This window comes from Hyperolius riggenbachi, chromosome 7 (genome assembly GCF_040937935.1).
Source record: "Hyperolius riggenbachi isolate aHypRig1 chromosome 7, aHypRig1.pri, whole genome shotgun sequence".
In the NCBI taxonomy this organism is placed as follows: Eukaryota; Metazoa; Chordata; class Amphibia; order Anura; family Hyperoliidae; genus Hyperolius; species Hyperolius riggenbachi.
Genome location: NC_090652.1, coordinates 324,159,340 through 324,286,571, shown reverse-complemented (window position 1 = coordinate 324,286,571; position 127,232 = coordinate 324,159,340). Strand labels below are relative to the sequence as shown.

Sequence of the window (127,232 nt, the reverse complement as noted above, 5' to 3'; positions counted from 1 at the left end):
CTTCCCTGACCTCAGCCTGTGCTGTGACCCCGACTACACCTCGCTGCTGCCTGCCTTGACCTCAGCCTGTGACCCAGACTACACCTCCCTGCTGCCTGCCCTGACCTCAGCTTATGACCCGACTACACCTCCCTGCTGCCTGCCCTGACCTGTCTGTGACCCTGACTACACCTCCCTGCTGCCTGCCCTGACCTCATTCTGTGACCCCGACTGCACCTCCCTGCTGCCTGCCCTGACCTCATTCTGTGACCCCAACTGCACCTCCCTCCTGCCTTCCCTGACCTCAGCCTGTGACCCAGACTACACCTCGCTGCTGCCTGCCCTGACCTCAGCCTGTGACCCAGACTACACCTCCCTGCTGCCTGTCTTGACCTCAGCCTGTGACCCTGACTACACCTCCCTGCTGCCTTCCCTGACCTCAGCCTGTGACCCAGACACAACCTCCCTGCTGCCTTCCCTGACCTCAGCCTGTGACCCAGACACAACCTCCCTGCTGCCTTCCCTGACCTCAGCCTGTGACCCCGACTACACCTCGCTGCTGCCTGCCCTGACCTCAGCCTGTGACCCCGACTACACCTCGCTGCTGCCTTCCCTGACCTCAGCCTGTGACCCAGACTACACCTCCCTGCTGCCTTCCCTGACCTTAGCCTGTGACCCAGACACAACCTCCCTGCTGCCTTCCCTGACCTCAGCCTGTGACCCTGACTACACCTCCCTGCTGCCTTCCCTGACCTCAGCCTGTCACCCCGCCTACACCTCCCTGCTGCCTTCCCTGACCTCAGCCTGTGCTGTGACCCCGACTACACCTCCCTGCTGCCTGTCTTGACCTCAGCCTGTGACCCAGACTACACCTTCCTGCTGCCTTCCCTGACCTCAGCCTGTGACCCTGACTACACCTCCCTGCTGCCTTCCCTGACCTCAGCCTGTGACCCCCAACTACACCTCCCTGCTGCCTTCCCTGACCTCAGCCTGTGACCCTGACTACACCTCCCTGCTGCCTGCCCTGACCTCAGCCCATGGCCCAGACTACACCTCCCTGCTTCCTGCCCTGACCTCAGCCTGTGACCCCGCCTACACCTCCCTGCTGCCTTCCCTGACCTCAGCCTGTGCTGTGACCCCGACTACACCTCGCTGCTGCCTGCCTTGACCTCAGCCTGTGACCCAGACTACACCTTCCTGCTGCCTTCCCTGACCTCAGCCTGTGCTGTGACCCCGACTACACCTCGCTGCTGCCTGCCTTGACCTCAGCCTGTGACCCAGACTACACCTCCCTGCTGCCTTCCCTGACCTCAGCCTGTGCTGTGACCCCGACTACACCTCGCTGCTGCCTGCCTTGACCTCAGCCTGTGACCCAGACTACACCTCCCTGCTGCCTGCCCTGACCTCAGCTTGTGACCCGACTACACCTCCCTGCTGCCTGCCCTGACCTGTCTGTGACCCTGACTACACCTCCCTGCTGCCTTCCCTGACCCCAGCCTGTGACCAAGACTGCACCTCCCTGCTGCCTTCCCTGACCTCAGCCTGTGACCACGACTATACCTCCCTGCTGCCTTTCCTGACCTCAGTCTGTGACCCCGGCTACACCTCCCTGCTGCCTTCCCTCACCTCAGCCTGTGACACAGACTACACCTCCCTGCTGCCTGCCCTGACCTCTGCCTGTGACCCCGACTACCCCCCTGCTGCCTTTCCTGACCTCAGTCTGTGACCCCGACTACACCTCCCTGCTGCCTTCCCTGACCTCAGCCTGTGACCCAGACTACACCTCCCTGCTGCCTTCCCTGACCTCAGCTTGTGACCCCTGACTACACCTCCCTGTTGCCTGCCCTGACCTCAGCCTGTGACCCCAACTACACCTCCCTGCCGCCTTCCCTGATCTCAGCCTGTGACCCCGACTACACCTCCATGCCGCCTTCCCTGACCTCAGCCTGTGACCCTGACTACACCTTCCTGCTGCCTTCCCTAACCTCAGACTGTGACCCCCAACTACACCTCCCTGCTGCCTTCCCTGACCTCAGCCTCTGACCCTGACTAAACCTCCCTGCTGCCTTCCCTGACCTCAGCCTGTGACCCCAACTACACCTCCCTGCTGCCGTCCCTGAACTCAGCCTGTGCTGTCACCCCGACTACACCTCCCTGCTGCCTGCCCTGACCTCAGCCTGTGACCCTGACTACACCTCCCTGCCGCCTTCCCTGACCTCAGCCTGTGACTCCGACTAAACCCCCCTCCTGCCTACTCTGATCTCAGTCTGTGACCCCGACTACACCCCCCTCCTGCCTTCCCTGACCTCAGCTTGTAATCCCGATCTGACCTCAGCTTGTGATCTGACTACACCTCCCTGCTGATCCCCTACTTCATGCAGCATGCTGATCCCCCCCTCTTTGCAGCACCTGAGGCTGGGTGACTATCCGGATAAAGATGGAGCAGATCCAGCCTCTGCATGAGGCATAGTTGTGTAACGAGCAGACACGGTTTCCCCACATGTTGCTCAACCTCGGCCTGGCGCTGAGACATTCCAGCCTCTGACCTCCTCTTCTCCCGCAGCTCCCATGCTGACACTACATCCAGCACTCCAATACCACATACACAGAAATCCCTCCTACCATCCATGGGCAAGCACACACCTTGCAATCTGATTGTACAATCTGCAGAATCTGTGGGAAGAGTGTCAACAGACTGAATATATTGTCAGGGCCTCATACTCCATATAACACTGGCGGTACGGATGCTCTGTCATCTATTGCTATGGCTGTGCTGTCATCAGGCGGTATGGATGCTCTGTCATCTATTGCTATGGCTGTGCTGTCATCTATCGCTATGGCTGATCTGTGATCATGGATGCTCTGTCATCTATTGCTATGGCTGTGCTGTGATCAGGCGGTATGGATGCTCTGTCATCGATTGCTATGGCTGATCTGTGATTATGGATGCTCTGTCATCTATTGCTATGGCTGATCTGTGATCAGGCGGTATGGATGCTCTGTCATCTATTGCTATGGCTGATCTGTGATCAGGCGGTATGGATGCTCTGTCATCTATTGCTATGGCTGTGCTGTGATTATGGAAGCTCTGTCATCTATTGCTATGGCTGATCTGTGATCAGGCGGTATGGATGCTCTGTCATCTATTGCTATGGCTGATCTGTGATTATGGATGCTCTGTCATCTATTGCTATGGCTGCTCTGTCATCTATTGCTATGGCTGATCTGTGATCATGGATGCTGTGTCATCTATTGCTATGGCTGATCTGTGATCAGGCGGTATGGATGCTCTGTCATCTATTGCTATGGCTGATCTGTGATCAGGCGGTATGGATGCTCTGTCATCTATTGCTATGGCTGTGCTGTGATTATGGATGCTCTGTCATCTATTGCTATGGCTGATCTGTGATCAGGCGGTATGGATGCTCTGTGATCAGGTGATATGGCTGCCCTGTCATCTATTGCTATGCCTGCTCTGTCATCTATTGCTATGGCTGATCTGTGATCAGGCGGTATGGATGCTCTGTGATCAGGTGATATGCCTGCTCTGTCATCTATTGCTATGGCGGCTCTGTGATCAATTGCTATAGCTGCTTTGTCATCTATTGCTATGGCTGATTGGCTGATCTGTGATCAGGTGGTATGGATGCTCTGTCATCTATTGCTATGGCTGATCTGCGATCAGGTGGTATGGCTGCTCTGTCATCTATTGCTATGGCTGATTGGCTGATCTGTGATCAGGTGGTATGGCTGCTCTGTCATCTATTGCTATAGCTGATCTGTGATCAGGTGGTATGGCTGCTCTGTCATCTATTGCTATGGCTGTGCTGTGATCAGGTAGTATGGATGCTCTCTGTCCATAGCTCCCAACCGTCCCCCTTTTGGAGGGACAGTCCCTATTTGGGAGCCCTGTCCCACTGTCCCTCTTTCTTCCACATTTGTCCCTCTTTTAAAGGCTTATGTACAGATCTGTGTAAATATATGTATTTTATCTACAGAAAATTGAGTTAAATTGCCTCTAAACTTTATTCCCATTGTTTAAGTTGATATATTTATTATTTTCATGTGCTAATATGAAGGAAAATGAACCAGGATAGAAAGGACCACAGTGTGGTTTGAATTATAAAAGAACCTATTTTTCTTATAGAATCTATAAAATCTTTATGGTTTGCTTGACTAGGGGTGTGGTGGGGGCATGATTAGGGGTGTGGCAGGGGCGTGGCTTAATTGCCCCTCTTTCTTGTCTCAAACTTGGGAGGTACAGTATGTCTGTCATCTATTGCTATGGCTGATCCGTGATCAGGCGGTATGGATGATCTGTCATCATCTATTGCTATGGCTGCTCTGTCATCTATTGCTATGGCTGATCCGTGATCAGGCGGTATGGCTGCTCTGTCATCTATTTCTATGCCTGCTCTGTCATCTATTGCTATGGCTGTGCTGTGATTATGGCTGCTCCGTCATCTATTGCTATGGCTGCTCTGTCATCTATTGCTATGGCTGCTCTGTCATCTATTGCTATGGCTGATCTGTGATCAGGCAGTATGGATGCTCTGTCATCTATTGCTATGGCTGCTCCGTCATCTATTGCTATGGCGGCTCTGTGATCAGGTGATATGGCTGCTCTGTCATCTATTGCTATGGCTGATCCGTGATCAGGCGGTATGGATGCTCTGTCTTCTATTGCTATGGCTGATGTGTGATCACATGGTACAGATTCTCTGTCATCTATTGCTATGGCTGCTCTGCGATCAGGCGTGTGGCTGCTCCGTCATCTATTGCTATGGCTGCTGTGTCATCTATTGCTATGGCTGCTCTGTGATCAGGCGGTATGGCTGCTCTGTCATCTATTGCTATGGCTGCTCTGTCATCTATTGCTATGGCTGCTCTGTCATCTATTGCTATGGCTGCTCTGTCATCTATTGCTATGGCTGATCTGTGATCAGGCGGTATGGATGCTCTGTCATCTATTGCTATGGCTGATCTGTGATCAGGTGGTATGCCTGCTCTGTCATTTATTGCTATGGCTGCTCTGTCATCTATTGCTATGGCTGATCTGAGATCAGGCGGTATGGCTGCTCTGTCATCTATTGCTATGGCTGATCTGTGACCAGGTGATATGGCTGCTCTGTCATCTATTGCTATTGCTGCTCTGTCATCTATTGCTATGGCTGATCTGTGATCAGGCGGCATGGCTGCTCTGTCATCTAGTGCTATGTGATCAGGCGTGTGGCTGCTCTGTCATCTATTGCTATGGCTGCTCTGTCATCTATTGCTATGGCTGATCTGTGATCATGGATGCTCTGTCATCTATTGCTATGGCTGATCCGTGATCAGGCGGTATGGCTGCTCTGTCATCTATTTCTATGCCTGCTCTGTCATCTATTGCTGTGGCTGTGCTGTGATTATGGCTGCTCCGTCATCTATTGCTATGGCTGCTCTGTCATCTATTGCTATGGCTGATCTGTGATCAGGCAGTATGGATGCTCTGTCATCTATTGCTATGGCTGCTCTGTCATCTATTGCTATGGCTACTCTGTCATCTATTGCTATGGCTGATCCGTGATCAGGCGGTATGGCTGCTCTGTCATCTATTTCTATGCCTGCTCTGTCATCTATTGCTATGGCTGTGCTGTGATTATGGCTGCTCCGTCATCTATTGCTATGGCTGCTCTGTCATCTATTGCTATGGCTGCTCTGTGATCAGGTGATATGCCTGCTCTGTCATCTATTGCTATGGCTGATCTGTGATCAGGCAGTATGGATGCTCTGTCATCTATTGCTATGGCTGCTCCGTCATCTATTGCTATGGCGGCTCTGTGATCAGGTGATATGGCTGCTCTGTCATCTATTGCTATGGCTGATCCGTGATCAGGCGGTATGGATGCTCTGTCTTCTATTGCTATGGCTGATGTGTGATCACATGGTACAGATTCTCTGTCATCTATTGCTATGGCTGCTCTGTCATTTATTGCTATGGCTGCTCTGCGATCAGGCGTGTGGCTGCTCCGTCATCTATTGCTATGGCTGCTGTGTCATCTATTGCTATGGCTGCTCTGTGATCAGGCGGTATGGCTGCTCTGTCATCTATTGCTATGGCTGCTCCGTCATCTATTGCTATGGCTGCTCTGTCATCTATTGCTATGGCTGATCTGTGATCAGGCGGTATGGATGCTCTGTCATCTATTGCTATGGTTGATCTGTGATCAGGTGGTATGCCTGCTCTGTCATTTATTGCTATGGCTGCTCTGTCATCTATTGCTATGGCTGATCTGAGATCAGGCGGTATGGCTGCTCTGTCATCTATTGCTATGGCTGCTCCGTCATCTATTGCTATGGCTGCTCTGTCATCTATTGCTATGGCTGATCTATGATCAGGCGGTATGGATGCTCTGTCATCTATTGCTATGGCTGATCTGTGATCAGGTGGTATGCCTGCTCTGTCATTTATTGCTATGGCTGCTCTGTCATCTATTGCTATGGCTGATCTGAGATCAGGCGGTATGGCTGCTCTGTCATCTATTGCTATGGCTGCTCCGTCATCTATTGCTATGGCTGCTCTGTCATCTATTGCTATGGCTGCTCTGTGATCAGGTGATATGCCTGCTCTGTCATCTATTGCTAAGGCTGATCTGTGATCAGGCGGTATGGCTGCTCTGTCATCTATTGCTATGGCTGCTCCATCATCTATTGCTATGGCTGCTCTGTCATCTATTGCTATGGCTGATCTGTGATCAGGCGGTATGGATGCTCTGTCATCTATTGCTATGGTTGATCTGTGATCAGGTGGTATGCCTGCTCTGTCATTTATTGCTATGGCTGCTCTGTCATCTATTGCTATGGCTGATCTGAGATCAGGCGGTATGGCTGCTCTGTCATCTATTGCTATGGCTGCTCCGTCATCTATTGCTATGGCTGCTCTGTCATCTATTGCTATGGCTGATCTATGATCAGGCGGTATGGATGCTCTGTCATCTATTGCTATGGCTGATCTGTGATCAGGTGGTATGCCTGCTCTGTCATTTATTGCTATGGCTGCTCTGTCATCTATTGCTATGGCTGATCTGAGATCAGGCGGTATGGCTGCTCTGTCATCTATTGCTATGGCTGCTCCGTCATCTATTGCTATGGCTGCTCTGTCATCTATTGCTATGGCTGATCTGTGATCAGGCGGTATGGATGCTCTGTCATCTATTGCTATGGCTGATCTGTGATCAGGTGGTATGCCTGCTCTGTCATTTATTGCTATGGCTGCTCTGTCATCTATTGCTATGGCTGATCTGAGATCAGGCGGTATGGCTGCTCTGTCATCTATTGCTATGGCTGCTCCGTCATCTATTGCTATGGCTGCTCTGTCATCTATTGCTATGGCTGATCTATGATCAGGCGGTATGGATGCTCTGTCATCTATTGCTATGGCTGATCTGTGATCAGGTGGTATGCCTGCTCTGTCATCTATTGCTATGGCTGCTCTGTCATCTATTGCTATGGCTGATCTGAGATCAGGCGGTATGGCTGCTCTGTCATCTATTGCTATGGCTGATCTGTGATCAGGTGATATGGCTGCTCTGTCATCTATTGCTATTGCTGCTCTGTCATCTATTGCTATGGCTGATCTGTGCTCAGGAGGTATGGCTGCTCTGTCATCTAGTGCTATGTGATCAGGCGTGTGGCTGCTCTGTCATCTATTGCTATGGCTGCTCTGTCATCTATTGCTATGGCTGCTCCGTCATCTATTGCTATGGCGTCTCTGTGATCAGGTGATATGGCTGCTCTGTCATCTATTGCTATGGCTGCTCTGCGATCAGGCGTGTGGCTGTTCTGTCATCTATTGCTATGGCTGATCTGTGATCAGGTGGTATGCCTGCTCTGTCATCTATTGCTATGGCTGCTCTGTCATCTATTGCTATGGCTGCCCTGTCATCTATTGCTATGGCTGATCTGTGATCAGGCGGTATGGCTGCTCTGTCATCTATTGATATGGCTAATCTGTGATCAGGTAATATGGCTGCTCTGTCATCTATTGCTATTGCTGCTCTGTCATCTATTGCTATGTGATCAGGCGTGTAGCTGCTCTGTCATCTATTGCTATGGCTGCTCAGTCATCTATTGCTATGGCTGCTCAGTCATCTATTACTATGGCTGATCTGTGATCAGGCGGTATGGCTGCTCTGTCATTTATTGCTATGTGATCAGGCGTGTGGCTGCTCTGTCATCTATTTGCTATGGCTGCTCAGTCATGTATTGCTATGGCTGCTCAGTCATCTATTGCTATGGCTGCTCAGTCCTCTATTGCTATGGCTGCTCTGTGATCAGGTGATATGGTTGCCCTGTCATCTATTGCTATGCCTGCTCTGTCATCAGGTGATATGCCTGCTCTGTCATCTATTGCTATGGCTGCTCTGTGATCAGGTGATATGGCTGCTCTGTCATCTATTGTGGTGGCTGGATTAGTGTACTGGTTAAGGGCACCGCCTTTGACATGGGAGACCAGGGTTCAAATCCTGGCTAGGGTCAAATATCTATTCAGTAAGGAGTTCAAGGCAAGACTCCCTAACACTGCATGGTGGCCTCCTGAGTGCGTCCCAGTGGCTGCAGCTCTTGAGCGCTTTGGGTCCGACAGGAGAAAAGCGCTATACAAATGTTCAGATTATTAGATTATATTGCTATGGCTGTGCTGTGATCAGGAATGTGGCTGCTCTGCCATCTATTGCTATGGCTGCTCTGTGATCAGGCGATATGGCTGCTCTGCTCTGAAAATGCTTGTGCATGCCTTAATCATCTCCCGCCTAGACTACTGCAACACCCTGCTCTGTGGGCTACCACAAAACAGGCTAGCACCTCTCCAATCCCTTCTAAATTCAGCAGCCCGTCTCATTCACCTCTCCACACGCTCTTCCGATGCAGCCCCACTGTGCTGTTCTCTCCACTGGTTACCCATTACCCAGAGGATCCAGTTCAAACTCCTGACTAATATACAAAGCCCTCCATGAGTTGTCTCCTCCATACATCGCATCACTAATCTCAAGATATTGTCCCTCCCGCAACCTTTGCTCCTCCCAAGAAATTCTCCTGGCCTCTAAGCTGATCACCTCCTCTCATGATCGCATCCAGGACTTTACACGAGCATCACCCCTCATCTGGAACTCTCTTCCACAGCCTGTACGTCATGCTCCAAACCTGAACATCTTCAAACACTCTTAAAACACACCTTTTCAGACAAGCTTATAACATTCTATAGCCCTTATTTATCTGTCACAATGGGCTCTATTCTCAAAGACTTCCCGCATGCGGTAAAGTACATGCGGGAAGTTTGCACCCAAAATACCGGCAAGTTGGGATTCTCAAAATGTTCCGCATGTTTTTTCCGCATGCGGAAAAAGTGTGATAAAAGTGCGGGATTCATGTGGAAAAATTTCCGCAAAAGTCGGTATTTTCCGCAATAAAAGATCAATTCTCAAAGATGTTCAGGCGCATCATTTCTTCGTTAATTACCGAATTTTTATCACCTACAAGTAGTAGGTGATATATTCCGCATCCCATTGACTTTAATGAAGTCTGGAGGCTTAAGGGCTGTGCTTGCTGGACTTTAACTTTTTTTTTTTAAACACTTTTTCATGCGACCTTTTTACCGCATGATTCCCGCATGAATAATGCCTGTTTCCGCATCTTTTTTCCCGCATGCGGAAAACATTAGTGAATGTGGAAAAAATGCGGAGTTTACCGCTGGCGGGAATATAGCGGTAACATTTTGCGGAAAATTTGGCTCTTTGAGAATAGAGCCCAATGTAATCAGAGGCAAAGAATCACTGCCTCATCCATCCTCCACCCCCTTACCTAGTGTGTCCCCCACAACCCATTAGATTGTAAGCTCACAAGGGCAGGGTCCTCCTCCTAATGTTTACTGTTCTTGTAACAATATTTGTGCTGCTTGGAACTCTGCTGTACATTTGTTAGTTGTATCTATGTTCCCCTTGTCGTCTTATTGTGCTTTGTAAAGCGCTGCGGAATATGTTGGCGCTATATAAATAAAAAATAATAATAATAATAATCTGTCATCTATTGCTATGGCTGTGATCAATTGCTATAGCTGCTGTTATCTATTGCTATGGCTGCTCTGTGATCAGGTGATATGGCTGCTCTGTCATCTATTGCTATGGCTGTGCTGTGATCAGGAATGTGACTGCTCTGTCATCTATTGCTATGGCTGCTGTAGCCTCAGCTGATCTGTCTCCCCAGACATCAGGTTGCACTGTAGTTACATCTGCACTTTGCTCAGTGATGTTGGCCGGTGTCTTCAGGGTGATAACAGATATCAGGAGATGCAGTTTAGACTCTGAACCTCCTTTTAGTATCTGAAACTCCTCACCAGATGTCTCCTCTACACGCGTGTGCTCAGGAAAACGTATGACATAAGGTCATGTCCAGTTGTGGTTCTGCTGTTGACGCGGTGTAGGGAGTTCATAGACCCTCCACTTATACTGAAGGGACTCCGCACTCACCATCCCACCCAGGCATGAAGCCCACCAGGATCTGTTGCCTGCCCTTCCCCCCATCTGTTCCCACTCCTGGGTAGAACTCTTGCCTTCAGTGTGGGCCCATCTGCACAGTTTGTATGTTGAGGGGACAGGAAGTGAGGGACAGGGATGAGGGGGTCTCCCGAGGGGACAGGAAGCGAGGAGTAGGGGGTCTCCCAAGGGGACAGGAAATGAAGGGCAGGGAGTGAGGGGGTCTACTGATGAGACAGGAAGTGAGGAGTAGGGGGTCTCCCAAGGGGACAGGAAATGAAGGGCAGGGAGTGAGGGGGTCTACTGATGAGAAAGGAAGTGAGGAGTAGGGGGTTTCCTGAGGGGACAGGAAATGAGAGGATAGGAAATGAAGGGGTCTCCTGAGGGGACAGAAAATTAAGGGCAGGAGGTGAGGAAGGGGTGGTCTCCTGATGAGATAGGAAGTGAGGGACAGAGGGTCTTCTGAAGGAACAGGAAGCGAGGAGTAGGGGGTCTCCTGAGGGGACAAGAAGTGAGGAGTAGGGAGGTAGGGAGTCTCCTGATGAGATAGGAAGTGAGGGGCAGAGGGTCTTCTGAAGGGACAGGAAGTGATGGACAGGCGGTCTTCTGAGGGGACAGGTAGTGAGGGGAAAGGGGTCTCCTGAGGGGACAGGAAATGAAGGGCAGAGGGACTTCTGAGGGGAGAGGAAGTGAGGGGAAAGGGGTCTCCTGAGGGGACAGGAAATGATGGATAGGGGGTCTTCTGAAGGAACAGGAAGCAAGGGGCTTTCTGAGGGGACAGGAAGTGATGGACAGGTGGTCTTCTGAGGGGAGAGGAAGTGAGGGGAAAGGGGTCTCCTGAGGGGACAGGAAATGAAGGGCAGAGGGACTTGTGAGGGGAGAGGAAGTGAGGGGAAAGGGGTCTCCTGAGGGGACAGGAAATGAAGAGCAGAGGGACTTCTGAGGGGAGAGGAGGTGAGGGGAAAGGTGTCTCCTGAGGGGACAGGAAATGAAGGGCAGAGGGACTTGTGAGGGGAGAGGAAGTGAGGGGAAAGGTGTCTCCTGAGGGGACAGGAAATGAAGGGCAGAGGGACTTGTGAGGGGAGAAGAAGTGAGGGTAAAGGTGTCTCCTGAGGGGACAGGGAATGAAGGGCAGAGGGACTTCTGAGGGGAGAGGAAGTGAGGGGAAAGGTGTCTCCTGAGGGGACAGGAAATGAAGGGCAGAGGGACATGTGAGGGGAGAGGAAGTGAGGGTAAAGGTGTCTCCTGAGGGGACAGGAAATGAAGGGCAGAGGGACTTGTGGGGGGAGAGGAAGTGAGGGGAAAGGTGTCTCCTGAGGGGACAGGAAATGAAGGGCAGAGGGACTTCTGAGGGGAGAGGAAGTGAGGGGAAAGGGGTCTCCTGAGGGGACAGGGAATGAAGAGCAGTGGGACTTACTTCTGAGGGGAGAGGAAGTGAGGGGAAAGGTGTCTCCTGAGGGGACAGGAAATGAAGGGCAGAGGGACTTGTGAGGGGAGAGGAGGTGAGGGGAAAGGTGTCTCCTGAGGGGACAGGGAATGAAGGGCAGAGGGACTTCTGAGGGGAGAGGAAGTGAGGGGAAAGGGGTCTCCTGAGGGGACAGGGAATGAAGAGCAGTGGGACTTACTTCTGAGGGGAGAGGAAGTGAGGGGAAAGGTGTCTCCTGAGGGGACAGGAAATGAAAGGCAGAGGGACTTCTGAGGGGAGAGGAAGTGAGGGGAAGGGGGTCTCCTGAGGGGACAGGAAATGAAAGGCAGAGGGACTTGTGAGGGGAGAGGAAGTGAGGGGAAAGGTGTCTCCTGAGGGGACAGGAAATGAAAGGCAGAGGGACTTCTGAGGGGAGAGGAAGTGAGGGGAAGGGGGTCTCCTGAGGGGACAGGAAATGAAAGGCAGAGGGACTTGTGAGGGGAGAGGAAGTGAGGGGAAGGGGGTCTCCTGAGGGGACAGGAAATGAAAGGCAGAGGGACTTGTGAGGGGAAGGGGGTCTCCTGAGGGGACAGGAAATGAAAGGCAGAGGGACTTGTGAGGGGAGAGGAAGTGAGGGGAAGGGGGTCTCCTGAGGGGACAGGAAATGAAAGGCAGAGGGACTTGTGAGGGGAGAGGAAGTGAGAGGAAGGGGGTCTCCTGAGGGGACAGGAAATGAAAGGCAGAGGGACTTGTGAGGGGAGAGGAAGTGAGGGGAAAGGTGTCTCCTGAGGGGACAGGAAATGAAAGGCAGAGGGACTTGTGAGGGGAGAGGAAGTGAGGGGAAAGGTGTCTCCTGAGGGGACAGGAAATGAAGAGCAGTGGGACTTACTTGTGAGGGGAGAGGAAGTGAGGGGAAGGGGGTCTCCTGAGGGGACAGGAAATGAAAGGCAGAGGGACTTGTGAGGGGAGAGGAAGTGAGGGGAAGGGGGTCTCCTGAGGGGACAGGAAATGAAAGGCAGAGGGACTTGTGAGGGGAGAGGAAGTGAAGGGAAAGGTGTCTCCTGAGGGGACAGGAAATGAAGAGCAGAGGGACTTACTTGTGAGGGGAGAGGAAGTGAGGGGAAGGGGGTCTCCTGAGGGGACAGGAAATGAAAGGCAGAGGGACTTGTGAGGGGAGAGGAAGTGAGGGGAAGGGGGTCTCCTGAGGGGACAGGAAATGAAAGGCAGAGGGACTTGTGAGGGGAGAGGAAGTGAGGGGAAAGGGGTCTCCTGAGGGGACAGGAAATGAAGGGAAGAGGGACTTCTGAGGGGAGATGAAGTGAGGGGAAAGGGGTCTCCTGAGGGGACAGGAAATGAAGGGCAGAGGGACTTCTGAGGGGAGATGAAGTGAGGGGAAGGGGGTCTCCTGAGGGGACAGGAAATGAAAGGCAGAGGGACTTGTGAGGGGAGAGGAAGTGAGGGGAAGGGGGTCTCCTGAGGGGACAGGAAATGAAAGGCAGAGGGACTTGTGAGGGGAGAGGAAGTGAGGGGAAGGGGGTCTCCTGAGGGGACAGGAAATGAAAGGCAGAGGGACTTGTGAGGGGAGAGGAAGTGAGGGGAAAGGTGTCTCCTGAGGGGACAGGAAATGAAGAGCAGAGGGACTTACTTGTGAGGGGAGAGGAAGTGAGGGGAAAGGGGTCTCCTGAGGGGACAGGAAATGAAGAGCAGAGGGTCTTCTGAGGGGAGAGGAAGTGAGGGGAAGGGGGTCTCCTGAGGGGACAGGAAATGAAAGGCAGAGGGACTTGTGAGGGGAGAGGAAGTGAGGGGAAGGGGGTCTCCTGAGGGGACAGGAAATGAAAGGCAGAGGGACTTGTGAGGGGAGAGGAAGTGAGGGGAAGGGGGTCTCCTGAGGGGACAGGAAATGAAGGGCAGAGGGACTTGTGGGGGGAGAGGAAGTGAGGGGAAAGGTGTCTCCTGAGGGGACAGGAAATGAAGGGCAGAGGGACTTCTGAGCGGAGATGAAGTGAGGGGGGCGCAGGCAGCACGTGGTGGGTTCCTGCTGCATGACGTCACAGGTGAGCAGAGAGGGCGCGCACATCTCCTGTGATGAGGAGCACCAATCAGAGCTACGCACCCGCTTTCCCTCACACAAGATGGCCGCCGCTGTGTGTGTGTCGGGAGGGCACGTGCTGCGGGCGGTGATTGGCCCAGAGATGAGGTGAGGGGGCGGGGCTGAGTGCAGGGTAAAGAGGAGAGATCTCCGCGTGCCGCACAGTGTGACTCCGCCCCGCCCGCAGCAGCCACAGAGATCCCAGCAGCAGCAATAAGGCCCCGTTATGTGTGAGGTGTGTCAGGTGTACAATGTAACTGTCTCTACAATGTATCTCCCCTGTGTGTCCTGTATCTATCTATACAATGTATCTGTATGCATCTCCCCTGTGTGTCATCTGTCTATACACTGTATCTGTATGTATCTCTCCTGTGTGTGTGATATATAGTAATGTTTCTGTACATATTATGTGTGTAATGGCTGAGGTGTGTGTAATGTATCTGTATATATCCCCTGTGTATAATGGCTGAGGTGTGTGTAATGTATCTGTATATATCCCCTGTGTGTAATGGCTGAGGTGTGTGCAATGTATCTGTATATATCCCCTGTGTGTAATGGCTGAGGTGTGTGTAATGTATCTGTATATATCCCTTGTGTGTAATGGCTGAGGTGTGTGTAATGTATCTGTATATATCCCCTGTGTGTAATGGCTGAGGTGTGTGCAATGTATCTGTATATATCCCCTGTGTGTAATGGCTGAGGTGTGTGCAATGTATCTGTATATACCCCCTGTGTGTAATGGCTGAGGTGTGTGTAATGTATCTGTATATACCCCCTGTGTGTAATGGCTGAGGTGTGTGTAATGTATCTGTATATATCCCCTGTGTGTAATGGCTGAGGTGTGTGTAATGTATCTGTATATATCCCCTGTGTGTAATGGCTGAGGTGTGTGTAATGTATCTGTATATATCCCCTGTGTGTAATGGCTGAGGTGTGTGTAATGTATCTGTATATATCCCCTGTGTGTAATGGCTGAGGTGTGTGTAATGTATCTGTATATATCCCCTGTGTGTAATGGCTGAGGTGTGTGTAATGTATCTGTATATATCCCCTGTGTGTAATGGCTGAGGTGTGTGCAATGTTTCTGTATATATCCCCTGTGTGTAATGGCTGAGGTGTGTGCAATGTATCTGTATATATCCCCTGTGTGTAATGGCTGAGGTGTGTGCAATGTATCTGTATATATCCCCTGTGTGTAATGGCTGAGGTGTGTGTAATGTATCTGTATATATCCCCTGTGTGTAATGGCTGAGGTGTGTGTAATGTATCTGTACATATTATGTGTGTAATGGCTGAGGTGTGTATAATGTATCAGTATGTATCTCCCCTGTGTGTCATGGCTGAGGTATGTGTAATGTGTCTGTACATATTATGTGTATAATGGCTGAGGTGTGTGTAATGTATCTGTATATATCCCCTGTGTGTAATGGCTGAGATGTGTGTAATGTATCTGTGTATATATCCCCTGTGTGTAATGGCTGAGGTGTGTGTAATGTATCTGTACATATTGTGTGTAATGGCTGAGGTGTGTGTAATGTATCAGTATGTATCTCCCCTGTGTGTCATGGCTGAGGTGTGTGTAATGTATCTGTATATATCCCCTGTGTGTAATGGCTGAGGTGTGTGTAATGTATCTGTATATATCCCCTGTGTGTAATGGCTGAGGTGTGTGTAATGTATCTGTATATTTCCCCTGTGTGTAATGGCTGAGGTGTGTGTAATGTATCTGTATATATCCCCTGTATGTAATGGCTGAGATGTGTGTAATGTATCTGTGTATATATCCCCTGTGTGTAATGGCTGAGGTGTGTGTAATGTATCTGTATATATCCCCTGTGTGTAATGGCTGAGGTGTGTGTAATGTATCTGTATATATCCCCTGTGTGTAATGGCTGAGGTGTGTGCAATGTATCTGTATATATCCCCTGTGTGTAACGGCTGAGGTGTGTGCAATGTATCTGTATATATCCCCTGTGTGTAATGGCTGAGGTGTGTGTAATGTATCTGTATATATCCCCTGTGTGTAATGGCTGAGGTGTGTGCAATGCATCTGTATATATCCCCTGTGTGTAATGGCTGAGGTGTGTGTGTGTAATGTATCTGTATATATCCCCTGTGTGTAATGGCTGAGGTGTGTGTAATGTATCTGTATATATCCCCTGTGTGTAATGGCTGAGGTGTGTGTAATGTATCTGTATATATCCCCTGTGTGTAATGGCTGAGGTGTGTGTAATGTATCTGTATATATCCCCTGTGTGTAATGGCTGAGGTATGTGTAATGTATCTGTACATATTATGTGTGTAATGGCTGAGGTGTGTGCAATGTATCTGTATATATCCCCTGTGTGTAATGGCTGAGGTGTGTGTGTAATGTATCTGTATATATCCCCTGTGTGTAATGGCTGAGGTGTGTGTAATGTATCTGTATATATCCCCTGTGTGTAATGGCTGAGGTGTGTGTAATGTATCAGTATGTATCTCCCCTGTGTGTCATGGCTGAGGTATGTGTAATGTATCTGTACATATTATGTGTGTAATGGCTGAGGTGTGTGCAATGTATCTGTATATATCCCCTGTGTGTAATGGCTGAGGTGTGTGTAATGTATCTGTATATATCCCCTGTGTGTAATGGCTGAGGTGTGTGTAATGTATCTGTATATATCCCCTGTGTGTAATGGCTGAGGTGTGTGTAATGTATCTGTATATATCCCCTGTGTGTAATGGCTGAGGTGTGTGTAATGTATCTGTATATATCCCCTGTGTGTAATGGCTGAGGTGTGTGTAATGTATCTGTATATATCCCCTGTGTGTAATGGCTGAGGTGTGTAATGTATCTGTATATATCCCCTGTGTGTAATGGCTGAGGTGTGTGTGTGTAATGTATCTGTATATATCCCCTGTGTGTAATGGCTGAGGTGTGTGTGTGTGTAATGTATCTGTATATATCCCCTGTGTGTCATGGCTGAGGTGTGTGTAATGTATCTGTATATATCCCCTGTGTGTCATGGCTGAAGTGTGTGTAATGTATCTGTATATATCCCCTGTGTGTAATGGCTGAGGTGTGTGTAATGTATCTGTATATATCCCCTGTGTGTCATGGCTGAGGTGTGTGCAATGTATCTGTATATACCCCCTGTATGTAATGGCTGAGGTGTGTGTAATGTATCTGTATATACCCCCTGTGTGTAATGGCTGAGGTGTGTGTAATGTATCTGTACATATCCCCTGTGTGTAATGGCTGAGGTGTGTGTAATGTATCTGTACATATTATGTGTGTAATGGCTGAGGTGTGTGTAATGTATCAGTATGTATCTCCCCTGTGTGTCATGGCTGAGGTATGTGTAATGTATCTGTACATATTATGTGTGTAATGGCTGAGGTGTGTGTAATGTATCTGTATATATCCCCTGTGTGTAATGGCTGAGGTGTGTGTAATGTATCTGTATATACCCCCTGTATGTAATGGCTGAGGTGTGTGCAATGTATCTGTATATATCCCCTCTGTGTAATGTATCTGTATATATCCCCTGTGTGTAATGGCTGAGGTGTGTGTAATGTATCTGTATATATCCCCTGTGTGTCATGGCTGAAGTGTGTGTAATGTATCTGTATATATCCCCTGTGTGTAATGGCTGAGGTGTGTGTAATGTATCTGTATATATCCCCTGTGTGTAATGGCTGAGGTGTGTGTAATGTATCAGTATGTATCTCCCCTGTGTGTCATGGCTGAGGTGTGTGTAATGTATCTGTATATACCCCCTGTATGTAATGGCTGAGGTGTGTGTAATGTATCTGTATATATCCCCTGTGTGTAATGGCTGAGGTGTGTGTAATGTATCTGTATATATCCCCTGTGTGTAATGGCTGAGGTGTGTGCAATGTATCTGTATATATCCCCTGTGTAATGGCTGAGGTGTGTGTAATCTATCTGTATATACCCCTGTATGTAATGGCTGAGATGTGTGTAATGTATCTGTGTATATATCCCCTGTGTGTAATGGCTGAGATGTGTGTAATGCATCTGTATATATCCCCTGTGTGTAATGTATCTGTATATACCCCCTGTATGTAATGGCTGAGATGTGTGTAATGTATCTGTGTATATATCCCCTGTGTGTAATGGCTGAGGTGTGTGTAATGTATCTGTATATATCCCCTGTGTGTAATGGCTGAGGGGTGTGTGTAATGTATCTGTATATATCCCCTGTGTGTAATGGCTGAGGTGTGTGTGTGTGTGTGTAATGTATCTGTATATATCCCCTGTGTGTAATGGCTGAGGTGTGTGTAATGTATCTGTATATATCCCCTGTGTGTAATGGCTGAGGTGTGTGTAATGTATCTGTACATATTATGTGTGTAATGGCTGAGGTGTGTGTAATGTATCAGTATGTATCTCCCCTGTGTGTCATGGCTGAGGTATGTGTAATGTATCTGTACATATTATGTGTGTAATGGCTGAGGTGTGTGTAATGTATCTGTATATATCCCCTGTGTGTAATGGCTGAGGTGTGTAATGTATCAGTATGTATCCCCTCTGTGTAATGTATCTGTATATATCCCCTGTGTGTAATGGCTGAGGTGTGTGTAATGTATCTGTATATATCCCCTGTGTGTAATGGCTGAGGTGTGTGTAATGTATCTGTATATATCCCCTGTGTGTAATGGCTGAGGTGTGTGTAATGTATCTGTATATTTCCCCTGTGTGTAATGGCTGAGGTGTGTGTAATGTATCTGTATATATCCCCTGTGTGTAATGGCTGAGGTGTGTGTAATGTATCTGTATATATCCCCTGTGTGTAATGGCTGAGGTGTGTGCAATGTATCTGTATATACCCCCTGTATGTAATGGCTGAGGTGTGTGTAATGTATCTGTATATACCCCCTGTGTGTAATGGCTGAGGTGTGTGTAATGTATCTGTATATATCCCCTGTGTAATGGCTGAGGTGTGTGTAATGTATCTGTATATATCCCCTGTGTGTAATGGCTGAGGCGTGTGCAATGTATCTGTATATATCCCCTGTGTGTAATGGCTGAGGTGTGTGTGTAATGTATCTGTATATATCCCCTGTGTGTAATGGCTGAGGTGTGTGTAATGTATCTGTATATATCCCCTGTGTGTAATGGCTGAGGTGTGTGTAATGTATCTGTACATATTATGTGTGTAATGGCTGAGGTGTGTGTAATGTATCAGTATGTATCTCCCCTGTGTGTCATGGCTGAGGTGTGTGCAATGTATCTGTATATATCCCCTGTGTGTAATGGCTGAGGTGTGTGTAATGTACCTTTATATATCCCCTGTATGTAATGGCTGAGGTGTGTGTAATGTATCTGTATATATCCACTGTGTGTAATGGCTGAGGTGTGTGTAATGTATCTGTATATATCCCCTGTGTAATGGCTGAGGTGTGTGTAATGTATCTGTATATATCCCCTGTGTGTAATGGCTGAGGCGTGTGCAATGTATCTGTATATATCCCCTGTGTGTAATGGCTGAGGTGTGTGTGTAATGTATCTGTATATATCCCCTGTGTGTAATGGCTGAGGTGTGTGTAATGTATCTGTATATATCCCCTGTGTGTAATGGCTGAGGTGTGTGTAATGTATCTGTACATATTATGTGTGTAATGGCTGAGGTGTGTGTAATGTATCAGTATGTATCTCCCCTGTGTGTCATGGCTGAGGTATGTGTAATGTATCTGTACATATTATGTGTGTAATGGCTGAGGTGTGTGTAATGTATCTGTATATATCCCCTGTGTGTAATGGCTGAGGTGTGTAATGTATCAGTATGTATCCCCTCTGTGTAATGTATCTGTATATATCCCCTGTGTGTAATGGCTGAGGTGTGTGTAATGTATCTGTATATATCCCCTGTGTGTAATGGCTGAGGTGTGTGTAATGTATCTGTATATATCCCCTGTGTGTAATGGCTGAGGTGTGTGTAATGTATCTGTATATTTCCCCTGTGTGTAATGGCTGAGGTGTGTGTAATGTATCTGTATATATCCCCTGTGTGTAATGGCTGAGGTGTGTGATATGTATCTGTATATATCCCCTGTGTGTAATGGCTGAGGTTTGTGTAATGTATCTGTATATATCCCCTGTGTGTAATGGCTGAGGTGTGTGTAATGTATCAGTATGTATCTCCCCTGTGTGTCATGGCTGAGGTGTGTGCAATGTATCTGTATATATCCCCTGTGTGTCATGGCTGAGGTGTGTGTAATGTATCTGTATATATCCCCTGTGTGTAATGGCTGAGGTGTGTGTAATGTACCTGTATATATCCCCTGTGTGTAATGGCTGAGGTGTGTGTAATGTATCTGTATATATCCCCTGTGTGTAATGGCTGAGGTGTGTGTAATGTATCTGTATATATCCCCTGTGTGTAATGGCTGAGGTGTGTGTAATGTATCTGTATATATCCCCTGTGTGTAATGGCTGAGGTGTGTGTAATGTATCTGTATATATCCCCTGTGTGTAATGGCTGAGGTGTGTGTAATGTATCTGTACATATTATGTGTGTAATGGCTGAGGTGTGTGTAATGTATCAGTATGTATCTCCCCTGTGTGTCATGGCTGAGGTATGTGTAATGTATCTGTACATATTATGTGTGTAATGGCTGAGGTGTGTGTAATGTATCTGTATATATCCCCTGTGTGTAATGGCTGAGGTGTGTGTAATGTATCTGTATATATCCCCTGTGTGTAATGGCTGAGGTGTGTGTAATGTATCTGTATATATCCCCTGTGTGTAATGGCTGAGGTGTGTGTAATGTATCTGTATATTTCCCCTGTGTGTAATGGCTGAGGTTTGTGTAATGTATCTGTATATATCCCCTGTGTGTAATGGCTGAGGTGTGTGTAATGTATCAGTATGTATCTCCCCTGTGTGTCATGGCTGAGGTGTGTGCAATGTATCTGTATATATCCCCTGTGTGTAATGGCTGAGGTGTGTGTAATGTACCTTTATATATCCCCTGTATGTAATGGCTGAGGTGTGTGTAATGTATCTGTATATATCCCCTGTGTGTAATGGCTGAGGTTTGTGTAATGTATCTGTATATATCCCCTGTGTGTAATGGCTGAGGTGTGTGCAATGTATCTGTATATATCCCCTGTGTGTAATGGCTGAGGTGTGTGTGTAATGTATCTGTATATATCCCCTGTGTGTAATGGCTGAGGTGTGTGTAATGTATCTGTACATATTGTGTGTAATGGCTGAGGTGTGTGTAATGTATCAGTATGTATCTCCCCTGTGTGTCATGGCTGAGGTATGTGTAATGTATCTGTACATATTATGTGTGTAATGGCTGAGGTGTGTGTAATGTATCTGTATATATCCCCTGTGTGTAATGGCTGAGGTGTGTAATGTATCAGTATGTATCCCCTCTGTGTAATGTATCTGTATATATCCCCTGTGTGTAATGGCTGAGGTTTGTGTAATGTATCTGTATATATCCCCTGTGTGTAATGGCTGAGGTGTGTGTAATGTACCTGTATATATCCCCTGTGTGTAATGGCTGAGGTGTGTGTAATGTATCTGTATATATCCCCTGTGTGTAATGGCTGAGGTGTGTGTAATGTATCTGTATATATCCCCTGTGTGTAATGGCTGAGGTGTGTGTAATGTATCTGTATATATCCCCTGTGTGTAATGGCTGAGGTGTGTGTAATGTATCTGTATATATCCCCTGTGTGTAATGGCTGAGGTGTGTGTAATGTATCTGTATATATCCCCTGTGTGTAATGGCTGAGGTGTGTGTAATGTATCTGTATATATCCCCTGTGTGTAATGGCTGAGGTGTGTGTAATGTATCTGTATATATCCCCTGTGTGTAATGGCTGAGGTGTGTGTAATGTATCTGTATATATCCCCTGTGTGTAATGGCTGAGGTGTGTGTGTGTGTAATGTATCTGTATATATCCCCTGTGTGTAATGGCTGAGGTGTGTGTGTGTAATGTATCTGTATATATCCCTTGTGTGTAATGTACCTGTATATATCCCTTGTGTGTAATGGCTGAGGTGTGTGTAATGTATCTGTATACATCCCCTGTGTGTAATGGCTGAGGTGTGTGTAAAGTATCTGTGTATATCCCCTGTGTGCAATGTACCTGTATATATCCCCTGTGTGTAATGGCTGAGGTGTGTGTAATCAATCTGTATATACCCCTTGTATGTAATGGCTGAGGTGTGTGTAATGTATCTGTGTATATCCCCTGTGTGTAATGTACCTGTATATATCCCCTGTATGTAATGGCTGAGGTGTGTGTAATGTATCTGTATATATCCACTGTGTGTAATGGCTGAGGTGTGTGTGATGTATCTGTATATATCCCCTGTGTGTAATGGCTGAGGTGTGTGTAATGTATCTGTGTATATCCCCTGTGTGTAATGTATCTGTATATATCCCCTGTGTGTAATGGCTGAGGTGTGTGTAATGTATCTGTATATATCCCCTGTGTTTAATGGCTGAGGTGTGTGTAATGTATCTGTATATACCCCCTGTATGTAATGGCTGAGGTGTGTGCAATGTATCTGTATATACCCCCTGTGTGTGATGGCTGAGGTGTGTGCAATGTATCTGTATATATCCCCTCTGTGTAATGTATCTGTATATATCCCCTGTGTGTAATGGCTGAGGTTTGTGTATCTGTATATATCCCCTGTGTGTAATGGCTGAGGTGTGTGTAATGTATCTGTATATTTCCCCTGTGTGTAATGGCTGAGGTGTGTGTAATGTATCTGTATATATCCCCTGTGTGTAATGGCTGAGGTGTGTGTGTGTGTAATGTTATTAGTATGTATCTCACCTGTGTAATGGCTGAGGTGTGTGTAATGTATCTGTGCATATCTTGTGTGTAATGTATCAGTATGTATCTCCCCCTGTGTGTAATGTATCTGTATACATAGTGTGTGTAATGTAGATAATGTATAATAATTCTGTGTAATGTTTGCATCCCCTGTGTTCAGTGCCTAGGGTTACGTGCCTGGCGCGGGGTGCGGACGAGCTCTGGGCAGTGGTCGGGTGTGGGGCATGCAGTGATGGACGTGGTGTGTGTAGTTGTGGGTAAGCGCAGGGCATGCAGTGATGGACGTGGTGTGTAGTTGTGGGTGAGCGCGGGGCATGCAGTGATGGACGTGGTGTGTAGTTGTGGGTGAGCGCGGGGCATGCAGTGATGGACGTGGTGTGTGTAGTTGTGGGTGAGCGCGGGGCATGCAGTGATGGGCGTTGTGTGTGTAGTTGTGGGTGAGCGCGGGGTATGCAGTGATGGGCGTGGTGTGTGTAGTTGTGGGTGAGCGCGGGGCATGCAGTGATGGACGTGGTGTGTGTAGTTGTGGGTGAGCGCGGGGCATGCAGTGATGGACGTGGTGTGTGTAGTTGTGGGTGAGCGCGGGGCATGCAGTGATGGACGTGGTGTGTGTAGTTGTGGGTGAGCGTGGGGCATGCAGTGATGGACGTGGTGTGTGTAGTTGTGGGTGAGCGCGGGGCATGCGGTGATGGACGTGGTGTAGTTGTGGGTGAGCGCGGGGCATGCGGTGATGGGACGTGGTGTGTGTAGTTGTGGGTGAGCGCGGGGCATGCGGTGATGGACGTGGTGTAGTTGTGGGTGAGCGCAGGGCATGCAGTGATGGGACGTGGTGAGTGTAGTTGCGGGTGAGCGCTGGCCGTGCGGTGATGGACGTGGTGTGTGTAGTTGTGGGTGAGCGCGGGGCATGCAGTGATGGGACGTGGTGTAGTTGTGGGTGAGCGCGGGGCATGCAGTGATGGACGTGGTGTAGTTGTGGGTGAGCGCGGGGCATGCAGTGATGGGCGTGGTGTGTGTAGTTGTGGGTGAGCGCGGGGCATGCAGTGATGGGACGTGGTGTGTGTAGTTGTGGGTGAGCGCGGGGCATGCAGTGATGGGACGTGGTGTGTGTAGTTGTGGGTGAGCGCGGGGCATGCAGTGATGGGACGTGGTGTGTGTAGTTGTGGGTGAGCGCGGGGCATGCAGTGATGGGACGTGGTGTGTGTAGTTGTGGGTGAGCGCGGGGCATGCAGTGATGGGACGTGGTGTGTGTAGTTGTGGGTGAGCGCGGGGCATGCGGTGATGGACGTGGTGTGTGTAGTTGTGGGTGAGCGCGGGGCATGCGGTGATGGGCGTGGTGTGTGTAGTTGTGGGTGAGCGCGGGGCATGCAGTGATGGGCGTGGTGTGTGTAGTTGTGGGTGAGCGCGGGGCATGCAGTGATGGGACGTGGTGTGTGTAGTTGTGGGTGAGCGCAGGGCATGCGGTGATGGACATGGTGTGTGTAGTTGTGGGTGAGCGCGGGGCATGCAGTGATGGACGTGGTGTGTGTAGTTGTGGGTGAGCGCGGGGCATGCGGTGATGGACGTGGTGTAGTTGTGGGTGAGCGCGGGGCATGCGGTGATGGGACGTGGTGTGTGTAGTTGTGGGTGAGCGCGGGGCATGCGGTGATGGACGTGGTGTAGTTGTGGGTGAGCGCGGGGCATGCAGTGATGGACGTGGTGTAGTTGTGGGTGAGCGCGGGGCATGCGGTGATGGACGTGGTGTAGTTGTGGGTGAGCGCGGGGCATGCGGTGATGGACGTGGTGTAGTTGTGGGTAAGCGCGGGGCATGCAGTGATGGGACGTGGTGTGTGTAGTTGTGGGTGAGCGCGGGGCATGCAGTGATGGGACGTGGTGTGTGTAGTTGTGGGTGAGCGCGGGGCATGCAGTGATGGGACGTGGTGTAGTTGTGGGTGAGCGCGGGGCATGCAGTGATGGGACGTGGTGTGTGTAGTTGTGGGTGAGCGCGGGGCATGCAGTGATGGGACGTGGTGTGTGTAGTTGTGGGTGAGCGCGGGGCATGCAGTGATGGGACGTGGTGTGTGTAGTTGTGGGTGAGCGCGGGGCATGCAGTGATGGGACGTGGTGTAGTTGTGGTGAGCGCGGGGCATGCAGTGATGGGACGTGGTGTGTGTAGTTGTGGGTGAGCGTGGGGCATGCAGTGATGGACGTGGTGTAGTTCTGGGTGAGCGCGGGGCATGCAGTGATGGACGTGGTGTAGTTGTGGGTGAGCGCGGGGCATGCAGTGATGGGCGTGGTGTGTGTAGTTGTGGGTGAGCGCGGGGCATGCGGTGATGGACGTGGTGTGTGTAGTTGTGGGTGAGCGCGGGGCATGCGGTGATGGACGTGGTGTGTGTAGTTGTGGGTGAGCGCGGGGCATGCAGTGATGGGACGTGGTGTAGTTGTGGGTGAGCGCGGGGCATGCAGTGATGGACGTGGTGTAGTTGTGGGTGAGCGCGGGGCATGCAGTGATGGGCGTGGTGTGTGTAGTTGTGGGTGAGCGCGGGGCATGCAGTGATGGGCGTGGTGTGTGTAGTTGTGGGTGAGCGCGGGGCATGCAGTGATGGGCGTGGTGTGTGTAGTTGTGGGTGAGCGCGGGGCATGCAGTGATGGGCGTGGTGTGTGTAGTTGTGGGTGAGCGCGGGGCATGCAGTGATGGGACGTGGTGTGTGTAGTTGTGGGTGAGCGCGGGGCATGCGGTGATGGACGTGGTGTGTGTAGTTGTGGGTGAGCGCGGGGCATGCGGTGATGGACGTGGTGTGTGTGTAGTTGTGGGTGAGCGCGGGGCATGCAGTGATGGGCGTGGTGTGTGTAGTTGTGGGTGAGCGCGGGGCATGCAGTGATGGACGTGGTGTAGTTGTGGGTGAACGTGGGGCATGCAGTGATGGACGTGGTGTGTGTAGTTGCGGGTGAGCGCAGGGCTTGCGGTGATGGACGTGGTATGTGTAGTTGTGGGTGAGCGCGGGGCATGCAGTGATGGGCGTGGTGTGTGTAGTTGTGGGTGAGCGCGGGGCATGCAGTGATGGACGTGGTGTGTGTAGTTGTGGGTGAGCGCGGGGCATGCAGTGATGGACATGGTGTGTGTAGTTGTGGGTGAGCGCGGGGCATGCAGTGATGGACGTGGTGTGTGTAGTTGTGGGTGAGCGCGGGGCATGCAGTGATGGGACGTGGTGTGTGTAGTTGTGGGTGAGCACGGGGCATGCGGTGATGGACGTGGTGTGTGTAGTTGTGGGTGAGCGCAGGGCATGCTGGTATGTGGTGTGTGTGTGTGTGTGTGTGTGTGTGTGTGGTCAGCGACCCCTGCTGGACATTAGGTGCAGTCTCCCCTGTCAGTGCTGGTATGTGGTGTGTGTGTGGTCCGTGCCCCCTGCTGGACATTAGGTGCAGAGTCTCCCCTGTCAGTGCTGGTATGTGGTGTGTGTGGTCAGCGCCCCCTGCTGGACATTAGGTGCAGCGTCTCCCCTGTCAGTGCTGGTATGTGGTGTGTGTGGTCAGTGCCCCCTGCTGGACATTAGGTGCAGCGTCTCCCCTGTCAGTGCTGGTATGTGGTGTGTGTGTGTGGTCAGCGCCCCCTGCTGGACATTAGGTGCAGAATCTCCCCTGTCAGTGCTGGTATGTAGTGTGTGTGGTCAGTGCCCTCTGCTGGACATTAGGTGCAGAGTCTCCCCTGTCAGTGCTGGTATGTGGTGTGTGTGTGGTCAGTGCCCCCTGCTGGACATTAGGTGCAGCGTCTCCCCTGTCAGTGCTGGTATGTGGTGTGTGTGGTCAGCGCCCCCTGCTGGACATTAGGTGCAGCGTCTCCCCTGTCAGTGCTGGTATGTGGTGTGTGTGGTCAGTGCCCCCTGCTGGACATTAGGTGCAGAGTCTCCCCTGTCAGTGCTGGTATGTGGTGTGTGTGTGGTCAGTGCCCCCTGCTGGACATTAGGTGCAGCGTCTCCCCTGTCAGTGCTGGTATGTGGTGTGTGTGTGTGTGGTCAGCGCCCCCTGCTGGACATTAGGTGCAGAATCTCCCCTGTCAGTGCTGGTATGTAGTGTGTGTGGTCAGTGCCCTCTGCTGGACATTAGGTGCAGCGTCTCCCCTGTCAGTGCTGGTATGTGGTGTGTGTGTGGTCAGTGCCCCCTGCTGGACATTAGGTGCAGGGTCTCCCCTGTCAGTGCTGGTATCTGGTGTGTGTGGTCAGTGCCCCCTGCTGGACATTAGGTGCAGAGTCTCCCCTGTCAGTACTGGTATGTGGTGTGTGTGGTCAGTGCCCCCTGCTGGACATTAGGTGCAGAGTCTCCCCTGTCAGTGCTGGTATGTGGTGTGTGTGGTCAGCGCCCCCTGCTGGACATTAGGTGCAGAGTCTCCCCTGTCAGTGCTGGTATGTGGTGTGTCACCCCCTGCTGGACATTAGGTGCAGAGCCTCCCCTGTCAGTGCTGGTATGTGGTGTGTGTGGTCAGTGCCCCCTGCTGGACATTGGGTGCAGAGTCTCCCCTGTCAGTGTGTGTGTGTGTGTGTGTGTGTGTGTGTGTGTGTGTGTGTGTGTGTGTGTGTGTGTGTGTGTGGTCAGCGCCCCCTGCTGGACATTAGGTGCAGAGTCTCCCCTGTCAGTGCTGGTATGTGGTGTGTGTGTGTGGTCAGTGACCCCTGCTGGACATTAGGTGCAGAGTCTCCCCTGTCAGTGCTGGTATGTGGTGTGTGTGTGTGGTCAGCGCCCCCTGCTGGACATTAGATGCAGAGTCTCCCCTGTCAGTGCTGGTATGTGGTGTGTGTGGTCAGCGCCCTCTGCTGGACATTAGGTGCAGTGTCTCCCCTGTCAGTGCTGGTATGTGGTGTGTGTGTGGTCAGCGCCCCCTGCTGGACATTGGGTGCAGAGTCTCCCCTGTCAGTGTGTGTGTGTGTGTGTGTGTGGTCAGCGCCCCCTGCTGGACATTAGGTGCAGAGTCTCCCCTGTCAGTGCTGGTATGTGGTGTGTGTCACCCCCTGCTGGACATTAGGTGCAGAGCCTCCCCTGTCAGTGCTGGTATGTGGTGTGTGTGGTCAGTGCCCCCTGCTGGACATTGGGTGCAGAGTCTCCCCTGTCAGTGTGTGTGTGTGTGTGTGTGGTCAGCGCCCCCTGCTGGACATTAGGTGCAGAGTCTCCCCTGTCAGTGCTGGTATGTGGTGTGTGTGTGGTCAGCGCCCCCTGCTGGACATTAGGTGCAGAGTCTCTCCTGTCAGTGCTGGTATGTGGTGTGTGGTCAGCGCCCCCCTGCTGGACATTAGGTGCAGTCTCCCCTGTCAGTGCTAGTATGTGGTGTGTGTGGTCAGTGCCCCCTGCTGGACATTAGGTGCAGAGTCTCCCCTGTCAGTGCTGGTATGTGGTGTGTGTGGTCAGCGCCCCCTGCTGGACATTAGGTGCAGCGTCTCCCCTGTCAGTGCTGGTATGTGGTGTGTGTGGTCAGTGCCCCCTGCTGGACATTAGGTGCAGCGTCTCCCCTGTCAGTGCTGGTATGTGGTGTGTGTGGTCAGCGCCCCCTGCTGGACATTAGGTGCAGAATCTCCCCTGTCAGTGCTGGTATGTAGTGTGTGTGGTCAGTGCCCTCTGCTGGACATTAGGTGCAGAGTCTCCCCTGTCAGTGCTGGTATGTGGTGTGTGTGGTCAGTGCCCCCTGCTGGACATTAGGTGCAGCGTCTCCCCTGTCAGTGCTGGTATGTGGTGTGTGTGTGGTCAGTGCCCCCTGCTGGACATTAGGTGCAGGGTCTCCCCTGTCAGTGCTGGTATGTGGTGTGTGTGGTCAGTGCCCCCTGCTGGACATTAGGTGCAGAGTCTCCCCTGTCAGTACTGGTGTGTGGTCAGTGCCCCCTGCTGGACATTAGGTGCAGAGTCTCCCCTGTCAGTGCTGGTATGTGGTGTGTGTGGTCAGCGCCCCCTGCTGGACATTAGGTGCAGAGTCTCCCCTGTCAGTGCTGGTATGTGGTGTGTGTCACCCCCTGCTGGACATTAGGTGCAGAGCCTCCCCTGTCAGTGCTGGTATGTGGTGTGTGTGTGTGGTCAGCGCCCCCTGCTGGACATTAGGTGCAGGGTCTCCCCTGTCAGTGCTGGTATGTGGTGTGTGTGGTCAGTGCCCCCTGCTGGACATTGGGTGCAGAGTCTCCCCTGTCAGTGTGTGTGTGTGGTCAGCGCTCCCCTGCTGGACATTAGGTGCAGCGTCTCCCCTGTCAGTGCTGGTATGTGGTGTGTGTGTGGTCAGCGCCCCCTGCTGGACATTAGGTGCAGAGTCTCTCCTGTCAGTGCCCCCTGCTGGACATTAGGTGCAGAGTCTCCCCTGTCAGTGCTGGTATGTGGTGTGTGTGGTCAGTGCCCTCTGCTGGACATTAGGTGCAGTCTCCCCTGTCAGTGCTGGTATGTGGTGTATGTGGTCAGTGCCCCCTGCTGGACATTAGGTGCAGAGTCTCCCCTGTCAGTGCTGGTATGTGGTGTGTGTCACCCCCTGCTGGACATTAGGTGCAGAGTCTCCCCTGTCAGTACTGGTATGTGGTGTGTGTGGTCAGTGCCCCCTGCTGGACATTAGGTGCAGAGTCTCCCCTGTCAGTGCTGGTATGTGGTGTGTGTGGTCAGCGCCCCTTGCTGGACATTAGGTGCAGAGCCTTCCCTGTCAGTGCTGGTATGTGGTGTGTGTGTGGTCAGCGCCCCCTGCTGGACATTAGGTGCAGGGTCTCCCCTGTCAGTGCTGGTATGTGGTGTGTGTGGTCAGTGCCCCCTGCTGAACATTGGGTGCAGAGTCTCCCCTGTCAGTGTGTGTGTGTGGTCAGCGCCCCCCTGCTGGACATTAGGTGCAGCGTCTCCCCTGTCAGTGCTGGTATGTGGTGTGTGTGTGGTCAGCGCCCCCTGCTGGACATTAGGTGCAGAGTCTCTCCTGTCAGTGCTGGTATGTGGTCAGCGCCCCCCTGCTGGACATTAGGTGCAGTCTCCCCTGTCAGTGCAGGTATGTGGTGTGTGTGTGTGTGTGTGGTCAGCGCCCCCTGCTGGACATTAGGTGCAGCGTCTCCCCTGTCAGTGCTGGTGTGTGTGGTCAGCGCCCCCTGCTGGACATTAGGTGCAGAGTCTCCCCTGTCAGTACTGGTATGTGGTGTGTGTGTGGTCAGTGACCCCTGCTGGACATTAGGTGCAGAGTCTCCCCTGTCAGTGCTGGTATGTGGTGTGTGTGGTCAGCGCCCCCTGCTGGACATTAGGTGCAGAGTCTCCCCTGTCAGTGCTGGTATGTGGTGTTTGTGTGGTCAGCGCCCCCTGCTGGACATTAGGTGCAGAATCTCCCCTGTCAGTGCTGGTGTGTGTGTGTGTGTGTGTGTGTGTGTGTGTGTGTGTGTGTGTGTGTGTGTGTGTGTGTGTGTGTGTGTGTGTGTGTGTGTGTGTGTGTGTGTGTGTGTGTGTGTGTGTGTGTGTGTGTGTGTGTGTGTGTGTGTGTGTGTGTGTGTGTGTGTGGTCAGCGCCCCCTGCTGGACATTAGGTGCAGAGTCTCCCCTGTCAGTGCTGGTATGTGGTGTGTGTGTGGTCAGTGCCCCCTGCTGGACATTAGGTGCAGTGTCTCCCCTGTCAGTGCTGGTATGTGGTGTGTGTGTGTGTGTGTGGTCAGTGCCCCCTGCTGGACATTAGGTGCAGCGTCTCCCCTGTCAGTGCTGGTATGTGGTGTGTGTGGTCAGTGCCCCCTGCTGGACATTAGGTGCAGCGTCTCCCCTGTCAGTGCTGGTATGTGGTGTGTGTGTGGTCAGCGCCCCCTGCTGGACATTAGGTGCAGAGTCTCCCCTGTCAGTGCTGGTATGTGGTGTGTGTGGTCAGTGCTCCCTGCTGGACATTAGGTGCAGAGTCTCCCCTGTCAGTGCTGGTATGTGGTGTGTGTGTGTGTGTGTGTCACCCTCTGCTGGACATTAGGTGCAGTCTCCCCTGTCAGTGCTGGTATGTGGTGTGTGGTTGCCGCCCTCCGCTGGGTGCTGCAGGAACTGCTCTGCTGATGTCACTCGGTGGTATTTTCTGTATTTCAGGCAGATTTCCAGAAGGCCGCTGAGGAGGTGAAGCAGCTGAAGACGTCGCCGTCTGATGCGGAACTGCTGGAACTGTACGCCTACTTCAAGCAGGCCACAGTGGGGGATTGCAACACAGGTCAGTGCGCTGCTCTGTACTGGGGGGGGCGCTGATTCTGTAGCACCCGGTGTTGTAGGGATGGGATTGCTGCAGCACGTGGTGGTGTAGGGATGGGATTGCTGCAGCACGTGGTGTTGTAGGGATGGGATTGCTGCAGCATTCGGTGTTGTAGGGATGGGATTGCTGCGGCACGCGGTGTTGTAGGGATGGGATTGCTGCAGCACGCGGTGTTGTAGGGATGGGATTGCTGCAGCACGTGGTGTTGTAGGGAGGGGATTGCTGCAGTATTCGGTGTTGTAGGGATGGGATTGCTGCAGCACGTGGTGTTGTAGGGAGGGGATTGCTGCAGCATTCGGTGTTGTAGGGATGGGATTGCTGCGGCACGCGGTGTTGTAGGGATGGGATTGCTGCGGCACGCGGTGTTGTAGGGATGGGATTGCTGCAGCACGTGGTGGTGTAGGGATGGGATTGCTGCAGCACGTGGTGTTGTAGGGATGGGATTGCTGCAGCACGTGGTGTTGTAGGGATGGGATTGCTGCGGCACGCGGTGTTGTAGGGATGGGATTGCTGCGGCACGCGGTGTTGTAGGGATGGGATTGCTGCGGCACGCGGTGTTGTAGGGATGGGATTGCTGCGGCACGCGGTGTTGTAGGGATGGGATTGCTGCAGCACGTGGTGGTGTAGGGATGGGATTGCTGCGGCACGCGGTGTTGTAGGGATGGGATTGCTGCGGCACGCGGTGTTGTAGGGATGGGATTGCTGCAGCACGTGGTGGTGTAGGGATGGGATTGCTGCAGCACGTGGTGGTGTAGGGATGGGATTGCTGCAGCACGTGGTGTTGTAGGGATGGGATTGCTGCAGCATTCAGTGTTGTAGGGATGGGATTGCTGCGGCACGCGGTGTTGTAGGGAGGGGATTGCTGCGGCATGTGGTGGTGTAGGGATGGGATTGCTGCGGCACGCGGTGTTGTAGGGATGGGATTGCTGCGGCACGCGGTGTTGTAGGGATGGGATTGCTGCGGCACGCGGTGTTGTAGGGATGGGATTGCTGCAGCACGTGGTGGTGTAGGGATGGGATTGCTGCAGCACGTGGTGGTGTAGGGATGGGATTGCTGCAGCACGTGGTGGTGTAGGGAGGGGATTGCTGCAGCACGTGGTGTTGTAGGGATGGGATTGCTGCAGCATTCAGTGTTGTAGGGATGGGATTGCTGCGGCACGCGGTGTTGTAGGGATGGGATTGCTGCAGCACGTGGTGTTGTAGGGATGGGATTGCTGCGGCACGTGGTGGTGTAGGGATGGGATTGCTGCGGCACGTGGTGGTGTAGGGATGGGATTGCTGCAGCACGTGGTGGTGTAGGGATGGGATTGCTGCAGCACGTGGTGTTGTAGGGATGGGATTGCTGCAGCATTCAGTGTTGTAGGGATGGGATTGCTGCGGCACGCGGTGTTGTAGAGATGGGATTGCTGCGGCACGCGGTGTTGTAGGGATGGGATTGCTGCAGCATGTGGTGTTGTAGGGAGGGGATTGCTGCAGCATGTGGTGTTGTAGGGAGGGGATTGCTGCAGCACGTGGTGGTGTAGGGATGGGATTGCTGCAGCATGTGGTGTAGGGATGGGATTGCTGCAGCATGCGGTGTTGTAGGGATGGGATTGCTGCAGCACGTGGTGTTGTAGGGATGGGATTGCTGCAGCACGTGGTGTTGTAGGGAGGGGATTGCTGCGGCACGCGGTGTTGTAGGGAGGGGATTGCTGCAGCATGTGGTGTTGTAGGGATGGGATTGCTGCAGCACGCGGTGTTGTAGGGAGGGGATTGCTGCAGCACGCGGTGTTGTAGGGAGGGGATTGCTGCAGCACGCGGTGTTGTAGAGAGGGGATTGCTGCAGCATGTGGTGTTGTAGGGAGGGGATTGCTGCAGCACGTGGTGTTATAGGGAGGGGATTGCTGCAGCACGTGGTGTTGTAGGGAGGGGATTGTTGCAGCACGCGGTGTTGTAGGGAGGGGATTGCTGCAGCACGCGGTGTTGTAGGGATGGGATTGCTGCAGCACGTGGTGTTGTAGGGATGGGATTGCTGCAGCATTCGGTGTTGTAGGGATGGGATTGCTGCGGCACGCGGTGTTGTAGGGATGGGATTGTTGCGGCACGTGATGGTGTAGGGAGGGGATTGCTGCGGCATGTGGTGTTGTAGGGATGGGATTGCTGCAGCACGTGGTGTTGTAGGGATGGGATTGCTGCAGCACGTGGTGTTGTAGGGATGGGATTGCTGCAGCATGTGTTGTTGTAGGGATGGGATTGCTGCAGCACGTGGTGTTGTAGGGATGGGATTGCTGCAGCACGTGGTGTTGTAGGGATGGGATTGCTGCAGCACGTGGTGTAGTGATGGGATTGCTGCAGCACGTGGTGGTGTAGGGAGGGGATTGCTGCAGCACGTGGTGGTGTAGGGAGGGGATTGCTGCAGCACGTGGTGTAGGGAGGGGATTGCTGCAGCACGTGGTGTAGGGAGGGGATTGCTGCAGCACGTGGTGTAGGGAGGGGATTGCTGCAGCACGTGGTGTAGGGAGGGGATTGCTGCAGCACGTGGTGTAGGGAGGGGATTGCTGCAGCACGTGGTGTAGGGAGGGGATTGCTGCAGCACGCGGTGTTGTAGGGAGGGGTATGCTGCAGCACGCGGTGGTGTAGGGATGGGATTGCTGCAGCACGCGGTGGTGTAGGGATGGGATTGCTGCAGCACGCGGTGGTGTAGGGATGGGATTGCTGCAGCACGCGGTGGTGTAGGGATGGGATTGCTGCAGCACGCGGTGGTGTAGGGATGGGATTGCTGCAGCACGCGGTGGTGTAGGGATGGGATTGCTGCAGCACGTGGTGTTGTAGGGATGGGATTGCTGCAGCACGCGGTGTTGTAGGGATGGGATTGCTGCAGCACGCGGTGTTGTAGGGATGGGATTGCTGCAGCACGTGGTGTTGTAGGGATGGGATTGCTGCAGCACGCGGTGTTGTAGGGATGGGATTGCTGCGGCACGCGGTGTTGTAGGGATGGGATTGCTGCAGCATTCGGTGTTGTAGGGATGGGATTGCTGCAGCACGTGGTGGTGTAGGGATGGGATTGCTGCAGCACGCGGTGTTGTAGGGATGGGATTGCTGCAGCATGTGGTGTTGTAGGGAGGGGATTGCTGCAGCACGTGGTGGTGTAGGGATGGGATTGCTGCGGCACGCGGTGTTGTAGGGAGGGGATTGCTGCAGTATTCGGTGTTGTAGGGATGGGATTGCTGCAGCACGTGGTGTTGTAGGGAGGGGATTGCTGCAGCATTCGGTGTTGTAGGGATGGGATTGCTGCGGCACGCGGTGTTGTAGGGATGGGATTGCTGCGGCACGCGGTGTTGTAGGGATGGGATTGCTGCAGCACGTGGTGGTGTAGGGATGGGATTGCTGCAGCACGTGGTGTTGTAGGGATGGGATTGCTGCAGCACGTGGTGTTGTAGGGATGGGATTGCTGCGGCACGCGGTGTTGTAGGGATGGGATTGCTGCGGCACGCGGTGTTGTAGGGATGGGATTGCTGCGGCACGCGGTGTTGTAGGGATGGGATTGCTGCAGCACGTGGTGGTGTAGGGAGGGGATTGCTGCAGCACGTGGTGTTGTAGGGATGGGATTGCTGCAGCATTCAGTGTTGTAGGGATGGGATTGCTGCGGCACGCGGTGTTGTAGGGATGGGATTGCTGCGGCACGCGGTGTTGTAGGGATGGGATTGCTGCAGCACGTGGTGGTGTAGGGATGGGATTGCTGCAGCACGTGGTGGTGTAGGGAGGGGATTGCTGCAGCACGTGGTGTTGTAGGGATGGGATTGCTGCAGCATTCAGTGTTGTAGGGATGGGATTGCTGCGGCACGCGGTGTTGTAGGGATGGGATTGCTGCGGCACGCGGTGTTGTAGGGATGGGATTGCTGCAGCACGTGGTGGTGTAGGGATGGGATTGCTGCAGCACGTGGTGGTGTAGGGATGGGATTGCTGCAGCACGTGGTGTTGTAGGGATGGGATTGCTGCAGCATTCAGTGTTGTAGGGATGGGATTGCTGCGGCACGCGGTGTTGTAGGGATGGGATTGCTGCAGCATGTGGTGTTGTAGGGAGGGGATTGCTGCAGCACGTGGTGGTGTAGGGATGGGATTGCTGCAGCATGTGGTGTAGGGATGGGATTGCTGCAGCATGCGGTGTTGTAGGGATGGGATTGCTGCAGCACGTGGTGTTGTAGGGATGGGATTGCTGCAGCACGTGGTGTTGTAGGGAGGGGATTGCTGCGGCACGCGGTGTTGTAGGGAGGGGATTGCTGCAGCATGTGGTGTTGTAGGGATGGGATTGCTGCAGCACGCGGTGTTGTAGGGAGGGGATTGCTGCAGCACGCGGTGTTGTAGGGAGGGGATTGCTGCAGCACGCGGTGTTGTAGAGAGGGGATTGCTGCAGCATGTGGTGTTGTAGGGAGGGGATTGCTGCAGCACGTGGTGTTGTAGGGAGGGGATTGCTGCAGCACGTGGTGTTGTAGGGATGGGATTGTTGCAGCACGCGGTGTTGTAGGGAGGGGATTGCTGCAGCACGCGGTGTTGTAGGGATGGGATTGCTGCAGCACGTGGTGTTGTAGGGATGGGATTGCTGCAGCATTCGGTGTTGTAGGGATGGGATTGCTGCGGCACGCGGTGTTGTAGGGATGGGATTGTTGCGGCACGTGATGGTGTAGGGAGGGGATTGCTGCGGCATGTGGTGTTGTAGGGATGGGATTGCTGCAGCACGTGGTGTTGTAGGGATGGGATTGCTGCAGCACGTGGTGTTGTAGGGATGGGATTGCTGCAGCACGTGGTGTAGGGAGGGGATTGCTGCAGCACGTGGTGTAGGGAGGGGATTGCTGCAGCACGTGGTGTAGGGAGGGGATTGCTGCAGCACGTGGTGTAGGGAGGGGATTGCTGCAGCACGTGGTGTAGGGAGGGGATTGCTGCAGCACGTGGTGTAGGGAGGGGATTGCTGCAGCACGTGGTGTAGGGAGGGGATTGCTGCAGCACGCGGTGTTGTAGGGAGGGGTATGCTGCAGCACGCGGTGGTGTAGGGATGGGATTGCTGCAGCACGCGGTGGTGTAGGGATGGGATTGCTGCAGCACGCGGTGGTGTAGGGATGGGATTGCTGCAGCACGCGGTGGTGTAGGGATGGGATTGCTGCAGCACGCGGTGGTGTAGGGATGGGATTGCTGCAGCACGCGGTGGTGTAGGGATGGGATTGCTGCAGCACGTGGTGTTGTAGGGATGGGATTGCTGCAGCACGCGGTGTTGTAGGGATGGGATTGCTGCAGCACGCGGTGTTGTAGGGATGGGATTGCTGCAGCACGTGGTGTTGTAGGGATGGGATTGCTGCAGCACGCGGTGTTGTAGGGATGGGATTGCTGCGGCACGCGGTGTTGTAGGGATGGGATTGCTGCAGCATTCGGTGTTGTAGGGATGGGATTGCTGCAGCACGTGGTGGTGTAGGGATGGGATTGCTGCAGCATGTGTTGTTGTAGGGATGGGATTGCTGCAGCACGTGGTGTTGTAGGGATGGGATTGCTGCAGCACGTGGTGTTGTAGGGATGGGATTGCTGCAGCACGTGGTGTAGTGATGGGATTGCTGCAGCACGTGGTGGTGTAGGGAGGGGATTGCTGCAGCACGTGGTGGTGTAGGGAGGGGATTGCTGCAGCACGTGGTGTAGGGAGGGGATTGCTGCAGCACGTGGTGTAGGGAGGGGATTGCTGCAGCACGTGGTGTAGGGAGGGGATTGCTGCAGCACGTGGTGTAGGGAGGGGATTGCTGCAGCACGTGGTGTAGGGAGGGGATTGCTGCAGCACGCGGTGTTGTAGGGAGGGGTATGCTGCAGCACGTGGTGTTGTAGGGAGGGGATTGCTGCTGCACACGGTGATGTAGGGATGGGATTGCTGCAGCACGTGGTGTTGTAGGGAGGGGATTGCTGCGGCACGCGGTGTTGTAGGGATGGGATTGCTGCACACATTTCCTGTTTGCTTGAAAGTTAAGAGTTTCATTTCTGGTTCGGCCATTAACTATATATCTTCTCTGATCTTCTGTGTCCACAGCGCGGCCGGGGATGTTGGACTTCAAAGGAAAAGCCAAATGGGACGCCTGGAATGCCAAGAAAGGTGAGGAGCTGGTGTCTGTCTGAGTGTTGGTGGGGGGTGCACCCTCTCTGTATCGGGTCACCCAGTGTCGTGTTTATTGTAGGAAGTGTCATCACTGAGTGTTCTGTTGCGTGGGTGCGCGATTTGTAACGATGTGGGGAGAGAGCTCACACGGCACATGCACCGCACCACCGACCACATCTACACACTGCACAGCACCATCATACCCATGTCCACAGCTCACACGCCAAATACACCGCACCACCGACCACATCTACACACTGCACAGCCTCATCATACCCATGTCCACTGCTCACACGCCAAATACACCACACCACTGACCACATCTACACACTGCACAGCCTCATCATACCCATGTCCACAGCTCACACGCCAAATACACCACACCACCGACCACATCTACACACTGCACAGCCTCATCATACCCATGTCCACAGCTCACACGCCAAATACACCGCACCACCGACCACATCCACACACTCCACAGTCCCATCAAGACCCATGTACACTGCTCACGTGGCAAATATACTGCACCACCGACCACATCTACGCACTGCACAGCCCCATCAAGACCCATGTCCACAGCTCACACGGCAAAATACACCGCACCACCGACCACATCTACACACTGCACAGCCTCATCAAGACCCATGTCCACAGCTCACACGCCAAATACACCACACCACCGACCACATACACACTGCACAGCCTCATCAAGACCCATGTCCACAGCTCACACGGCAAATGCACCGCACCACCGACCACATCCACACACAGCACAGCCCCATCAAGACCCATGTCCACTGCTCACACGCCAAATGCACCGCACCACCGACCACATCCACACACTGCACAGCCCCATCAAGACCCATGTCCACAGCTCACACGCCAAATGCACCGCACCACCGACCACATCTACACACTGCACAGCCTCATCATACCCATGTCCACAGCTCACACGGCAAATGCACCACACCACCGACCACATCCACACACTGCACAGCCCCATCAAGACCCATGTCCACAGCTCACACGCCAAATGCACCGCACCACCGACCACATCTACACACTGCATAGCCTCATCATACCCATGTCCACAGCTCACACGCCAAATGCACCGCACCACCGACCACATCTACACACTGCATAGCCTCATCATACCCATGTCCACAGCTCACACGGCAAATGCACCGCACCACCGACCACATCCACACACTGCACCGCCCCATCAAGACCCATGTCCACAGCTCATGCAGCAAATATACTGCGCCACCGACCACATCTACACACTGCACAGCCCCATCATACCCATGTCCACTGCTCACACGCCAAATACACCGCACCACCGACCACATCCACACACTGCACAGCCTCGTCAAGACCCATGTCCACAGCTCACGCGGCAAATACACCGCACCACCGACCACATCTACACACTGCACAGCCTCATCAAGACCCATGTCCACAGCTCACGTGGCAAATATACCGCACCACTGACCACATCTACACACTGCACAGCCTCGTCAAGACCCATGTCCACAGCTCACGGGGCAAAATACACCGCACCACCGACCCCATCTACACACTGCACAGCCCCATCATACCCATGTCCACTACTCACACGGCAAAATACACTACAGCACCGACCACATCTACACACTGCGTAGCCTCATCAAGACCCATGTCCACAGCTCACACGCCAAATACACCACACCACCGACCACATCTACACACTGCACAGCCTCATCAAGACCCATGTCCACAGCTCACACGCCAAATACACCACACCACCGACCACATACACACTGCACAGCCTCATCAAGACCCATGTCCACATCTCACGTGGCAAAATGCATGCTTGCTTTGTTGATTTTTAAGAAGGCGTTTGACTCGGTGTGGCACCCAGGCCTTTTACTATAACTCCTAGAGAGCAGAATAGGAGGAAAAACCTATGATGTCATCGAGAGTTCATATACTGGGAACCAATGCAGTGTGAAAGTAGATGGGAAGAGAAGTGCGTTTTTCAAGCAGGGTCGAGGAGTCAGGCAGAGCTGCAGTCTGAGCCCAACACTCTTTAACATATACATTAACCAACTGGCTTTAGCCCTGGAATCCTCCCCAGCTCCAGGCCTCCTCCTGCATGACCGTGAGGTGAAGTCCCTGCTGTATGCAGATGACCTTGTGCTGCTCTCCCCAACAGAGAAAGGACTACAGGACAGCCTGTCAGTATTGGAGAGTTTCTGTACCACATGGGCACTGCCCATCAACCCAAAGAAGACAAAAGTGATGGTGTTCCAGAGGAAGAATGGAAATAAAACCCCCACCTCCTCATTTATATTAAATGGCTCCCCACTGGTGTCCACTAACAGCTACACCTACCTGGGGCTGGAGATCAACCAATCAGGGAGCTTTAAACCAGCAGTACAGGCCCTGAAAGACAAAGCCTGCAGAACATTTTATGCCATCAGAAGACAGCTTTACCACCTAAAGCCACCAGTGAGAGTGAGGGCAAAGATATTCGACAGCATCATCACCCCAATCCTGCTCTATAGCAGTGAGGTATGGGGCCCGGTCACCTACCCTGACCAATCAAAAAGGGACTCCAGCCCAACAGAAATCTTCCATCTAGAGTTCTGCAAGTATCTCCTCCAAGTCCATCGAAGCACTTCAAACTCAGCTTGCCGGGCAGAGCTAGGCAGGTTCCCACTATGGCTGACTATCCAGCAGAGGGCGCTCTCATACTGGGCGCATATACAGAGCAGCAGCCCCGGCACTTACCACCATAAAGCCTCACTGAGCCAGGGGGGCGAGGCCATACCACTATGGCTGACTATCCAGCAGAGGGCGCTCTCATACTGGATGCATATACAGAGCAGCAACCCCAGCACTTACCACCATAAAGCCTCACTGAGCCAGGGTGGCGAGGCCATACCACTAAAGCTGACTATCCAGCAGAGGGCGCTCTCATACTGGGTACACATACAGAGCAGCAGCCCCAGCACTTACCACCATAAAGCCTCACTGAGCCAGGGGGCGAGGCCATACCACTATGGCTGACTATCCAGCAGAGGGCGCTCTCATACTGGATGCATATACAGAGCAGCAACCCCAGCACTTACCACCATAAAGCCTCACTGAGCCAGGGTGGCGAGGCCATACCACTAAAGCTGACTATCCAGCAGAGGGCGCTCTCATACTGGGTACACATACAGAGCAGCAGCCCCAGCACTTACCACCATAAAGCCTCACTGAGCCAGGGGGCGAGGCCATACCACTATGGCTGACTATCCAGCAGAGGGCGCTCTCATACTGGATGCATATACAGAGCAGCAACCCCAGCACTTACCACCATAAAGCCTCACTGAGCCAGGGTGGCGAGGCCATACCACTAAAGCTGACTATCCAGCAGAGGGCGCTCTCATACTGGGTACACATACAGAGCAGCAGCCCCAGCACTTACCACCATAAAGCCTCACTGAGCCAGGTGGGCGAGGCCATACCACTATGGCTGACTATCCAGCAGAGGGCGCTCTCATACTGGGCCCATATACAGAGCAGCAGCCCCAGCACTTACCACCATAAAGCCTCACTGAGCCAGGTGGGCGAGGCCATACCACTATGGCTGACTATCCAGCAGAGGGCGCTCTCATACTGGCCACATATACAGAGCAGCAACCCCAGCACTTACCACCATAAAGCCTCACTGAGCCAGGGGGGCGAGGCAAGGCTGACTATCCAGCAGAGGGCGCTCTCATACTGGCCGCATATACAGAGCAGCAACCCCAGCACTTGCCACCATAAAGCCTCATTGAGCCAGGGTGGCGAGGCCATACCACTAAAGCTGACTATCCAGTAGAGGGCACTCTCATACTGGGCACATATACAGAGCAGCAACCCCCGGCACTTACCACCATAAAGCCTCACTGAGCCAGGGGGGCGAGGCCATACCACTATGGCACACTATCCAGCAGAGGGCGCTCTCATACTGGGCGCATATACAGAGCAGCAGCCCCGGCACTTACCACCATAAAGCCTCACTGAGCCAGGGGGGCGAGGCCATACCACTATGGCTGACTATCCAGCAGAGGGCGCTCTCATACTGGGCGCATATACAGAGCAGCAACCCCAGCACTTACCACCATAAAGCCTCACTGAGCCAGGGGGGCGAGGCCATACCACTATGGCTGACTATCCAGCAGAGGGCGCTCTCATACTGGGTACACATACAGAGCAGCAGCCCCAGCACTTACCACCATAAAGCCTCACTGAGCCAGGGGGGCGAGGCCATACCACTATGGCTGACTATCCAGTAGAGGGCACTCTCATACTGGGCACATATACAGAGCAGCAACCCCAACACTTACCACCATAAAGCCTCACTGAGCCAGGGGGGCGAGGCCATACCACTATGGCTGACTGACCAGCAGAGGGCGCTCTCATACTGGCCGCATATACAGAGCAGCAACCCCCGGCACTTACCACCATAAAGCCTCACTGAGCCAGGGGGGCGAGGCCATACCACTATGGCTGACTGACCAGCAGAGGGCGCTCTCATACTGGGCGCATATACAGAGCAGCAACCCCAGCACTTACCACCATAAAGCCTCACTGAGCCAGGGAGCCGAGGCCATATCACTATGGCTGACTATCCAGCAGAGGGCGCTCTCATACTGGGCGCATATACAGAGCAGCAGCCCCACCACTTACCACCATAAAGCCTCACTGAGCCAGGTGGGCGAGGCCATACCACTATGGCTGACTATCCAGCAGAGGGCGCTCTCATACTGGCCACATATACAGAGCAGCAACCCCAGCACTTACCACCATAAAGCCTCACTGAGCCAGGGGGGCGAGGCCATACCACTATGGCTGACTATCCAGCAGAGGGCGCTCTCATACTGGCCACATATACAGAGCAGCAACCCCAGCACTTACCACCATAAAGCCTCACTGAGCCAGGGAGCCGAGGCCATATCACTATGGCTGACTATCCAGCAGAGGGCGCTCTCATACTGGGCGCATATACAGAGCAGCAACCCCAGCACTTGCCACCATAAAGCCTCACTGAGCCAGGGGGGCGAGGCCATACCACTATGGCTGACTATCCAGTAGAGGGCACTCTCATACTGGGCACATATACAGAGCAGCAACCCCAGCACTTACCACCATAAAGCCTCACTGAGCCAGGGGGGCGAGGCCATACCACTATGGCTGACTATCCAGCAGAGGGCGGTCTCATACTGGCCGCATATACAGAGCAGCAACCCCAGCACTTACCACCATAAAGCCTCACTGAGCCAGGGGGGCGAGGCCATACCACTATGGCTGACTATCCAGCAGAGGGCTCTCTCATACTGGCCGCATATACAGAGCAGCAGCCCCAGCACTTACCACCATAAAGCCTCACTGAGCCAGGGAGCCGAGGCCATATCACTATGGCTGACTATCCAGCAGAGGGCGCTCTCATACTGGGCACATATACAGAGCAGCAACCCCAGCACTTACCACCATAAAGCCTCACTGAGCCAGGGGGGTGAGGCCATACCACTATGGCTGACTATCCAGCAGAGGGCGCTCTCATACTGGGCGTATATACAGAGCAGCAGCCCCAGCACTTACCACCATAAAGCCTCACTGAGCCAGGGGGGCGAGGCCATACCACTATGGCTGACTATCCAGCAGAGGGCGCTCTCATACTGGGCGCATATACAGAGCAGCAACCCCAGCACTTACCACCATAAAGCCTCACTGAGCCAGGTGGGCGAGGCCATACCACTATGGCTGACTATCCAGCAGAGGGCGCTCTCATACTGGGCGCATATACAGAGCAGCAGTCTCAGCACTTACCACCATAAAGCCTCACTGAGCCAGGGGGGCGAGGCCATACCACTATGGCTGACTATCCAGCAGAGGGCGCTCTCATACTGGGCGCATATACAGAGCAGCAGCCCCACCACTTACCACCATAAAGCCTCACTGAGCCAGGTGGGCGAGGCCATACCACTATGGCTGACTATCCAGCAGAGGGCGCTCTCATACTGGGCCCATATACAGAGCAGCAGCCCCAGCACTTACCACCATAAAGCCTCACTGAGCCAGGTGGGCGAGGCCATACCACTATGGCTGACTATCCAGCAGAGGGCGCTCTCATACTGGCCGCATATACAGAGCAGCATCCCCAGCACTTACCACCATAAAGCCTCACTGAGCCAGGGGGGCGAGGCCATACCACTATGGCTGACTATCCAGAAGAGGGCGCTCTCATACTGGGCACACATACAGAGCAGCAGCCCCAACACTTACCACCATAAAGCCTCACTGAGCCAGGGGGGCGAGGCCATACCACTATGGCTGACTATCCAGCAGAGGGCGCTCTCATACTGGGCACACATATACAGAGCAGCAACCCCAGCACTTACCACCATAAAGCCTCACTGAGCCAGGGGGGCGAGGCCATACCACTATGGCTGACTATCCAGCAGAGGGCGCTCTCATACTGGGCACACATATACAGAGCAGCAACCCCAACACTTACCACCATAAAGCCTCACTGAGCCAGGGGGGCGAGGCCATACCATTATGGCTGACTATCCAGCAGAGGGCACTCTCATACTGGGTGCACACACAGCAGCCCCAGCACTTACCACCATAAAGCCTCACTGAGCCAGGGGGGCGAGGCCATACCACTATGGCTGACTATCCAGCAGAGGGCGCTCTCATACTGGCCGCATATACAGAGCAGCAACCCCAGCACTTACCACCATAAAGCCTCACTGGGCCAGGGGGGCGAGGCCATACCACTATGGCTGACTATCCAGCAGAGGGCGCTCTCATACTGGGCACACATATACAGAGCAGCAACCCCAGCACTTACCACCATAAAGCCTCACTGAGCCAGGGGGGGGCGAGGCCATACCACTATGGCAGACTATCCAGCAGAGGGCGCTCTCATACTGGGCGCATATACAGAGCAGCAACCCCAGCACTTACCACCATAAAGCCTCACTGAGCCAGGGGGGCGAGGCCATACCACTATGGCTGACTATCCAGCAGAGGGCGCTCTCATACTGGGCGCTTATACAGAGCAGCAACCCCAGCACTTACCACCATAAAGCCTCACTGAGCCAGGGGGGCGAGGCCATACCACGCGCTCTCAAGCAAAGCATCAGCAGCCAGCCCAGCCAAGGCCACCAACACAGGCTGACAAAAGCCCAAATAAAACAGACTATAGAAAGCTGCAAGGAACAATATATAGAGGAATGGAGAAGTGACATAAAGAACTCCCAGAAACTCACTGTCTACCAATCACTACAGAGGGAGTACACAATGGCTCCATATCTGGAGAGGCTACACCACCACAAAGACAGACAGGCCTTGAGCCTGTACCGTCTGAGTGCCCACAGCCTGGAGAAAGACAGGACAACACAGACAGACATGGAAGCCCCGGGAGGAGAGACTGTGCAGGCAATGTGACCAGGGGGTCCTGGAGGATGAAGCCCACTTCCTGCTACACTGCAGCAAATACGCACCTGTGAGGACCGCCCACTTCCAGAGACTCTCCGCCCACATCCAGGATTTAACCTTCACAGATGAGGAGAGGAAACTCTACATCCTACTGGGGGAAGAGGAAAAAACTGTGCAAATAGCTGCCCGATATGTCACGGCCTGCCACCAACGGAGAGGAACCTGATACCACATGCACTGTATACCCCCCCCTACACCCTCCTCAATCAAACCCCCCCCCCCCCCCCATACTGTCCCTTATATCCTCCACACCCTCATAAGTATACCCTAACACCCTTATACCCTTCCATTATTCCCATAGCCACCACCTCCCATGCTAAGGTTTTGCTTTTGCAATGCTAAATGTATCTAGTCCTGCCAAAAAAGCTTTTTTGTGAATTTTGGGATATGGTGGGGTTGTAGTGGAGGGGGGGGGGGGAGGAGGACAGGGGTATGGGGGGGTGTTGGGAGAAGTTTGTGGAGGGGTAGTAGCGAGAGGCGGGCAGGTGGAGGGGTTTGTGGAGGCTGGAGGGATGGGGGGGGCGGGAGCAGGCAGTAGGAGGGGATGTAGTGGGAGAGGTTTGTGGGGGGCAGGCAGGTGGAGGGGTTTGTGGAGGCTGGAGGGGGGGGGGGGGCAGGCAGTAGGAGGGGATGTAGTGGGGTGAGTCGTTTGTGGAGGGGTAGTAGTAGTGGGGGGGGGGAGGCAGGGAGAAGGGTATGGGGGGGTGTTGGGAGAAGTTTGTGGAGGGGCAGTAGTGAGGGGGGGGGGGAGGCAGGGAGAGGGGTTTGTGCAGGCTGGGGGGGGGGGGGGGGTTGGTGCGTGGGCAGGCAGGAGGGGATGTAGGGGGGTGAGAGGTTTGTGGAGGGGTAGTAGTAGTGGGGGGGAGGCAGGGAGAGGGGTTTGTGTAGAGGTGGCAGCACAGCAAGGTGGTGGATTGGCTGCACATCTCCCTGTACCAGGTTAGGCATGGGGAGCTGGTCAATCCAGGCACCATATAATGTCTTCCTGTAATCACAAGCGACACACTGATGAGTGGAACATGTTTTTGACCATGCTATTGGCTGAGGAAAGTGCGCAGGCAGGTGACTCCTCCCCCTTCCCCTCTTGTGATTGGCTGTTTCTCCTGATTGCAGGTGTGTCGCAGGCGGACGCTCGGGCCGCGTACATCAAGCTGGTGGAAGAGCTGAAGCCGAAATATTGCGGCTGAAATGGTGGAAGGATCCGCGTCTGTAACGGTTCAACTCCTGCTAATAAATCTCTTGTTACTTTTCAGTGTGGCCCCCGTGTCATGTGTCTCCATGGGGAGGGGCTATGGGAGGGGGAGGGGCTATGGGAGGGGGAGGGGCTATGGGAGGAGGGAAAGGGAGTTTACACTCCAGTAACATATGGGTAGTGTGAGCGCAGCATGCTATGCTATGGTAGTGCAGTGTAGTGTGCACTAGTAACATATGGGTAGTGTGAGCGCAGCACATGCTATGCTGTGGTAGTGCAGTGTAGTGTGCACTGGTAACATATAGGTAGTGTGAGCACAGCGCATGCTATGCTGTGGTAGTGTAGTGTGCACTGGTAACATATGGGTAGTGTGAGCACAGCGCATGCTATGCTGCGGTAGTGTAGTGTGCACTGGTAACATATGGGTAGTGTGAGCGCAGCGCATGCTATGCTGCGGTAGTGTAGTGTGCACTGGTAACATATGGGTAGTGTGAGTGCAGCACATGCTATGCTGTGGTAGTGCAGTGTAGTGTGCACTGGTAACATATGGGTAGTGTGAGTGCAGCACATGCTATGCTGCGGTAGTGCAGTGTAGTGTGCACTGGTAACATATGGGTAGTGTGAGTGCAGCACATGCTATGCTGCGGTAGTGTAGTGTGCACTGGTAACATATGGGTAGTGTGAACGCAGCACATGCTATGCTGTGGTAGTGCAGTGTAGTGTGCACTGGTAACATGGGTAGTGTGAGCGCAGCGCATGCTATGCTTCGGTAGTGTAGTGTACACTGGTAACATATGGGTAGTGTGAGCACAGCACATGCTATGCTGTGGTAGTGCAGTGTAGTGTGCACTGGTAACATATGGGTAGTGTGAGCGCAGCACATGCTATGCTGCGGTAGTGTAGTGTACACTGGTAACATATGGGTAGTGTGAGTGCAGCACATGCTATGCTGTGGTAGTGCAGTGTAGTGTGCACTGGTAACATATGGGTAGTGTGAGCGCAGCACATGCTATGTTGTGGTAGTGTAGTGTGCACTGGTAACATATGGGTAGTGTGAGCACAGCACATGCTATGCTGCGGTAATGCTGTGTAGTGTGCACTGGTAACATATGGGTAGTGTGAGCGCAGCGCATGCTATGTTGTGGTAGTGCAGTGTAGTGTGCACTGGTAACATATGGGTAGTGTGAGCGCAGCACATGCAATGCTGCGGTAGTGCGGTGTAGTGTGAGCGCAGCACATGCTATGCTGTGGTAGTGCAGTGTAGTGTGAGCGCAGCATGCTATGCTGTGGTAGTGCAGTGTAGTGTGCACTGGTAACATGGGTAGTGTGAGTGCAGTGCATGCTATGCTGCGGTAGTGCTGTGTAGTGTGCACTGGTAACATATGGGTAGTGTGAGCGCAGCACATGCTATGTTGTGGTAGTGCAGTGTAGTGTGCACTTGTAACATATGGGTAGTGTGAACGCAGCACATGCTATGCTGTGGTAGTGTAGTGTGCACTGGTAACATGGGTAGTGTGAGCGCAGCACATGCTATGCTGTGGTAGTGCAGTGTAGTGTGAGCGCAGCATGCTATGCTGTGGTAGTGCAGTGTAGTGTGCACTGGTAACATATGGGTAGTGTGAGCGCAGCATGCTATGCTGCGGTAGTGCAGTGTAGTGTGCACTGGTAACACATGGGTAGTGTGAGCGCAGCATGCTATGCTGCGGTAGTGCAGTGTGCACTGGTAACATATGGGTAGTGTGAGCTCAGCACAGGCTATGCTTCGGTAGTGCAGTGTAGTGTGCACTGGTAACATGGGTAGTGTGAGTGCAGCGCATGTTGTGCTGTGGTAGTGCAGTGTAGTGTGCACTGGTAACATATGGGTAGTGTGAGCGCAGCGCATGTTATGCTGTGGTAGTGCAGTGTAGTGTGCACTGGTAACATATGGGTAGTGTGAGCGTGCAGTGCAGTGTAGTGTGCACAAAGCGCTCACTCCTTCTAACGGCTGCTCCACTGACTCCGCCTTGAGCGCTAGTGGATCCAGTGGCTTTCATGTACGTGATCCCAGCGCTTTGATTGGCCCAATAGGCTGCCTGTCACGTGACGCCCATTATAGCCTCTGGGCCCGCCGGGCAAAGGGCAGGTTCAGTGGAACGGCTGTTGGGTTGGAGGAGTGTGTGTAAGTTACAGCGCACACTAGCTGTACTACCGCGGTATAGCATGCGCTGAGCTCGCGCTCCTGTCATTAGCAGCGCAGCTTGATGGATCTCCCCCATAGTGTGTACCGGGCCTGAGGTCTCCTCCAGTAAATGCAGCAAGGCTTGTGGGCACCGGTTTCTATATCTCTCCAGAGCTGCGGACTCTGTACAACAATCCGGATTCCTCTCCTTTGCATATTACAATCTTGTTGACTGAAAGTATATCACATAAAAAGCTACTCATCACTGCCAATGCTTAGAAAGCTTCAAGCTATATTAACAGAGCATCTGGTTTTGGGAACAAAAAGCTCCTGGCCAGGAAGCTGACACTCTATCCTGTCAGCCATGCCGGCCTGTCATTGCCAATGTGGATGCCCCAGTATGTCGTCTGTATAAGGGTGCCCACAATCGGTCCAATCCTTTTCATCCAATTTTAACAAATCTCTGTAGTAGAAGAGTAAACTGAGTGAATATAATGAACGGATACTTAATGCAGTTCCCTTATATTACATAGAAAATGGTAAGATTGGATGGAAAAGATTGTATCTTAGTGGCCACCTTTAGACCATACAATAAAACAATCCAATTTTACAGTAATTTGATTTAAAAAAAAAAGTCTCTCGAAAAATTGAAAGGGTGTTTTTTTTTTTTTTTTTCCTTCCACTGAAAAATCCAGGGCTGTGGAGTTGGTACAAAAAATCTTCCAACTCCTCAGTTTATGAAACCACGACTCCAACTCCGACTCTGGGTACCCAAAATTGCTCAGACTCCTTAGTCTAATACTTAACAGGGCTGTGGATTTTTTTACAAAAATTATCCGACTCCAACTCCTCAGTTTATGAAATCAACGACTCCAATTCCGGGTGCCTAAATTTGCCCCTACTTCGACTCCTCGACTCCAACTCCACAGCCCTAGATAAATCCAATGAGATTTCCCATTTTTGCGATTGTAAATCGATCCAGAATGCCAGATATTTCTCTTCAATTTCTACTAAAGATTGTATGGTGTGTGTTGGATTGGTAATTTATTAATATACATACCCTAGCAATTTTCTCTGAGTTTACAATCATCTTTATCATAATTGAGGAAAAAATTTAACATAGGTGTGTGGTACATTGTAACATTTCAAAAATATGACCAATCAGTCAGAAAAATTGATTGCAATGCTTAAATTGAACAGATATTTAAAAAATTGTATGGTGTGTGGCCACCTTTTTAGATTCACCGAAGTCCCATATCTGTCTGGTTCCAGCGTGTAGCCCTGCCACCTTGCAGAAAAAGGCCTCTACCTTTGCTATATCTGATAGAGAAAAGGCTAGTGCCATTTTCAGATCTATGCACTAGAACCCAACTGATAAGAGGTTCCAGTGAACCTTCTTAGAATGCGTTGGGACATTCTAACTCTTAAGCATTAGCATACCATATATACTGTATTCCGATCTCTAATCTCTCATCTAAACTTAAAGTGCACCTGTGATGTCAGCCATCTCAGGTTCTATTCTTGCATGCGGGTCCCTTAAGGCTGCTGGCTCCTGTGCGCTGCAATACGTCCTGAAATCCTAGCTTTGTCGTGCATGTGCGGCCTGGCTAAGCGCGCTTCTCTGTTGCATTTCTGTCCCTAGAAGCATCCTGCGCAGTAGTACGGTGCATGCACAGAACACTCCCAGCCGTGGGAACGTGATTGGGGGGGGAGGAGTGTGCCTGGCATGTTGTGATGTCACATGTGCGCCACCTGCTGCGTGTATACTGGTAATGGAGGGGTTCTAGAGATGGGCGGGCACTCTGCAGTGGGTGTCAAAGGAAAAGAAATGTATAAACACACACGGGGGGGTCACATTTATACGGGAATGCTCTTGGTGATACAGATTTATTTATCGACTTGTATAATCGATCGGCCAGTCTAGTGATAAACGGCGGCCACCTTAAAGAGACTCTGAAGTGAGTTTAAATTCACTTTAACTTGTAGCCATGTTAAGAACTATAAGCCCTGCTAAACCGCTGCTATCCCGCTGCAAAACAAGTGGTTTATACCCCCCCCCCCAAATCCCCCCTGCAAAATCCACAACTTTCTTGGGGAGGCAGAGCTTTCAGCTGCAGCTCTGCCTCCATGTGTGTCAATCCACTGTGCGGATCTCCGCCTCTCCCCGCCTCTCTCAGTGAAGGAAGATTAAGAGGGGCGGGGAGAGGCGGCGATCAGCGGGGATTGATGCGTTGAGTCAGAGTTACAGCCAGAGCCGGGACAAGGTCCTCCAGCACCCAAGGCTGAGGCACCAAAGTGCGCCCCTCCATCCCTCCCACCCCAGCCATCACACACTGATTGCTATTAGACTAAGAGGCGCCACAGGGCCCACAACCTCCCCAACACCTTAATATCTAGTTATATGGCTTGTAGTCACTTCCATGTATCTCCTTTTCTTATTTCTTTTTGCATCAAACACAATTAGGAATGACAGCTGAATGAATTGTGCGCCCCCTCCTACACTGCGCCCTGAGGCTGGAGCCTCTCCGGCCTATGCCTCGGCCCGGCCCTGGTTACAGCCATAAGCTCTGCCTCCATGCGTGTCAATCGCCGCGCAGATTTCCGCCTCTCCCCGCCCCTCTCTGTGAAGGCAGACAGAGGGGCGGGGAGAGGTGGCGATCAGTGGGGATTGATGCGCTAAGAGGCAGAGCTACAGCCATAAGCTCTGCCTCATCAGGAAGCGCTCCCCGGAGTTAGGAGAGGGGTTTGGGGGGATATAAACCCCTCGTTTTACTGCGGGATAGCGGCGGTTTGGCAGGGCTTATAGTTCTGCTTCTGGCTACAAGTTAAAGTGAATTTAGACTCACTTCAGAGTCTCTTTAATGCTCCCCAAACTTCTGAGGAATTTACATTTGTCTTCTTTCTATAAATGGCTGACATCCTTTTGTGACATAAACACCCCACAGCAATGTAACATTTGTAAAGCGCTTTTGTCCGAAGCACATAAGCTGGTCTCAGATCATTACATAGTGATGTATACAGGGGAAAGTAATCATACATGCCGGACTGAACAGGTGCCTCTTCAGTTTTGATTTAAATGTGTCCAGGGCTGGAACTGTCTGGATTAGATGTGGCAAGGTGTGCCAAAGGGTAAGTGCAGCATGAGGGAAGGCTCTGGACTCTGGCGGTGGTCAGGTTATGAGATGCTGCTGATCTGAGGTTGTGGAGGTGTGACGCAGTTGCAACAAATCGGTCAGGTATCCGGAGCCGAGGTCGTGTACGGATTTCAATGTTAGCATGCTGGTTTGGAAGGGAGCGCTGTAATAACAGCGCAGGAGATTTGGGCACAGCCGGCGCCACCATAGACTGTAATAGGAATTACCGGCGCACAGTCAGTAACTTTGGCGCAGTCAGAAGACGGAGCTGCAGTTGCTTTTAAAACACGAATTCATCCGCCAGCAATATCTGGAGGCCGATTTACATCATTTCCCACCATCCACGTGGACCTGGAGGGGGAATAGTAATTATCACGGCCAGGACCGTACATCGGCTGTATCCTGCGCCCAAGTCTCCCGGCGCTGATTTCATATGTATGAATTTTGAAGAGGATTCTTCCATTTTATGGGTAACCAGTGAAGTGATTTAAAGGACACCCGAAGTGACATGATGAGATAGATGTGTATGTACAGTGCCTAGCACACTAATAACTAGGCTGTGTTCCTTTTTTTCTTTCTCTGCCTGAAAGAGTTAAATATCAGGTACGTAAGTGGCTGACTCAGTCCTGACTCAGACAGGAAGTGACTACAGTGTGACCCTCACTGATAAGAAATTCCAACTATAAAACACTTTCCTAGCAGAAAATGGCTTCCGAGAGCAGGAAGGAGATAAAAAGGGTCAATAGTTCATAGACTTTAGCTCTGTAGTAGTAGAAGTAGTATGCACTCCAGTAAAAAATAACAATCCGATTGGCCTGGAATAAAGGACTATTCCTCAGTATGTAAAGATGAAATCCAGCACCATCTGATAATTGCCCTTTCACTTTAATAAATGATTGCTGGCATAGATGCAACGTTTCGGAGGACTAACCTCCTTTATCAAGTATCACCAGCATCTGAAATACATACAACACATTGCAGTTTATATACATCATGGTTTCAACAATAGCCAATCAGCTGTGCAGTGTCGCATTATAGCGACCAATCCCCTTACGTCCGACACGCGGACCTTATGGGGAACTGCTACTTACTATGCACAAGCTGTACGCTCCAATCGCTGAGCAGCAAAGACAGCTCGCCGTGTGCCGCAAGGAGGCGGGGACAGCTCAGTCGCCCGCACCGCCGACCAGTACGGATGCTTGTCCAGATGACATCATACCAGGCCACGCCTCTAGACAGAAGCGGACCTGACAGGGGACTGCACTCCGTAAGGGGGAAAAGTTTCCGCCTCTGGACAGCGTCATAAGAGGGGCGAGCCAGTCACTAGCTCACCCCTCCCACCGTCGCCAGGCAACCAGTTGGGACGCCCACATCCAGCGCGCACGGCGCTGTTATCCTCAGAGCTACATCGACATCACGCAGAGATAAGGAAGAGGAGAGACCACATAGTCATTTCAGTAATAGATCAATAGACTAGTAGATGACTAAATATTTAAGGGGGGCATCATACGCAGCAAGAAGGAATAAAAGATTGTTGATGATATAAATGGCATCCTATCATACTCCCTGTTCATACCTCTAGGTTCAAGTGTATCTAACCTACGTATCCAGACAGCTTCCCTGCATAATAACTTTGTCATCCTATCGCCCCCGCGTCTGGGTGGCAGGACCTGCTCTAATAATTGGAACCGTCGCTGGCTTACAGAATGATTTGCTTGACTAAAGTGGGAAGGGACTGCCAGTTGATTAGTATGGTTTCTAATTGTACTCTTATGTGCTGATAGTCTAACTTTCATAGGTCGTGTGGTCTGCCCAATATAGAGCAGGCCACATGGGCATAACGTGAATTACAGTCAAATTGTCCACTAATCTTAAATCTAGTACCCAAATGTGGATGACAAATATGCTCTCCCTTGATAACACTATGACAGTGGACACAACTCAAACAGGGATATGTACCATTGGGACGAGCCGACACCGCACCCCTAACCCTCTGGGTGCCCATGTCGGCGCACTCGCAATGTTGGAGCACGTTTATATGACATCAACGGACAATTCTGAAACCCCTCAATATGAGGAAAGGCTGTTTTAAGAATATTCCAATTGCTGCGTATGATGCCCTCTATAGCATCACTATATACATTGAATTGACTCACAAATGATACTCTCTTATAACTAGCTGTTCTACGATAAGCATGACAACCTCTATGTATTCCAATATTAGTCCTTGCTTTACTAAGCAATCGTTGTGGATACTGTCTCCTACTAAATCTGTCCTGCGTCTAATCTAATCGGTTTTCTCTGAGTTGTTCATTCTCTAGAATTCTACTCACTCTCTGGAACTGACTTGCTGGAATAGATCGTTTAGTGGCAATCGGGTGAAAGCTGTCAAAACACAATGTGGAATTAGTGTCGGTAGGTTAGGTCTGTGCCCAACCTACCTCCAGTGACACGCATTATTGTGTCCAGAAAGCTCACCTCCCGAGTGTCACTAGAGTGAGACGTATAGCTGGACGTTGTATATGAAGATCCTCAACAAATTGTTGCAGGCTTGAATGTGGCCCCCTCCACACGCAGAAGACATCATCTATGAAACGAAGCCAACAGAGGGCATTATTAGTAAATATCTCATCAGTATAAACAAATGTCTCCTCATATGTATTCATGAAAATATTAGCGTAGGATGGGGCCACATTCCAGCCCATCGCTGTGCCCCGCAGCTCGAGAAAGAATTGGTCCTCAACCAGGAAATAATTGCACATTAACAGCAGATGTAACAGATCACATAAAAATGTAACCTGCTTTCTATAGAAATCAGAGGCACACATAAGCACAGGTTCGACAGCCTCTACACCCCCATCATGTGGGATGGAGGTGTAGAGGCTCTCTACGTCCAACGTCACCAACAATGCCCCCTCTGGAATCTCAGGCAGCTTTTTCATCGTATCAATGAACATGGTCGTATCCCTCAAATACGATTTACCCGACACCACATAAGGTCGTAACACAACATCCAAGTAGCGAGCTATAGGAGAAAATATAGAGTCTATCCTGGCCACAATGGGCCGTCCCAGTGGCCGGGATAGACTCTTATGGATTTTCGGGCAGATGTAAAAAACTGGAACAATCGGGTCACGTTGAATTAAATATTCCATAAGCTTGTCGTCTATAATCTCACTATCAACTGCATTCTTTAGTAACCTCAGAATTTTATCCTGAAATAACTTAGTCGGATCTTGTTCCAATTTAGCATACGTGGTAACACCAAACAACAATCGATAAACTTCATCCCTACAATCAACCAGATCCATGACCACAACTGCCCCTAACACCCCCCCCCCCCCCCCCCCCCATCCGCCTGCTTAATAATGATACTCTTATTGCCAAGTTCCTGAATGGCTTAGGATTAAAAAGTTATTATATAGGGAAGCTGTTTGGATACGTAGGTTAGATACACTTGAACCTAGAGGTATGAACAGGGAGTATCATAGGATGCCATTTATATCATCAGCCATCTTTTATTCCTTCTTGCTGCGTATGATGCCCCTCTTAAATATTTAGTCATCTACTAGTCTATTGATCTATTACTGAAATGACTATGTGGTCTCTCTTCTTCGTTATCTCTGCGTGATGTCGATGGAGCTCTGAGGTTAACAGCGCCGTGCGCGCTGGATGTGGGCGTCCCAACTGGTTGCCTGGCGACGGTGGGAGGGGTGAGCTAGTGACTGGCTCGCCCCTCTTATGACGCTGTCCAGAGGCGGAAACTTTTCCGCCTTACGGAGTGCAGTCCCCTGTCAGGTCCGCTTCTGTCTAGAGGCGTGGCCTGGTATGATGTCATCTGGACAAGCATCCGTACTGGTCGGCGGTGCGGGCGACTGAGCTGTCCCCGCCTCTTTGCGGCACATGGCGCGCTGTCTTTGCTGCTCAGCGATTGGAGCATACAGCTTGTGCATAGTAAGTAGCAGTTCCCCACAAGGTCCACGTGTCGGACGTAAGGGGATTGGTCGCTATAATGCGACACTGCACAGCTGATTGGCTATTGTTGAAACCATGATGTATATAAACTGCAATGTGTTGTATGTATTTCAGATGCTGGTGATACTTGATAAAGGAGGTTAGTCCTCCGAAACGTTGTATCTATGCCAGCAATCAATTATTAATCATTATTATTATCATTTATTATTGCAAATGTCCTTCTGTTTTAAGAAGGCAATTACACCAAGCTTTGCTTTTTTAGTAGGAGGGCTTTTTGGTCCCTTTTATCCTCCTATACATTACTAGTAGTTTGGGTCACACTGAGCTGCTTGGTCACTCTGTTGTACTGGTCCAAGCCCTATCTCATACAGCCATATCAATCCCTGCTATGTACTGATGAGGACCAAAAGTCCAAAACAGGCTGTCTACATGTGGGTTTCATATGGCTGTGTAAAACTTAAAGCTATATGCTTGCTATAAACCAGCGGTTCTGGATGCTTGCTTGGCTTAAAGCCAATGGTTACCAATTTAAAAATAAAAAAGTCAGATACTCACCTAAGGAGAGGGAAGGCTCGGTCCTTCCCTCTCCTCCCCCGGTGCCCTCGGTGCTGCGCTGGCTCCCCCGTTCGCGTCCGCCGCCGCAGGGACTTCGGAGGTCTTCGGGAGCACTCGGGCTTCCGAAGACGGGCCGCTCCATACTACGTACGCGTGAGTGCATCATAGAGGGCGCTCACGCATGCGTAGTATGGAGCGGCCCGTCTTTGGGAGCCCGAGTGCTCCCGAAGCCTTCTGAAAGCTCCCTTCGACTGCGGAAGTGGCAGTATTTGACCGAACTGGTCGAATGCTGCTACGGGGGATCCTGCGCTGGACCGGGCACCGGGAGAGGAGAGGGAAGGCTCATTAGGACCGAGCGTTTCCTCTCCTTAGGTGAGTATCTGACTTTTTTAAATTGGTAAACATTCACTTTAACAAGGGCGAAAAGGGATAATTTGCATATTTAGTAGTGCATTGTGGGTAACCACAAATGTTCATTTATAACTGAATTATTGCATATTTCTTTCTGTTTTAAAGGAAAGGTTCAGGGAGGGTGGGTAAAAAATAAAAATCAATTTCCACTTACCTGGGGCTTCCTCCAGCCCGTGGCAGGCAGGAGGTGCCCTCGCCGCCGCTCCGCAGGCTCCCGGTGGCCGACCCGACCTGGCCAGGCCGGCTGCCAGGTCGGGCTCTTCTGCGCTCCAAGGCCCGGAACTTCTGCGTCCCACGCCGGCGCGCTGACGTCATTTATAACTGAATTATTGCAAATTTCCTTCTGTTTTAAGAATGCAATTACACCAAGCTTTGCTTTTTTAGTAGGAGGGCTTTTTGGTTCCTTTTATCCCCCTATACATTCCTAGTAGTTTGGGTCACCCTGAGCTGATTGGTTACTCTGTTATTAAAGTGAAAGAGCAATTATCAGATGGTGCTGGATTTCATCTTTACATATAGATTTTAGCTCTGGCATACTTCAATGAATGTGTCATTGAGCAAAGAGAATAAGGGCTGGTGCGCCCCAAGAGGGTTTCTGAGCATTTTTAAAAACCCTTTCAGGCTGAACACCGCTTGGCTAATGTATGTTAATGGGCTTCTGCACACCACAGCAGTTTGCTTTTCTCCACCTGCAAACTCGGGGGGCTGCAGCATTATTGCTGATTTCTGAGGCTATTCATCCTCAATGTTATAGTATAGGAAAGTGGGAAACAGCTCTGAAAAAGGCTACATCAGAGCAGTTTTCCAGGCGTTTTTGTTACAGAAGCTGTTCAGTAATCGCTTTACTGCAACAAAATATAGATTGAAATCACCCCTAATGTGAACAATCCCTAAGTGTCCCCCCCCTCCCGAGGTGAGTAGCGCCCCCCCCCCCCCCCCCCCCCAGGGGCACTTTCCTTTCTCACAGGTCTACTTTAGAAAAACTGATAGGCTTGTCATGAATAATCGCTATTTGTGTTTTAAAAATGAGCTTCTCTCTGCTGACATTGCAGACCCCTCCCACAGGAAGTGGGGGAAACAAGGGGAATCATCCGAGGTGAGGTGAGCAGGATCTGGAGGCTTTCGTATTTATTTCCTTATAAACAATGCTGGTTGCCTGGAAGCAGCAGGCAGCAGATCAGGGGCTGTGACAGACGTGCTGCATGCTTGTTTCAGGTGCGTCACCAGAGATGGCGGTACAACTGGCGGCTGATCGACCATCAGATTCAATTATTATAGTCAGATCTGATATAAAAATATGTGCTGCCAAGAGCATGCTCAATTGACAATGCAGCCAATCTCGAGCACAAATCGGTTGCATGTATCAACTGGACATGCTGCAGGTAGATGTAAGGCTGACATACTCAAGTGGTTGCGCAGTGGTAAGGCGTGCAATTTCGGGACGAGCGACAAATGCACGGAAATTTCCGGAGTCCCCCCTCCCCCCAGTGTAAAATGTGCCCCGCCCTCTGTCCATACACCCGCCCCACGTAACATGGGCACGGTGGGCGTGTATGGACAGAGGCAAGCGGGCGGAGCCAGCGGCGCACACCAACAGGTAAAGTATACGGCACAGGTGGGGGGGTCACGTTTTCCATTAGGGGGTCAGCAGCCGGAGGTGGCGTCACAGGGCTGGTTCCTGAGAGAGTTCATGCTGAAATCTATATAAAATCATTCTGCTGTGTATGGGCAGCTGACAGATCTCTCTCTTATCAAAGCGATATCTGTTTCTTGGTCAATCTGCCATTCCATCGTCTGATCTATGGGCATCTATACACGACTGACCATACAACAGCAGGACTGCCAGGCAATGGGTATATGTGAGCTTCTTATCGTCCCGGGGACAGTATATCCACGCCCCGCAGGACTTCACCTAAAGTCCCAGAGGCGTAGATATACGTACCTCGCCGGTACCACCCACCATGCGCGCTCCTGTGCACATTCTCATCGCCGCCTGTTAGTACACTGATCAGTGAATGGGAATACAGAATATGAAAGAATATAAGTGCTTTGAGAGGTGTTTCATAATTGTATTATATTCCAAAGCCAAGATAGTCACTTCTCCGATAGGTAATGTAGTAACTCACCAGCACTTGTGATCCCAGAATACGTATAACACCAGTTGGTCGCAAATATGCACCGGGGTAACAGCGCTGGACGAGGGGACTGTGAGAGAACCGGGGTGACGGCGCTGGACGAGGGGACTGTGAGAGCACCGGGGTAACAGTGCTGGACGAGGGGACTGTGAGAGCACCGGGGTAACAGTGCTGGACGAGGGGACTGTGAGAGCACCGGGGTGACGGCGCTGGACGAGGGGACTGTAAGAGCACCGGGGTGACGGCGCTGGACGAGGGGACTGTGAGAGCACCGGGGTAACAGCGCTGGACAAGGGGACTGTGAGAGTACCGGGGTGACAGCGCTGGATGAGGGGACTGTGAGAGCACCGGGGTCACTGCGCTGGACGAGGTGACTGTGAGAGCACCGGAGTGACAGCGCTGGACGAGGGAACTGTGAGAGAACCGGAGTGACAGCGCTGGACGAGGGGACTGTGAGAGCACCGGGGTGACTGCGCTGGACGAGGGGACTGTGAGAGCACCGGGGTGACGGCGCTGGACGAGGGGACTGTGAGAGCACCGGGGTGACGGCGCTGGACGAGGGGACTGTAAGAGCACCGGGGTGACGGCGCTGGACGAGGGGACTGTGAGAGCACCGGGGTAACAGCGCTGGACAAGGGGACTGTGAGAGTACCGGGGTGACAGCGCTGGATGAGGGGACTGTGAGAGCACCGGGGTCACTGCGCTGGACGAGGTGACTGTGAGAGCACCGGAGTGACAGCGCTGGACGAGGGAACTGTGAGAGAACCGGAGTGACAGCGCTGGACGAGGGGACTGTGAGAGCACCGGGGTGACTGCGCTGGACGAGGGGACTGTGAGAGCACCGGGGTGACGGCGCTGGACGAGGGGACTGTGAGAGCACCGGAGTGACAGCGCTGGACGAGGGGACTGTGAGAGAACCGGGGTGACGGCGCTGGACGAGGGGACTGTGAGAGCACCGGGGTAACGGCGCTGGACGAGGGGACTGTGAGAGCACCGGGGTGACAGCGCTGGACGAGGGGACTGTGAGAGCACCGGGGTAACAGCGCTGGACGAGGGGACTGTGAGAGCACCGGGGTGACAGCGCTGGACGAGGGGACTGTGAGAGCACCGGGGTGACAGCGCTGGACGAGGGGACTGTGAGAGCACCGGAGTGACTGCGCTGGACGAGGGGACTGTGAGAGCACCGGGGTGACAGCGCTGGACGAGGGGACTGTGAGAGCACCGGAGTGACTGCGCTGGACGAGGGGACTGTGAGAGCACCGGGGTGACGGCGCTGGACGAGGGGACTGTGAGAGCACCGGAGTGACTGCGCTGGACGAGGGGACTGTGAGAGCACCGGGGTGACGGCGCTGGACGAGGGGACTGTGAGAGCACCGGGGTGACGGCGCTGGACGAGGGGACTGTGAGAGCACCGGGGTGACAGCGCTGGACGAGGGGACTGTGAGAGCACCGGGGTGACAGCGCTGGACGAGGGGACTGTGAGAGCACCGGGGTGACAGCGCTGGACTAGGGGACTGTGAGAGTACCGGGGTGACAGCGCTGGACGAGGGGACTGTGAGAGCACCAGGGTAACAGCGCTGGACGAGGGGACTGTGAGAGCACCGGGGTAACAGCGCTGGACGAGGGGACTGTGAGAGCACCGGGGTAACAGCGCTGGACGAGGGGACCGTGAGAGCACCGAGGTGACAGCGCTGGACAAGGGGACTGTGAGAGCACCGGGGTAACAGCGCTGGACAAGGGGACTGTGAGAGTACCGGGGTGACAGCGCTGGACGAGGGGACTGTGAGAGTACCGGGGTGACAGCGCTGGACGAGGGGACTGTAAGAGCACCGGGGTGACAGCGCTGGACGAGGGGACTGTGAGAGCACCGGGGTGACAGCGCTGGACGAGGGGACTGTGAGAGCACCGGGGGGACAGCGCTGGACGAGGGGACTGTGAGAGCACCGGGGGGACAGCGCTGGACGAGGGGACTGTGAGAGCACCGGGGTAACAGCGCTGGACGAGGGGACTGTGAGGGCACCAGGGTGACGGCGCTGGACGAGGGGACTGTGAGAGCACCGGGGTAACAGCGCTGGACGAGGGGACTGTGAGAGCACCAGGGTAACAGCGCTGGACGAGGGGACCGTGAGAGCACCGGGGTAACAGCGCTGGACAAGGGAACCGTGAGAGCACCGGGGTGACGGCGCTGGACGAGGGGACTGTGAGAGCACCGGGGTAACAGCGCTGGACAAGGGAACCGTGAGAGCACCGGGGTGACGGCGCTGGACGAGGGGACTGTGAGAGCACCGGGGTAACAGCGCTGGACGAGGGGACCGTGAGAGCACCGGGGTGACGGCGCTGGACGAGGGGACTGTGAGAGCACCGGGGGGACAGCGCTGGACGAGGGGACTGTGAGAGCACTGGGGTAACAGCGCTGGACGAGGGGACTGTGAGAGCACCGGGGTAACAGCGCTGGACGAGGGGACTGTGAGGGCACCAGGGTGACGGCGCTGGACGAGGGGACTGTGAGAGCACCATGGTGACGGCGCTGGACGAGGGGACTGTGAGAGCACCGGGGTAACAGCGCTGGACGAGGGGACTGTGAGAGCACCGGGGTAACAGCGCTGGACGAGGGGACCGTGAGAGCACCGGGGTAACAGCGCTGGACGAGGGAACCGTGAGAGCACCGGGGTGACGGCGCTGGACGAGGGGACTGTGAGAGCACCGGGGTAACGGCGCTGGACGAGGGAACCGTGAGAGCACCGGGGTGACGGCGCTGGACGAGGGAACCGTGAGAGCACCGGGGTGACGGCGCTGGACGAGGGGACCGTGAGAGCACCGGGGTGACGGCGCTGGACGAGGGGACCGTGAGAGCACCGGGGTGACGGCGCTGGATGAGGGGACCGTGAGAGCACCGGGGTGACGGCGCTGGACGAGGGGACCGTGAGAGCACCGGGGTGACGGCGCTGGACGAGGGGACTGTGAGAGCACCGGGGTGACGGCGCTGGACGAGTGGACTGTGAGAGCACCGTGGTGACGGCGCCGGATGAGGGGACTGTGAGAGCACCGTGGTGACGGCGCCGGACGAGGGGACTGTGAGAGCACCGGGGTGACGGCGCCGGACGAGGGGACTGTGAGAGCACCGGGGTGACGGCGCCGGACGAGGGGACCGTGAGAGCACCGGGGTGACGGCGCTGGACGAGGGGACCGTGAGAGCACCGGGGTGACGGCGCTGGACGAGGGGACCGTCAGAGCACCGGGGTGACGGCGCTGGACGCGGGGACCGTGAGAGCACCGGGGTGACGGCGCTGGACGCGAGGACCGTGAGAGCACCGGGGTGACGGCGCTGGACGAGGGGACCGTGAGAGCACCGGGGTGACGGCGCTGGACGAGGGGACCGTGAGAGCACCGGTGTGACGGCGCTGGACGAGGGGACCGTGAGAGCACCGGTGTGACGGCGCTGGACGAGGGGACCGTGAGAGCACCGGGGTGACGGCGCTGGACGAGGGGACCGTGAGAGCACCGGGGTGACGGCGCTGGACGAGGGGACCGTGAGAGCACCGGGGTAACAGCGCTGGACGAGGGGACCGTGAGAGCACCGGGGTGACGGCGCTGGACGAGGGGACCGTGAGAGCACCGGGGTGACGGCGCTGGACGAGGGGACCGTGAGAGCACCGGGGTGACGGCGCTGGACGAGGGGACCGTGAGAGCACCGGGGTGACGGCGCCGGACGAGGGGACCGTGAGAGCACCGTGGTGACGGCGCCGGACGAGGGGACCGTGAGAGCACCGTGGTGACGGCGCCGGACGAGGGGACTGTGAGAGCACCGTGGTGACGGCGCCGGACGAGGGGACTGTGAGAGCACCGGGGTGACGGCGCCGGACGAGGGGACTGTGAGAGCACCGGGGTGACGGCGCCGGACGAGGGGACCGTGAGAGCACCGGGGTGACGGCGCCGGACGAGGGGACCGTGAGAGCACCGGGGTGACGGCGCCGGACGAGGGGACCGTGAGAGCACCGGGGTGACGGCGCCGGACGAGGGGACCGTGAGAACACCGGGGTGACGGCGCTGGACGAGGGGACCGTGAGAACACCGGGGTGACGGCGCTGGACGAGGGGACCGTGAGAGCACCGGGGTGACGGCGCTGGACGAGGGGACCGTGAGAGCCTTGGGGTGACGGCGCTGGACGAGGGGACCGTGAGAGCACCGGGGTGACGGCGCTGGACGAGGGGACCGTGAGAGCACCGGGGTGACGGCGCTGGACGAGGGGACCGTGAGAGCACCGGGGTGACGGCGCTGGGCGAGGGGACCGTGAGAGCACCGGGGTGACGGAGCTGGACGAGGGGACCGTGAGAGCACCGGGGTGACGGCGCTGGACGAGGGGACCGTGAGAGCACCGGGGTGACGGCGCTGGACGAGGGGACCGTGAGAGCACCGGAGTGACTGCGCTGGACGAGGGGACCGTGAGAGCACCGGAGTGACTGCGCTGGACGAGGGGACCGTGAGAGCACCGGGGTGACGGCGCTGGACGAGGGGACCGTGAGAGCACCGGGGTGACGGCGCTGGACGAGGGGACCGTGAGAGCACCGGGGTGACGGCGCTGGACGAGGGGACCGTGAGAGCACCGGGGTGACGGCGCTGGACGAGGGGACTGTGAGAGCACCGGGGTGACGGCGCCGGACGAGGGGACCGTGAGAGCACCGGGGTGACGGCGCCGGACGAGGGGACCGTGAGAGCACCGGGGTGACGGTGCTGGACGAGGGGACCGTCAGAGCACCGGGGTGACGGCGCTGGACGCGGGGACCGTGAGAGCACCGGGGTGACGGCGCTGGACGCGAGGACCGTGAGAGCACCGGGGTGACGGCGCTGGACGAGGGGACCGTGAGAGCACCGGGGTGACGGCGCTGGACGAGGGGACCGTGAGAGCACCGGTGTGACGGCGCTGGACGAGGGGACCGTGAGAGCACCGGTGTGACGGCGCTGGACGAGGGGACCGTGAGAGCACCGGGGTGACGGCGCTGGACGAGGGGACCGTGAGAGCACCGGGGTGACGGCGCTGGACGAGGGGACCGTGAGAGCACCGGGGTAACAGCGCTGGACGAGGGGACCGTGAGAGCACCGGGGTGACGGCGCTGGACGAGGGGACCGTGAGAGCACCGGGGTGACGGCGCTGGACGAGGGGACCGTGAGAGCACCGGGGTGACGGCGCTGGACGAGGGGACCGTGAGAGCACCGGGGTGACGGCGCCGGACGAGGGGACTGTGAGAGCACCGTGGTGACGGCGCCGGACGAGGGGACTGTGAGAGCACCGTGGTGACGGCGCCGGACGAGGGGACTGTGAGAGCACCGTGGTGACGGCGCCGGACGAGGGGACTGTGAGAGCACCGGGGTGACGGCGCCGGACGAGGGGACTGTGAGAGCACCGGGGTGACGGCGCCGGACGAGGGGACCGTGAGAGCACCGGGGTGACGGCGCCGGACGAGGGGACCGTGAGAGCACCGGGGTGACGGCGCCGGACGAGGGGACCGTGAGAGCACCGGGGTGACGGCGCCGGACGAGGGGACCGTGAGAACACCGGGGTGACGGCGCTGGACGAGGGGACCGTGAGAACACCGGGGTGACGGCGCTGGACGAGGGGACCGTGAGAGCACCGGGGTGACGGCGCTGGACGAGGGGACCGTGAGAGCCTTGGGGTGACGGCGCTGGACGAGGGGACCGTGAGAGCACCGGGGTGACGGCGCTGGACGAGGGGACCGTGAGAGCACCGGGGTGACGGCGCTGGACGAGGGGACCGTGAGAGCACCGGGGTGACGGCGCTGGGCGAGGGGACCGTGAGAGCACCGGGGTGACGGAGCTGGACGAGGGGACCGTGAGAGCACCGGGGTGACGGCGCTGGACGAGGGGACCGTGAGAGCACCGGGGTGACGGCGCTGGACGAGGGGACCGTGAGAGCACCGGAGTGACTGCGCTGGACGAGGGGACCGTGAGAGCACCGGAGTGACTGCGCTGGACGAGGGGACCGTGAGAGCACCGGGGTGACGGCGCTGGACGAGGGGACCGTGAGAGCACCGGGGTGACGGCGCTGGACGAGGGGACCGTGAGAGCACCGGGGTGACGGCGCTGGACGAGGGGACCGTGAGAGCACCGGGGTGACGGCGCTGGACGAGGGGACCGTGAGAGCACCGGGGTGACGGCGCTGGACGAGGGGACCGTGAGAGCACCGGGGTGACGGCGCTGGACGAGGGGACCGTGAGAGCACCGGGGTAACAGCGCTGGACGAGGGGACCGTGAGAGCACCGGGGTGACGGCGCTGGACGAGGGGACCGTGAGAGCACCGGGGTGACGGCGCTGGGCGAGGGGACTGTGAGAGCACCGGGGTGACGGCGCTGGACGAGGGGACTGTGAGAGCACCGGGGTGACGGCGCTGGACGAGGGGACTGTGAGAGCACCGGGGTGACAGCGCTGGACGAGGGGACTGTGAGAGCACCGGAAAGGCTCCTATTTGCTTTAAAGGACACCTGAAATGAGAGGGACATGGAGGCTGCCATATTTATTTCCTGTTAAACAATACCAGTTGCCTTGCAGCTCTGCTGATCTCTTTGGCTGCAGTACTGTCTGAATCACACACCTGAAACAAGCATGCAGCTAATTCAGTCTGACTTCAGTCAGAGCACCTGATCTGCATGCGTGTTCAGGGGCTGTGGCTAAACTTATTACAGGCAGAGGAGCAGCAGGACAGCCAGGCAGTCTGCATTTTTAAGAGGAAATAAATATGTCGGCCTCCATATAACTCTTGCTTCAGGTTTGGTTTGTGCTTTGGAGTGCTATGCAAGTATACACATAGAAGAAGTGTTATTACCTATCATGGCCTTTGTTGGGACAAGTTGCTGCCTGTCCTGTCACAAGCTGTTTAGCTCATCAGCTATAAACACATCATGCTGAGATCAGTGCTGGGAATTCCCAGAGAGGGGAATTATGTCTCCAGCAAAATGAAAGTGAAAGCATTTCTCTCCAGAAACACAAACCAACTGCAGCCGGAGAGACAGGTGAGTCCCAAACACTGCAGGAGACACTGAGACCGCCTAACAGGAGACAGCACAGCCCCAAACACTGCAGGAGACACTGAGACCCCCTAACAGGAGACAGCACAGCCCCAAACACTGCAGGAGACACTGAGACCACCTAACAGGAGACAGCACAGCCCCAAACACTGCAGGAGACACTGAGACCGCCTAACAGGAGACAGCACAGCCCCAAACACTGGAGGAGACCCCCTAACAGGAGACAGCACAGCCCCAAACACTGGAGGAGACCCCCTAACAGGAGACAGCACAGCCCCAAACACTGGAGGAGACCCCCTAACAGGAGACAGCACAGCCCCAAACACTGCAGGAGACCCCCTAACAGGAGACAGCACAGCGGCATCTCACAGCAGCCACTATGGGAGATGAGAGGAGCGATACATAATAATAATATGGTAGGACATTAGACTATGACTATGGTAGGATTAGAGTGTGAGCCCCTCTGAGGACAGTCAGTGACATGACTATGTACTCTGTACAGTGCTGCAGAAGATGTCAGTGCTATATAAATACATAATAATAATATGGTAGGACATTAGACTATGACTATGGTAGGATTAGAGTGTGAGCCCCTCTGAGGACAGTCAGTGACATGACTATGTACTCTGTATTGTGCTGCATGAGATGTCAGTGCTATATAAATACATAATAATAATATGGTAGGACATTAGACTACGACTATGGTAGGATTAGAGTGTGAGCCCCTCTGAGGACAGTCAGTGACATGACTATGTACTCTGTATTGTGCTGCAGAAGATGTCAGTGCTATATAAATACATAATAATATGGTAGGACATTACACTATGACTATGGTAGGATTAGAGTGTGAGCCCCTCTGAGGACAGTCAGTGACATGACTATGTACTCTGTAATGTGCTGCAGAAGATGTCAGTGCTATATAAATACATAATAATAATATGATAGGACATTAGAGTATGACTATGGTAGGATTAGAGTGTGAGCTCCTCTGAGGACAGTCAGTGACAGGACTATGTACTCTGTAATGTGCTGTAGAAGATGTCAGTGCTATATAAATACATAATAATAATAATATGGTAGGACATTAGACTATGACTATGGTAGGATTAGAGTGTGAGCTCCTCTGAGGACAGTCAGTGACATGACTATGTACTCTGTAATGTGCTGCAGAAGATGTCACTGCTATATAAATACATAATAATAATATGGTAGGACATTAGACTATGACTATGGTAGGATTAGAGTGTGAGCTCCTCTGAGGACAGTCAGTGACATGACTATGTACTCTGTAATGTGCTGCAGGAGATGTCAGTGCTATATAAATACATAATAATAATATGGTAGGACATTAGGCTATGACTATGGTAGGATTAGATTGTGAACTCCTCTGAGGACAGTCAGTGACATGACTATGTACTCTGTAATGTGCTGCAGGAGATGTCAGGGCTATATAAATACATAATAATAATATGGTAGGACATTAGACTATGACTATGGTAGGATTAGAGTGTGAGCTCCTCTGAGGACAGTCAGTGGCATGACTGTGTACTCTGTAATGTGCTGCAGAAGATGTCAGTGCTATATAAATACATAATAATAATATGGTAGGACATTAGACTATGACTATGGTAGGATTAGAGTGTGAGCTCCTCTGAGGACAGTCAGTGACATGACTATGTACTCTGTAATGTGCTGCAGGAGATGTCAGTGCTATATAAATACATAATAATAATATGGGAGGACATTACACTATGACTATGGTAGGATTAGAGTGAGAGCTCCTCTGAGGACAGTCAGTGACATGACTATGTACTCTGTAATGTGCTGCAGAAGATGTCAGTGCTATATAAATACATAATAATAATATGGTAGGACATTAGGCTATGACTATGGTAGGATTAGAGTGTGAGCTCCTCTGAGGACAGTCAGTGACATGACTATGTACTCTGTAATGTGCTGCAGGAGATGTCAGTGCTATATAAATACATAATAATAATATGGTAGGACATTACACTATGACTATGGTAGGATTAGAGTGTGAGCTTCTCTGAGGACAGTCAGTGACATGACTGTGTACTCTGTAATGTGCTGCAGAAGATGTCACTGCTATATAAATACATAATAATAATATGGTAGGACATTAGACTATGACTATGGTAGGATTAGAGTGTGAGCTCCTCTGAGGACAGTCAGTGACATGACTATGTACTCTGTAATGTGCTGCAGAAGATGTCAGTGCTGTATAAATACATAATAATAATATGGTAGTGACATTAGACTATGACTATAGTAGGATTAGAGTGTGAGCTCCTCTGAGGACAGTCAGTGACATGACTATGTACTCTGTAATGTGCTGCAGGAGATGTCAGTGCTATATAAATACACAATAATAATAATATGGTAGGACATTACACTATGACTATGGTAGGATTAGAGTGTGAGCTCCTCTGAGGACAGTCAGTGACATGACTATGTACTCTGTAATGTGCTGCAGGAGATGTCAGTGCTATATAAATACATAATAATAATATGGTAGGACATTACACTATGACTATGGTAGGATTATATTGTGAGCTCCTCTGAGGACAGTCAGTGACATGACTATGTACTCAATAATGTGCTGCAGAAGATGTCAGTGCTATATAAATACATAATAATAATATGGTAGGACATTACACTATGACTATGGTAGGATTAGAGTGTGAGCTCCTCTGAGGACAGTCAGTGACATGACTATGTACTCTGTAATGTGCTGCATGAGATGTCAGTGCTATATAAATACATAATAATAATATGGTAGGACATTAGACTATGACTATGGTAGGATTAGAGTGTGAGCTCCTCTGAGGACAGTCAGTGACATGACTATGTACACTGTAATGTGCTGCAGGAGATGTCAGTGCTATATAAACACATAATAATAATAATAATATGGTAGAACATTAGATTATGACTCTGGTAGGATTAGAGTGTGAGCTCCTGTGAGGACAGGCAGTGACATGACTATGTACTCTGTAATGTGCTGCAGAAGATGCCAGTGCTATATAAATACATAATAATAATATGGGAGGACATTACACTATGACTATGGTAGGATTAGATTGTGGGCTCCTCTGAGGACAGTCAGTGACATGACTATGTACTCTGTAATGTGCTGCATGAGATGTCAGTGCTATATAAATACATAATAATAATATGGTAGGACATTAGACTATGACTATGGTAGGATTAGAGTGTGAGCTCCTCTGAGGACAGTCAGTGACATGACTATGTACACTGTAATGTGCTGCAGGAGATGTCAGTGCTATATAAACACATAATAATAATAATAATATGGTAGAACATTAGATTATGACTCTGGTAGGATTAGAGTGTGAGCTCCTGTGAGGACAGGCAGTGACATGACTATGTACTCTGTAATGTGCTGCAGAAGATGCCAGTGCTATATAAATACATAATAATAATATGGGAGGACATTACACTATGACTATGGTAGGATTAGATTGTGGGCTCCTCTGAGGACAGTCAGTGACATGACTATGTACTCTGTAATGTGCTGCATGAGATGTCAGTGCTATATAAATACATAATAATAATATGGTAGGACATTAGACTATGACTATGGTAGGATTAGAGTGTGAGCTCCTCTGAGGACAGTCAGTGACATGACTATGTACACTGTAATGTGCTGCAGGAGATGTCAGTGCTATATAAACACATAATAATAATAATAATATGGTAGAACATTAGATTATGACTCTGGTAGGATTAGAGTGTGAGCTCCTGTGAGGACAGGCAGTGACATGACTATGTACTCTGTAATGTGCTGCAGGAGATGTCAGTGCTATATAAATACATAATATTGCAGTCCCCTCCCCCTCTCCCTGTTGCAGTGTGATAACATTAGTATTACACTGGGCCCCTCCCTCTGTATCTCTGCTTTGGCAGAAGTGCTGAATCAGGCAGCTGCAGTCAGGAGGTGACAGTCAGTCAGTCAGTGGCAGTTGTCTCTCTCTCTCTGGGCTCCTCAGTTCCTCCAGGCTGGGGGTGACTAGTGTCCAGCAGGCATGGGAGCCATCACAGTGCAGGTAGGTGTGTGGGGGAGGGGGGCAGAGGGGCACAGAGAGGGGGAGGGGGCGGCTGGCTACAAATGTTTCTACAAAGTTGGAGGAAAGTTTTGTCAGGCAGTTGCAGGGTGAGGGGAGGGGGGGGGGGGAATCTGTGCTGTGTGGGGGATGGGTAGTAATAGGTGGGGGGCAGTGAGCTGATAGTCTTATAGTAAGGTGGGAGAAGGTAGTTTCTTCATTATACACGATAAGTGAGATTGCATATAATGTGTGTGTGTTGGGGGGGGGGGGGGGGGTGCCTGTGTTGTGTGGGTAAAAGTGTTGGGGGGGCACATGGGGGGGCAGTTGGCTAGTTGTTGCCTCATTATAAACAATAAGTCAGATGATTGCATATAATGAGTAGAGGGTGTGTGTGGAGGGGGGGGGGGGGGGGGCTATATGCAGGTGGTATGACAGCCCCTCCAGCACCTGCTATCACTATTCCAGATATTTGGGGGTCTTTAGTGTCCTAGTCTTTTTTGCTGTTGGAAAAGTTGTTTTGATGAAAACAAACTTTTTTGGATCTGGCGCCCTCTGGTGTTCATCCTGCGGTACTGCATCGCTAGTTGATAACTGTGGAGGAAGACGGCCGCCCTCTGGTGCTCATCCTGCGGTACTGCAGCCACCCCCAGCAAGATGTGGGGAAATCATTTTTTTTTACTGGTTATCATTAATTTATTATTATTGATTTATAAAGCACCAACATATTCCATGGCGCTGTACAAAGAAACAGACATGGGATACATAATAATACCGAAAATGATATACACCAATATACAAAATACAGACTTGCTACAAATACACAAAGGGAGAGAGAGCTCTGCCCTTGTGAGCTCACAATCTACAGGATACTATATTTCCTGGTCCTTTGGCGTTTCCTATAAAGGGATTGCACTGTATATACAGCTCAGTGTAGGAGATCTGCCTCCTCTGCTGCTGGGAGGAGGGTTACCCTTATATATAATGGACTGCAGGCTTTAGTGACCATGGTGGGTGGGTGTTTGTGGTTGGTGACCCGGGGGAGAGGGGGGGGGGCAGTCAGGGGAGGGGGGGCAGTTGGTGACCCGGGGAGAGGGGGGGCAGTTGGTGGCCCCGGGGGGAGAGAGGGGGGGCAGTTGGTGACCCCGGGTGACCTTACAGCAGATCAGGGCGTCGCCTCTTGGTTTATGGCTTATAATAAACAGGTATTTATGAGGCCAGGTAGCACAGGGAGATCTGAGCTGCTGGGTAAAGGTCACACATGGAGCAATAGGGCTGCAAAATCTTATCTAGTGTGATGGTGAACTCTGGAACTGCACGTCCCACATGTCAGAGAGGGCATGTGATGTCACACCCATCCCCTGTCATGTGACATCGTCTCTGTGTGATGTCACACACATCCCTTGTCATGTCACTCCTGTCCTCTGTGATGTGACATCATCTGTCCCCTGTAATGTGTCATCATCTCTTGTGTGATGTCACACCCATCCCCAGTGATGTCACTGTCCCATCGCTGTGTGACGATGGGGTCTGCAGTACCTGTCATTCTTCCAGAGGGAGATAACATGGTGAGAACTGACACCACTGGGCTGTAGAGCAGCATCCACGGATTGTCCCACGGAGGAGGTGGCACAGACCACCAAGAGAGAGACGACATTATTCCATGTGCTCGGGTCACACTACAAAAAAGGGATAGCAGATGAGAAAATGTAGAAACAATTTCCCAAACTAAAAGCCAACCCCCACGGAGGTGTAATACTGAGAGAGAGACGCCCCAAAGGGTGTATAGAAGGATTAAAAACAGTTTAGAAGGCAAGAAAAACTTACCCCAAGACAAGAACCGATATCAGATACAAAAATAGATTATTCAAAAACACTGGATAGAGTGTTTAGGGTTAATAAAACAGTGTCTCAGGCCTCATTCACACTGGGACGTTGCGTTGTAATGGGAGGATAAAGTCACACCGCAGCGTTACAATGCAACGCAATAACAAGGTGCGCTTTCTCCTAGGTGATCATTTCAAACTTGTTAATAAAATGCCTCCTAAAAAAAACAGCAAACAAAAAAATACTGAAATCATTCTGAGATCTCTCGCACACGACGACACGCCATTCCCATTTTTTTATACGATCGAATTTTTTATTCCGTTTCGTTCTGTTCCGTAGCAGCATGCAGTACGTTTTTTAATTGGAATAAAAAATCGGATGGTATAAATAATCGGGATCGCATGTAGCGTGCGAGAGGCCTGATAGTTCTTTGTCACCTACTTTTTCCATTGTAAAGTCCTGAAAAGTTAATCTAAATCAAAGATAAAAAAATTATCTCCTAGGAGAACATTTCGGAGAAAAAGTTTTGCATACGGGCCCGTGAATTGTATGCGCAGTACAGATAACAAACAGAACATGAGTAGCGAAGAAAAGAGTCTCAAATTGTTTCCAGTACAGGAAGAGTTAAGACGCTTTAGTCTATGCAAAACAGCTTCTCTGAGTTATTGGAACCAACTTGGTCTAATTCAGTCCTGTTTTCTGAAGCACTTAAAGGAACACTGTAGGGGGGTCGGGGGAAAATGAGCTGAACTTACCCGGGGCTTCTAATGGTCCCCCGCAGACATCCTGTGTTGGCGCAGCCACTCACCGATGCTCCGGCCCCGCCTCCGGTTCACTTCTGGAATTTCAGACTTTAAAGTCAGAAAACCACTGCGCCTGCGTTGCCGTGTCCTCACACCCACTGATGTCACCAGGAGCGTACTGCACAGGCCCAGTATGGTCTGTGTCTGCGCAGTACACTCCTGGTGACATCAGCGGGATCGAGGACACGGCAACGCAGGCGCAGGGGTTTTCTGACTTTAAAGTCAGAAATTCCAGAAGTGAACCGGAGGCGGGGCCGGAGCATTGGGGAGTGGCTGTGCCAACACAGGATGTCTGCGGGGGACCATTAGAAGCCCCGGGTAAGTTCAGCTCATTTTCCCCCGACCCCCCCCCCCTACAGTATCCCTTTAAACCAAGACAGTTTGAGATAAGGTTTTACTGCAGGAAAGTTAAAAGGATCATTAGCTCTGCTCTGTTTTACAGCTTAGAATACAGAGTGTGGTTTCTAAACTGCAAATGCATGACAGAATGATGCAATGTTATATATAATGCTATATAACTGAAACTAAAAATAAGGGACTATTTTCTTTGCTAATAACATTCTATTCCTTATCCGTACTACACATACAGTTCATTATATCATTTTTTTCCCTTTCGCTTCATGTTTGCTTTAATGGATACCCGAGGTGACGTGTGACATGATGAGATAGACATGTGTATGTACAGCGCCTAGCACACAAATAACTATGCTGTGTTCCTTTTTTTCTTTCTCTGCCTGAAAGAGTTAAATATCAGGTATGTAAGTGGCTGACTCAGTCCTGACTCAGACAGGAAGTGACTACAGTGTGACCCCCACTGATAAGAAATTCCTCTTTTTACCCCTTTCTTGCTCTCAGAAGCCATTTTATGCTAGGAAAGTGAGAGCCCAATCTACACGATACGATTCTTTATACGATTCGATTAAATCCGACATGTCCGATCGGGATTCAATTTGATCCAATTCGATTTACCATTGCAAAACAATGGCAAAATGAACTGAATCGAATCAAATCCCGATCGGACATGTCGGATTTAATCTGATCGTAAATAGAATCGTAATAGAATCGTCTACACGATACAATTCTTTGAACGATTCGATTACGATTGTATTTACGATCCAATTAAATCCGACATGTCCAATCGGGATTCGATTCAATTCGATTTGCCATTGTTTTGCAATGGCTAATCGAATTGAATAGAATCGAATCAAGATCGAGCATGTCGGATTTAATCGGATCGTAAATACAATCGTAATTGAATCGTACAAAGAATCGTATCGTGTAGATCGGGCTTTATAGTTGGAATTTCTTATCAGTGAGGGTCACACTGTAGTCACTTCCTGTCTGAGTCAGGACTGAGTCAGCCACTTACATACCTGATATTTAACTCTTTCAGGCAGAGAAAGAATAAAAGGAACACAACAGTTATTTGTGTGCTAGGCGCTGTACATACACATGTCTATCTCATCATGTCACATGTCAGATCTGGTATCCTTTAAGGGGAACAGTGGGTACAAGAGGACGTTTTTTTTTTTTCTTTCTCTGTTTTTTTTAAAAGACCTTGTAGTTATTGAGAAAATCGATTTTGAATACTTCAAAGAAAATACGTTTTTGAAAGTCAGCAAAATGACATTGTGCAGCAGAATTCAGAAAGGCATTGCTCTGGGGTGGCCTGGGGGGTTCCACATTCTGGCTATCCCAGCTGGTATGGGTGACAAGGGGTTAAAGAGGCTGAGGACGACAGACACTATATCAATTTACAATGTTATTTACAATGACATCATCTGCCGTCAGTGGCAACACATGGCACAAATGCCTAAAAGGGACTCCCAGATACTACCAAGACCCCTCCCCCAGGGCGTCGTCGGCTCCACCTCCTCCTGATGCATCGGAGGTGGGGAAGATCACCGTTAAAGCGGCATTTCTTCTTCTTTGAATTATTCATAATCGATTTTCTCAGAAACCACAAGGTCTTTTTGAATTGATTCTAGCATGTACAGGGGGGGGGGTTGCTATTAACCGCTAAAATTGGCGGCCTTGACTTCAATGGCAAATGTGAAAGCAAACGTTTTACTTTGAAAATTTGCAATCAGACGGTGAACGGTTGTTATCCACCAGGTACTGTTCGCTGGCAGACTAGGGGTAAGGCTTTCTTGCCTAAACTGTTTTTAAGCATTTATCACACATTGTTGAGGGCGCCTCCCCCTTTCATCGTTGTGTCATGTCACACCTGTCTAGGGTTGCCACGGTAAACCGTTGTAGCGGTATACCACAGTTTGATTGTGCATGGTAATCATACCGTGCACAATCCTCTGTTACCGATTTTCATGCGGGGGGGGAGGGGGTGGCGCAGAGACGGCTGCAGGAACAGCAGCCAAGGGGGTAATCAGATACTCACATTGCCGGGATCCAGCGCCGTAGTACTTGCAGGACAGGAAGAAGTAAGTAGTACTAGAGACGATGGGTCCCGGCAATGTGAGTATCTGATCATCCCCTTGGCTGCTGTTCATGTGCCCACTGCTGCGACCTCCCCATCCACCTGCCTACCTATTCTCGGCTACCTATACTGGGGGCACCTATGCCTGTCTACTTATACTGGGGGTACCTATACCTGGCTACCTATACTGGAGGCACCTATACCTGGATACCTATACTGGGGGCCCCTATACCTTGCTACCTATACTGGGGGCACCTATGCCTGTCTACTTATACTGGGGGTACCTATACCTGGCTACCTATACTGGAGGCACCTATACCTGGCTACCTATACTGAGGGCACCTATACCAGCCTACCTGTACTGGAGGCACCTATATCTGTCTGCATATACTGGTGCACCTATACCTGGCTACCTATACCGGGGTATCTATTCCTGGCTACCTATACTGGGGGCACCTATACCTTGGTACCTATACTGGGGTATCTATTCCTGGCTACCTATACTGCGGGCACCTATACCTGACTACCTACACTGGGGGCATCTATTCCTGGCTACCTATACTGAAGGCACCTATTCCTGGCTACCTATACTGGGGGCACCTATTCCTGGCTACCTATACTGGGGGCACCTATTCCTGGCTACCTATACTGGGGGCATCTATACCAGGCTAACTTTACTAGGGGTACCTATACCTGAATACCTTTACTGGGGGCACCTATACCTGGCTACCTATACTGAAGGCACCTATTCCTGTCTACCTATCCTGAGGCACCTATCCCTGACTATCTATACTGAGGCACCTATCCCTGGCTATCTATACTGAGGAACCTATCCCTGGCTATCTATACTGAGGCACCTATCCCTGGCTATCTATACTGAGGAACCTATCCCTGGCTATCTATACTGAGGCACCTATACCTGGCTACCTATACTGGGGGCACCTATACCTGGCTACCTATACTGAGGGAACCTACACCTGGCTACCTATACTGGGGGCACCTATTCCTGGCTACCTATACTGGGGGCACCTATTCCTGGCTACCTACACTGGAGGTACCTATTCCTGGCTACCTATACTGGGGGCATCTATACCAGGCTAACTTTACTAGGGGTACCTATACCTGACTACCTATACTGGAGGCACCTATACCAGGGGCATCTATGCCTGGCTACCTATACTGGGGGCACCTATACCTGGGTACTTATACTGGGGGCACCTATTCCTGGCTACCTAAACTAGAGGCACCTATACCTGGCTACCTATACTGGAGGAGCCTATGCCTAGCTTCCTATCATGAGGGCATATATAACTGGCTACATATACTAGGGCACCTATACCTGGTTACCTATACCGGGGGCACCTATGCCTAGATTCCTATACTGGGGGCACCTATAGCTGGCTACCTATACTGGGGGCACCTACACCTGGCTACCTATACTGGGTCCACCTATAGCTGGCTACCTATACTGGGGGCACCTACACCTGGCTACCTATACTGGGGGCACCTACACCTGGCTACCTATACTGGGGGCACCTATTCCTGGCTACCTATAGCCTGTCCTATTATTGTGTGATGTCACACCTGTCCAACAGTGTGTTAAAGCCTCCTGGTAATATTCACCATGTTTTTCTTGCAGCTGCGAAAGATGATGAGGTCTCAGATGCATTCCTGGAGGTTCTTCGAGATGTTCCTGCGAGTTATGATAACACTGAGTACTGGGACAGCCGTTGTCCTCTCCTCCATCTCCATCTGCGATGGGAACTGGCTCTTGGCCCCTGGACAGCCATTGTTTGCCGTGTGGGACACATGTAGAGCTAGCAGGAACCCACCGTGCAGTGAGGAGATGGTCCAGCTGAGCCGATGCATGGTGGTGGTCCGCAGTGCTGTGTCCTTGGGGGTGGTCATGGCGATATTTGGGCTGGAACTGTTGATGGTGTCTCAGCTGTGTGATGATGGAAAACCCATGAAGAGGTGGAAGGTGGGTTCAGTGATGCTGCTCGTGGCTTTCTTCATGTCCTCTGTGGGGACCCTGACCTATGTCATCCTTCTGAAAGACTTCATAGTCTATAGCACCTTCACGTTGACCTTCTGGTGCCAGTTCCTGGCCACTTTCCTCTTCTTCCTGAATGGAGTAAGTGGACTTTATTTGAATCACTTGGTGATGTGAACTTGGCCACTGCATTGTGGTGTTTATGGAGATCTGTGGCCGGAGACGGTTGTTCTCCAGCGTCTCCTCTGCTGGTGCCCCTCCTCTCTCCAGGCAGGACACGTGTGACTAGCGGCACACCACGTCTGAGGGTGGCTGAGAGAGCATCCAGGAGATCTCTGTATTGCACTGAGGAAAAGACTGGACAAGGCATGTGTTAGCCTGAATACTATGAATACCGAGACACGAGTGTTATAACCGCTTAACTATAAGTTAAAGCAAAACCCCGATGACATTTATTGGTTGATTAAAAATGAAAAAAAAAACAGCTTTCCAGACCCTTTTCATTTATTTTTCAAGACAATTATTGGAAATGAAGGGTAAACCCTGGTCAGACATGCAGGAAAACCTGCTTTAAGGAATGGAGGGAAACATTCCTCTCAGACATGGATCCTTCGTCCAACGTGTTCCCTAACCCCGACCCTCAAAGTCTTACGATAAATCTACCTTTCCCCTATCCTGTTCCGTAACCCCGACCCTCAAAGTCTTACCGATAAATCTACCTTTCCCCTATCCTGTTCCCTAACCCCAACCCTCAAAGTCTTGCCGATAAATCTACCCTTCCCCTATCCTGTTCCCTAACCCCGACCCTCAAAGTCTTGCCGATAAATCTACCCTTCCCCTATCATATTCCCTAACCCCGACCCTCAAAGTCTTGCTGATAAATCTACCCTTCCCCTATCCTGTTCCCTAACCCCGACCCTCAAAGTCTTGCCAATATCTCTACCCTTCCCCTATCCTGTTCCCTAACCCTGACCCTCAAAGTCTTGCCGATAAATCTACCCTTCCCCTATCCTGTTCCCTAACCCCGACCCTCAAAGTCTTGCCGATAAATCTACCCTTCCCCTATCATATTCCCTAAACCCAACCCTCAAAGTCTTGCCGATAAATCTACCCTTCCCCTATCATATTCCCTAACTCCGACCCTCAAAGTCTTGCTGATAAATCTACCCTTCCCCGATCCTGTTCCCTAACCCGACCCTCAAAGTCTTGCCAATAAATCTACCCTTCCCCTATCCTTTTCCCTAACCCCGACCCTCAAAGTCTTGCCGATATCTCTACCCTTCCCCTATCCTGTTCCCTAACCCCGACCCTCAAAGTCTTGCTGATAAATCTACCCTTCCCCTATCCTGTTCCCTAACCCCGACCCTCAAAGTCTTGCCGATAAATCTACCCTTCCTCTATCATATTCCCTAAACCCAACCCTCAAAGTCTTGCCGATAAATCTACCCTTCCCCTATCCTTTTCCCTGACCCCGACCCTCAAAGTCTTGCTGATAAATCTACCCTTCCCCTATCCTGTTCCCTAACCCCGACCCTCAAAGTCTGGCTGATAAATCTACCCTTGCCCTATCCTTTTCCCTAACCCCGACCCTCAAAGTCTTGCCAATATCTCTACCCTTCCCCTATCATATTCCCTAAACCCAACCCTCAAAGTCTTGCCGATAAATCTACCTTTCCCCTATCCTGTTCCCTAACCCCGACCCTCAAAGTCTTGCCAATATATCTACCCTTCCCCTATCCTTTTCCCTGACCCCGACCCTCAAAGTCTTGCTGATAAATCTACCCTTCCCCTATCCTGTTCCCTAACCCCGACCCTCAAAGTCTTGCCGATAAATCTACCCTTCCCCTATCCTTTTCCCTAACCCCGACCCTCAAAATCTTGCCGATAAATCTACCCTTCCCCTATCCTGTTCCCTAACCCCGACCCTCAAAGTCTTGCCGATAAATCTACCCTTCCCCTATCCTTTTCCCTAACCCCGACCCTCAAAGTCTTGCCGATAAATCTACCTTTCCCCTATCCTGTTCCCTAACCCCGACCCTCAAAGTCTTGCCAATATATCTACCCTTCCCCTATCCTGTTCCCTAACCCCGACCATCAGTCTTACCGATAAATCTACCCTTCCCCTATCCTGTTCCCTAACCCCAACCCTCAAAGTCTTACCAATACATCTACCCTTCCCCTATCCTGTTCCATAACCCTGACCCTTAAAGTCTTGCCGATATATATACCCTTCCCCTATCCTGTTCCCTAACCTGAACCTTAAAGTCTTGTCAATAAATCTACCCTTCCTCTATCCTGTTCACTAACCCCGACCCTCAAAGTCTTCCCAATAAGCCTACCCTTCCCCTATCCTGTTCCCTTACCCCGACCCTCAAAGTCTTGCCAATATATCTACCCTTCCCCTACCCTGTTCCCTAACCCCGACCCTCAAAGTCTTACCGATAAATCTACCCTTCCCCTACCCTGTTCCATAACCCCGACCATCAGTCTTACCGATATATCTACCCTTCCCCTATCCTGTTCCCTAACCCCGACCATCAGTCTTACCGATATATCTACCCTTCCCCTATCCTGTTCCCTAACCCCGACCATCAGTCTTACCGATATATCTACCCTTCCCCTATCCTGTTCCCTAACCTGAACCTTAAAGTCTTGTCAATAAATCTACCCTTCCCCTATCCTGTTCCCTGACCCCGACCCTCAAAGTCTTACCGATAAATCTACCCTTCCCCTACCCTGTTCCATAACCCCGACCATCAGTCTTACCGATATATCTACCCTTCCCCTATCCTGTTCCCTAACCCCGACCATCAGTCTTACCGATATATCTACCCTTCCCCTATCCTGTTCCCTAACCCCGACCATCAGTCTTACCGATATATCTACCCTTCCCCTATCCTGTTCCCTAACCTGAACCTTAAAGTCTTGTCAATAAATCTACCCTTCCCCTATCCTGTTCCCTGACCCCGACCCTCAAATGCTTGTCAATAAACCTATACTTCCCCTATCTTGTTTCATATTCTCTGAACAAAGAGATAAGCCAGAGTCCATGAATAAAAATTTGTGCTGGAAGTGCTTTCTGTGCCAGAATTCTGCTGAAACCATCACCAGAACTACTTCCTGTACCCAAATTCTGATGAAGCCGGCACCAGAAGCACTTTCTCTGGCAGAATTCTGTGTAAGCCTGGACCATGCACCATTTTTCGCCTTATAAGACACACCAAAAAACGCCTCTTTTCTATGCATTCTCACATTGCAATCACATAAATGCGGTCGTGAACGCAAAAACGCGTACGCGTATGCAAATTTTTTGACAATCAATTCAAGTACTTCCTGTGCCAGAATTCTGACAACGCCTGCACCGGAAGCCCTTCCCATGGTTGTCCTGGGGGGCAGACATGGTGGCTTTCATTGGATATCAGCACAGTGGACCCGCCCATTGTGTGACTCACCCCATTGGCTGCTGATGGCTGTAACGAGTTACTGAGGACAGAAGACATGTTGCACTGTATGATTGGCTGGATAAAAGGGGGAGGGATAATATTAGGGTGTGTTTAAAGGAGAAGTGACGTTCAGTAGCAGAATTATTTGTGTCTTTTGGACTTTTCCAGATTAAGGACAATAAAACGCTCTATAAATGTCTGGCCTGTGGTTAGAAGTCTGTCATTTGCTGCTTGTAGACTACCCATGATGCAATCCAGCCATGAACACAAAAGTGATATTAAGGGTCACTCCACCCAAAAGTGATAATTGCGCTAATTGCTGGGCCGAGTCACCCACTGGGTTACTATGTCATTTTTGTTTAATGACATTCTCCATTTCTAGCTGTCTTCTTCCTCATTAAAAAATTACGCAAAATTATGAAATATTACTTTTACATGCAAAATGATTTACGATTTTCCCAGAAATTTCGCATTGCAATTATGATGCGAAATTTCGGCCCACCACTGTATTTGACCGATCGGCGGATCGTGAGAGGAATGGGGAGGCTCTATAGGAAGCCTTCCCTCTCCATAGGTAAGTATCTTTTTTTTTCAGTTTCCATTCACTTTAAGTATTAACCTCCTTGGCGGTAACCCCGAGCTAAGCTTACGCTAGCCGCTGATAGCTCATTGCAGAGCAATGGAGCGCAGCGGGCGTTTTAACTCACCTCCAGGGGGATCCAGATGCAGGCACCCATTCTACTTTCTCTCCACAGAGGCTCTGAATCACTCTGGTGAGATCGCCATCAGAACGGAGAGAAAATTGCAGCACTGGAGCCCAGGGAGGTGAGTTAGTGCAGGGGCTGCTGCTGGCTTTCTGGCATCATGATTTTTCCCCTGGTTTTAGGGTCTGAAACAGTCAGAAAATACCCTAAAACCTGGAAATAATCATACCGCCAGGGAGATTTAGAACCCATTCATACTTGAGCGTTTTGCCGGCGATTTCGGCAAAACGTTCAAACGCTAGCGCTTTTCAAATCGCTAGGGTAATAAAAGTCTATGGGCCCGTTCTCATTTGTGCGATTTGCGCATATCGCCCAAAAACGCTAAACGTAAACGCGTAGCCTGCACCATTTTCAGGCGATTTTCCCACGATCGCGTTTCAGCGCTATAGAAGCGCAAAATATGATCGCTAAAGAAATCGACAGGTGTGAATAGTGATTTTTTGCCGTTAATCGCCAAAAACCGCCAGAGCAAAACGCTAGCAAAATCTGTGCTTCCCCCACACAGCTGCTCTACAAGCAGGACAGGGGAACTCCTCCCACTCTGATGGTATCTGTGCTTCCCCCACACAGCTGCTCTACAAGCAGGAAAGAGAACTCCTCCCACTCTGATACTATCTGTGCTTCCCCCACACAGCTGCTCTACAAGCAGGAAAGAGAGCTCCTCCCACTCTGATACTATCTGTGCTGCCCCCACACAGCTGCTCTACAAGCAGGAAAGAGAGCTCCTCCCACTCTGATACTATCTGTGCTGCCCCCACACAGCTGCTCTACAAGCAGGACAGAGGAACTCCTCCCACTCTGATGCTATCTGTGCTTCCCCCACACAGCTGCTCTACAAGCAGGACAGGGTAACTCCTCCCACTCTGATGGTATCTGTGCTTCCCCCACACAGCTGCTCTACAAGCAGGAAAGAGAACTCCTCCCACTCTGATACTATCTGTGCTTCCCCCACACAGCTGCTCTATAAGCAGGAAAGAGAACTCCTCCCACTCTGATACTATCTGTGCTTCCCCCACACAGCTGCTCTACAAACAGGAAAGAGAGCTCCTCCCACTCTGATACTATCTGTGCTGCCCCCACACAGCTGCTCTACAAGCAGGAAAGAGAACTCCTCCCACTCTGATGCTATCTGTGCTTCCCCCACACATCTGCTGTACAAGCAGGACAGGGGAACTCCTCCCACTCTGATGCTATCTGTGCTTCCCCCACACAGCTGCTCTACAAGCAGGACAGAGGAACTCCTCCCACTCTGATGCTATCTGTTCTTCCCCCACACATCTGCTGTACAAGCAGGACAGAGGAACTCCTCCCACTCTGATGCTATCTGTGCTTCCCCCACACATCTGCTGTACAAGCAGGACAGAGGAACTCCTCCCACTCTGATGCTATCTGTGCTTCTCCCACACAGCTGCTCTACAAGCAGGACAGAGGAACTCCTCCCACTCTATCTGTGCTTCCCCCACACAGCTGCTCTACAAGCAGGACAGGGAACTCCTCCCACTCTGATGCTATTTGTGCTTCCCCCACACAGCTGCTCTACAAGCAGGACAGAAGAACTCCTCCCACTCTGATATCTGTGCTTCCCCCACACAGCTGCTCTACAAGCAGGACAGGGAACTCCTCCCACTCTGATGCTATCTGTGCTTCCTCCACACAGCTGCTCTACAAGCAGGACAGAGGACTCCTCCCACTCTGATGTTACCTGTGCTTCCCCCACACAGCTGCTCTACAAGCAGGACAGGGGAACTCCTCCCACTCTGATGCTATCTGTGCTTCCCCCACACAGCTGCTCTACAAGCAGGACAGGGGAACTCCTCCCACTCTGATGCTATCTGTGCTTCCCCCACACAGCGCCTCTACAAGCAGGAAAGAGAACTCCTCCCACTCTGATGCTATCTGTACTTCCCCCACACAGCTGCTCTACAAGCAGGACACAGGAACTCCTCCCACTCTGATGCTATCTGTGCTTCCCACACAGCTGCTCTACAAGCAGTACAGAGGAACTCCTCCCACTCTGATGCTATCTGTGTTTCCCCCACACAGCTGCTCTACAAGCAGGACACAGGAACTCCTCCCACTCTGATGCTATCTGTGTTTCCCCCACACAGCTGCTCTACAAGCAGGAAAGAGAACTCCTCCCACTCTGATACTATCTGTGCTTCCCCCACACAGCTGCTCTACAAGCAGGACAGAGGAACTCCTCCCACTCTGATGCTATCTGTGCTTCCCCCACACAGCTGCTCTACAAGCAGGACAGAGGAACTCCTCCCACTCTGATGGTATCTGTGCTTCCCCCACACAGCTGCTCTACATACAGGACAGGGGAACTCCTCCCACTCTGATGCTATCTGTGCTTCCCCCACACAGCTGCTCTACAAGCAAGAAAGAGAACTCCTCCCACTCTGATGCTATCTGTACTTCCCCCACACAGCTGCTCTACAAGCAGGACACAGGAACTCCTCCCACTCTGATGCTATCTGTGCTTCCCACACAGCTGCTCTACAAGCAGGACACAGGAACTCCTCCCACTCTGATGCTATCTGTGCTTCCCACACAGCTGCTCTACAAGCAGGAAAGAGAACTCCTCCCACTCTTATACTATCTGTGCTTCCCCCACACAGCTGCTCTACAAGCAGGACACAGGAACTCCTCCCACTCTGATGCAATCTGTGCTTCCCCCACACAGCTGCTCTACAAGCAGGACAGAGAACTCCTCCCACTCTGATGCTATCTGTGCTTCCCCCACACAGCTGCTCTACAAGCAGGACAGAAAACACCTCCCACTCTGATACTATCTGTGCTTCCCCCACACAGCTGCTCTACAAGCAGGACAGAGGACTCCTCCCACTCTGATGCTATCGGTGCTCCCCCCACACAGCTGCTCTACAAGCAGGACAGAGAACTCCTCCCACTCTGATACTATCTGTGCTTCCCCCACACAGCTGCTCTACAAGCAGCACAGAGGAACTCCTCCCACTCTGATGATATCTGTGCTTCCCCCACACAGCTGCTCTACAAGCAGGACAGAGAACTCCTCCCACTCTGATACTATCTGTGCTTTCCCCACACAGCTGCTCTACAAGCAGCACAGAGGAACTCCTCCCACTCTGATGATATCTGTGCTTCCCCCACACAGCTGCTCTACAAGCAGGACAGAGGAACTCCTCCCACTCTGATGCTATCTGTGCTTCCCCCACACAGCTGCTCTACAAGCAGGACAGAGGAACTCCTCCCACTCTGATGCTATCTGTGCTTCCCCCACACAGCTGCTCTCCAAGCAGGACAGGGGAACTCCTCCCACTCTGATGCTATCCGTGCTTCCCCCACACAGCTGCTCTACAAGCAGGACAGAGGAACTCCTCCCACTCTGATATCTGTGCTTCCCCCACACAGCTGCTCTACAAGCAGGACAGAGGAACTCCTTCCACTCTGATGCTATCTGTGCTTCCCCCACACAGCTGCTCTACAAGCAGGACAGAGGAACTCCTCCCACTCTGATGCTATCTGTGCTTCCCCCACACAGCTGCTCTACAAGCAGGACAGGGGAACTCCTCCCACTCTGATGCTATCTGTGCTTCCCCCACACAGCTGCTCTACAAGCAGGACCGAGAACTCCTCCCACTCTGATACTATCTGTGCTTCCCCCACATAGCTGCTCTACAAGCAGGACAGAGGAACTCCTCCCACTCTGATACTATCTGTGCTTCCCCCACACAGCTGCTCTACAAGCAGGACAGAGGAACTCCTCCCACTCTGATGCTATCTGTGCTTCCCCCACACAGCTGCTCTACAAGCAGGACAGAGGAAATCCTCCCACTCTGATGCTATCTGTGCTTCCCACACAGCTGCTCTCCAAGCAGGACATGGGAACTCCTCCCACTCTGATGCTATCTGTGCTTCCCCCACACAGCTGCTCTACAAGCAGGACAGAGGAACTCCTCCCACTCTGATGCTATCTGTGCTTCCCCCACACAGCTGCTCTACAAGCAGGACAGAGGAACTCCTCCCACTCTGATGCTATCTGTGCTTCCCACACAGCTGCTCTCCAAGCAGGACAGGGGAACTTCTCCCACTCTGATGCTATCCGTGCTTCCCCCACACAGCTGCTCTACAAGCAGGACAGAGGAACTCCTCCCACTCTGATATCTGTGCTTCCCCCACACAGCTGCTCTACAAGCAGGACAGAGGAACTCCTTCCACTCTGATGCTATCTGTGCTTCCCCCACACAGCTGCTCTACAAGCAGGACAGAGGAACTCCTCCCACTCTGATGCTATCTGTGCTTCCCCCACACAGCTGCTCTACAAGCAGGACAGGGGAACTCCTCCCACGCTGATGCTATCTGTGCTTCCCCCACACAGCTGCTCTACAAGCAGGACCGAGAACTCCTCCCACTGTGATACTATCTGTGCTTCCCCCACATAGCTGCTCTACAAGCAGGACAGAGGAACTCCTCCCACTCTGATACTATCTGTGCTTCCCCCACACAGCTGCTCTACAAGCAGCACAGAGGAACGCCTCCCACTCTGATGCTATCTGTGCTTCCCCCACACAGCTGCTCTACAAGCAGGACAGAGGAACTCCTCCCACTCTGATGCTATCTGTGCTTTCCCCACACAGCTGCTCTACAAGCAGGACAGGGGAACTCCTCCCACTCTGATGCTATCTGTGCTTCCCCCACACAGCTGCTCTACAAGCAGGACAGGGGAACTCCTCCCACTCTGATGCTATCTGTGCTTCCCCCACACAGCTGCTCTACAAGCAGGACAGAGAACTCCTCCCACTCTGATGCTATCTGTGCTTACTCCACACAGCTGCTCTACAAGCAGGACAGAGGAACTCCTCCCACTCTGATGCTATCTGTGCTTCCCCCACACAGCTGCTCTACAAGCAGGACAGAGGAACTCCTCCCACTCTGATGCTATCTGTGCTTTCCCCACACAGCTGCTCTACAAGCAGGACAGGGGAACTCCTCCCACTCTGATGCTATCTGTGCTTCCCCCACACAGCTGCTCTACAAGCAGGACAGGGGAACTCCTCCCACTCTGATGCTATCTGTGCTTCCCCCACACAGCTGCTCTACAAGCAGGACAGAGAACTCCTCCCACTCTGATGCTATCTGTGCTTACTCCACACAGCTGCTCTACAAGCAGGACAGAGGAACTCCTCCCACTCTGATACTATCTGTGCTTCCCCCACACAGCTGCTCTACAAGCAGCACAGAGGAACTCCTCCCACTCTGATGCTATCTGTGCTTCCCCCACACAGCTGCTCTACAAGCAGGACAGAGGACTCCTCCCACTCTGATGCTACCTGTGCTTCCCCCACACAGCTGCTCTACAAGCAGCACAGAGGAACTTCCCCCACTCTGATGCTATCTGTGCTTCCCCCACACAGCTGCTCTACAAGCAGGGCAGAGAAACTCCTCCCACTCTGATGCCATCTGTGCTTCCCCCACACAGCTGCTCTACAAGCAGGACAGGGGAACTCCTCCCACTCTGATACTATCTGTGCTTCCCCCACACAGCTGCTCTACAAGCAGGACAGGGGAACTCCTCCCACTCTGATGCTATCTGTGATTCCCCCACACAGCTGCTCTACAAGCAGCACAGAGGAACTCCTCCCACTCTGATTCTATCTGTGCTTCCCCCACACAGCTGCTCTACAAGCAGGACAGAGGAACTCCTCCCACTCTGATGCTATCTGTGCTTCCCCCACACAGCTGCACTACAAGCAGGACAGATGAACTCCTCCCACTCCGATGCTATCTGTGCTCCCCCCACACAGCTGCTCTACAAGCGGGACAGAGGAACTCCTCCCACTCTGATGCTACCTGTGCTTCCCCCACACAGGTGCTCTACAAGCAGGACAGAGGACTCCTCCCACTCTGATGCTATCTGTGCTTCCCCCACACAGCTGCTCTACAAGCAGGACAGAGGAACTCCTCCCACTCTGATGCTATCTGTGCTTCCCCCACACAGCTGCTCTACAAGCAGAACAGGGTAACTCCTCCCACTCTGATGCTATCTGTGCTCCCCCCACACAGCTGCTCTACAAGCAGGACAGAGGAACTCCTCCCACTCTGATGGTATCTGTGCTTCCCCCACACAGCTGCTCTACAAGCAGGACAGAGGAACTCCTCCCACTCTGATGCTATCTGTGCTTCCCCCACATAGCTGCTCTACAAGCAGGACAGATGACCTCCTCCCACTCTGATGATCTCCTCCCACTCTGATGCTATCTGTACTTCCCCCACACAGCTGCTCTACAAGCAGGACAGAGGACTCTTCCCACTCTGATGCTATCTGTGCTTCCCCCACACAGCTGCTCTACAAGCAGGACAGAGGAACTCCTCCCAATCTAAAGCCATCTGTGCTTCCCCCACACAGCTGCTCTACAATCAGGTCAGAGGAACTCCTCCCACTCTGATGCTATCTGTGCTTCCCCCACACAGCTGCTCTACAAGCAGGACAGAGGAACTCCTCACACTCTGATGCTATCTGTGCTTCCCCCACACAGGTGCTCTACAAGCAGGACAGAGGACTCCTCCCACTCTGATGCTATCTGTGCTTCCCCCACACAGCTGCTCTACAAGCAGGACAGAGGAACTCCTCCCACTCTGATGCTATCTGTGCTTCCCCCACACAGCTGCTCTACAAGCAGAACAGGGTAATTCCTCCCACTCTGATGCTATCTGTGCTCCCCCACACAGCTGCTCTACAAGCAGGACAGAGGAACTCCTCCCACTCTGATGCTATCTGTGCTTCCCCCACACAGCTGCTCTACAAGCAGGACAGAGGAACTCCTCCCACTCTGATGCTATCTGTGCTTCCCCCACATAGCTGCTCTACAAGCAGGACAGATGACCTCCTCCCACTCTGATGATCTCCTCCCACTCTGATGCTATCTGTACTTCCCCCACACAGCTGCTCTACAAGCAGGACAGAGGACTCTTCCCACTCTGATGCTATCTGTGCTTCCCCCACACAGCTGCTCTACAAGCAGGACAGAGGAACTCCTCCCAATCTAAAGCCATCTGTGCTTCCCCCACACAGCTGCTCTACAATCAGGTCAGAGGAACTCCTCCCACTCTGATGCTATCTGTGCTTCCCCCACACAGCTGCTCTACAAGCAGGACAGAGGAACTCCTCACACTCTGATGCTATCTGTGCTTCCCCCACACAGCTGCTCTACAAGCAGGACAGAGGAATTCCTCCCACTCTGATGCTATCTGTGCTTCCCCCACACAGCTGCTCTACAAGCAGGACAGAGGAACTCCCCCCACTCTGATGCCATCTGTGCTTCCCCCACACAAATGCTCTACAATCAGGTCAGAGGAACTCCTCCCACTCTGATGCTACCTGTGCTCCCCCCACACAGCTCCTCTACAAGCAGAACAGGGGAACTCCTCCCACTCTGATGCTATCTGTGCTCCCCCCCACACAGCTGCTCTACAAGCAGGACAGAGGACTCCTCTCACTCTGCTACTATTTGTGCTTCCCCCACACAGCTGCTCTACAAGCAGGACAGAGGACTCCTCGCACTCTGATGCTATATGTGCTTCCCCCACACAGCTGCTCTACAAGCAGGACAGAGGAACTCCTCCCACTCTGATGCTATATGTGCTTCCCCCACACAGCTGCTCTACAAGTAGGACAGGGGAACTCCTCCCACTCTGATGCTATCTGTGCTTCCCCCACATAGCTGCTCTACAAGCAGGACTGAGGAACTCCTCCCACTCTGATGATCTCCTCCCACTCTGATGCTATCTGTACTTCCCCCACACAGCTGCTCTACAAGCAGGACAGAGCAGTCTTCCCACTCTGATGCTATCTGTGCTTCCCCCACACAGCTGCTCTACAAGCAGGACAGAGGAACTCCTCCCACTCTAAAGCCATCTGTGCTTCCCCCACACAGCTGCTCTACAAGCAGGACAGAGGAATTCCTCCCACTCTGATGCTATCTGTGCTTCCCCCACACAGCTGCTCTACTATCAGGTCAGAGGAACTCCTCCCACTCTGATGCTATCTGTGCTTCCCCCACACAGCTGCTCTACAAACAGGACAGAGGAACTCCTCCCACTCTGATGCTATCTGTGTTTCATCCACACAGCTGCTCTACAAGCAGGACAGAGGAACTCCTCCCACTCTGATGCTATCTGTGCTTCCCCCACACAGCTGCTCTACAAGCAGGACAGGGGAACGCCTCCCACTCTGATGCTACCTGTGCTTCCCCCACACAGCTGCTCTACAAGCAGGACAGAGGAACTCCTCCCACTCTGATGCTATCTGTGCTTCCCCCACACAGCTGCTCTACAAGCAGGACAGAGGAACTCCCCCCACTCTGATGCCATCTGTGCTTCCCCCACACAGCTGCTCTACAATCAGGTCAGAAGAACTCCTCCCACTCTGATGCTATCTGTGCTCCCCCCACACAGCTGCTCTACAAGCAGGACAGGGGAACTCCTCCCACTCTGATGCTATCTGTGCTTCCCCCACACAGCTGCTCTACAAGCAGGACAGGGGAACTCCTCCCACTCTGATGATATCTGTGCTTCCCCCACACAGTTGCTCTACAAGCAGGACAGGGGAACTCCTCCCACTCTGATGCTATCTGTGCTCCCCCCACACAGCTGCTCTACAAGCAGGACAGAGGAACTCCTCCCACTCTGATGCTATCTGTGCTTCCCCCACACAGCTGCTCTACAAGCAGGACAGAGAACTCCTCCCACTCTGATACTATCTGTGCTTCCCCCACACAGCTGCTCTACAAGCAGGACAGAGGAACTCCTCCCACTCTGATGCTATCTGTGCTCCCCCCACACAGCTGCTCTACAAGCAGGACAGAGGAACTCCTCCCACTCTGATGCTACCTGTGCTTCCCCCACACAGCTGCTCTACAAGCAGGACAGAGGAACTCCTCCCACTCTGATGCTATCTGTGCTTCCCCCACACAGCTGCTCTACAAGCAGGACAGAGAACTCCTCCCACTCTGATACTATCTGTGCTTCCCCCACACAGCTGCTCTACAAGCAGGTCAGAGGAACTCCTCCCACTCTGATGCTATCTGTGCTTCCCTCACACAGCTGCTCTACAAGCAGGACAGAGGAACTCCTCCCACTCTGATGCTATCTGTGCTTCCCCCACACAGCTACTCTACAAGCAGCACAGAGAACTCCTCCCACTCTGATACTATCTGTGCTTCCCCCACACAGCTGCTCTACAAGCAGGACAGAGGAACTCCTCCCACTCTGATGCTATCTGTGCTCCCCCCACACAGCTGCTCTACAAGCAGGACAGAGGAACTCCTCCCACTCTGATGCTACCTGTGCTTCCCCCACACAGCTGCTCTACAAGCAGGACAGAGGAACTCCTCCCACTCTGATACTATCTGTGCTTCTCCCACACAGCTGCTCTACTATCAGGTCAGAGGAACTCCTCCCACTCTGATGCTATCTGTGGTTCCCCCACACAGCTGCTCTACAAGCAGGACAAAGAAACTCCTCCCACTCTGATGCTATCTGTGCTTCCCCCACACAGCTGCTCTACAAGCAGGACAGAGGAATTCCTCCCACTCTGATGCTATCTGTGCTTCCCCCACACAGCTGCTCTACAAGCAGGACAGAGGAACTCCCCCCACTCTGATGCCATCTGTGCTTCCCCCACACAAATGCTCTACAATCAGGTCAGAGGAACTCCTCCCACTCTGATGCTACCTGTGCTCCCCCCACACAGCTGCTCTACAAGCAGAACAGGGGAACTCCTCCCACTCTGATGCTATCTGTGCTCCCCCCCACACAGCTGCTCTACAAGCAGGACAGAGGACTCCTCTCACTCTGCTACTATTTGTGCTTCCCCCACACAGCTGCTCTACAAGCAGGACAGAGGACTCCTCGCACTCTGATGCTATATGTGCTTCCCCCACACAGCTGCTCTACAAGCAGGACAGAGGAACTCCTCCCACTCTGATGCTATATGTGCTTCCCCCACACAGCTGCTCTACAAGTAGGACAGGGGAACTCCTCCCACTCTGATGCTATCTGTGCTTCCCCCACATAGCTGCTCTACAAGCAGGACTGAGGAACTCCTCCCACTCTGATGATCTCCTCCCACTCTGATGCTATCTGTACTTCCCCCACACAGCTGCTCTACAAGCAGGACAGAGCAGTCTTCCCACTCTGATGCTATCTGTGCTTCCCCCACACAGCTGCTCTACAAGCAGGACAGAGGAACTCCTCCCACTCTAAAGCCATCTGTGCTTCCCCCACACAGCTGCTCTACAAGCAGGACAGAGGAATTCCTCCCACTCTGATGCTATCTGTGCTTCCCCCACACAGCTGCTCTACTATCAGGTCAGAGGAACTCCTCCCACTCTGATGCTATCTGTGCTTCCCCCACACAGCTGCTCTACAAACAGGACAGAGGAACTCCTCCCACTCTGATGCTATCTGTGTTTCCCCCACACAGCTGCTCTACAAGCAGGACAGAGGAACTCCTCCCACTCTGATGCTATCTGTGTTTCCCCCACACAGCTGCTCTACAAGCAGGACAGGGGAACGCCTCCCACTCTGATGCTACCTGTGCTTCCCCCACACAGCTGCTCTACAAGCAGGACAGAGGAACTCCTCCCACTCTGATGCTATCTGTGCTTCCCCCACACAGCTGCTCTACAAGCAGGACAGAGGAAATCCTCCCACTCTGATGCTATCTGTGCTTCCCACACAGCTGCTCTCCAAGCAGGACATGGGAACTCCTCCCACTCTGATGCTATCTGTGCTTCCCCCACACAGCTGCTCTACAAGCAGGACAGAGGAACTCCTCCCACTCTGATGCTATCTGTGCTTCCCCCACACAGCTGCTCTACAAGCAGGACAGAGGAACTCCTCCCACTCTGATGCTATCTGTGCTTCCCACACAGCTGCTCTCCAAGCAGGACAGGGGAACTTCTCCCACTCTGATGCTATCCGTGCTTCCCCCACACAGCTGCTCTACAAGCAGGACAGAGGAACTCCTCCCACTCTGATATCTGTGCTTCCCCCACACAGCTGCTCTACAAGCAGGACAGAGGAACTCCTTCCACTCTGATGCTATCTGTGCTTCCCCCACACAGCTGCTCTACAAGCAGGACAGAGGAACTCCTCCCACTCTGATGCTATCTGTGCTTCCCCCACACAGCTGCTCTACAAGCAGGACAGGGGAACTCCTCCCACGCTGATGCTATCTGTGCTTCCCCCACACAGCTGCTCTACAAGCAGGACCGAGAACTCCTCCCACTGTGATACTATCTGTGCTTCCCCCACATAGCTGCTCTACAAGCAGGACAGAGGAACTCCTCCCACTCTGATACTATCTGTGCTTCCCCCACACAGCTGCTCTACAAGCAGCACAGAGGAACGCCTCCCACTCTGATGCTATCTGTGCTTCCCCCACACAGCTGCTCTACAAGCAGGACAGAGGAACTCCTCCCACTCTGATGCTATCTGTGCTTTCCCCACACAGCTGCTCTACAAGCAGGACAGGGGAACTCCTCCCACTCTGATGCTATCTGTGCTTCCCCCACACAGCTGCTCTACAAGCAGGACAGGGGAACTCCTCCCACTCTGATGCTATCTGTGCTTCCCCCACACAGCTGCTCTACAAGCAGGACAGAGAACTCCTCCCACTCTGATGCTATCTGTGCTTACTCCACACAGCTGCTCTACAAGCAGGACAGAGGAACTCCTCCCACTCTGATGCTATCTGTGCTTCCCCCACACAGCTGCTCTACAAGCAGGACAGAGGAACTCCTCCCACTCTGATGCTATCTGTGCTTTCCCCACACAGCTGCTCTACAAGCAGGACAGGGGAACTCCTCCCACTCTGATGCTATCTGTGCTTCCCCCACACAGCTGCTCTACAAGCAGGACAGGGGAACTCCTCCCACTCTGATGCTATCTGTGCTTCCCCCACACAGCTGCTCTACAAGCAGGACAGAGAACTCCTCCCACTCTGATGCTATCTGTGCTTACTCCACACAGCTGCTCTACAAGCAGGACAGAGGAACTCCTCCCACTCTGATACTATCTGTGCTTCCCCCACACAGCTGCTCTACAAGCAGCACAGAGGAACTCCTCCCACTCTGATGCTATCTGTGCTTCCCCCACACAGCTGCTCTACAAGCAGGACAGAGGACTCCTCCCACTCTGATGCTACCTGTGCTTCCCCCACACAGCTGCTCTACAAGCAGCACAGAGGAACTTCCCCCACTCTGATGCTATCTGTGCTTCCCCCACACAGCTGCTCTACAAGCAGGGCAGAGAAACTCCTCCCACTCTGATGCCATCTGTGCTTCCCCCACACAGCTGCTCTACAAGCAGGACAGGGGAACTCCTCCCACTCTGATGCCATCTGTGCTTCCCCCACACAGCTGCTCTACAAGCAGGACAGGGGAACTCCTCCCACTCTGATACTATCTGTGCTTCCCCCACACAGCTGCTCTACAAGCAGGACAGGGGAACTCCTCCCACTCTGATGCTATCTGTGATTCCCCCACACAGCTGCTCTACAAGCAGCACAGAAGAACTCCTCCCACTCTGATTCTATCTGTGCTTCCCCCACACAGCTGCTCTACAAGCAGGACAGAGGAACTCCTCCCACTCTGATGCTATCTGTGCTTCCCCCACACAGCTGCACTACAAGCAGGACAGATGAACTCCTCCCACTCTGATGCTATCTGTGCTCCCCCCACACAGCTGCTCTACAAGCGGGACAGAGGAACTCCTCCCACTCTGATGCTACCTGTGCTTCCCCCACACAGGTGCTCTACAAGCAGGACAGAGGACTCCTCCCACTCTGATGCTATCTGTGCTTCCCCCACACAGCTGCTCTACAAGCAGGACAGAGGAACTCCTCCCACTCTGATGCTATCTGTGCTTCCCCCACACAGCTGCTCTACAAGCAGAACAGGGTAACTCCTCCAACTCTGATGCTATCTGTGCTCCCCCCACACAGCTGCTCTACAAGCAGGACAGAGGAACTCCTCCCACTCTGATGGTATCTGTGCTTCCCCCACACAGCTGCTCTACAAGCAGGACAGAGGAACTCCTCCCACTCTGATGCTATCTGTGCTTCCCCCACATAGCTGCTCTACAAGCAGGACAGATGACCTCCTCCCACTCTGATGATCTCCTCCCACTCTGATGCTATCTGTACTTCCCCCACACAGCTGCTCTACAAGCAGGACAGAGGACTCTTCCCACTCTGATGCTATCTGTGCTTCCCCCACACAGCTGCTCTACAAGCAGGACAGAGGAACTCCTCCCAATCTAAAGCCATCTGTGCTTCCCCCACACAGCTGCTCTACAATCAGGTCAGAGGAACTCCTCCCACTCTGATGCTATCTGTGCTTCCCCCACACAGCTGCTCTACAAGCAGGACAGAGGAACTCCTCACACTCTGATGCTATCTGTGCTTCCCCCACACAGGTGCTCTACAAGCAGGACAGAGGACTCCTCCCACTCTGATGCTATCTGTGCTTCCCCCACACAGCTGCTCTACAAGCAGGACAGAGGAACTCCTCCCACTCTGATGCTATCTGTGCTTCCCCCACACAGCTGCTCTACAAGCAGAACAGGGTAACTCCTCCCACTCTGATGCTATCTGTGCTCCCCCACACAGCTGCTCTACAAGCAGGACAGAGGAACTCCTCCCACTCTGATGCTATCTGTGCTTCCCCCACACAGCTGCTCTACAAGCAGGACAGAGGAACTCCTCCCACTCTGATGCTATCTGTGCTTCCCCCACATAGCTGCTCTACAAGCAGGACAGATGACCTCCTCCCACTCTGATGATCTCCTCCCACTCTGATGCTATCTGTACTTCCCCCACACAGCTGCTCTACAAGCAGGACAGAGGACTCTTCCCACTCTGATGCTATCTGTGCTTCCCCCACACAGCTGCTCTACAAGCAGGACAGAGGAACTCCTCCCAATCTAAAGCCATCTGTGCTTCCCCCACACAGCTGCTCTACAATCAGGTCAGAGGAACTCCTCCCACTCTGATGCTATCTGTGCTTCCCCCACACAGCTGCTCTACAAGCAGGACAGAGGAACTCCTCACACTCTGATGCTATCTGTGCTTCCCCCACACAGCTGCTCTACAAGCAGGACAGAGGAATTCCTCCCACTCTGATGCTATCTGTGCTTCCCCCACACAGCTGCTCTACAAGCAGGACAGAGGAACTCCCCCCACTCTGATGCCATCTGTGCTTCCCCCACACAAATGCTCTACAATCAGGTCAGAGGAACTCCTCCCACTCTGATGCTACCTGTGCTCCCCCCACACAGCTCCTCTACAAGCAGAACAGGGGAACTCCTCCCACTCTGATGCTATCTGTGCTCCCCCCCACACAGCTGCTCTACAAGCAGGACAGAGGACTCCTCTCACTCTGCTACTATTTGTGCTTCCCCCACACAGCTGCTCTACAAGCAGGACAGAGGACTCCTCGCACTCTGATGCTATATGTGCTTCCCCCACACAGCTGCTCTACAAGCAGGACAGAGGAACTCCTCCCACTCTGATGCTATATGTGCTTCCCCCACACAGCTGCTCTACAAGTAGGACAGGGGAACTCCTCCCACTCTGATGCTATCTGTGCTTCCCCCACATAGCTGCTCTACAAGCAGGACTGAGGAACTCCTCCCACTCTGATGATCTCCTCCCACTCTGATGCTATCTGTACTTCCCCCACACAGCTGCTCTACAAGCAGGACAGAGCAGTCTTCCCACTCTGATGCTATCTGTGCTTCCCCCACACAGCTGCTCTACAAGCAGGACAGAGGAACTCCTCCCACTCTAAAGCCATCTGTGCTTCCCCCACACAGCTGCTCTACAAGCAGGACAGAGGAATTCCTCCCACTCTGATGCTATCTGTGCTTCCCCCACACAGCTGCTCTACTATCAGGTCAGAGGAACTCCTCCCACTCTGATGCTATCTGTGCTTCCCCCACACAGCTGCTCTACAAACAGGACAGAGGAACTCCTCCCACTCTGATGCTATCTGTGTTTCATCCACACAGCTGCTCTACAAGCAGGACAGAGGAACTCCTCCCACTCTGATGCTATCTGTGCTTCCCCCACACAGCTGCTCTACAAGCAGGACAGGGGAACGCCTCCCACTCTGATGCTACCTGTGCTTCCCCCACACAGCTGCTCTACAAGCAGGACAGAGGAACTCCTCCCACTCTGATGCTATCTGTGCTTCCCCCACACAGCTGCTCTACAAGCAGGACAGAGGAACTCCCCCCACTCTGATGCCATCTGTGCTTCCCCCACACAGCTGCTCTACAATCAGGTCAGAAGAACTCCTCCCACTCTGATGCTATCTGTGCTCCCCCCACACAGCTGCTCTACAAGCAGGACAGGGGAACTCCTCCCACTCTGATGCTATCTGTGCTTCCCCCACACAGCTGCTCTACAAGCAGGACAGGGGAACTCCTCCCACTCTGATGATATCTGTGCTTCCCCCACACAGTTGCTCTACAAGCAGGACAGGGGAACTCCTCCCACTCTGATGCTATCTGTGCTCCCCCCACACAGCTGCTCTACAAGCAGGACAGAGGAACTCCTCCCACTCTGATGCTATCTGTGCTTCCCCCACACAGCTGCTCTACAAGCAGGACAGAGAACTCCTCCCACTCTGATACTATCTGTGCTTCCCCCACACAGCTGCTCTACAAGCAGGACAGAGGAACTCCTCCCACTCTGATGCTATCTGTGCTCCCCCCACACAGCTGCTCTACAAGCAGGACAGAGGAACTCCTCCCACTCTGATGCTACCTGTGCTTCCCCCACACAGCTGCTCTACAAGCAGGACAGAGGAACTCCTCCCACTCTGATGCTATCTGTGCTTCCCCCACACAGCTGCTCTACAAGCAGGACAGAGAACTCCTCCCACTCTGATACTATCTGTGCTTCCCCCACACAGCTGCTCTACAAGCAGGTCAGAGGAACTCCTCCCACTCTGATGCTATCTGTGCTTCCCTCACACAGCTGCTCTACAAGCAGGACAGAGGAACTCCTCCCACTCTGATGCTATCTGTGCTTCCCCCACACAGCTACTCTACAAGCAGCACAGAGAACTCCTCCCACTCTGATACTATCTGTGCTTCCCCCACACAGCTGCTCTACAAGCAGGACAGAGGAACTCCTCCCACTCTGATGCTATCTGTGCTCCCCCCACACAGCTGCTCTACAAGCAGGACAGAGGAACTCCTCCCACTCTGATGCTACCTGTGCTTCCCCCACACAGCTGCTCTACAAGCAGGACAGAGGAACTCCTCCCACTCTGATACTATCTGTGCTTCTCCCACACAGCTGCTCTACTATCAGGTCAGAGGAACTCCTCCCACTCTGATGCTATCTGTGGTTCCCCCACACAGCTGCTCTACAAGCAGGACAAAGAAACTCCTCCCACTCTGATGCTATCTGTGCTTCCCCCACACAGCTGCTCTACAAGCAGGACAGAGGAATTCCTCCCACTCTGATGCTATCTGTGCTTCCCCCACACAGCTGCTCTACAAGCAGGACAGAGGAACTCCCCCCACTCTGATGCCATCTGTGCTTCCCCCACACAAATGCTCTACAATCAGGTCAGAGGAACTCCTCCCACTCTGATGCTACCTGTGCTCCCCCCACACAGCTGCTCTACAAGCAGAACAGGGGAACTCCTCCCACTCTGATGCTATCTGTGCTCCCCCCCACACAGCTGCTCTACAAGCAGGACAGAGGACTCCTCTCACTCTGCTACTATTTGTGCTTCCCCCACACAGCTGCTCTACAAGCAGGACAGAGGACTCCTCGCACTCTGATGCTATATGTGCTTCCCCCACACAGCTGCTCTACAAGCAGGACAGAGGAACTCCTCCCACTCTGATGCTATATGTGCTTCCCCCACACAGCTGCTCTACAAGTAGGACAGGGGAACTCCTCCCACTCTGATGCTATCTGTGCTTCCCCCACATAGCTGCTCTACAAGCAGGACTGAGGAACTCCTCCCACTCTGATGATCTCCTCCCACTCTGATGCTATCTGTACTTCCCCCACACAGCTGCTCTACAAGCAGGACAGAGCAGTCTTCCCACTCTGATGCTATCTGTGCTTCCCCCACACAGCTGCTCTACAAGCAGGACAGAGGAACTCCTCCCACTCTAAAGCCATCTGTGCTTCCCCCACACAGCTGCTCTACAAGCAGGACAGAGGAATTCCTCCCACTCTGATGCTATCTGTGCTTCCCCCACACAGCTGCTCTACTATCAGGTCAGAGGAACTCCTCCCACTCTGATGCTATCTGTGCTTCCCCCACACAGCTGCTCTACAAACAGGACAGAGGAACTCCTCCCACTCTGATGCTATCTGTGTTTCCCCCACACAGCTGCTCTACAAGCAGGACAGAGGAACTCCTCCCACTCTGATGCTATCTGTGTTTCCCCCACACAGCTGCTCTACAAGCAGGACAGGGGAACGCCTCCCACTCTGATGCTACCTGTGCTTCCCCCACACAGCTGCTCTACAAGCAGGACAGAGGAACTCCTCCCACTCTGATGCTATCTGTGCTTCCCCCACACAGCTGCTCTACAAGCAGGACAGAGGAACTCCCCCCACTCTGATGCCATCTGTGCTTCCCCCACACAGCTGCTCTACAATCAGGTCAGAAGAACTCCTCCCACTCTGATGCTATCTGTGCTCCCCCCACACAGCTGCTCTACAAGCAGGACAGGGGAACTCCTCCCACTCTGATGCTATCTGTGCTTCCCCCACACAGCTGCTCTACAAGCAGGACAGGGGAACTCATCCCACTCTGATGATATTTGTGCTTCCCCCACACAGTTGCTCTACAAGCAGGACAGGGGAACTCCTCCCACTCTGATGCTATCTGTACTCCCCCCACACAGCTGCTCTACAAGCAGGACAGAGGAACTCCTCCCACTCTGATGCTATCTGTGCTTCCCCCACACAGCTGCTCTACAAGCAGGACAGAGAACTCCTCCCACTCTGATACTATCTGTGCTTCCCCCACACAGCTGCTCTACAAGCAGGACAGAGGAACTCCTCCCACTCTGATGCTATCTGTGCTCCCCCCACACAGCTGCTCTACAAGCAGGACAGAGGAACTCCTCCCACTCTGATGCTACCTGTGCTTCCCCCACACAGCTGCTCTACAAGCAGGACAGAGGAACTCCTCCCACTCTGATGCTATATGTGCTTCCCCCACACAGCTGCTCTACAAGCAGGACAGAGAACTCCTCCCACTCTGATACTATCTGTGCTTCCCCCACACAGCTGCTCTACAAGCAGGTCAGAGGAACTCCTCCCACTCTGATGCTATCTGTGCTTCCCTCACACAGCTGCTCTACAAGCAGGACAGAGGAACTCCTCCCACTCTGATGCTATCTGTGCTTCCCCCACACAGCTGCTCTACAAGCAGGACAGAGAACTCCTCCCACTCTGATACTATCTGTGCTTCCCCCACACAGCTGCTCTACAAGCAGGACAGAGGAACTCCTCCCACTCTGATGCTATCTGTGCTCCCCACACACAGCTGCTCTACAAGCAGGACAGAGGAACTCCTCCCACTCTGATGCTACCTGTGCTTCCCCCACACAGCTGCTCTACAAGCAGGACAGAGGAACTCCTCCCACTCTGATACTATCTGTGCTTCTCCCACACAGCTGCTCTACTATCAGGTCAGAGGAACTCCTCCCACTCTGATGCTATCTGTGGTTCCCCCACACAGCTGCTCTACAAGCAGGACAAAGAAACTCCTCCCACTCTGATGCTATCTGTGGTTCCCCCACACAGCTGCTCTACAAGCAGAACAGGGGAACTCCTCCCACTCTGATGCTATCTGTGCTTCCCCCACACAGCTGCTCTACAAGCAGGACAGAGGAACTCCTCTTACTCTGATGCTATCTGTGCTCCCCCCACACAGCTGCTCTACAAGCAGGACAGAGGACTCCTCCCACTCTGATGCTATCTGTGCTCCCCCCACACAGCTACTCTACAAGCAGGACAGGGAACTCCTCCCACTCTGATGCTATCTGTGGTTCCCCCACACAGCTGCTCTACAAGCAGGACAGAGGAACTCCTTCCACTCTGATGGTATCTGTGTATCCCCCACACAGCTGCTCTACAAGCAGGACAGAGGAACTCCTCCCACTCTGATGCTATCTGTGCTTCCCCCACACAGCTGCTCTACAAGCAGGACAGAGGAACTCCTCCCACTCTGATGCTATCTGTGCTTCCCCCACACAGCTGCTCTACAAGCAGGACAGAGAACTCCTCCCACTCTGATACTATCTGTGCTTCCCCCACACAGCTGCTCTACAAGCAGGACAGAGGAACTCCTCCCACTCTGATGCTATCTGTGCTCCCCCCACACAGCTGCTCTACAAGCAGGACAGAGGAACTCCTCCCACTCTGATGCTACCTGTGCTTCCCCCACACAGCTGCTCTACAAGCAGGACAGAGGAACTCCTCCCACTCTGATGCTATCTGTGCTTCTCCCACACAGCTGCTCTACTATCAGGTCAGAGGAACTCCTCCCACTCTGATGCTATCTGTGGTTCCCCCACACAGCTGCTCTACAAGCAGGACAAAGAAACTCCTCCCACTCTGATGCTATCTGTGGTTCCCCCACACAGCTGCTCTACAAGCAGAACAGGGGAACTCCTCCCACTCTGATGCTATCTGTGCTTCCCCCACACAGCTGCTCTACAAGCAGGACAGAGGAACTCCTCTTACTCTGATGCTATCTGTGCTCCTCCCACACAGCTGCTCTACAAGCAGGACAGAGGACTCCTCCCACTCTGATGCTATCTGTGCTCCCCCCACACAGCTACTCTACAAGCAGGACAGGGAACTCCTCCCACTCTGATGCTATCTGTGGTTCCCCCACACAGCTGCTCTACAAGCAGGACAGAGGAACTCCTTCCACTCTGATGGTATCTGTGTATCCCCCACACAGCTGCTCTACAAGCAGGACAGAGGAACTCCTCCCACTCTGATGCTATCTGTGCTTCCCCCACACAGCTGCTCTACAAGCAGAACAGGGGAACTCCTCCCACTCTGATGCTATCTGTGCTCCCCCCACACAGCTGCTCCTACAAGTAGGACAGAGGACTCCTCCCACTCTGATACTATCTGTGCTTCCCCCACACAGCTGCTCTACAAGCAGGACAGAGGACTCCTCCCACTCTGATGCTATCTGTGCTTCCCCCACACAGCTGCGCTACAAGCCGGACAGAGGAACTCCTCCCATTCTGATGCTATATGTGCTTCCCCCACACAGCTGCTCTACAAGCAGGACAGAGGAACTCCTCCCACTCTGATGCTATCTGTGCTTCCCCCACACAGCTGCTCTACAAGCAGGACAGAGGAACTCCTCCCACTCTGATGCTATCTGTGCTCCCCCCACACAGCAGCTCTACAAGCAGGACAGAGGACTCTTCCCACTCTGATGCTATCTGTGCTTCCCCCACACAGCTGCTCTACAAGCAGGACATGGAACTCCTCCCACTCTAAAGCCATCTGTGCTTCCCCCACACAGCTGCTCTACAATCAGGTCAGAGGAATTCCTCCCACTCTGATGCTATCTGTGCTTCCCCCACACAGCTGCTCTACAAGCAGGACAGAGAACTCCTCCCACTCTGATACTATCTGTGCTTCCCCCACACAGCTGCTCTACAAGCAGGACAGAGGACTCCTCCCACTCTGATGCTATCTGTGCTTCCCCCACACAGCTGCGCTACAAGCCGGACAGAGGAACTCCTCCCACTCTGATGCTATATGTGCTTCCCCCACACAGCTGCTCTACAAGCAGGACAGAGGAACTCCTCCCACTCTGATGCTACCTGTGCTTCCCCCACACAGCTGCTCTACAAGCAGGACAGAGGAACTCCTCCCACTCTGATGCTATCTGTGCTTCTCCCACACAGCTGCTCTACAATCAGGTCAGAGGAACTCCTCCCACTCTGATGCTATCTGTGCTTCCCCCACACAGCTGCTCTACAAGCAGGACAAAGAAACTCCTCCCACTCTGATGCTATCTGTGGTTCCCCCACACAGCTGCTCTACAAGCAGAACAGGGGAACTCCTCCCACTCTGATGCTATCTGTGCTTCCCCCACACAGCTGCTCTACAAGCAGGACAGAGGAACTCCTCTTACTCTGATGCTATCTGTGCTCCCCCCACACAGCTGCTCTACAAGCAGGACAGAGGACTCCTCCCACTCTGATGCTATCTGTGCTCCCCCCACACAGCTACTCTACAAGCAGGACAGGGAACTCCTCCCACTCTGATGCTATCTGTGGTTCCCCCACACAGCTGCTCTACAAGCAGGACAGAGGAACTCCTTCCACTCTGATGGTATCTGTGTATCCCCCACACAGCTGCTCTACAAGCAGGACAGAGGAACTCCTCCCACTCTGATGCTATCTGTGCTTCCCCCACACAGCTGCTCTACAAGCAGAACAGGGGAACTCCTCCCACTCTGATGCTATCTGTGCTCCCCCCACACAGCTGCTCCTACAAGTAGGACAGAGGACTCCTCCCACTCTGATACTATCTGTGCTTCCCCCACACAGCTGCTCTACAAGCAGGACAGAGGACTCCTCCCACTCTGATGCTATCTGTGCTTCCCCCACACAGCTGCGCTACAAGCCGGACAGAGGAACTCCTCCCACTCTGATGCTACATGTGCTTCCCCCACACAGCTGCTCTACAAGCAGGACAGAGGAACTCCTCCCACTCTGATGCTATCTGTGCTTCCCCCACACAGCTGCTCTACAAGCAGGACAGAGGAACTCCTCCCACTCTGATGCTATCTGTGCTCCCCCCACACAGCAGCTCTACAAGCAGGACAGAGGACTCTTCCCACTCTGATGCTATCTGTGCTTCCCCCACACAGCTGCTCTACAAGCAGGACAGGGAACTCCTCCCACTCTAAAGCCATCTGTGCTTCCCCCACACAGCTGCTCTACAATCAGGTCAGAGGAATTCCTCCCACTCTGATGCTATCTGTGCTTCCCCCACACAGCTGCTCTACAAGCAGGACAGAGAACTCCTCCCACTCTGATACTATCTGTGCTTCCCCCACACAGCTGCTCTACAAGCAGGACAGAGGAACTCCTCCCACTCTGATGCTATCTGTGCTCCCCCCACACAGCTGCTCTACAAGCAGGACAGAGGAACTCCTCCCACTCTGATGCTACCTGTGCTTCCCCCACACAGCTGCTCTACAAGCAGGACAGAGGAACTCCTCCCACTCTGATGCTATCTGTGCTTCTCCCACACAGCTGCTCTACTATCAGGTCAGAGGAACTCCTCCCACTCTGATGCTATCTGTGGTTCCCCCACACAGCTGCTCTACAAGCAGGACAAAGAAACTCCTCCCACTCTGATGCTATCTGTGGTTCCCCCACACAGCTGCTCTACAAGCAGAACAGGGGAACTCCTCCCACTCTGATGCTATCTGTGCTTCCCCCACACAGCTGCTCTACAAGCAGGACAGAGGAACTCCTCTTACTCTGATGCTATCTGTGCTCCCCCCACACAGCTGCTCTACAAGCAGGACAGAGGACTCCTCCCACTCTGATGCTATCTGTGCTTCCCCCACACAGCTAATCTACAAGCAGGACAGGGAACTCCTCCCACTCTGATGCTATCTGTGCTTCCCCCACACAGCTGCTCTACAAGCAGGACAGAGGAACTCCTTCCACTCTGATGGTATCTGTGTATCCCCCACACAGCTGCTCTACAAGCAGGACAGAGGAACTCCTCCCACTCTGATGCTATCTGTGCTTCCCCCACACAGCTGCTCTACAAGCAGAACAGGGGAACTCCTCCCACTCTGATGCTATCTGTGCTCCCCCCACACAGCTGCTCCTACAAGTAGGACAGAGGACTCCTCCCACTCTGATACTATCTGTGCTTCCCCCACACAGCTGCTCTACAAGCAGGACAGAGGACTCCTCCCACTCTGATGCTATCTGTGCTTCCCCCACACAGCTGCGCTACAAGCCGGACAGAGGAACTCCTCCCACTCTGATGCTATATGTGCTTCCCCCACACAGCTGCTCTACAAGCAGGACAGAGGAACTCCTCCCACTCTGATGCTATCTGTGCTTCCCCCACACAGCTGCTCTACAAGCAGGACAGAGGAACTCCTCCCACTCTGATGCTATCTGTGCTCCCCCCACACAGCAGCTCTACAAGCAGGACAGAGGACTCTTCCCACTCTGATGCTATCTGTGCTTCCCCCACACAGCTGCTCTACAAGCAGGACAGGGAACACCTCCCACTCTAAAGCCATCTGTGCTTCCCCCACACAGCTGCTCTACAATCAGGTCAGAGGAATTCCTCCCACTCTGATGCTATCTGTGCTTCCCCCACACAGCTGCTGTACAAGCAGGACAGAGGAACTCCTCACACTCTGATGCTAACTGTGCTTCCCCCACACAGCTGCTCTACAAGCAGGACAGAGGAATTCCTCCCACTCTGATGCTATCTGTGCTTCCCCCACACAGCTGCTCTACTATCAGGTCAGAGGAACTCCTCCCACTCTGATGCTATCTGTGCTCCCCCCACACAGCTGCTGTTATATCTTCGGCCGCTGTTGATTCTTCCACCGCAGGAAGAGATGTTGCCCAGTAGTGGGGTCTAAGCGTCCACGGGTCTTCACCGACAACCCCGAAGGGAAGGCTGGACTTAGCTGCCTAGTGTGCACCAGGTCACTACTGGGATAATCTCAGCTGGTGGTTGAAAGAACAACGACACCTCAGTGTAGAGTATCCAGTAAGCGTAATCCGGGTCCGGGCAAAGGTCAGGGCAGGCAGCAGACAGACGTAGTCGAGAGGCAGGCGTGAGGTCGAGGCAGGCAGCAGGCAGGCGTTTAGTCGGAGTACAGGCGTAAGGTCGAGGCAGGCGGCAGGCAGACGTAATCCAGTTGCAGGCAGGGTCAAGGCAGGCGGCAGACAGACGTGGTCAAGTATCAGGCAAAGGGTCAAACCAGGGGCAGAAGATCAAGAGTAGTCAGGCAATCCAGGTCACAACGGCAGATCAAACAAGTAAAAAGGCTGGCCGGAGCTCAAGGGCTAGACAGGCGAACCACACACTAGCTGTCAGAACGAACAGCACCGACTGCTGGGAGAGCAGGCCTTTTATAGGGGCAGGGCTGCACTTTGGCGCGTAATCCTGGCCGCTGCGCATGCGTACGAACGTCCGCCAAAACCCCGCGCATGCGTACGCGAGGTCTGACGCCATTCCGCACAAACGTACGCACGCCCCCGGCAGCCGTCGCTAAACCGCGGCCGGCAACGCGCGCGCGCACAGAGACCAGAGGACGCCAGTGCAACGCGGAAGTAACACGCGGAGGACGCCGAGGACGGAGCAGAGCCACGTGAGTATGACACTGCCCCCCTCCTACGGGCAGTCTCCGAATGCCTTCAGGACAAGGCTTTTCTGGATGCTGTCTATGAAACGTATTGACTAACCTAGGTGCGTGAACGTTCCGTGCTGGTTCCCAAGAGTTTTCCTCCGGACCAAAACCTTTCCACTTAATAAGATACTGAACCGATCTTCCCCGTCTCCTGCAATCCAAAATCCTCTCCACCTCGAATTCCTCCTCACCATCAACCAAGACCGACTGAGGCTGACCGACCGACCTTCCAGGAAATTTGTCCGGAACTACTGCCTTAAAACAAGAAACATGAAAAACAGGATGGATCTTCATTGAATCCGGCAATGCAACTTTAAAAGCAACCTCATTAATCTTTTTAATAATAGGGAAAGGACCAACATACTTAGGCCCCAGTTTCTTCGAAGGACATCGTATCTTCAGATTAGTTGTGGATAACCAGACTTGATCACCCACCTTGAAGTCAGGACTTTCCTTTCTCCTCTTATCAGCCTGTGTCTTCATTCTTGCCTGAGCTTGCTGAATATTTTCCTGGAGTAATTTAAAATTTTCAACAAGCCATTCCATCCTTGCCTGAACCTCCGGAACCTGAGAATGCACTTTAACATCTGGGAATACTGTAGGATGAAAACCATAGTTTGCTAGAAATGGTGACTGTCCTGTAGAAGAGTGGATGTTGTTATTATAAACAAATTCTGCAACAGGAAGTAAAGAGGACCAGTCATCTTGTGTTACTGAAGAAAAGCAACGAAGGTATTGTTCTAAAGTCTGGTTCGTTCTTTCCGTTTGACCATTAGATTGTGGATGATATCCTGATGTCAATGAAGAACGGATCTCCAGTTTCTTGCATAACTCTTGCCAAAATTTGGAAGTGAACTGCACCCCTCTATCAGTGACAACGTCAGAAGGAAGTCCATGAAGCCTCACGACCTCTCTGATGAAGACCTCAGCTGTAATGGCCGCAGTTGGAATGGATTTTAATGGTATAAAGTGAGCCATCTTGGTGAGACGGTCCACGATCACAAAGATCACGGTGAAACCAGAGGAAGATGGTAATTCTACAATAAAATCCATCGCGATCATGTCCCAAGGGCGGGATGGGATGGGAAGTGGAGATAACAAGCCCCATGGTTTTGACCTCAGACTCTTAGACCTAGCACATGTCGAGCAGGAAGAAATATATTCACAACAATCTTTCTTCAGACTGGGCCACCAGAAGTTCCTTTGGAGTAACTCTGCTGTTTTGGCCACACCACCATGACCGGCCATCTTATGGTCATGAAATAACTGCAAAACCGAGCATCTTAGTGGTTCAGGAACAAAAATATTCTCTTCATGCATAAAGAGTCCATCCCTAAACTGAAGACTTAAAGAAGGATCGGGTTGCCAGGAGGTTGATACTTGTTTGATTTGAGATATGATATCTGTCTGGATTAAGAGGAAGTGCCGAGATGAGAGAATTGTATCAGATGTCCGGAGGTCAACTTCCCCCGGATACATTCTGGAAAGTGCATCTGCTTTAACATTCTTGGAACCGGGTCGATAGGTTAAGTGAAACTCAAACCTGGAGAAAAATAATGCCCACCTGGCCTGTCTGGGGCGGAGACGTTTAGCAGTACGGAGGTATTCCAGATTCCGATGATCGGTGTAGATAATGAATGGATGTTGGGCACCTTCTAGTAGATAGCGCCACTCCTCTAATGCCAGCTTAATTGCCAAAAGTTCTCGATCTCCGATATCATAATTTTTCTCGGCCCCACTTAATTTCCTGGAAAAGAAAGCCACTGGGTAAAGGAGATTCTTTGGTCCAAAGCGTTGTGATAAAACTGCACCAACCGCAGTTTCTGAAGCATCCACTTCTACTATAAATGGTTGAGTAGGATCTGCATGGTGTAAAATTGGAGCGGAGGTAAACAGAATCTTCAACTGTTCAAAAGCTCTTTGTGCCTCAGAAGTCCAACAAAAACTAATGTGAGCCTTCGTGAGTTGAGTGATAGGTGCCACCACTGCCGAGAACCCCTTTATAAACTTCCGGTAAAAGTTGGCAAAGCCAATGAATCTCTGTATTCCCTTCTTATCAGTGGGAACTGGCCAGTCAAGAATAGCAGAGATCTTCTGAGGATCCATGGCTATACCCTCGGGAGAAATATGAAATCCCAGGAACTGAACAGTTGATCTTTCAAACTCACATTTTGTAGGTTTTGCAAAAAGACCATGAACTCTCAGGCGCCCTAGCACCCTCTTAACCTGCTTCCGATGTTCCTCCAAGGAAGAAGAGTAGATAAGAATATCATCCAGATAAACGATCATAAAAGTATCCAGAAAATCCCTAAAGATGTCATTCACGAAGTGCTGAAAGGTTGCTGGGGCGTTGCACAGGCCGAATGGCATCACCAGATACTCATAATGTCCGAAGCGAGACCGGAATGCCGTTTTCCACTCGTCTCCTTCCCTGATGCGGACAAGATTGTATGCTCCCCGGAGATCCAACTTAGAGAACACTTTGGCTGTACGAAGACGTTGGAAGAGATCGGGTACCAAGGGCAGAGGATATCTGTTCTTAATGGTGATTTTATTTAACGCTCTGTAATCAACACACGGCCTAAGAGTTCCATCTTTCTTCTCCACAAAAAATATGCCTGCGCCTGCGGGTGAGGTAGAATGTCGAATAAATCCCTTCCGAAGATTTTCTTCAATATAATCTTTCAAAGCTTTGGTTTCAGGGTCAGACAGAGGAAAGATGTGTCCAAATGGAATTTCTGAACCTGGGAGAAGTTCTATAGGACAGTCATAGACTCGATGTGGGGGTAGAGTCTCAGCTGCCCTTTCATCAAAGACGTCTAGGAAGTCATGGTAACAGGCAGGAACTGTGGACTTGATCTCTGAACTAATGCATAAGAGACGTCCAATCTGAGGAAGGCAAAACTGTGCACAGTATGATGATGAGAAGTTGATCCTGCCTGTTGTCCAGTCAATGCTGGGATTATGTGCCTGCAGCCATGGTATACCCAGAATCACAGGAAATAAGGGAGATGGGAGCAGATCAAAGCTGAGATACTCTTGGTGTTCAGAAGAGAGGGTAACCAGTAAAGGTAGGGTTTCTTGTGTAATAGGCCCAGAACTAATGGCCGATCCATCGGCTAATTGTACAGGAAGACATTGGCTCTTGTTTCGAACTGGTAGATGTAGTTGCTGGGCTAAGTTGGTATCCATGAAACAAGAGCATGCTCCGGAGTCGACAATGGCTTTAAGTACGATCACTCCTCCTGGACCCTGCAGGGAAAGAGATAAGGAGATATGAGCTGAGGATCCTGAAGAGACCTGTGAGAAGTAATCCTTACTTATAGTAGACTTACTTGGAGGCCTTACAGGGCAGGCTTGGAGGAAGTGACCGGTAGCTCCACAATAAAGGCATAGGTTAGCGGTACGTCGACGTTGGCGTTCCTCAGTAGTTAATGGAGAACGGGTAAGCCCAATCTGCATCGGCTCGGGCTCTTCTAATGAAGAGGAAGGACCACTAACCACCGGAACTGGTGGGATAACAGGAACTGACGGACTCCAGGCGGATCTGAATACACCTGATTTCTCCAAACGTCTCTCCCTTAATCTACGATCAATTTGAATGGCTAGTTTTATAAGCTCTTGAAGAGTCTCGGGAATACCCACTCGGGCCAGCTCATCTTTAAGAGAATCACAAAGACCCAATCGGAACTGGAATTTTAATGCAGCGTCATTCCACTGTGTATCAGGACTCACACGGCGGAAGTCAGTGACATACTCCTCCACAGGGCGTCTACCCTGTCGAAGGGATTGTAGAGCCGATTCTGCAGAGGCAGCTCGTCCTGGATCGTCATACAGTTCGGCCAGGGCAGTGAAGAATGTTTCCAAGGTACTAAGAGATGCATGTTGCTGGTCTCTCAGCTGCAGAGCCCAGACCTGAGGCTCTCCTTGCAGAAGGGAGATGACCGTTCCCACCTTAATTGGCTCAGACGAAAAAGTCCGGGGCAGCAAGGAGAAGTGAAGGAGACAGGCACTCTTGAATTGTCTGAATTTTCCCCGATCCCCCGAGAAACGCTCGGGCAGCGGGATCCTTGGTTCTGGCGCAGGAGCAGGTAGTGTAGCGGGAGGAAGGATGCCGACAGCAGGTGCCCTGGCTTGAATCTGATCCTGCATTTGGACGTAACCCTGCTGGACCTGTTGTACAGAGATCCTGAGTTCAGCAATCTGTTGGCATAGCTGATCCATAGGTGAGAGTTCCGCAGCACTTGATACTCCAGAGGTGTCCATGTTGGCTGTTCGTATCTGTTATATCTTCGGCCGCTGTTGATTCTTCCACCGCAGGAAGAGATGTTGCCCAGTAGTGGGGTCTAAGCGTCCACGGGTCTTCACCGACAACCCCGAAGGGAAGGCTGGACTTAGCTGCCTAGTGTGCACCAGGTCACTACTGGGATAATCTCAGCTGGTGGTTGAAAGAACAACGACACCTCAGTGTAGAGTATCCAGTAAGCGTAATCCGGGTCCGGGCAAAGGTCAGGGCAGGCAGCAGACAGACGTAGTCGAGAGGCAGGCGTGAGGTCGAGGCAGGCAGCAGGCAGGCGTTTAGTCGGAGTACAGGCGTAAGGTCGAGGCAGGCGGCAGGCAGACGTAATCCAGTTGCAGGCAGGGTCAAGGCAGGCGGCAGACAGACGTGGTCAAGTATCAGGCAAAGGGTCAAACCAGGGGCAGAAGATCAAGAGTAGTCAGGCAATCCAGGTCACAACGGCAGATCAAACAAGTAAAAAGGCTGGCCGGAGCTCAAGGGCTAGACAGGCGAACCACACACTAGCTGTCAGAACGAACAGCACCGACTGCTGGGAGAGCAGGCCTTTTATAGGGGCAGGGCTGCACTTTGGCGCGTAATCCTGGCCGCTGCGCATGCGTACGAACGTCCGCCAAAACCCCGCGCATGCGTACGCGAGGTCTGACGCCATTCCGCACAAACGTACGCACGCCCCCGGCAGCCGTCGCTAAACCGCGGCCGGCAACGCGCGCGCGCACAGAGACCAGAGGACGCCAGTGCAACGCGGAAGTAACACGCGGAGGACGCCGAGGACGGAGCAGAGCCACGTGAGTATGACAGCTGCTCTACAAGCAGGACAGGGGAACTCCTCCCACTCTGATGCTATCTGTGCTTCCCCCATACAGCTGCTCTACAAGCAGGACAGAGGAACTCCTCCCACTCTGATGCCATCTGTGCTTCCCCCACACAGCTGCTCTACAATCAGGTCAGAGGAACTCCTCCCACTCTGATGCTATCTGTGCTTCCCCCACACAGCTGCTCTACAAGCAGGACAGAGGAACTCCTCCCACTCTGATGCTATCTGTGCTTCCCCCACACAGCTGCTCTACAAGCAGGACAGGGGAACTCCTCCCACTCTGATGATATCTGTGCTTCCCCCACACAGCTGCTCTACAAGCAGGACAGAGAAACTCCTCCCACTCTGATGCTATCTGTGCTTCCCTCACACAGCTGCTCTACAAGCAGGACAGAGGAACTTCTCCCACTCTGATGCTATCTGTGTTTCCCCCACACAGCTGCTCTACAAGCAGGACAGAGGAACTCCTCCCACTCTGATGCTGTCTGTTTTTCCCCCACACAGCTGCTCTACAAGCAGGACAGAGGAACTCCTCCCACTCTGATGCTATCTGTACTTCCCCCACACAGCTGCTCTACAAGCAGCACAGGGGAACTCCTCCCACTCTGATGCTATCTGTGCTTCCCCCACACAGCTGCTCTACAAGCAGGACAGAGGACTCCTCCCACTCTGATGCTATCCGTGCTTCCCCCACACAGCTGCTGTACAAGCAGGGGAGGGGAACTCCTCCCACTCTGATGCTATCTGTGCTTCCACCACACAGCTGCTCTACAAGCAGGACAGAGGACTCCTCCCACTCTGATGCTATCTTTGCTTCCCCAACAGCTGCTCTACAAGCAGGACAGAGGACTCCTCCCACTCTGATGCTATCTGTGCTTCCCCCACACAGCTGCTCTACAAGCAGGACAGAGGAACTCCTCCCACTCTGATGCTATCTGTGCTTCCCCACACAGCTGCTTTACAAGCAGGTCAGAGGAACTCCTCCCACTCTAATGCTATCTGTGCTTCCCCCACACAGCTTCTCTACAAGCAGGACAGAGGAACTCCTCCCACTCTGATGCTATCTGTGCTTCCCCCACACAGCTGCTCTACAAGCAGGACAGAGGAACTCCTCCCACTCTGATGCTATCTGTGCTTCCCCCACACAGCTGCTCTACAAGCAGGACTGGGGAACTCCTCCCACTCTGATGCTATCTGTGCTTCCCCCACACAGCTGCTCTACAAGCAGGACAGAGGACTCCTCCCACTCTGATGCTATCTGTGCTTCCCCCACACAGCTGCTCTACAAGCAGGACAGAGGAACTCCTTCCACTTTGATGCTATCTGTGCTTCCCTCACACAGCTGCTCTACAAGCAGGACAGGGGAACTCCTCCCACTCTGATGCTATCTGTGCTTCCCCCACACAGCTGCTCTACAAGCAGGACAGAGGAACTCCTCCCACTCTGATATCTGTGCTTCCCCCACACAGCTGCTCCACAAGCAGGACAGGGGAACTCCTCCCACTCTGATGCTATCTGTGCTTCCCCCACACAGCTGCTCTACAAGCAGGACAGAGGAACTCCTCCCACTCTGATATCTGTGCTTCCCCCACACAGCTGCTCTACAAGCAGGACATAGGAACTCCTCCCACTCTGATGCTATCTGTGCTTCCCCCACACAGCTGCTCTACAAGCAGGACATGGGAACTCCTCCCACTCTGATGCTATCTGTGCTTCCCCCACACAGCTGCTCTACAAGCAGGACAGGGGAACTCCTCCCACTCTGATGCTATCTGTGCATCCCCCACACAGCTGCTCTACAAGCAGGACAGAGGAACTCCTCCCACTCTGATGCTATCTGTGCTTCCCCCACAGCTGCTCTAAAAGCAGGACAGAGGAACTCCTCCCACTCTTATGCTATCTGTGCTTCCCCCACACAGCTGCTCTACAAGCAGGAAAGAGGACTCCTCCCACTCTGATGCTATCTGTGCTCCCCCCACACAGCTGCTCTACAAGCAGGACTGGGGAACTCCTCCCACTCTGATGCTATCTGTGCTCCCCCCACACAGCTGCTCTACAAGCAGGACAGAGGAACTCCTCCCACTCTGATGCTACCTGTGCTTCCCTCACACAGCTGCTCTACAAGCAGGACAGAGGAACTTCTCCCACTCTGATGCTATCTGTGTTTCCCCCACACAGCTGCTCTACAAGCAGGACAGAGGAACTCCTCCCACTCTGATGCTGTCTGTGTTTCCCCCACACAGCTGCTCTACAAGCAGGACAGAGGAACTCCTCCCACTCTGATGCTATCTGTACTTCCCCCACACAGCTGCTCTACAAGCAGCACAGGGGAACTCCTCCCACTCTGATGCTATCTGTGCTTCCCCCACACAGCTGCTCTACAAGCAGGACAGAGGACTCCTCCCACTCTGATGCTATCCGTGCTTCCCCCACACAGCTGCTGTACAAGCAGGGGAGGGGAACTCCTCCCACTCTGACGCTATCTGTGCTTCCACCACACAGCTGCTCTACAAGCAGGACAGAGGACTCCTCCCACTCTGATGCTATCTTTGCTTCCCCAACAGCTGCTCTACAAGCAGGACAGAGGACTCCTCCCACTCTGATGCTATCTGTGCTTCCCCCACACAGCTGCTCTACAAGCAGGACAGAGGAACTCCTCCCGCTCTGATGCTATCTGTGCTTCCCCACACAGCTGCTTTACAAGCAGGTCAGAGGAACTCCTCCCACTCTAATGCTATCTGTGCTTCCCCCACACAGCTTCTCTACAAGCAGGACAGAGGAACTCCTCCCACTCTGATGCTATCTGTGCTTCCCCCACACAGCTGCTCTACAAGCAGGACAGAGGAACTCCTCCCACTCTGATGCTATCTGTGCTTCCCCCACACAGCTGCTCTACAAGCAGGACTGGGGAACTCCTCCCACTCTGATGCTATCTGTGCTTCCCCCACACAGCTGCTCTAGAAGCAGGACAGAGGACTCCTCCCACTCTGATGCTATCTGTGCTTCCCCCACACAGCTGCTCTACAAGCAGGACAGAGGAACTCCTCCCACTTTGATGCTATCTGTGCTTCCCTCACACAGCTGCTCTACAAGCAGGACAGGGGAACTCCTCCCACTCTGATGCTATCTGTGCTTCCCCCACACAGCTGCTCTACAAGCAGGACAGAGGAACTCCTCCCACTCTGATATCTGTGCTTCCCCCACACAGCTGCTCCACAAGCAGGACAGGGGAACTCCTCCCACTCTGATGCTATCTGTGCTTCCCCCACACAGCTGCTCTACAAGCAGGACAGAGGAACTCCTCCCACTCTGATATCTGTGCTTCCCCCACACAGCTTCTCTACAAGCAGGACATAGGAACTCCTCCCACTCTGATGCTATCTGTGCTTCCCCCACACAGCTGCTCTACAAGCAGGACATGGGAACTCCTCCCACTCTGATGCTATCTGTGCTTCCCCCTAACAGCTGCTCTACAAGCAGGACAGGGGAACTCCTCCCACTCTGATGCTATCTGTGCATCCCCCACACAGCTGCTCTACAAGCAGGACAGAGGAACTCCTCCCACTCTGATGCTATCTGTGCTTCCCCCACAGCTGCTCTAAAAGCAGGACAGAGGAACTCCTCCCACTCTGATGCTATATGTGCTTCCCCCACACAGCTGCTCTACAAGCAGGACAGAGGAACTCTCCCCCACTCTGATGCTATCTGTGCTTCCCCCACACAGCTGCTCTACAAGCAGGGCAGAGTAACTCCTCCCACTCTGATGCTATCTGTGCTTCCCCCACACAGCTGCTCTACAAGCAGGACAGAGGACTCCTCCCACTCTGATGCTATCTGTGCTCCCCCCACACAGCTGCTCTACAAGCAGGACAGAGGAACTCCTCCCACTCTAATGCTATATGTGCTTCCCCCACACAGCTGCTCTACAAGCAGGACAGAGGAACTCCTCCCACTCTGATGCTCTCTGTGCCCCCCCACACAGTTGCTCTACAAGCAGGATAGGGGAACTCCTCCCACTCTGATATCTGTGCTTCCCCCACACAGCTGCTCTACAAGCAGGACAGAGGACTCCTCCCACTCTGATGCTATCTGTGCTCCCCCTACACAGCTGCTCTACAAGCAGCACAGAGGAACTCCTCCAACTCTGATGCTATCTGTGCTTCCCCCACACAGCTGCTCTACAAGCAGGACAGAGGACTCCTACCACTCTGATGCTATCTGTGCCCCCCCCCCCCCCACACACACACACACAGCTGCTCTACAAGCAGGACAGAGGAACTCCTCCAACTCTGATGCTATCTGTGCTTCCCCCACACAGCTGCACTACAAGCAGGATAGAGTAACTCCTCCCACTCTGATGTTATCTGTGCTCCCCCCACACAGCTGCTCTACAAGCAGGAGAGGGGACCTCCTCCCACTCTGATGCTATCTGTGCTTCCCCCACACAGCTGCTCTACGAGCAGGACAGAGGACTCCTCCCACTCTGATGCTATCTGTGCTTCCCCCACACAGCTGCTCTACAAGCAGGATAGGGGAACTCCTCCCACTCTGATGCTATCTGTGCTTCCCCACACAGCTGCTGTACAAGCAGGACAGAGGAACTCCTCCCACTCTGATGCTATCTGTGCTTCCCCCACGCAGCTGCTCTACAAGCAAGACAGGGGAACTCCTCCCACTCTGATGCTATCCGTGTTTCCCCCACACAGCTGCTCTACAAGCAGGACAGAGGAACTCCTCCCACTCTGATGCTATCTGTACTTCCCCCACACAGCTGCTCTACAAGCAGGACAAAGGACTCCTCCCACTCTGATGCTACCTGTGCTTCCCCCACACAGCTGCTCTACAAGCAGGACAGGGGAACTCCTCCCACTCTGATGCTATCTGTGCTTCCCCCACACAGTTGCTCTACAAGCAGGACAGAGGAACTTCTCCCACTCTGATGCTACCTGTGCTTTCCCCACACAGCTGCTCTACAAGCAGGACAGAGAACTCCTCCCACTCTGATACTATCTGTGCTTCCCCCACACAGCTGCTCTACAAGCAGGACATGGGAACTCCTCCCACTCTGATGCTATCTGTGCTTCCCCCACACAGCTGCTCTACAAGCAGGACAGGGGAACTCCTCCCACTCTGATGCTATCTGTGCATCCCCCACACAGCTGCTCTACAAGCAGGACAGAGGAACTCCTCCCACTCTATCTGTGCTTCCCCCACACAGCTGCTCTACAAGCAGGACATAGGAACTCCTCCCACTCTTATGCTATCTGTGCTTCCCCCACACAGCTGCTCTACAAGCAGGAAAGAGGACTCCTCCCACTCTGATGCTATCTGTGCTCCCCCCACACAGCTGCTCTACAAGCAGGACTGGGGAACTCCTCCCACTCTGATGCTGTCTGTGCTCCCCCCACACAGCTGCTCTACAAGCAGGACAGAGGAACTCCTCCCACTCTGATGCTACCTGTGCTTCCCTCACACAGCTGCTCTACAAGCAGGACAGAGGAACTTCTCCCACTCTGATGCTATCTGTGTTTCCCCCACACAGCTGCTCTACAAGCAGGACAGAGGAACTCCTCCCACTCTGATGCTGTCTGTGTTTCCCCCACACAGCTGCTCTACAAGCAGGACAGAGGAACTCCTCCCACTCTGATGCTATCTGTACTTCCCCCACACAGCTGCTCTACAAGCAGCACAGGGGAACTCCTCCCACTCTGATGCTATCTGTGCTTCCCCCACACAGCTGCTCTACAAGCAGGACAGAGGACTCCTCCCACTCTGATGCTATCCGTGCTTCCCCCACACAGCTGCTGTACAAGCAGGGGAGGGGAACTCCTCCCACTCTGACGCTATCTGTGCTTCCACCACACAGCTGCTCTACAAGCAGGACAGAGGACTCCTCCCACTCTGATGCTATCTTTGCTTCCCCAACAGCTGCTCTACAAGCAGGACAGAGGACTCCTCCCACTCTGATGCTATCTGTGCTTCCCCCACACAGCTGCTCTACAAGCAGGACAGAGGAACTCCTCCCGCTCTGATGCTATCTGTGCTTCCCCACACAGCTGCTTTACAAGCAGGTCAGAGGAACTCCTCCCACTCTAATGCTATCTGTGCTTCCCCCACACAGCTTCTCTACAAGCAGGACAGAGGAACTCCTCCCACTCTGATGCTATCTGTGCTTCCCCCACACAGCTGCTCTACAAGCAGGACAGAGGAACTCCTCCCACTCTGATGCTATCTGTGCTTCCCCCACACAGCTGCTCTACAAGCAGGACTGGGGAACTCCTCCCACTCTGATGCTATCTGTGCTTCCCCCACACAGCTGCTCTACAAGCAGGACAGAGGACTCCTCCCACTCTGATGCTATCTGTGCTTCCCCCACACAGCTGCTCTACAAGCAGGACAGAGGAACTCCTCCCACTTTGATGCTATCTGTGCTTCCCTCACACAGCTGCTCTACAAGCAGGACAGGGGAACTCCTCCCACTCTGATGCTATCTGTGCTTCCCCCACACAGCTGCTCTACAAGCAGGACAGAGGAACTCCTCCCACTCTGATATCTGTGCTTCCCCCACACAGCTGCTCCACAAGCAGGACAGGGGAACTCCTCCCACTCTGATGCTATCTGTGCTTCCCCCACACAGCTGCTCTACAAGCAGGACAGAGGAACTCCTCCCACTCTGATATCTGTGCTTCCCCCACACAGCTTCTCTACAAGCAGGACATAGGAACTCCTCCCACTCTGATGCTATCTGTGCTTCCCCCACACAGCTGCTCTACAAGCAGGACATGGGAACTCCTCCCACTCTGATGCTATCTGTGCTTCCCCCACAGCTGCTCTAAAAGCAGGACAGAGGAACTCCTCCCACTCTGATGCTATATGTGCTTCCCCCACACAGCTGCTCTACAAGCAGGACAGAGGAACTCTCCCCCACTCTGATGCTATCTGTGCTTCCCCCACACAGCTGCTCTACAAGCAGGGCAGAGTAACTCCTCCCACTCTGATGCTATCTGTGCTTCCCCCACACAGCTGCTCTACAAGCAGGACAGAGGACTCCTCCCACTCTGATGCTATCTGTGCTCCCCCCACACAGCTGCTCTACAAGCAGGACAGAGGAACTCCTCCCACTCTAATGCTATATGTGCTTCCCCCACACAGCTGCTCTACAAGCAGGACAGAGGAACTCCTCCCACTCTGATGCTCTCTGTGCCCCCCCACACAGTTGCTCTACAAGCAGGATAGGGGAACTCCTCCCACTCTGATATCTGTGCTTCCCCCACACAGCTGCTCTACAAGCAGGACAGAGGACTCCTCCCACTCTGATGCTATCTGTGCTCCCCCTACACAGCTGCTCTACAAGCAGCACAGAGGAACTCCTCCAACTCTGATGCTATCTGTGCTTCCCCCACACAGCTGCTCTACAAGCAGGACAGAGGACTCCTACCACTCTGATGCTATCTGTGCCCCCCCCCCCCCCACACACACACACACACAGCTGCTCTACAAGCAGGACAGAGGAACTCCTCCAACTCTGATGCTATCTGTGCTTCCCCCACACAGCTGCACTACAAGCAGGATAGAGTAACTCCTCCCACTCTGATGTTATCTGTGCTCCCCCCACACAGCTGCTCTACAAGCAGGAGAGGGGACCTCCTCCCACTCTGATGCTATCTGTGCTTCCCCCACACAGCTGCTCTACGAGCAGGACAGAGGACTCCTCCCACTCTGATGCTATCTGTGCTTCCCCCACACAGCTGCTCTACAAGCAGGATAGGGGAACTCCTCCAACTCTGATGCTATCTGTGCTTCCCCACACAGCTGCTGTACAAGCAGGACAGAGGAACTCCTCCCACTCTGATGCTATCTGTGCTTCCCCCACGCAGCTGCTCTACAAGCAAGACAGGGGAACTCCTCCCACTCTGATGCTATCCGTGTTTCCCCCACACAGCTGCTCTACAAGCAGGACAGAGGAACTCCTCCCACTCTGATGCTATCTGTACTTCCCCCACACAGCTGCTCTACAAGCAGGACAAAGGACTCCTCCCACTCTGATGCTACCTGTGCTTCCCCCACACAGCTGCTCTACAAGCAGGACAGGGGAACTCCTCCCACTCTGATGCTATCTGTGCTTCCCCCACACAGTTGCTCTACAAGCAGGACAGAGGAACTTCTCCCACTCTGATGCTACCTGTGCTTTCCCCACACAGCTGCTCTACAAGCAGGACAGAGAACTCCTCCCACTCTGATACTATCTGTGCTTCCCCCACACAGCTGCTCTACAAGCAGGACAGGGGAACTCCTCCCACTCTGATGCTATCTGTGCTTCCCCCACACAGCTGCTCTACAAGCAGCACAGAGGAATTCCTCCCACTCTGATGCTATCTGTGCTTCCCCCACACAGCTGCTCTACAAGCAGGACAAAGGAACTCCTCCCACTCTGATGATATCTGTACTTCCCCCACACAGCTGCTCTACAAGCAGGACAGAGGAACTCCTCCCACTCTGATGGTATCTGTGTTTCCCCCACACAGCTGCTCCTACAAGCAGGACAGGGGAATCTGTGCTTCCCCCACACAGCTGCTCTACAAGCAGGTCAGAGGAACTCCTCCCACTCTGATGCTATCTGTGCTCCCCCCACACAGCTGCTCTACAAGCAGGACAGAGGAACTCCTCCCACTCTGATGGTATCTGTGCTTCCCCCACACAGTTGCTCTACAAGCAGGACTGGGGAACTCCTCCCACTCTGATGCTATATGTGCTTCCCCCACACACCTGCTCTACAAGCAGGATAGCTTGGCTCGGAGTTACCCCGGAATCCATATTTTGCATAATTCATGGTTTTCTGGGCACTGCGGACATTTTAACTGAACCATTTAGTCAGTAATTAGTATGGCCAGTCTGGCATTCACTCTTTGAAGCTGGCCACTAACGGTCCAATTTCTAGCGAAAAATCGTTCGAGCGATCAGAAATTCTGATCGGATTGGTTATAAATAATCTCCATTGGTGGACACAATCGATTATGAACGAGTGAAAAAAATGTTGCCCGAATGAATTTTCGTCGAACGAAAATTTGGATTTTCTTGGTGGTCGTGATAGATAGGAAGCAAAGATTGGTTAGTTGATGGTGTAGTGAACGATTTTTCATCCGATCAGAACTTCTGATCGCTCGAACGATTTTTCGCTAGAAATTGGACAGTTAGTGGCCACCTTAAGAGGTTTCCAGGCTAATCACACATACAGCCATTGATAAATAAAACAGTAATACTTCGTGGTGTAATACTCATGTTTCATATCTGTGAATTCCTAATGCTTTACTGAATGCAAATATGCAATCCACTAATTGATATGACTTATGGCAACTGTGGCATAGTAAGATGGGATTGGTGGGCAGCTTCACAATAACCACCTATACTGGCTACACCTTACTACCTGCACTGGGGACACCTTACTTCTTGTACTGGGGACACCTTACTACCTGTACTGGGGACACCACACTACCTGTACTGGCTACACCTTACTACTTGTACTGGGGACACCACACTACCTGTACTGGCTACACCTTACTACTTGTACTGGGGACACCATACTACCTTTTCTGGGGACACCATACTACCTGTTCTGGGGACACCATACTACCTATACTGGGGACACCTTACTACCTGCACTGGGGACACCTTACTTCTTGTACTGGGGACACCTTACTACCTGTACTGGGGACACCACACTACCTGTACTGGCTACACCTTACTACTTGTACTGGGGACACCACACTACCTGTACTGGCTACACCTTACTACTTGTACTGGGGACACCATACTACCTTTTCTGGGGACACCATACTACCTGTTCTGGGGACACCATACTACCTATACTGGGGACACCATACTACCTGTACTGGGGACACCTTACTATCTGTATTGGGGACACCACACTACCTGCACTGGGGACACCACACTACCTATATTGGGGCACCATACTACCTGTACTGGAGACACCACACTACCTGTACTGGGGGCACCACACTACCTGTACTGGGGACACCATACTACCAGTACTGGGGACACCTTACTACCAGTACTGGGGACACCATACTACCTGTACTGGGGACACCATACTACCTGTACTGGGGACTTCATACTACTTGTACTGGGGACACCATACTACCTGTACTGGGAACACCTTACTACCTGTACTGGGGGCACCACACTACCTGTACTGGGGACACCTTACTACCAGTACTGGGGACACCATACTACCAGTACTGGGGACACCTTACTACCAGTAATGGGGACACCATACTACCTGTACTGGGGACACAATACTACCTGTACTGGGGACACCATACTACCTGTACTGGGGACTTCATACTACTTGTACTGGGGACACCATACTACCTGTACTGGGAACACCTTACTACCTGTATTGGGGACACCACACTACCTGCACTGGGGACACCACACTACCTATATTGGGGCACCATACTACCTGTACTGGAGACACCACACTACCTGTACTGGGGACTTCATACTACTTGTACTGGGGACACCATACTACCTGTACTGGGAACACCTTACTACCTGTACTGGGGGCACCACACTACCTGTACTGGGGACACCATACTACCAGTACTGGGGACTCCATACTACTTGTACTGGGGACACCATTCTACCTGTACTGGGGACTCCATACTACCTGTACTGGGGACTTCATACTACCTGTACTGGGGCAGCACACTACCTGTACTGGGGACAGTACACTACCAGTACTGGGAACATCACACTACCTGTACTGGGGACACCACACTACCTGTACTGGGGCACCTTACTACCTGTACTGGGGACTTCATACTACTTGTACTGGGGACACCATACTACCTGTACTGGGGACACCATACTACCTGTACTGACTACACCTTACTACCTGTACTGGGGACACCATACTACCTGTTCTGGGGACACCATACTACCTGTTCTGGGGACACCATACTACCTGTACTGGGGACACCACACTACCTGTACTGGGGCACCACACTACGTGTACTGGGGACAACACACTACCTGTATTGGGGACACCACACTACCTGTATTGGGGACACCTTACTACCTTTACTAGGGACACCATACTACCTGTACTGGGGACACCATACTACCTGTACTGGGGACACCATACTACCAGTACTGGGGACACCACACTACCTGTACGTGGGACACCATACTACTTGTACTGGGGACACCATACTACCTGTACTGGGGGCACCACACTACCTGTACTGGGGACACCACACTACTTGCACTGGGGACACCACACTACCTGTACTGGGGACACCACACTACCTGTACTGGGGACACCACACTACCTGTACTGGGGACACCACACTACCTGTACTGGGGACACCATACTACCTGTAAAGGGGACACCTTACTACCTGAACTGGGGACACCATACTACCTGTACTGGGGACACCACACTACCTGTACTGGGGACACTATACTACCTATTCTGGGGACACCTTACTACCTGTACTGGGGACACCATACTACCTGTACTGGGGACACCTTACTACCTGTACTAGGGACACCACACTACCAGTACTGGGGACACCACGCTACCTGTACTGGGGGCACACGCTACCTGTACTGGGGGCACACGCTACCTGTACTGGGGGCACACACTACCTGTACTGGGGACACCACGCTACCTGTACTGGGGAAACCACACTACCTGTACTGGGGACACCACACTACCTGTACTGAGGGCACCACACTACCTGTACTGGGGACACCACACTACCCTTACTGGGGACACCACACTACCTGTACTGCGGACACCACACTACCTGTACTGGAGACACCACACTACCTTTACTGGGGGCACCACACTACCTGTACTGGGGACACTACACTACCTGTACTGGGGACACCACACTACCTGTACTGGGGGCACCACACTACCTGTACTGAGGGCACCACACTACCTGTACTGGGGACACCACACTACCTGTACTGGGAACACCTTACTACCTGTACTGGGGGCACCACACTACCTGTACTGGGGACACCATACTACCTGTACTGGGGACAGCTTACTACCTGTACTGGGGACACCATACTACCTGTACTGGGGACACCACACTACCTGTACTGGGGAAACCACACTACCTGTACTGGGGACACCATACTAACTGTTCTGGGGACACCTTACTACCTGTACTGGGGACACCATACTACCTGTACTGGGGACACCTTACTACCTGTACTGGGGACACCACACTACCAGTACTGGGGACACCACGCTACCTGTACTGGGGGCACCACGCTACCTGTACTGGGGAAACCAAACTACCTGTACTGGGGACACCATACTACTTGTACTGGGGACACCACACTACCTGTACTAAGGGCACAACACTACCTGTACTGAGGGCACCACACTACCTGTACTGGGGGCACCACACTACCTGTACTGGGGACACCACACTACCTGTACTGAGGGCATCACACTACCTGTACTGGGGGCACCACACTACCTGTACTGGGGACACAACACTACCTGTACTGGGGATACCACACTACTTGTACTGAGGGCACCACACTACCTGTACTGAGGACACCACACTACCTGTACTGGGGACACCACACTACCTGTACTGGGGGCACCACACTACCTGTACTGAGGGCACCACACTACCTGTACTGAGGGCACCACACTACCTGTACTGAGGGCACCACACTACCTGTACTGAGGGCACCACACTACCTGTACTGGGGCACCACACTACCTTTACTGGGGACACCACACTACCTGTACTCAGGGCACCACACTACCTGTACTGGGGACACCACACTACCTTTACTGGGGGCACTACACTACCTGTACTGGGGCCACCACACTACCTGTACTGGGGACACCACACTACCTGTACTGGGGACACCTTACTACCTGTACTGGGGGCACCACACTACCTGTACTGGGGACACCATACTACCTGTACTGGGGACAGCTTACTACCTGTACTGGGGACAGCTTACTACCTGTACTGGGGACACCACACTACCTGTACTGGGGACACCACACTACCTGTACTGGGGACACCTTACTACCTGTACTGGGGACACCACACTACCTGTACTGGGGGCACCACACTACCTGTACTGGGGGCACCACACTACCTCTACTGGGGCACCACACTACCTGTACTGGGGGCACCACACTACCTGTACTGGGGACACCATACTACCTGTACTGGGGACACCATACTACCTGTACTGGGGACACCACACTACCTATAATGGGGACACCTTTGGCTATCTATGGGCGGGGCTACCTATACTGGAGAGACATCTTTAGTTACCTTATACTGGATGGGGGACCGTCAGTGTTTGTCAAGGAGGTTGTTTACCTAGATAAGTGTCTGCCAATATGGCTGCCCCAATGTGCAGATTTTAAGAAGGCGGAGCCAGCTCTGAGTAATATGGCCACCCCCACATACAGCCATAGGAAGGTGGAGCCAGCACTGAGCCATATGGCCATCCCCATTTACAGACATAAGAAGAAGGTGGAGCGAGCACTGAGCTGAGCAATATGGCCACTCCCACTTGCAGAAAGAAGACGGCAGATTCAGCACTGAGCAATATGGTCACCCCCACATGCAGACATCACTACAAGCTGTACACAGAAACAAGCTTTATAAAACATGAACACAGATTATTTACAATGAAATGTACAATATAACATGGACAGTAACTGCAGGGATGCTGGGATATGTAGCCTGGCTTCTACTGTTCCTCCTACGTTAAGTGTCACATGATCAAGCTGGACTGCCCAGCAGCTGAATCCAGGAGAGGAAGAAGGCTGCAGTGCAGTGACAAGGACACACCTGACTGATCCGCCTAGCAGCTGTATCCAGAGAGGAGAGGAAGGAGGCTGCAGTGCAGTGACAAGGACACACCTGACTGACCCGCCCAGCAGCTGTATCCAGGAGAAGAGAGGAAGGAGTCTGCAGTGCAGTGACAGGGACACACCTAACTGACCCGCCCAGCAGCTGTATCCAGACAGGAGAGGAAGGAGGCTGCACTGCAGTGACAAGGACACACCTGACTGACCCGCCCAGCAGCTGTATCCAGACAGGAGAGGAAGGAGGCTGCACTGCAATGACAAGGACACACCTAACTGACCCGCCCAGCAGTTGTATCCAGACAGGAGAGGAAGGAGGCTGCACTGCAGTGACAAGGACACACCTGACTGACCCGCCCAGCAGCTGTTTCCAGACAGGAGAGGAAGGAGGCTGCACTGCAGTGACAAGGACACACCTGACTGACCCGCCCAGCAGCTGTTTCCAGACAGGAGAGGAAGGAGGCTGCACTGCAGTGACAAGGACACACCTGACTGACCCGCCCAGCAGCTAAATCCAGGAGAGGAGAGGAAGGAGGCTGCACTGCAGTGACAAGGACACACCTGACTGACCCGCCCAGCAGCTGAATCCAGGAGAGGAGAGTAAGGAGGCTGCACTGCAGTGACAAAGACACACCTGACTGACCCGCCCAGCAGCTGAATCCAGGAGAGGAGAGGAAGGAGGCTGCACTGCAGTGACAAGGACACACCTGACTGACCCGCCCAGCAGCTGAATTCAGGAGAGGAGAGGAAGGAGGCTGAAGTGCAGTGACAAGGACACACCTGACTGACCCGCCCAGCAGCTGTATCCAGACAGGAGGGGAAGGAGGCTGCACTGAAGTGACAAGGACACACCTGACTGACCTGCCAAGCAGTTGTTTCCAGACAGGAGAGGAAGGAGGCTGCACTGAATTGACAAGGACACACCTGACTGACCTGCCCAGCAGCTGTTTCCAGACAGGAGAGGAAGGAGGCTGCACTGCAGAGACAAGGACACACCTGACTGACCCGCCCAGCAGCTGTTTCCAGACAGGAGAGTAAGGAGGCTACACTGCAGTGACAAGGACACACCTGACTGACCCGCCCAGCAGCTGTATCCAGACAGGAGAGGAAGGAGGCTGCACTGCAGTGACAAGGACACACCTGACTCACCCGCCCAGCAGCTGTATCCAGGAAAGGAGCGGAAGGAGTCTCCTCTGCAGTGACAAGGACACACCTAACTGACCCGCCCAGCAGCTGCATCCAGACAGGAGAGGAAGGAGGCTGCACTGAATTGACAAGGACACACCTGACTGACCCGCCCAGCAGCTGTTTCCAGACAGGAGAGGAAGGAGGCTGCACTGCAGTGACAAGGACACACCTGACTGACCCGCCCAGCAGCTGTATCCAGACAGGAGAGTAAGGAGGCTACACTGCAGTGACAAGGACACACCTGACTGACCCGCCCAGCAGCTGTATCCAGAGGGGTGAGGAAGGAGGCTGCACTGCAGTGACAAGGACACACCTGACTGATCCGCCCAGCAGCTGTATCCAGACAGGAGAGGAAGGAGGCTGCACTGCAGTGACAAGGACACACCTGACTGACCCGCCCAGCAGCTGTATCCAGGAGAGGACAGGAAGGAGGCTGCACTGCAGTGACAAGGACACACCTGACTGATCCGCCCAGCAGCTGTATCCAGAGGGGTGAGGAAGGAGGCTGCACTGAAGTGACAAGGACACACCTGACTGACCTGCCCAGCAGCTGTTTCCAGACATGAGAGGAAGGAGGCTGCACTGCAGTGACAAGGACACACCTGACTGATCCGCCCAGCAGCTGTATCCAGAGGGGTGAGGAAGGAGGCTGCACTGCAGTGACAAGGACACACCTGACTGATCCGCCCAGCAGCTGTATCCAGAGGGGTGAGGAAGGAGGCTGCACTGCAGTGACAAGGACACACCTAACTGACCCACCCAGCAGCTGTATCCAGACAGGAGAGGAAAGAGGCTGCACTGCAGTGACAAGTACACACCTGACTGACCCGCCCAGCAGCTGTATCCAGACAGGAGAGGAAAGAGGCTGCAGTGCAGTGACAAGGACACACCTGACTGACTTACCCAGCAGCTGTTTCCAGACAGGAGAGGAAAGAGGCTGCACTGCAGTGACAAGGACACACCTAACTGACCCGCCCAGCAGCTGTTTCCAGACAGGAGAGGAAAGAGGCTGCACTGCAGTGACAAGGACACACCTGACTGACCCGCCCAGCAGCTGTTTCCAGACAGGAGAGGAAGGAGGCTGCACTGCAGTGACAAGGACACACCTGACTGACCCGCCCAGCAGCTGTTTCCAGACAGGAGTGGAAGGAGGCTGCACTGAAGTGACAAGGACACACCTGACTGACCCGCCCAGCAGCTGTATCCAGACATAAGAGGAAGGAGGCTGCACTGAAGTGACAAGGACACGCCTAACTGACCCGCCCAGCAGCTGTATCCAGGAGAGGAGAGTAAGGAGGCTGCACTGCAGTGACAAGGACACACCTGACTGACCCGCCCAGCAGCTGAATCCAGAGAGGAGAGGAAGGAGGCTGCAGTGCAGTGACAAGGACACACCTGACTGACCCGCCCAGCAGCTGAATCCAGGAGAGGAGAGGAAGGAGTCTGCACTGCAGTGACAGCACATACGGCTCAGCAGATTCATCCTGATTACAGTTACAGTTTATCTGGATTGTTCCGTGGTGCTTAGGACAGAGTCTGTAATCAGTAGATTTCCCCTCACACACGCACAGATTGTCAGCTGAGCAATCACTGCACAAGAGAGACAGCTCGGTACACGCGGTTAGATCTGCTGCCGATACTCTGGGCGACTGATCACATTAGTCTACACACCAATGCAATGCCTCTTCTGTCCAATCACCTGTTCCCGGGCAGATTTCAATCACATGATGGTAATCGGTCGTTCGCACACATGGCGTCCATTGGATCGATATTTACAAGTTCCACAACCAGAGACTCGGTTATCGGCAGAATTCATTTCCCGTCTACGGACAGGACAACTATTGCACAGCATTAACTTAGATGAAATTACAAACAGTTTAGGAGGAGAGGCACTGTGCTGGTCTTACCTCTGCTGAAGAACCAGGAAGTAATCTCTACTATTTTAGACAATGCGTTTCACTGGATATTTCCCTCTTCCTCAGGTCAATCCTACAAAAAGTGCCTGACGGATGTGGCCAACATCAATGA

At 52.8% G+C, this 127,232-nt stretch overlaps 3 protein-coding genes across 3 annotated transcripts; 2 read left to right on the top strand and 1 right to left on the bottom strand.

Annotated features, from left to right (window-relative positions):
* Positions 1–14,103: 14,103 nt before the first annotated feature.
* On the top strand, positions 14,104–45,847 carry DBI (diazepam binding inhibitor, acyl-CoA binding protein). Its single transcript, XM_068246331.1, has 4 exons — positions 14,104–14,216; positions 30,812–30,929; positions 37,009–37,071; positions 45,709–45,847. The coding sequence occupies exons 1-4, from the start codon at positions 14,208–14,210 to the stop codon at positions 45,780–45,782; spliced, it is 264 nt and encodes an 87-aa protein (XP_068102432.1). The 5' UTR covers positions 14,104–14,207; the 3' UTR covers positions 45,783–45,847.
* A 23,298-nt stretch (positions 45,848–69,145) lies between these two features.
* TMEM37 (transmembrane protein 37) lies at positions 69,146–79,979 on the top strand. The gene is made up of 2 exons (XM_068246329.1): positions 69,146–69,283; positions 75,984–79,979. Exons 1-2 carry the CDS (start codon positions 69,263–69,265, stop codon positions 76,512–76,514), a joined length of 552 nt encoding a protein of 183 aa, XP_068102430.1. The 5' UTR covers positions 69,146–69,262; the 3' UTR covers positions 76,515–79,979.
* Positions 79,980–123,816: 43,837 nt separating this feature from the next.
* LOC137526225 (multiple epidermal growth factor-like domains protein 10) lies at positions 123,817–127,020 on the bottom strand. The gene is made up of 3 exons (XM_068247441.1): positions 126,955–127,020; positions 125,230–125,950; positions 123,817–125,156 (listed from the first exon to the last, which is right to left on the bottom strand). Exons 1-3 carry the CDS (start codon positions 127,018–127,020, stop codon positions 124,750–124,752), a joined length of 1,194 nt encoding a protein of 397 aa, XP_068103542.1. The 3' UTR covers positions 123,817–124,749.
* Positions 127,021–127,232: the final 212 nt, after the last annotated feature.

Coding starts and splice junctions, on each gene's coding strand:
- DBI (XM_068246331.1), top strand. Junction 30,930..37,008: donor AGTGGGGGATTGCAACACAG/GTCAGTGCGCTG, acceptor CTGTGTCCACAG/CGCGGCCGGGGATGTTGGAC. Junction 37,072..45,708: donor CGCCTGGAATGCCAAGAAAG/GTGAGGAGCTGG, acceptor TCCTGATTGCAG/GTGTGTCGCAGGCGGACGCT.
- TMEM37 (XM_068246329.1), top strand. CDS start 69,263: ATGGGAGCCATCACAGTGCAG. Junction 69,284..75,983: donor TGGGAGCCATCACAGTGCAG/GTAGGTGTGTGG, acceptor TTTTTCTTGCAG/CTGCGAAAGATGATGAGGTC.
- LOC137526225 (XM_068247441.1), bottom strand. CDS start 127,020: ATGAATTCTGCCGATAACCGAGTCTCTGGTTGTGGAACTTGTAAATAT. Junction 125,951..126,954: donor ATCGATCCAATGGACGCCAT/GTGTGCGAACGA, acceptor TGGGTCAGTTAG/GTGTGTCCTTGTCACTGCAG. Junction 125,157..125,229: donor CTGCTGGGCGGGTCAGTTAG/GTGTGTCCTTGT, acceptor CGGGTGAGTCAG/GTGTGTCCTTGTCACTGCAG.